The sequence below is a fragment of the Scardinius erythrophthalmus genome (assembly GCF_964197995.2).
Source record: "Scardinius erythrophthalmus genome assembly, chromosome: 1".
NCBI classification, from domain to species: Eukaryota; Metazoa; Chordata; class Actinopteri; order Cypriniformes; family Leuciscidae; genus Scardinius; species Scardinius erythrophthalmus.
In genome coordinates, this window is record NC_138221.1 from 3823911 (window position 1) to 3968089 (window position 144179).

Below are 144179 nucleotides of genomic sequence, written 5' to 3' on the forward strand. Positions count from 1 at the left end.
ATTTTCCATCTAAAGTTAGTTTTGATTGATTTGCTTCTGTCGCAATGATCATTTGTTATTAAATTAGGGGCCGCTAAGATGACACCATTCCCTCTACACAGACTTTAAACGCGAACCTGTGAGAAACACTGATGACGTTCACATGCGCATTTAGAATGGGTTCTATAGTTATGTGCGTTTGAATATACGCAGGTTTGGAATTCCCTACAAGCCAAGCCTAAACAAAGTACTTGTCTTTCCTTATAAATTTTGATAAAGAATTTTATTTTATTTTGTTGCTTTGGGGTAGGAACGCGAAACGAATTTTCCCTACAACGCCTTATCTGTAGAGTGGTAAAGGGATCCTCCATAGGGAGAGACTAGTTGGCACTTCAGCACTGCGTTGTCATCGGTCCAGGTGAAGGTCCTTCGTCAGATCTGGATACAGCCTGGATCCGGCAGGCTGCAGGAAAAACCTTGGGATAAACAGACACTAAAATTAGCGTAGATGCCATTCTTCTCATGATGTAACGAGTACATCAGGATTTATGGGAAGTGTTCCCGGTTCCGGCTGACCTAATCTATGCAGCCTAACATTAAATTATAGAAGTCTATAATGTATTATGTGAATGCTAGGTCAAAGAGATGTGTCTTTAATCTAGCTTTGAACTGACAGAGTGTGTCTGCTTCCCGGACAATGGTAGGAAGACTGTTCCAGAGTTTTGGTGCTAAATAGGAAAAGGATCTACCGCCAGCAGTCGACTTTGATATTCTAGGTATTATTAACTGGCCGGAATTTTGAGATCGCAATAGACGTGACGGACTATAATGCGTTAAGAGCTCGCTCAAGCACTGCGGAGCTAAACCATTTAGTAAGTAATCAGCAATATTTTAAAATTGATGCGATGTTTAATAGGGAGCCAGTGCAGTTTTGACAGAACCGGGCTAATATGGTCATAGTTCCTGGTTCTGGTAAGAACTCGAGCTGCTGCGTTTTGAACCAGCTGTAGTTTGTTTATTAAGCGTGCAGGGCAACCACCCAGTAGAGCATTACAATAATCTAGCCTTGAGGTCATGAACGCATGAACTAATTGTTCCGCATTTGTCATTGAGAGCATATGGCGTAATTTAGATGTATTTTTAAGATGGAAAAATGCAGTTTTACAGATACTAGGCAAGGCAAGGCAAGTTTATTTATATAGCACATTTCATACACAATGGCAATTCAAAGTGCTTTACATAGAAGAAATTAAAATAATAACAAGAAATAAAAATAATTAAAACAGTTAAGAAGAATAAAAAATAAATACAGTACAGTACAAACTGTTCGACGAGCATTGGCACAGTACTCATTCAGTAAATGCATAGCTAAACAGAAGTGTTTTGAGTCTGGATTTGAATGTGACTACAGTAGGAGCACATCTGATCTCCTCTGGAAGCTGGTTCCAGCTGCGGCTGGCATAATAGCTAAAAGCAGACTCGCCATGCTTATAGTGAACCCTTGGTATTTCTAGCTGATATGATCCAAGTGATCTGAGTGATCTGTTGGGTTTATATTCAGTGAGCATATCTGCAATGTATTGAGGTCCTAGGCCATTGAATGATTTATATACCAGTAATAATACTTTAAAATCAATCCTAAATTTAACTGGGAGCCAATGTAAAGACCTGAGGACTGGTGTGATATGTTCATATTTTCTGGTTCTGCTCAGAATCCTAGCGGCAGCGTTCTGTATGAGCTGCAACTGTCTTATGGTCTTTTTGGGAAGGCCAGTGAGGAGTCCATTACAATAATCCACCCTGCTGGTGATGAAAGCATGCATAAGTTTCTCTAAGTCTTGTCTGGAAACAAAGCATCTAATTCTTGCAATATTTTTCAGATGAAAGTATGCTGATTTTGTTATTGCTTTGACATGACTACTGAAACTAAGGTCTGACTCTAGTGATACACCAAGATTCCTGACTTGATGTTTAGTTGTTAGACCCCTAGAGTGAAGGTATGCGTTCACCTTGAGAACTTCATCTTTGTTTCCAAACGCAATGACTTCAGTTTTGTCTTTGTTTAACTGAAGAAAGTTTTGACACATCCAACTGTTGACTTCATCAATGCATTGGCACAGGAAGTCAATGGGGCTGTAATCGTTAGGCGATAGGGCTAAGTAGAGCTGTGTGTCATCTGCATAGCTGTGGTAAGCAATTTGGTTCTTTCTCATTATTTGGCTCATTGGGAGCATATACAGGTTGAACAGGAGTGGCGCAAGAATTGAGCCTTGAGGAACTCCGCATGTCATGGATGTCCACTCAGACTTATGGTCTCCTATACTCACATAATAACCTCTCCCATCTAAGTACGACCTGAACCATTTTAGGACTATCCCAGAAAGCCCCACCCAGTTTTCCAACCTGTCAAGAAGTATGTTATGATCGACAGTGTCAAATGCAGCACTGAGGTCGAGTAGTACCAGCACTGATAATTTGCCTGAATCAGTATTTAAGTGAATATCGTTTATTATCTTAATGAGCGCTGTCTCTGTGCTGTGGTGCGGTCGGAAACCAGATTGAAAATTGTCAAAGTATCCATTCGAGCATAAGAATTTGTTCAGCTGATTGAAGACAACTTTTTCAATGATCTTGTCTATGAAAGGAAGATTTGAGATCGGTCTATAGTTGCTTAATATGGTCTTATCCAGATTGCTCTTTTTCAGGAGGGGCTTGACAACTGCAGTTTTCAGGGAGTTTGGAAAACTCCCAGAGAGAAGTGAGGCATTTACCACTTCTAGAAGATCTGCTTCTAAACTGTTTAACACACTTTTGAAAAATGATGTGGGAAGTGTGTCAAGAGCGCAGGTTGATGTTTTAAGGTGCTGTACGGTTTCTTCCAAAATTTTACCATCAATTTCTTTGAAGTCAGACATAGTAACTACTTTCTCAGGTGGTCTGATCTGTCTGACCCCAGAGTAACTCAAGGATGTGCTGATCACCTTTCTGATATTATTGATTTTCTCAGAGAAGAAAGAGGCAAACTCACTGCACTTGCTGTCTGAGAGCATTTCACTGGGAATCTGGCTTTGTGGGGTTTGTTAGTCTCTATACAGTAGCAAAAAGAGTGCGTGTGTTGTTTAAATTACTGTTTATAATATTTGAGAAGAAAGTCTGTCTAGCTTTACCTAGTTCCATATTGAAAAGCATGAAGGCTGTCTTTGTAGATGTTATAATGGACTACAAGTTTAGTCTTCCGCCACATGCGCTCTGCTTTTCTGCATTGTCTTTTCATCATTTGCACTGTTGTTGAGTTTCTCCAAGGTGCTTTTTGTCTGCCACTCTTCTTCCTGACTTTAACAGGAGCAATACCATCAATCACACTTTTAACTTTTAACTTTTGAGTTAAAAGAATCAAGGAGAAAATCAACAGAGTCAGCAGATATACTTGGTGTTAAGGATATAGCCTTCATAAATAGTACACTAGTGTTCTCATTTAAGCATCTCTTCTTGACAGACACAGATCTAGCTTCAGTGGCAGGAGAGATCAATATATCAAAGAAAATACAGAAATGATCAGACAGTGCTACATCCTTTATAACAATCGATGAAATGTTTAGACCCTTACTGATAAGTAAATCTAGAGTGTGTCCACGATTGTGTGTGGGTCCATGTACATGCTGAGTCAGATCAAAAGTTTTTAAAACAGTTTTGATTTCTTTCGACATATTATTCTCTGCACTATCTATGTGGATGTTACAATCTCCAGCAATGGCAAAACAGTCAAACTCTGAGGTAATTGTTGATAACAGTTCTGTAAAGTCCTCAGCAAAGGCTGAAGAGTATTTTGGAGGCCTGTAAATAATGGTAAGTAAAATGCGTGGAGCACCTTTTAACACAATACCCAGATATTCGAAAGAAGGGTAATTCCCAAATGATATTTGCTTACATTGATAGATATCTTTAAAAAGAGCAGCTAGACCCCCACCTCTCTTAACAGCTCTGCAGACACTCATAAAAGTAAAGTTAGGAGGGGCTGCTTCATTGAGGATTGTTGCACTGCAGCTGTCTTCTAGCCAGGTTTCATTCAGAAGCATAAAATCCAGATTGTTTGTGGTTATTAAGTCGTTGACTAGAAGTGATTTATTTTTAAGTGAGCGGATGTTAAAGAGTGCTAACTTAACAGACTTACTTTTCCCCACAGCAATATTAGTTTGACGTGTAAGAGGCACCAGATTAGTTAGACTTTCTATCTTGTAATAGAACAGCAATAAAGAAAGATACAGGCACACTGGGTTCCCGTTTGTTCTGTAAACATTTGTGAAAGTTACTGTTATCAAAACGGGGACCCGACACACATCACTGAGAGCTGGTATCAGTTGTTTTTGGTTCACCTCGAGCAGATGGAGGAGGGTGTGGGCCCTGGCGTTGTGGCAGAGGCCGAAGAGCTCTCACAGGAGGAGGGGGAGGGCAAGCTGGGCCCGCAGGCTTTGCTGCAGGCTTTGATGCGGGTGGTAATGGTGCCTGTCTTTTTTTGGTAGTGTAGCGTTTACGACTCTGGGTAAATATGAATTAGCTCAAGAATATGGGGAATCTTGGGAATATTAATATTTATGACTCATGGTCATAATTCATAAGTCGCATGTACATTTATTTTATCAATTATTGAGATGACCTTGTTCTATAACTGTCTGACCAACATTTAATTCGTCCAGCGAAATAAATGTAAAATCATTACAGTCAAGAAGAGGTATTCACAAACTTCAAGAGAGTTTCATGTCCTGGCCACGGACATCAAACTTCCTGAGTTTATTAATTACAACTACTCAAGTAGTCTATATTTCGAGCTTTGTAGCTTATAGTTGGATCTTTTAAAGTTTCATTGACTTATAAGGTGGATTTCCAAACACAGAGGCAGTGAAAAGTATTTATGAATTTTAATAAATGCAAAACTAGAGATTATATGAGCTATAAATATAAACGTACGTAAAAATGCAAACAATAAACAAACAACATATAACCAAACAATAACATAAGTGATCAGAATGAAATGAAAGAAAGAAAGAAAGAAAGAAAGAAAGAAAGAAAGAAAGAAAGAAAGAAAGAAAGAAAAGAGAAGAGGAAAAGCTAGTAATTGTTACATACAGAAACCTAAAAGCCGGACCCCAGAAAAGCAGCTTTTATCAGATAAATATACTTGCAAGTCTGTTCTCTGTTTGGTTGATGCTGAAAGCGCGGACAAGGTCATGTTTCGACTGCGTCTTCCGGTGTCGCGGGAAGCTTGAAAAGGCTCACTGAAATGTAACGTTACCGAGAAAGTTCGTCTTCATCTTCCGTGAAGGAAGAGGCAAGATATAACTTAGTTGCAAAGAACGGCAGCTACGACTCGAACATGTGTTCGTCCGAGGAGAAGACTAAGGCCTTCTTCAGATGATCCTTGGAGAAGCACTGCCGGGGAGGAGAGGAGGAGGTCAGAGCGGTCGAAGAGAGAAGAGAGAAAAGAAACTGAAGGTTTGGACTTTTATCAGTGTCCCATGTACCGCCCCCCTTCTCCGTGAAGGACGAATCAGCTGTCGAGATCTTTCTAGCGGGAAGATCCTTTGTTCGTTTGGATCTCCTGGCTCGAGTTACAGGGACGATTGACTTAAACCTTCCAGTTCCAGAAATATGAAATGTGTAAACAATGTATATTACTGCATTCTGCTATTGGAACTTGGCTCTGTTATATTGAGAGAATTCCATGAAGGTTGTAGAAATGCAAAGTTACAGGAGATATGCAGAATTATACACATTTAAAGTTTTGATTACCACATGACAAAATCGTAGACACCCCAATATGACATGGTCATAACAAAAGGCACCTCAGAAATATATCACCATTTTGGTAATGTCCTATGTGGGTAAGTCAATGGGAGATCTGTGTGTGTGTGTGTGGAATGTCACGAGGCTGTAAAGTCACAGGAAGTCCATGCTGAAATGGGGGTTTTAGAGGAGATTGTCCAGAACAGGTTTCCTTTTGTGACTAAAATGTCCCTCTGGGGAGCACCAGATTGCCATTTTGACATGTCCAAGCAGACTTAATGACGCCGTGGACAGACCCGTCATATGATGTATACAGGGATGTCGCCTTGGCTACTGCAGTTCATTGGAACGAAACCGTAGCCAAGCGACATCTAGTGTATATATCTATGCGGGTATAGATGTATACACTAGATGTCGCCTTCGCTACTGCAGTTCATTGGAACGAAACCGTAGCCAAGGCGACATCTAAGTATACATCTATACTCGCCCGCGCCATCAGATCATTTGGACGTGTGCTGTTTTCAAGAGCTAAAAACGATATAAATACTGTTCGTTTACTCACACAAACCGCTCGTTTCGTGTCTTAGGCCATCAATGTGTACTTATGATGGGGAATTGTTTCATTTGGACGATGGGGAATTGTTTTAATTTGGACTCTGTGCTTGGGGTTTGAGACAGTGACCACAGACCTGCATTATATGACTGACAGACAAGAATGGTTTGACCTAAAAATATCAAAATTGAAACTACTGCGGAAACAAAGACACCTACATCTTGGATGCCCTCGAGGTAAGCTAAAACATATCAAAAATTAATTTCAAAGTGAACTATCCCTTTAAGATCGCATTAATTTTGCCTTTTTTCTTGCAATACTTTGCATTATATATATTGCATTGCATATATTTGACAATCGGAATATCAGATATTGCATGCCATAGCTAACAAATGTAAAAAAGGAAAAATGACAAAAGCAGATCATTCATTCAGCGCTGTTGTGGCTGCGGTGTGTCACGTAACAAGCAATGACGCGTCACCATGGAAACCAAACAGACAGCGACTTAAGCGCATAGACTTGTTGCACGTTAATGTTTTTTCCTTTTTTGGAAACTCAATGAGAAAAAAAAATGTTTGGTAACCGCTTGCACACCTTAGTTTTTCCTTTGATTTGTCTGCTATTTAGTTTCTTTGGGACATTCTAAAACGCTTAACGTGAAAAACGCTTAACGTGGCTTACTGTACTAAGACAGTGATATTAAAAGACCAAACTCAGTACACATCATATTTATAAACCATACTATGTGTAAAAAAATCAGATGAGCCCAGTATATGAACGCAACGCGTTTAATTACACGTTAATTACTACGCACTTTCATGAGATCGTGCTTCATAATCTGCTACTGGGCCGGCCCTCTGTCAAATTTTTAAAACCCAGTGTGGCCCTTAAGCCAAAAAGTTTGCCCACCCCTGCTTTAGACGTTGCTCTCTGATGAGGGTGGTTGATTTTTTCCCCGGCCCTTGCAAACAGGATGGGACTTCTCGTTGGCATAGAAGGTCTACTATTAGCCTCCTGTCTACATGACTATGCCACCTCTGCTAGCTTCCTCAACACCAGATCATGTCGCCACCTATAGCGGCCTTGGGACAATGCTGTCTTGCAGCCCGACAGGATGTGCTGGAGGCTTGCATTGCTGGTCTCTGCTCTTTCTTGGAGGCCTTTGACCAGAAGAGGGGGGTCTCGCTCCTCCCAAGGCCTGCTCGACCCTCCTGGACTCTGCCGACTATTTCTCGATGTTTCAGCCTGCTAATTGCCATATCGACGTCTTCCTGGGCTTTCCACTTCCTCCCTGTTAGTATCTCAGGGCCAGCTGTAGTATGTTCCTGCCGAAGAGGCCTACGTCTGATATGCATCTCGGCAGACCCAGCCACTTCCTGATGAATGAATTTGCTAGCCCATCCATCTGGTCTGCCACCAAGGAGGGGACTTTGCTCATCTTCAGAGGCCACATCACCTTTGGGTACAGTATGAACTGGTAGCTCCATACTTTATACTTGCCAGGGAGCTGGCTCAGATTGATCCTGGCGAGGCCATCTGCGAGCTGCTTCCTCACTGTTTCCCCCATCTGCCTATCAGAGAGGTCTGCTGTATAGGTATGACCTAGGCTACGGACGGGTTGATTTGCCAGCAAAGGGATTTCTTCACCGCCTGCGACAAAGATGGTATGGTCGCTTCTAACCCCTTTCCTGATGGACAGGCTGCGTGATTTGGCGGGTTTGATCTTCATCCTCGTCCCACCCCACAAGCTCGTCAATCCTCTTCAGCAGTCTTGTTGTACATGCTGCTGTCTGGAGAATGGTGGTAATGTCGTCCATAAAGCCACTGACTGATGGTAGCCTTTGGCCTGATGGTAGCTTCATACCTCCCATCATCACCCTGGCCCCCCACAGGATAACCTCGAAAGGCTGCTACAAACAGAATGGGAGAGATCGAACATCCCATGGCAATGCCCACTTCCAGCTGTTGCCAGCCTGTTGTGAAGTCCTGATGGGTGCAACACATCTTGATGTCCTCAAAGTAGTTGACCACCAGGGCACACCATGAATGCAGACATGGATGTAGAAAAAGTCCAAGGCATACTCGATGATAGAATAGAATGACTGCTGCATAACGAGTAGAGAGAGCGCCTCGGCCACTCTCACGTCTTCAAACAACACGAGCGCTGTCTTGCTCTCTCTCCCTCGCGCATATAAATCATAGTCAATTTACACAATAGTAAATAAAAGGTCTGAAGACCGCAGTTTCACATGGAGCATTTGGAGATGTTTTCTCTTGAATTACCACGGGGTGTGAATTGTGCTAAAAAAAACGTTGCCTTATCGCCCTCTACTGTACTTCATGAGGGTTTTTATTTCACTTTTGGTGAGAAAGGATCTTTATATTTGCCCAAAAATTTATTTTTTTTGTTATAAAAAAAAAAAAAAGCCCAGCCCCGCCCAGGTGAAAAAGAAAAAGTAAAGCAAAACATTACTTTTCTAAAAAAGTAACTAAGTAATTGTCAGAAGTTAAATTCCAGGTGCCTCATTCCTGTCCCATACACAAAAGAAATATATTTTGAGGATATATTTTGGAATATATGCAGATATTTTAACCCTCTGGGGACCAAAAACGCGCCGGCGCGTTTTGCTCGTTTTTTTTTTTAGCAATGAAAAATAAACACAAAGTGCTCTGTTAATTTTGATCTTTAATTTTCGTGTTATACATCAATCGATCCTGTTCAGTTTCTATTTTTTTTTCAGTATACTCACAATAAAAATAAATTGTTTTGCTTTTTGACAAATAAAGAAACTTTAACATGATGCGATGTCTGCCTTCTCTCTGTATGTAAACTCCCATTTGAAACGCGTTCGAAAATGATCTATAACTCTGCGAAAATTCAGTCAAACAGGCAAACACACCCACGGGCATAAAGCTTGAGATTGCATCTTTTAAATGAAGTAATTTATATAAAAAAAAAAATATTATCAGCTTCTGTAATGTATAAAAAGAGAGCGATTCCAGTCGAGCTCATTACGAGCTCATTGACTTTAATTCGTTCACGCCTACTCACGGAGCGCGCTATTCACAAGATAATGTGCTAAGCCATCTATGCAAAACAGGTAAACACCCCCAAGCAAATGCATTAAACGCTTCAAGTTTCATCATTCAGTCACCTGCGCGTTGGGAAGATGACACGGTACACCGGTGCGGAAGCCCTTCAGTTCGTCCTGGATACTAGCGACAAAGAGTCCAGATTTTCATCAGAAGAGGAGCGCGACTACTCTGATGACCGTTTGTATTTTGAAGAGCGAATTGATGCAGCCGTGGATAGAATTTCAGATGAGTAAGTATTTATTCTTACTTGCATTAGTTGACAAGCTATTCAAAACATGAGCTTACATATTATACTGGGTGGACTTGCCATCCAGAGTATTGACATTTGATATCTACCTATATTCAACACGATCTAATGAAAGTGCATATCTATACCATGAATTTAATATCTCTGTTTTTTTGTGTATGCTACACCCCTTGGTTAGGAAATTTGTATTTGTATGTGTAGCCTAAATGATATGTTTAGATCAGCCTATATGTGCCTGTGTGGCTTTGCAACAAATGTGTTGTTATGCATGCACAATATAACAATTATTGATTGGTAATGTTAATATAAAAGAGTTTATATTGTGTTGCTTCATCAGCATTGCTAAATGTCCATCAGTTATGCATGTGCTGGAATAGTACTCTGTAAAATATATGATAAAAATAGTTTTCAACTTTTTTTAAAAGGAATGTAGCTTGTTCACTCTCGCCTTCCACTGCAACTCGCAGGACACGGAGCAACGGAAATCAAAAAGAGTAAGTACATATTTATCTACTATTTTTTTTATCTACTACTGTGGCTTTGCAAAAAATGTGTTATGCATGCACAATATTACATTTATTGATTGGTAATGTTAATATAAAAGAGTTTATATATTTTTTGTTTTATCAACATGCTGATTGCCCTGCCCTGACATGCTGATCATACTTTGATCAACCTTTATTAACCTTTATTAATATTATTATTTTTATAGGAATGTGGCAAAGAGGGCCAAGACAAACATTGAATCAATGAAGTGGTACAGAAAGATCTTTCTACACTTCTTGGACATTGCTGCCACCAATGCTTTCCTTATCCACAAAGAGCTATCTGGTAACATGACCCATAAACAGTTCATGGAACAGCTTATTGCAGAGCTCTGTGGTGTGTCACAGAAAGTAGCACCAAAACAAACCAGTAGTCTGATTATTTATTTTGGTCACATTTGATTTGCTTAGAGCTCGCATCAACGGGGCATATGCATTTACTGTGAGATACCTGCCTTTACTTTTGTTTTTACAAAATTACAATAAAACAGATTGAAAAACCAAACATTTGAATCTCCTTATTCTTTGTTCAGGCTGCCTGACCTGATGGCCCATTAGCACTTGAGGGAGCGTCTATGTCACACCCCTGGTCTGAATCTCATTAATATTGATGACCCATTACCACTCCCAAGCATAAACCTCTTCTGACAAAAAAAACTGTTTTACAATGTTTAAATCAATGTAGTGTTTCATGTGAACAATTAGGCAGGATGATTTTCACATAATTTTGAAGCTAGAACTCAAAGGGACAACATCAATTAGTCAAAAGTCTTGTGGACACATTTTTAATATGTGTTTTGTGTTCTTAAATCAGCAACTTTCATTTAATTTTTTTCCAATAACCACGCATAAACATTATTCTCTTAAAAATACAAACATCTACATACACGTTGCTCGCATATTATGGTAGCCCTGTTTTTGCTATATAGAGTGAATTTACACCTTTGCCATTAATATGTTTATAAATAACTGAAAAAAGCACAAATATCAAGGCATGTCAGAACATCTCAAGGACCCCAAAAACAGCTTGGTCCCCAGAGGGTTAATGCAAGAACGAAACAACATGTGAGGCACATATAGCGTACAGAAAACAATCACCAACCATGACAAGGACATGAAGGGAACTTAAAGGGAGGGGGGGGGGATGCAGAAATGCTCATTTTCACTCAATCTCCTGTTAATCTTGAGTACCTATAGAGTAGTATTGCATCCTTCATATCTCCAAAAAGTCTTTAGTTTTATTATATTTATAAAAGAAAGATAGGATGTACCGAGTCTTTCCGGAAAAAAAACGAGCGGCTGGAGGCGGGCCGTGTGGGCGGAGCTAAAGCTGTGCTAACGCGCCGAGCTAACAACACACAGAGACATGAAGCAGTTTTACTCACCGCCTGCGACCGCAAACCTTTATCATTGTGACTGCTCGATCCTTAAGCATTAGACGATCTGCAAATCCGTCGATCTGGGCTTTGTTTATAAAACAATCATCGTCGAAATGCAGGGAACAAACAGTCTTACACAGCTACGTTGATGATGCTCTGAAAAAACAAACTCCATCCACGGGTTCCTTAACGCTGGGTTCTTTGGGAATCTGTGCAGGGTTGTCTTGCCCTGGCAACCAAAAACACACTTCTTTGGTGACACTGACTTCCCTAAAGCCGGGCAGGGCGCTTTGATGGCGAACTGCTTTCACTCTCTTGCTCTGGTCTACGAGTGCGCGCGCGCCCGCGATCTTACCGGAGAAGTGCCCTTAGGACCCATATAAGGAAATTCCGCCCCATCTGACGTCACACAGAGCCATACTCGAAAAAAACTTTCCGAAACTTGTGACAAACCGGAAGGAGTATTTTTGGAACAAAAATACTCCATCAAACGTACAACTTAGTTTTTGAAACTTTGTCCATGTTTAGCATGGGAATCCAACTCTTTACCAGTGTAAAAAACTCAGTATGCATGAAATAGCATTTTACCCCCCCTTTAAATACACAGATGATAACGAGAGAACAGCTGAAGATCATGATGATAATGATGACTGGCAGGTGCGGGTAATAGTAGAGGAGGTGCAGGAGTGGGCCAAGGAGGATCATGGGAACTGTAGTGCAGACGATGACAGTGACAGTTGTGTGCAGAAGGCAGATCTGCCGGCGCTCACCGATTCAAGCTGATCTCCCCATTCAATCCTGATCTCCATTCCATCAGCTTTCTAGAATTATACAGGCCATAAAACTGAGTTTAAATGGCACATTTACAGTGTTTATAATGCAGTCTTCTTATGATATATGACTATACTCCAACTCATTGTTGAAATATAAACATTTAAACGGTCATAGTCAAATGTAGTCAAAAATAGTCAAACATTCAGTAAATAATGGAGACATCACCAACAGGTTAGTTAGAAATATATGTAATATTTATTCATCAAAATGCTCCTTTCTAGCATTTATTGTCATCGAATGGCTTTTCTGAGGTAAATGTGGCGTTATAGGTCTATAGTTATAGTTATAGTACACAGATTGATGGATTACATGAGACAAGATGTAGACAAGGCTAGGCAGTGAGTTATGAAAGCCAGATTACCTGGGGCCTGTACCATGAAGGTAGCTGAACAAACTCGGGGTTACAGGATTAGTTTTGAGTTGACAAAACCAAACCGATGCAATCAGGCTTTATTGGTACCATGATGCAGCTCATCAACTTTCTCTGTCAACTCAGGCTTTGATCCTCAAGCTATGATTACTCCACGCGCACACACACACACGCACGCATGTCGACTCGCACACACACAAGCACGGCACACAGGCACACACAGGTAACAGTAGTTTATGTCCACTCCAGCATTAGAATGCAACCATTCTTAATCCTTATTGTTGCACAGCGGCCAAAACTAAAATCACACACTGCTCAATTGAATATGAAGGCAAATGGCTTGCATTAATTCAACCATATTTATCAATTCAATAGCCCAAAATAGTTTTTGACTCACCAATCGGTAGATTATTTGTAGCCTACATAAAATTCATCCGCCGCCCTTTCCTCATGAAGACGTCGATCACAGCTTTGTAAAACTCGTCTTTACGGGCCTTCAGTTTGCAAAGTCTCTGGCTCTCAATTTAAAACATTTAACTCTGCGATGACGGCCTTTTAACTCCGTTATTTGGCGCGGGGATTAGACATGTAAGTTAGCTGTGGTGTAACGTTAATGACGTTAGCTACGCAAATGTCCAGTAATATCTCGATTTTAATTGGTCCATATCTGATATGTTACGGAGATGTTACGGGCATACCATATTTACGTCCAAAGGCACAGCAGAGTTGTGCTTTTTGCCGTACATGTTAAAGAATACAGGATCGAAGTGCGCATGCGCAACATGGGTTTTTCGCTTGCCGTCTGCAATGAATGGACAGTAAAAGCACTGCTTATTCTACGATTTGTTTTTTATTTGATTATGCGTAACTGCTACATTTGTCATCATAACGTCTAAATAATTGGAATAACACACATATTGCATATATAAATTACAAGAATAAACAGTAAAAATACAAATACAAGTTTATTATTTAATAAACAATTTTATTTTTGAATTTTGGCAGGGTAGGCAGTGCCTAGTTTGCCTACCCAGACCGCACGTCACTGGTCTGATGTTCAATCGGTGAATGAGGATCATCAGATCCGACCTCCAGATCCCTGTGTGAAAAAGATTCAGATTCAGTTGAGATTAATCTTCATCAGCTGTACGTTACATCATCATCATCTGTCTCATCTCTGAGATGATCATGTGACGAAGTGAAATAAGTCTTTCTCTCAGTTTGATTCACTCACCTGTTGTCTGGATCATCGTCAGTCTGCCAGATGAACCTCTGAAAACATCTGACAACACACTGACACTTATTATACACACTATTATTATATGAGGTCAAATCATGAGTTATATTTTCACCTCTGGGTTTCTTACACTAAAATCTATAAAAATATATATGAATTCATACTCTAGAAAGCTGTTCTACAGAATCATATATAATCTGATTAAATGAATGTAAATGTGATTGCCGATGACCTGAGCTCTTGTGAACTAGTGTCAGATATAAAGACTGAAGTACGACGTTATAAGATCAGCCTGGACTCACCTGAAGATCCTTTTACGCAGTATAAAACAGATGAAGATGAAGAAGATGAAGAGAGCAAACAGCCACCACAACTGATCTATACAAGTGATCAAATATCAGATCAGCTGATCTATAATGCTAAATCAATATTAGAGTTTATGTTTAAAGCTCTTGATGTTTTACCTGAGATCTGGAGAGACGGAGTCATTTCATTCACATCTTTAAAACACACAACGATCACAAATATCAGACAATATGACAGAAAACATTCACACTGGACTGAGTCTGAATCAGATCTGAATCAGTGTTTTATTAGTGAATTAGACACACGTTTATCAGCTGAAACTCACCTGAGTTTGGAGTCGCTGCAGTTTCATTCCTCACTGAAAAACACATTCACAATCATCATGATTCACTTACAGAACATTCAGTTCAACACAGAGTTTGATTCAGGACACACTGATCTTAGGGATTCACAGATATGAACATTTTGGTCGATACCGATAACCAATAGTTCTTTATATTTGAAAGCTGAATAACTGATATATTGCCCGATAAATCAAAATCGTCATTTTTGAGAGCCTGATTACAAACAAAAGTCTCACCATTAAAAGCCAAGCACACAATTATATATTGGCCGATGCCGATAACATTAAAAAATGAACATATATCGGCTGATAACGATAACATTAAAAATGGACATATATCACCCGATAACATTCAAAAATGAACATATTTCAGCCGATACCGATAACATTAAAAAATGAACATTTATCGAGCGATACCGATAACATTAAAAAATGAACATATATTGGCCGATAACATTAAAAATGAACATATTTCAGCCGATACCGATAACATTAAAAATGGACATATAGCGGCCAATAACATAAAAAAATTAATATATATTGGCCGATAACATAAAAAAATGGACATATAGCGGCCAATAACATTAAAAAATTTACATATATCGGCCGATAACATTAAAAATTAACATATAGCAGCCAATAACATTAAAAAATTAACATATATTGGCTGATAACATTAAAAAAGGACATATATCAGCAAATACCGATAACATTAAAAATGAATGTATACGGACCGATAACATAAAAAAATGGACATATAGTGGCCAATAACATTAAAAATGAACATATAGCGGCCGATAACATTAAAAAATGAACATATATCAGCCGATACCGATAACATTAAAAATGGACATATAGCGGCCAATAACATTAAAAAATGAACATATATTGAACGATAACATTAAAAATGAACATATAGCGGCCAATAACATTAAAAATGGACATATAGTGGCAGATAACATTAAAAAATGGACATATATCGGCCGTTACCGATAAAATTAAAAATGGACAAATAGCGGCCAATAACATTAAAAAATGAACATATATCGGCCGATAACATTAAAAATGGACATATAGCGGCCGATAACATTAAAAAATGAACATATATCGGCCGATAACATTAAAAATGGACATATAGCGGCCGATAACATTAAAAAATGGACATATATCGGCCGATACCGATAACATTAAAAAATGGACATATATCGGCCGATAACATTAAAAATGGACATATAGTGGCTGATAACATTAAAAAATGGACATATAGTGGCCAATAACATTAAAAAATGAACATATATCGGCCGATACCGATAACATTAAAAATGGACATATAGCAGCCAATAACATTAAAAAATGGACATATAGTGGCAGATAACATTAAAAAATGGATATATAGCGGCCAATAACATTAAAAAATGAACATATATCGGCCGATACCGATAACATTAAAAATGGACATATAGCAGCCAATAACATTAAAAATGGACATATAGTGGCAGATAACATTAAAAATGGACATATATCGGCCGTTACCGATAAAATTAAAAATGGACATATAGCGGCCAATAACATTAAAAAATTAACATATATAGGCCGATAACATTAAAAATGGACATATAGAGGCCGATAACATTAAAAAATGGACATATATCGGCCAATACTGATAACATTAAAAAATGGACATATATCGGCCGATACCGATAACATTAAAAATGAACATATATTGGCCAATAACATTAAAAATGGACATATAGTGGCTGATAACATTAAAAATGGACATATAGTGGCTGATAACATTAAAAAATGGACATATAGTGGCCAATAACATTAAAAAATGAACATATATCGGCCGATACCGATAACATTAAAAATGGGCATATAGCGGCCAATAACATTAAAAATGGACATATAGTGGCAGATAACATTAAAAAATGGACATATAGCGGCCAATAACATTAAAAAATGAACATATATCGGCCGATACCGATAACATTAAAAATGGGCATATAGCGGCCAATAACATTAAAAATGGACATATAGTGGCAGATAACATTAAAAAATGGACATATAGCGGCCAATAACATTAAAAAATGAACATATATCGGCCGATACCGATAACATTAAAAATGGACATATAGCAGCCAATAACATTAAAAATGGACATATAGTGGCAGATAACATTAAAAATGGACATATATCGGCCGTTACCGATAAAATTAAAAATGGACATATAGCGGCCAATAACATTAAAAATGAACATATATAGGCCGATAACATTAAAAATGGACATATAGAGGCCGATAACATTAAAAAATGGACATATATCGGCCAATACTGATAACATTAAAAAATGGACATATATCGGCCGATACCGATAACATTAAAAATGAACATATATTGGCCAATAACATTAAAAATGGACATATAGTGGCTGATAACATTAAAAATGGATATAAAGTGGCTGATAACATAAAAAAAATGGACATATAGTGGCCAATAACATAAAAAAATGAACATATATCGGCCGATACCGATAAAATTAAAAATGGACATATAGCGGCCAATAACATTAAAAAATGAACATATATCGGCCGATAACATTAAAAATGGACATATAGCGGCCAATAACATTAAAAATGGACATATAGTGGCAGATAACATTAAAAAATGGACATATAGCAGCAGGGGCGTAGCCAGAATTTTATTTTTGGGGGGGCCCATCTTAAAATGAAGGGGCAACTAATACATATATATATATATATATATATATATATATATATCCTATAGCAGCCTAGGACATAGGTCGGCGATTATTATCTTTTACATGAAGTACGAGGGCGATTATAAAAAGTGTCAATGATGTCATCTTACTCAGCCAATAAGAGATTGGTTCCAAAACGCGATAAACGTTAGATAAATAAAAAATATATATATATATATATATATATATATATATATATATATATATATATATATATATATATATATATATATATATATTAGTTCCCGCAAAAATCTGTATTGTATTCTGGTCGGTGTTGAAAAGTCCATTTTTAATTTTACGTAAAATGCGATATCCACGCAGTCAGCGCACTATTTTACGCTTTGTAAACCGTAACGGCGGCGCTTTGAATAAACCCGGCATAGTTTTCCTTCTACTTTGTGATCCTAAAAAAAAAAAAAAATTGACGGCATTGGTGACCCTGTGGTGGTGCGGTGGGGAAGAAACGTAAGCCATCGAAATCTAATAATCTAGGCTACTTGAGGAGATTAAGAAGATGAGGCACGCGGAAGGAGGAAAAATCTCGACTGTTGCTTGTTCTCACACGACAGCATCAAACTTCTGTCACGCTGGCACTTTGACCCAGGGGATCTTTTAAAAAACTTTCAATTGTTTTACTCAAAGTCAACGAAAACCGAGCAGGACCAAGCCATTTTACAGCTGATCGCCGTAAAAAAAGTTCAGGAGGTAGGCTATTTCTTAGCGATGGTGATTTAATGTCGGCTATTTTTAGTCCAGTGCCTGTAGGGCTATATAAGATTAGTATTGACCGAGTTCAGAGGCTGTCATATGCGGATCAACTTACTTTGTTGTGTAGCCTATTTCAACAGTTAAAATATGAAAAACTTTTATATTGATTCAATGGATTAATTGCATTTTGGAAAAAAAGGTGTCATGAATTTATTGCATTTTGGGGGGAAACATCCTTTTTTATAATAAATAAAAATCAAATTTTGATTGAAAATCAAAATATGGATTTGAAATTATGTTATTAGGCTATAACCTAAAATATGCTACATGAAAGTTTGAAACAAAAAATAGTGGTTTTAATCTTTCCACTCTCTTGGTAAAGAAAACACATTATTACTCAAAATTAATCATAATGAATTTATCGCGTTTTGAAACCAAACTCTTCATATACAACAGGTATAGGCTATACAGGAAATGAAGTCTCGCCACTATTCTGTGATGAAATATGTGCGTTTCTGTCTCCTAGCCGCTTCACTCGCTGTCGTCTTGTAGTAAGCTGAAGCAAACTCAGATGTAGATGGCTTATTTTCTCCTTCTCGCTCATCTTTTCGTGCGTAATATTGTACTTTGCACAACGCTGCCATTCACCGCATGAACTCTCACGCGAAGATGACAGCGTAGGTTACGCACAGCACGTCAAATCAAGTTTGAAAACAGCCGCATTTTACCGCACAGTATTTTGATTGATCAATCTATCAATTAGACTAACACATCAATAATTTCTTATTTTTATTATTTTATTTTAAGCCATCAGAAATCTGAGGGGGCCGGACATATAAATGAGGGGGCCTAGGCCCACCCAGGCCCCCTCGTGGCTACGCCACTGTATAGCGGCCAATAACATTAAAAAATGAACATATATCGGCCGATACCGATAACATTAAAAATGGACATATAGCGGCCAATAACATTAAAAAATGAACATATATCGGCCGATAACATTAAAAATGAACATATAGCGGCCAATAACATTAAAAATGGACATATAGTGGCAGATAACATTAAAAAAATGGACATATATCGGCCGTTACCGATAAAATTAAAAATGGACATATAGCGGCCAATAACATTAAAAAATGAACATATATCGGCCAATAACATTAAAAATGGACATATAGCGGCCGATAACATTAAAAAATGGACATATATCGGCCAATACTGATAACATTAAAAAATGGACATATATCGGCCGATAACATTAAAAATGGACATATAGTGGCTGATAACATTAAAAAATGGACATATAGTGGCCAATAACATTAAAAAATGAACATATATCGGCCGATACCGATAACATTAAAAATGGACATATAGCAGCCAATAACATTAAAAAATGGACATATAGTGGCAGATAACATTAAAAAATGGATATATAGCGGCCAATAACATTAAAAAATGAACATATATCGGCCAATAACATTAAAAAATGAACATATATCGGCCAATAACATTAAAAATGGACATATAGCGGCCGATAACATTAAAAAATGGACATATATCGGCCAATACTGATAACATTAAAAAATGGACATATATCGGCCGATAACATTAAAAATGGACATATAGTGGCTGATAACATTAAAAAATGGACATATAGCGGCCAATAACATTAAAAAATGAACATATATCGGCCGATAACATTAAAAATGAACATATAGCGGCCAATAACATTAAAAATGGACATATAGTGGCAGATAACATTAAAAAAATGGACATATATCGGCCGTTACCGATAAAATTAAAAATGGACATATAGCGGCCAATAACATTAAAAAATGAACATATATCGGCCAATAACATTAAAAATGGACATATAGCGGCCGATAACATTAAAAAATGGACATATATCGGCCGATACCGATAACATTAAAAAATGGACATATATCGGCCGATAACATTAAAAATGGACATATAGTGGCTGATAACATTAAAAAATGGACATATAGTGGCCAATAACATTAAAAAATGAACATATATCGGCCGATACCGATAACATTAAAAATGGACATATAGCAGCCAATAACATTAAAAAATGGACATATAGTGGCAGATAACATTAAAAAATGGATATATAGCGGCCAATAACATTAAAAAATGAACATATATCGGCCGATACCGATAACATTAAAAATGGACATATAGCAGCCAATAACATTAAAAATGGACATATAGTGGCAGATAACATTAAAAATGGACATATATCGGGCGTTACCGATAAAATTAAAAATGGACATATAGCGGCCAATAACATTAAAAAATTAACATATATAGGCCGATAACATTAAAAATGGACATATAGAGGCCGATAACATTAAAAAATGGACATATATCGGCCAATACTGATAACATTAAAAAATGGACATATATCGGCCGATACCGATAACATTAAAAATGAACATATATTGGCCAATAACATTAAAAATGGACATATAGTGGCTGATAACATTAAAAATGGACATATAGTGGCTGATAACATTAAAAAATGGACATATAGTGGCCAATAACATTAAAAAATGAACATATATCGGCCGATACCGATAACATTAAAAATGGGCATATAGCGGCCAATAACATTAAAAATGGACATATAGTGGCAGATAACATTAAAAAATGGACATATAGCGGCCAATAACATTAAAAAATGAACATATATCGGCCGATACCGATAACATTAAAAATGGGCATATAGCGGCCAATAACATTAAAAATGGACATATAGTGGCAGATAACATTAAAAAATGGACATATAGCGGCCAATAACATTAAAAAATGAACATATATCGGCCGATACCGATAACATTAAAAATGGACATATAGCAGCCAATAACATTAAAAATGGACATATAGTGGCAGATAACATTAAAAATGGACATATATCGGCCGTTACCGATAAAATTAAAAATGGACATATAGCGGCCAATAACATTAAAAATGAACATATATAGGCCGATAACATTAAAAATGGACATATAGAGGCCGATAACATTAAAAAATGGACATATATCGGCCAATACTGATAACATTAAAAAATGGACATATATCGGCCGATACCGATAACATTAAAAATGAACATATATTGGCCAATAACATTAAAAATGGACATATAGTGGCTGATAACATTAAAAATGGATATAAAGTGGCTGATAACATAAAAAAATGGACATATAGTGGCCAATAACATAAAAAAATGAACATATATCGGCCGATACCGATAAAATTAAAAATGGACATATAGCGGCCAATAACATTAAAAAATGAACATATATCGGCCGATAACATTAAAAATGGACATATAGCGGCCAATAACATTAAAAATGGACATATAGTGGCAGATAACATTAAAAAATGGACATATAGCAGCAGGGGCGTAGCCAGAATTTTATTTTTGGGGGGGCCCATCTTAAAATGAAGGGGCAACTAATACATATATATATATATATATATATATATATATATATATATATATATATATATATATATATATATATCCTATAGCAGCCTAGGACATAGCTCGGCGATTATTATCTTTTACATGAAGTACGAGGGTGATTATAAAAAGTGTCAATGATGTCATCTTACTCAGCCAATAAGAGATTGGTTCCAAAACGCGATAAACGTTAGATAAATAAAATATATATATATATATATATATATATATATATATATATATATATATATATATATATATATATATATATATATATATATAATATTTAGTTCCTGCAAAAATCTGTATTGTATTCTGGTCGGTGTTGAAAAGTCCATTTTTAATTTTACGTAAAATGCGATATCCACGCAGTCAGCGCACTATTTTACGCTTTGTAAACCGTAACGGCGGCGCTTTGAATAAACCCGGCATAGTTTTCCTTCTACTTTGTGATCCTAAAAAAAAAAAAAAATTGACGGCATTGGTGACCCTGTGGTGGTGCGGTGGGGAAGAAACGTAAGCCATCGAAATCTAATAATCTAGGCTACTTGAGGAGATTAAGAAGATGAGGCACGCGGAAGGAGGAAAAATCTCGACTGTTGCTTGTTCTCACACGACAGCATTAAACTTCTGTCACGCTGGCACTTTGACCCAGGGGATCTTTTAAAAAACTTTCAATTGTTTTACTCAAAGTCAACGAAAACCGAGCAGGACCAAGCCATTTTACAGCTGATCGCCGTAAAAAAAGTTCAGGAGGTAGGCTATTTCTTAGCGATGGTGATTTAATGTCGGCTATTTTTAGTCCAGTGCCTGTAGGGCTATATAAGATTAGTATTGACCGAGTTCAGAGGCTGTCATATGCGGATCAACTTACTTTGTTGTGTAGCCTATTTCAACAGTTAAAATATGAAAAACTTTTATATTGATTCAATGGATTAATTGCATTTTGGAAAAAAAGGTGTCATGAATTTATTGCATTTTGGGGGGAAACATCCTTTTTTATAATAAATAAAAATCAAATTTTGATTGAAAATCAAAATATGGATTTGAAATTATGTTATTAGGCTATAACCTAAAATATGCTACGTGAAAGTTTGAAACAAAAAATAGTGGTTTTAATCTTTCCACTCTCTTGGTAAAGAAAACACATTATTACTCAAAATTAATCATAATGAATTTATCGCGTTTTGAAACCAAACTCTTCATATACAACAGATATAGGCTATACAGGAAATGAAGTCTCGCCACTATTCTGTGATGAAATATGTGCGTTTCTGTCTCCTAGCCGCTTCACTCGCTGTCGTCTTGTAGTAAGCTGAAGCAAACTCAGATGTAGATGGCTTATTTTCTCCTTCTCGCTCATCTTTTCGTGCGTAATATTGTACTTTGCACAACGCTGCCATTCACCGCATGAACTCTCACGCGAAGATGACAGCGTAGGTTACGCACAGCACGTCAAATCAAGTTTGAAAACAGCCGCATTTTACCGCGCAGTATTTTGATTGATCAATCTATCAATTAGACTAACACATCAATAATTTCTTATTTTTATTATTTTATTTTAAGCCATCAGAAATCTGAGGGGGCCGGACATATAAATGAGGGGGCCTAGGCCCACCCAGGCCCCCTCGTGGCTACGCCACTGTATAGCGGCCAATAACATTAAAAAATGAACATATATCAGCCGATACCGATAACATTAAAAATGGACATATAGCGGCCAATAACATTAAAAAATTAACATATATCGGCCGATAACATTAAAAATGGACATATAGTGGCCAATAACATTAAAAATGGACATATAGTGGCAGATAACATTAAAAAAATGGACATATATCGGCCGTTACCGATAAAATTAAAAATGGACATATAGCGGCCAATAACATTAAAAAATGAACATATATCGGCCAATAACATTAAAAATGGACATATAGCGGCCGATAACATTAAAAAATGAACATATATCGGCCGATAACATTAAAAAATGGACATATAGCGGCCGATAACATTAAAAAATGGACATATATCGGCCGATACCGATAACATTAAAAATGGACATATATCGGCCAATAACATTAAAAATGGACATATAGTGGCTGATAACATTAAAAAATGGACATATAGCAGCCAATAACATTAAAAATGGACATATAGCGGCTGATAACATTAAAAAATGGACATATATCGGCCGATACCGATAACATTAAAAATGAACATATATCGGCCAATAACATTAAAAATGGACATATATCGGCCGATAACATTAAAAAATTGACATATATCGGCCGTTACCGATAAAATTAAAAATGGACATATAGCGGCCAATAACATTAAAAAATGAACATATATCGGCCAATAACATTAAAAATGGACATATAGCGGCCGATAACATTAAAAAATGGACATATATCGGCCGATACCGATAACATTAAAAAATGGACATATATCGGCCAATAACATTAAAAAATGAACATATATCGGCCAATAACATTAAAAATGGACATATATCGGCCAATAACATTAAAAATGGACATATAGCGGCCGATAACATTAAAAAATGGACATATATCGGCCGATACCGATAACATTAAAAATGAACATATATCGGCCAATAACATTAAAAATGGACATATAGCGGCCGATAACATTAAAAAATTGACATATATCGGCCGATACCGATAACATTAAAAATGAACATATATTGGCCAATAACATTAAAAATGGACATATAGTGGCTGATAACATTAAAAATGGACATATAGTGGCAGATAACATTAAAAAATGAACATATATCGGCCAATAACATTAAAAATGGACATATATCGGCCAATAACATTAAAAATGGACATATAGCGGCCGATAACATTAAAAAATGGACATATATTGGCCGATACCGATAACATTAAAAATGAACATATATCGGCCAATAACATTAAAAATGGACATATAGCGGCCGATAACATTAAAAAATTGACATATATCGGCCGATACCGATAACATTAAAAATGAACATATATTGGCCAATAACATTAAAAATGGACATATAGTGGCTGATAACATTAAAAATGGACATATAGTGGCTGATAACATTAAAAAATGGACATATATCGGCCGATACGATAACATTAAAAATTAACATATATCGGCCGATAACATAAAAAAATGGACATATATATCAGCTGATACCAATAACATTAAAAATTAACATATATCAGCTGATACCGATAACATTAAAAATTAGTGGTGGGCATAGATTAATTTTTTTAATCTAGATTAATCTCACTGTAATCTTGGAATTAATCTAGATTAAAATGGCTCATTTGAATTCTGCCAAAGGCATTCAGAATATGTGTGCTACCCAAATAATGACTAAAGGGCACGTGTTTCTTAAATACAAAGTGACATTTAAAAGAACTTGTGAAGAAATGCCAGAGATTTTTTTTTTATTTATTAAAATTAACATAATAAAGTATGCTTTTTTTTTTTTTTTTACTTTGAGCAATGATGGAGCTATAATAGACTCTTCTTATGAGCATAAAACAAAACAGCTCCTTGGAAAAAAAGAAATGTAATATTGTAGTATTTATAAACAAAGGTCTATTTTTTAGTTCAGATTAACATTTGAGGGCAGCAATTTTACTCATAACGTCAAAATAAAACCAACGTAATGTTACTTGAAGGCATTATAGCCTACTATTCCTGCCAAACGTCCATGGTTACAGTTAGTGTTACTACGGTAAATCCATGGTGAATGTTGCAGATCTGTGGACACTGGATAGTTCATTCATAGCACAATGTTTCTTCCTGGTTTCCACGTGCTGTTTGATCCGTTAATAACGGAGAAATGTGAATGTTTCTCACTAGATCTCGCAGCGATGTTATTACTTCAGTGGCGAATTCAAATGATTTATTTACTGGATCTCTTAACACTCTGTAGTAACAGTGTCGCATGATCACGATCGGCTCGCGCTGCACTGGTCCAAACTGATAAACAACGGTCCCTTAACCACACAATAACGAGAAGCTCAGTTTCGTTCCGCTTGCATTACGTTTGCTATTTGATGTCGGACAATTGTCTCTTACATTATGAGCGCGCTTGCCCCGCGCGACCCGCCTACATTTGAAATGATAATTTTGGTCGGCAGGAAAAATGGTCCAACAAATTGTTCGGTTTGAAAATGCGTACCGAACACCGAACCGAATCCGCGCTAAAATATCAAGGTGAAAGTCATCATAGCTTGTGTAGTATAGACCCAGATCCCAACCCAACTTTGAGATTAATAGATTAATGGCAATATTTTTTTTATAAGATTAGAGTCTCATGTTAACGCAGCACGTTAACGCCGATAACGGCCCACCACTATTAAAAATGGACATATATCGGCCGATCCCGATAACATTAAATATTAACATATATCGGCAGATCCCGATAACATTAAAAAGGATCATATATCGGCAGATCCCGTATAGATCGCGCATCCCTGATTGCTGTGTTTCACTGAAGTGTCTCTCTCACCTCTGAACATGGTCTGAAGACTGTGATGAGACTGTGATGAAAGAAGCATTAGAGAATCATGTTAGTGAAAGATTAAATATGAAAACAGAGGAATGATGTGTTGAGAGTTGATTTACTCCTGAAGCGTCACAGAGGATCTCATGAAGGACATTCACACAGCGAGACGTGACGAGACGATCAGATGAGACTGAAATAGCAGGATCACTCAGTGTTTCAGGATCTGATGGATCTGCTATCAGACGCCCGTCCTGAACACACCAAACACAAGAAGAACAGATCATGTGTGTGTGTGTGTGTGTGTGTGTGTGTGTGTGTGTGTGTGTGTGTGTGTGTGTGTGTGTGTGTGTGTGTGTGTAATAGTCACCTCTGAGAGTCAGCTTTGCTCACAGTCAGTGTGTGTGTGTGTGTGTGTGTGTGTGTGTGTGTGTGTGTGTGTGTGTGTGTGTGATAGTCACCTCTGAATGCCAGCTCTGCTCACAGACTCCATTGAGTGTGTGATTCAGTAAACCAGAGGGAAGTTTGTACACAACTCTCTCCATCTCTCCACAGGACACACTGATGTTGTTCATGTTGCAGAAGAAGCTGTTATACAAATCACAGAACAAATTATTGCATATTATATTCCATGACAAGTGTTTTTATTACAGCAAACATGTAAAACAAATGTATTGCAATGTACAGTATGTCATGTATTACACCTCTGTAGATGCTATCTTCAGTCTAAAAAATTATTTAATCAAGTAACCAATACTTGGAGCTTGTAGGTTTTTAGAGATTGAATTCAAATATTAACATCACTGCCCTAACTATTTCTGAATAGGATGTGTACTTCATAAATATTTGGAATAGTATGGAAAATAAGGTTCAGATCAACATATATGGGAATCAAAGAGTCATCGGTGGAGTCTGGATGGAGTGGAAAAGTTTGGTACTGCGCACAATAAAATCTTTCCTAAAGCTCATTTATTGACTTAAGTTTTAGGGTTGACAATGGTTTATATATATATATATATATATATATATATATATATATATATATATATATATATATATATATATATATATAACAACAATATGTAATTTATATATTTAAAATGTGCATAAACTTAAACTTTATAACTTTTTAAACTTTACTTTTACAACTTTGTTTTACTTCTTTAATAATCTGAGAAGTGTACCCTTTTACCCTGTTAGTTCGCAGTACATTAAGTAATGTTAACAAATACAACTTTTGATTTTAATAATTAGTGAACGTTGAAATTAACATTGTGCTGCATTTGATACTATTCAGTGTTGTATAAAGTACTAGAAAGCAATACTTGAGTAAAAGTACAAGTAACATACTAGAAAAAGACTTTGACTTAAGTAATATTCTAAAAGGTAACTTTCACTTCTACCAAAGTCTTAAAGTATCTGATATATACTGTACTTAAGTATCAAAAGTAATTTTCTGATATTTAATGTACTTAAGTAATTGAAGTAGAAGTAATTTTTTTTTTTAAAGCAAACGTTAGAACTTTGATTGTGAACTTTATTGTGGGGTGGGTGGCGAAGTTGTTGGGATGTAAAAAAAATAATCTTGCGTCACAATATGCAATATTGACTAATTTGGATAAATATTAGGTACACAAGTTAGGCATTAATTTTTCTCAAGAAAAAGAATCTCACCTAATGCTGTAAACGCACAAAGAGCCCTATCAGATATAAATATAATGCGTTTTTTATCATAATAACAACTTTATTTAATGATATAAGTAAAAATATAATAAATATGTAATATAGTACACATATTTAGCTAAATACTCTCTATATAGCTCTTTTTTTCTAACCAACTAACGTGCTATAGTCTATGTTATGGTCATCAAGGCTTTCCTGAGGTAAATGTTATGTGACATCCCAGCAAACACAGAACGTTTGGGGTGGGTGGGGTATCCACCTCCCTTCAATTTTTTTTTTTTTTTTTTAAGGAAGGAAAGGAAAGGAAGGAAAAGGAAAGGGGAAAGAAAGAAAAGAAAACAATACAGATTCATCACCCAGGTGGATAAAATAGAGTAGGTGGCGGAAATGCTCCTATGGAGTGAACGGCCAGACAACTAAAAGAAGAAGAAGAAGAAGAAGAAGAAGAAGAAGAAGAAGAAGAAGACTTGACTTGACTCGAGTCGCCCCCTGTCGTTTCAGAGAATATTACAACGGCGAGCGCGTCGAGTAAATGCCTCGACCGTTTGGGAAGGTGCGCGCGCACTTAAAGCCAGGCGAACGTATATGGCTTGACACTCACTGGACACTGCACTTGTTCGCAGTCACACAAGTCCATGTGCTTTAAAGCCTTGCCGGTAAAACATTTTATTCGCTTGCTGTTTTTTTCAGTATCTTCTGATCACAGTAATAACCTGTCAAACAGAGCCAGATTACTGGATTTTATCTTCTGCATGATTGTGCTAAGACTGTCAAATACACTGGTGTGCAGCAGCCGCTGAATCTGTGTCTACGAGACATGATAACCCGGAGACAGAAGCAGAGATGTTATTATTGTTGGATGTAAATCATAATTCAGTAATTATTTTACTAAGATAGCTAGATCAAAGCAGGTCATGTAGCAACAAAAATAAGTAACTCTGAAAGTTTTGGAATACAGGAATAGGGCAAGCTACATTTCTCTTTGAAAAACTGTGCGACATACTGTCGACCTCGGCGTTCTCTGTCTTCTCTTTCCTTCGTTTCTTTCCGTTTTTGATGCCCTGACTTCTGATGTGGCATGACTGCGTGTGTCACGGCCTGCGCTGCATCTGCAATAAGCAAGAGATCGACGCTAGCAGGTGGAATGAACCATTGTGAGGGGGAGGGGTGTGACTGAAACAGTAAATTCATTATTTGTTTTGTTAAATATTAAATCTATGGTCAAAACGAACAAAATACACATTTAGTGCACCAGGGGCCCTAGCACATTTAATGTATGTATAAAAAAGAGAAAAGAAAAAGGGGGTCTGCTCTTCTGGGCCCTTAGAATCGACCTTCCACCCCTTTACGGCGCCCTTGTGAATCAAACCGATGATGGATATACGATTAAAACTGTTTAGATATTTAATTTCAGACTCTTTTTTTGACAGCTTTGCGCTGCAAAGTGAAAGGCATCCAAGTATTTTAAAAAACCCGCGGGAAACGAGGAAATGCATTGCTATTTTAATTGAATGCATTCATATAAAAAACAACAGCATTTGAGTTCAAACTCGAGCATCAGAAACAACGATCGCTGATTTACTTCAGAGTCGAGTAAGTTACATGTTCAAAAGAGTCGCACATGTTGTTCATAGTAAACATGTTACACTTCAGCTTCCCTTTTTCTTCTGCAAGAATAGCTACCTAATCTTTTCGGGCAATATGGTTTATGAACCTGCCAAGCTGGAAAAACGGTTCACGGTCAAACTGCATTTACACATGTAATAGTCTATATCTGTGCAACACATTTCTTACCTTTAGCGGATCCGTTTGCAGAATGAATGAACGCTATCATGCGTTTCATCAAGGAAGAGGGAGGAGGAAGAAGCCTTGAGTCTATTACACGTGCTGAAGAAGGTGTGTTTACAGTATGTGTGTTGCTGTACAGCGGGAATATGTAGCAAACCAAACTTTATTAATGAAACACGAGATCAGTGGGAATCATTCCTCTAATTTAAGCTTTATTATTTTATTTTACGTTCATAGTTTTCAGTCACGTAACTGGTGCGGATACCAGCGGTGTTATTTTAGCAGTAAATTTAGTTTTATTCATATTTTGATTTTGTAATCAGTAATCAGATGGTTAAATGACTCATTTACACACACACACACACACACACACACACACACACACACACTGTAAGTCTGCGGAGATACATCTACGGGAAAATCACGGGCCATTTCTTACAATCTTTAATTTCATCATCGCAATCAAAAGTCATTTTAATGACACAATTTAATTACATGCATTTATCACTAAAATAATAGAACATTTAGTAATTCGCACATTTTCTGCAAATATAATAGATTGATCATGATAGTAGTTTCATTAATAAAGCAACTGATTCTGTGAATTCGCATTCAGAAATGAGAAGTCGTGCCATATATGACATATGATGAGCAAAAACACTTATTTAACACACACATTAACACACTTCACACAGGCTCTTGCGGACAAAATCCCAGTGATCTAAACATTTAATAAAATGACATTTACAACAATCTTGTATTATTAAAAAATGAAATGCACATGCCTTGTTTAAAACAACGTGAAAATAACAGTGTCTGGTGTACGGGGATATTTATTGGCACAGGTCAATCTTATTTGAAAAAAAAAATCAAGGTTATATAGACATTAAATTGTTTCTCACATGCTTACTTCATTGTAATAATGTTAAATGTTATGGGGAGGAGGCGGGAACCGGCGAACAGTCAAAGACTTATATATAATAAATGAAGAAAGCACAAAACGCAAACTGCTGTCACACACACATATACCAGAACACACACACACTGTCCTCTCTCGATCTGTCCTGATCCTCCGGGAGAGACACCGCTGATCTCCATCATCAGCAAACACACACTCGAGCCCTAGAAGATAATCATTACAATATATTTAAGGGATATTATGTTTTCATGTTTTATAAAAAACATACATGTTTTCAGGCATTTTGGAAATATTTAGGCCATCATACACAAGAAGCAGAGACATGAAGAATAGGCTCACAAAAGAGTTATTTGGGCTACTTTATGCATTACATTATTTTAAAATTATAACTATATATTGTACATTGAATTCGTGTTTGTACTTCAATTTTACTTTGGCACACCTTTCATTCCGAAGAAAATAAACAATGTAGGCTACGTCTCAAGTTTAATATCTTTATTAGAAAATAATAATTGTCATATGATCATGCACTAAAAAAGTTAACGGGATTTATTGAAGTCTAAAATAGGCTTATTTAATATCACAGAATCAACCTAAATGCATAAAAAGGCTATAACTATCAGTTAGAAATATAAATTGTGTAGCAGTTAAATCGACGTGTTTATCCAGTCTGCTGTTTAATCTACACACTAATTAATATGATTGCAATCTCGTCAGTATTAATGCATAAAATGATCTTCGATATAAACGGCGAACAGCTCGAGCGCGTGATCAGTGTTATTCCGTGTGACAGCGACGCGTTACAGAGCGCGTGCACGCGGGAGAGGACGACGCTCGAGCTGCTTTCGAGGATAAGTTTATGAATCTGCTTGTAGAGTTGACTGACTCATAAGAAAACACTTTCAGAAAAATGAAACTCGATATGAGTGCGTTCACACATGAGCACACTCGATATGAGCCTGTTGACAATTTAACTGCTACTGACATTTCTACCTGACAGTTAGCCTATATTAATGCATTAAATTTGCTATAAAAAAAACATTATCTTAGAGTTCTCCTCAATACAGAGTTCTCCTAAACAACAGTAGAAGCTCTTAACGGATCATGTTGGCCAATCACAGAGCTGGAGTGGCTCAAGAGAATCCGCGTATCATTCGTTCAGCCGTTCTTTTTATTATTTATTTAATATTGAAAGTAGAACAATTTAGAACAGCTTGAATATTAGATTTATAATATTATAATATTAGAATAATAGTCCTCCGCCAAAAAAAAATCGCAATAAAATGTATTTTTTAATTTAGGAATAAATAAAGGAATAACTGAAACCGCACGTACGCAAAAAGCACTTACTTCGTGCGGCCTTATAATCGTGTACAGAAGTTATATTTCATCCTAATAATACGACTATCCACCTTATTCATACGCCCCGCCATGAGGCTTTGCGCGAATTAAGGGTGTAACTTTCGTTAAACTGTAAAACATCAGTGAAAGACTTGCTCGCAATAATAGGCTATATTTTTTTAAACCGTGTTCAATGAGATTACACTATTCTACTCACCTTTCAACCATCGAGCATCAAAGGCATGTAAAAGTGTAAAAGCATCAACAAGGTCTTTCAACAAATAACCCCAAAAGATAATAGATTAATAATAACAATAATAATAATAATAATAATAATATATATATAGGCCTATACTTCAGCTCTGCGTGATACTATTTAATTATGACTTTATCAACAGAATAAGTTGTCTATTTATCTGTGAAAACAAACCTGGAAAGAGACGTGGGGAGTTTCTTCGTGCATTCCAGTGAATTATTAATGGCATATCGTAAATGAAATCGGGAGAACAGACCACAGATGTGCAGTATATTTAAATGTTGTCATACTTTAACAGACTGCAAAAATAAAAAATAAAATAATCATGAGGAAAAGAAAGCAGCGACTGAAAAGAGCTCTTGCCGTATATCTTCTTATAACATATCACGTTAAAATACCATTTGTTACGTTATTCTCATGTTATTCCTAAATAAAACATGACGGATCAGCTTTATTGGAAATGATTCGTTTCAGTCTTTTTGAATGGAAGTTAAACCGGAAGTGCCACCCATAATTCAACACGCAGTAAACTCGCCGGGAATAATGTGGACAGGTGAAAACTTTATAACTGTTTTCTCCAGAGCTGATATATATATATATACAAAAGCTGCTTTGAAACAATCTGTATTGTAAAAAGCAATATAAAAATAAAGGTGACTTGACTAAAATTATAGTGAAGTATGTTGCATTAATTGTAAGCTATTATCCATTATATAATACAATTATTAATTAATACTTATTCCATTAGTTAAAGAGTAAGAAAGGCTGCGTGACGCGGGGTTTCTCTGAATAACGCAGATATCCGTGTGTGTACAGCAGGCATGTACTGGCCATCGGGACTACCGGGAGATTCCCGGTGGGCCGACGTGCTTTTTGGGCCGATGCATCCCATATGTAGGCTATATAAAAAAAATTGTTTGTTTGTTTTGGCTACTTAATGGCCCATAAAACTAGTACATCGGCGGCCCATTCGTTTTGTTTTGTTTCGCTTAATTGGCGGCGCTGGTTGCCGGTGTAATGCATTGGTCAAAAAAAGGCAGCGTTAGTTTTTTTTCGGACACACCGGCCCATGGAACACGTAGGCCCATTGGTTCTTTTCTTGATTGACACTGAGCTGGGCCAATCACATCTTTAAACGCCTCCTTTGGGTCTGTGTCAGTGTGTATCTATCTGTCAAAATATAGTCTGAGAGATGGAGAAAAAACACAAGGAATGTGCAGAGAAATTGCGTAAAAAATAGATACAGAACGCTGTAAAATGTGTCAAAATTAGGGGTGTAACGATACACGTATTCGTATTGAACCGTTCGGTACGAGGCTTTCGGTACGCATTTTCAAACCGAACGAACGTTGGACCATTTTTCCTGCCGACCAAAATTTAGTTATTTCAAATGTAGGCGCGTTGCGCGTGGCAAGCGCGCTCATAATGTAAGGCCGGTGACACACTGGATGCGTGGCGTAAGAGACGCCGGCGCGACCACAACATTGCCCAACATCATGGCAAAAGTAATGCAAGCGGAACGAAACTGCTCGTTATTGTGTGGTTGAAGGACCGTTAATCAGTTTGGACCAGTGCAGCGCGAGCCGATCGTGATCATGCGACACTGTTACTACACAGCGCTAATAAGAGATCCAGTAAAGATAGCATTTGAATTCGCCACAGAAGTAACAACATCGCTGCGAGATCTAGTGAGAAACATTCACATTTCTCCGTTATTAATGGAACAAACAGCGCTGACGTGGAAACCAGGAAGAAACATTGTGCCATGAATGAACTATCCAGTGTTGTCCACAGATCAGCAACATTCACCATGGATTTACCGTAGTAACACTAACTGCAACCATGCATGGAAGTTTGGTTTGAATAGTAGGCTATAATGCCTCAAGTAACATTGCGTCGGTTTTATTTTGACATTATGAATACAATTGCTGCCCTCAAATGTTAATCTGAACTAAAATAAACCTTTATTTATAACTACTACAATATTGCATTTAATTTTTTCCAAGGTGCTGTTTTGTTTTATATGCTCCTAAGAAGAGTCAATTATAGCTCCAGAATTGCTCAAAGTAAAAAAAAAAATATTGTACTTTATGATGTTAGTTTTAATAAAAAAAATAAAAGAATAAAAAAAATTACATCTTTTTGCTGTATCAAAAACGTACCGAACCGAACCGTGACATGTGTATCATATCGAACCGAACCGTGACACAAGTGTATCATATCGAACCGAACCGTGACACAAGTGTATCGTATCGAACCGAACCGTGACACAAGTGTATCGTATCGAACCGAACCGTGACACAAGTGTATCGTATCGAACCGAACCGTGACACAAGTGTATCGTATCGAACCGAACCGTGACAAAAGTGTATCGTATTGTATCGTATCGAACCGTGAATTTTGTGAACCGTTACACCCCTAGTCAAAATATGTTTTCTGCAGCAACAGGAGCTTAATCAGCTCCAGTGGCTGATGATGATAGTGGAGGATCAGGAGAGAGAGAGAAAGTGTAGAGCCTGCGGTAAGCAGAACTACTTTCAAAACACTTGGATATGTCATGAGTGTAGGAACCCATTACCCAGTTACGCATTATTTCCACATCTGCATAGTTAGACGATTACCAATAGGCTACTGCAATTTACTAGAAATTTAATGAGACTCGTTTGTAAATCATGTTTTCCGCCAAAATAACTGTACAATTTCCGTCAAAATAAAACATCATGTAAATTGAAATTAGTGAAACATGAAATTAGTACAAAAACTAATCATGAAAGGTTCCTTTATTTTTCAGTGCATTTGATTTACAATTTATGGCTATTATATCATTGGATTAATATTTAACTTATTATGTAGTAGTGTAATCTAGACAGAAACTGTAACTAAAAGAGGTTTGAATTTTTCTTTGCTTAATTTGCACACTGAATATGGGTTGAAGCTTTTAATTTTGAACTCTCAAAGTGCACCAGATTGATGAATTTAACATTAAAATGCACAAAATTTTCTTATGGGGGGGCATGCCCCCAAACCCCCCTAGAGGCACACTCACCACAGCTTTACCAAAAATCCTGTGAGAAACACTGGTATTGCTATGTCAATGCAGCTTATAGCTTTTTTTTTTTTGATTGATCACTGTGGAGAATAGTTCAATTGTGTTAATAAATTACAATTTTAACTCTCACTCATTCCTACTCACTCATTACATGGCATTAATAGGAGTTGAACAAAAACATATTCAAGGGCGTGCAAAGATGGGTGGTGTCTATGATCATATGTAGTGGGCCAGTCTGGGCCAAAATGCCAGGGCCGAATTTTTGTCCCAGTCCAGCCCTGGTGTACAGTGATGATGAGAGATCTGTAAAGGGTCTGTGTGTGTACGGTGTGAAAGTGTGTGTTTCAGTGTTGAAATGACTGTGATCAGTGGCGCGCACACACCTCCTCCAGGGCGGAAGGGCCAAAAAGGGCACTTTAAAAAAAAACATTACTTTATTATTATTTTAATACATCACCTGTATTTAAAGCAGTACCGTCTGTCTGTTGTGTTTTTATTTGAATGACTTCCTCACAATTATTTGGCATATCTCGCTCGATGATAGAGAGCAGCAGTTTCATTACCAGTGAAAAGACGTTGAATGCATAACACATCAAACAAAAATAGGGAAATTATGATAATATTAGCCTACTAAATACTACTTAGCCTACTTTACCAAACAAAACAGAGAATCAAATAGGTAATTATGTGGAATTCATGTTTAGTTTTGTTCATATATTTTATGTAGGCTATTCATTAAACTAATAATTTATTAAGTAAGGAATTGACTCCAAGTCGCTGAATTATTAGAAAAATAATCCTCACCCGAGGTGGTAATGCGGTCACGACGCGAAGCGGAGTATAGCCTAGCTAGCCTACTTATATTACAGTTACTTACCACACCTCGAAACATCGTTCAGATTATGTTTTTCAAGACGTTTGTCAAGTTTTTGTCATTAAAACGCTCTTGTATGTTGGACTAATTTCTTACGCATCAATTCCCATGCCTTCGTTGCTAATTACAAAACGTAATTTAAGAGTTAATATAGCCTAACGGAGGTTTGAGCCGCTGATAGCAGACTAATGCAGTTATTAGATCAGGATCAGAGAGACAGAGAGAGGTTGCAATAATGAGACAGAAAACAAAGCATGTGCGTCAATATTATTTAATTTATTTATTCATTCATTCGTTTTAATTCATTCGTTAATTTTACTTTTCTATTATTGACAGGCTGTAACGAATACCCGTGCGGCAGGACTATTTCAGTTCAATGTTCTATTGATTATAAATAGTAGGCTAATAGCCTACTGCCTACTTTATTTATTAAAATTAAACTGCACTTTTCCATTGATTGTGAAGTTAGACATCGAAAATGGCAGATCAAGCGCAAGGGGCTGCATGTTAGCAGAGGTAATATAGTAGGCTAGGCTATTATTTTATTATTATTATATAGCGGTTCAGTCCAGCTCGTAGGGCTCGTGGTGTTTTCTTCATGTTTTTCGCCCTCGAGTCTGTCTAGCTGTTCTTCGCTGATTGTTTGATGTCTTTTGTTGTGGCCTGCTGATTTTGTCCTCTTAATTTGTTTTTTTTTTTTCCATCTGGGTTATCCAATACTACCGTCGCCCAGTTGTTAAAATTTTCACGTTCACAATAAATATTAAAATTTACTTCCGGAAAATCAAAATTGTCTGTCATTTTTTTTTCTTGTTATGAATTGTATCCTATTTTCCGTTATTACAGTTGACTACGCGAAGTGATATGGAGCTGTAATGCGGTCGAGACCTGCCTGGAACTACTTTAGCCGCGCGTTTCCCTGAAAATAATGCACACCTTAGAACGTTCGTCATCAACCAATCAGATTCAAGCATTCAACGGCCCTGTAGCCTATAATCTTAGCTAATATTAATTTCAGCATTTACTAAACATTATTAAAATCAAAAGTTGTATTTGTTAACATTAGTTAATGCACTGACTGTGACATAGCCAAACATGAACAAACAATTAAAAGTTGTATTATTATTAGCCTAACTATTAACAAATAGGCTATTGTAGCCTAACAAATGTTTTGCTCATGATTAGTTAATGTTAATATGAATAATAAACAAATGAACCTTGTTGTAAAGTGTAGCCTATGAAATCAAAGATATGAATTCCTTACAATTTAGAGCTGGCATGGACTTTTAATTTCCTTTCACTAGATGTATTTCCCCAAGCTAATTACACTTGCTATGGCCTTGGACAAAAACGAATGACATTGTCAGACTCAGAATGCGGCTGAAATTATTTTACTTCATACTTTAGTTGAAGTAAATCATACTTTTATGATTGTTAAGCATAACTCACATGCTGCCGCAACTTTTACAGTAGCATGGTAGGATAAATCTAAGTAAACTTTTCCATATTAGCTTAATACCTGCTGTCCGCGCAGATGAAGACTCGCGGCGAACTGCTGTAGCGCTGCACAGGAAACTCCGCCCACTACCGCTTCACCTCCGCCAAATGCTCCCGCCAAAAAAAAATATATAGGCTATATTGTTTATTATTGTTATATATTTTTGTATTATTATTGTTAGTGGCAATGGTGTATAAGTGTATGTTATTTATTCGTATATTTATTTTAATAATTATTATTATTTACATTTATCAGAGAGGGGCAATACATTTTGAGACAAAAGGGGCAGGGGCTTGAAATAAATATATCCTTCCCTCACCTCTGTCCCATGACCGTTTCACAGCATCCAGCTGAGCCTCTGTCCAATCCGCCGCTCCGAGGAGTAATCCTTCTCCAACATCATCATCATCATCATCATCATCATCATCATCGAGCCTCCGTCCTCAGATCGGGCACTGAAAGAAACCGCAATCGAAAAACTCACAGTAAGTTATTCTTCAGAGCATCTAGCCTGATATGTTATCGGCTCTGTATTCTAGCCGTTATTTTAGAGCAATTATTCCCTCGGCGGCGCGTCATGCAGTCACACACACACACACACACACACACACACACACACACATGCAGCCTCGCGCTTATTTCGCTTTCCACTTTTATTCAAAATATTCTTGCTAACTATAATGATTTGTATGATATATTTAGATAGTCATATATATGTGGAAGTGAAGGTGTTCTGTCGTTTAAACACATTTAATTATCACTGATATAACCCGCCACGAGTTTGCGCCGTAATTCAGAGGATTTGTCGGATTTACATCGCGTAAATTCATCCATTTTTCCCGAAATCCAAAGTAAGCCCTTAACTGGGAGAAAAATAGAGTAAACTTTATTGTTTCACACACAATGTCCATCTGATATGAATAAAACACTTTTTCTAAAACCTCTAGCTGTAGTTTGCCTTAATATTCAACAATAGTATGGATCTCCTGCATTGACACCATTGTCTGAAAACCGAGCTGGACGATGACAGCACTATTTTCTATAGCTAAATAGATACTAATGATTTTTACAATGAAAATGAATCAGTGCTGAACTTGCATAAGCATTCGTGCTAATAATGACACTATTCTCTTCTAGAGCTGCAGCCGAAACTAACTTTGTTGCATTAATTTGCTGTGTTCTGCTGCTCTGAAACACTCTGTGTTGTAGAAAGCGCTGTAGAAATAAAGGTGACTTGACTTGTCAGATAGATAGCCAAACACCTTCACTAAGTTTGATGTTTTGTTCTTCCGTCATATTTTAAAATATTTAACAAATATAAAAATAATAAAATATCATCTTTATCATCATTTAACAACATAATTTAATTCCAATACATCATATTTTCGTTGCAAAGTGCGTGGCCTCCTCCTCTCTGCGGCCATCTTGTTATGCTATGTGCATTTTTGTGTAGGTTTTGAATGTGTTCTGTTTGTACATATTTGCATAGGTTTTGAATTTATTATGTGTGTAATGTACACTTTTGAATTTATGTACACAATTCACAATAAATGCTAGACTCCCCAATATATAGTTTGTAATTGAAAAATATATTTGTTGAAACATATGTATTGTTTATACAAATAAACAATCTGTATTGTGTATTGTGTATTTTATTTATTAAAATAAGGTCATAAATAAAAATAAATATTTAACTCAACTGTTGGGTTATTTTAACCCAACTGGAGTTTAACCCAATGCATTGGGTTAAAATAACCCACAGTTGGGAATGTGCTATACCAATCCACAGTTGGGTTATTCGTTGGGTTATTTTTAACCTAACATTTTTAAGTGAGTATGTAATCAAACCAGGATTTAAAGAGTTACAATTCTGATAAAGAAATGTATAAAAATGGGGTTAAAATAACTAACCACAAACTGGCAGTTGATGTTGTACGACAGTTTCCCCTGTAAGCACATGCAAGTGGTCACGAACAACATGCTTGTATATCTCTCACTCTCATTTCCTGAAAGTAGATCATCACTTCTCAATACTCACATAATATACTGTTTATTTTTAAACAGGGGTAGATTACATGAGTTCAGTGTTCAAACACATTAGCTTTCTCAAAAAAAGAAAAAAAAAGAAGAAGAAAAAAGAATATATAGCCTAACATGTAAACAATCATGTTTATACCATGGGCTGTTTAAATACTCGATATTACAAATATTCTGATTGGCTGGAAGGTTTAATGAACAGGTAGTTCCAGTTCAAAATGAATCTGCTACTGGGCATTTCTTCAACTATAAGGGGCACTTTGAGGCTTGTGAAGTTGAATAAAAAAAACTTGTTCAAAAGTCACGTAACAGTCTCATAAATTTAAATAATTTGTCTAGTTTTAAGGTCTGTAAGAGGACAAACTTAGATTACAAGAGAAATTGTTAATATTTTACATTTTTTCCGACCTGCAATGAACAAATGTCATTTCCACCACATCTCTATACAGCTGTTATTTAAAAACAGAATAACTTATGCCACTCAAGAATTGTCTAAGATCATTTTTGTAACTAGTTTTATCAGTTTTTCCACAATGTACAATAATTATACATTTGTCAATGAGATAAATTAACTGCCCTAAGGACCAAATGCTGAACTGTACACCTGTCACACTCTGAAATTTAATATTGGCTTGGGCAAAGGCTTATTAGAAAATAAATAACTTGAATTTTTATATTAAGTAGAGCATGATCTCGTAAATTCTGGACACATTTTTAATGTGTGATGAGAACTTTTTAAATGTTTTTTAAAAAATGTGTGTGGTGATGGAAATGACGGTGGTGGTGGAAATGACAATGAATTAACGGGGATGTAGAGAAACAGTAATATTTAGAGAAATATTTATTTGAAAAACTCTTAAACTCATCACACTCAGTAAACTCAATTCACAAAGTCAATCTACTCTTGCAAACTATATCAATTGTACTTTGTAATCATAAATGTCATTTCCAGCACAGAGGGCAGTGTGGTGGAAATGACATTTCTGTAGTTTTTTATGAAAAAATGGAAGATAGCTTCACTGATCAGCTTTGAATTAATACTCAGCATTTCATGCATGCAAAATACTCTTATTTAACTTATTTTTTTTTTTACTTTTTAAAAACACCCTTGAAGGTACAGCATGTTTCCACCACATGCTGTCATTTCCAGCACAGAGGGCAGTGTGGTGGAAATGACTGTGGTGGAAATGACATTTCTGTAGTTTTTTGTGAAAAAATGGAAGATAGCTTCACTGATTAGCTTTGAATTAATACTTAGCATTTCATGTATGTAAAATAGCCTACTCTTATTTAACTTAAAATTTTTAACTTTTTAAAAACACCCTTGATACAGCATGTTTGGAAATGACGTATAAATATATTAACTGATCAAGCAATATTTACCTTGATTTTTCTTATTTTGATCTTGATGAAAATTTAAAATGGCCTTCATGTCCAACATGTGCTCTGATGTCTCTGAACATTTCCATAGAAATCACCTAAACAATCTTTCACACAAACTTTTTAAAGGGACATTACAGTGTTGTGGTGGAAATGACACCAATACTGTGCGACAGCTATATTTTGTATAAAAAGTAATATTGATGGTGGTCTCACATTAAATACTATAATGTATTTTAATTATTTTACTAGTGCTTAATTTATGTATATTAATAGTTACCAGATAAGTCATACTTTTAAACTGTATTTTCATTGTTGAAGTTAAAAAGTCTGGGTGTGCGACAAGGATAAAACGTACTCGGTTACTAACGTAACCTCGGTTCTCTCTAGAAGAGGGAACGAGTATTGCGTAAGTAGCTTACGCATCGGGAAAGTCTTCTTTCTTCGAGATCTGAAGCCAAAAAATTATCCTTAATTTTGTATTCATTGTCAACGCAGTGCAGCAGCCGACAGACCTAGGCAGGCTGTATAAGCGTGCTCATTGGCTGCTCGGCTGCAACTGCTTAAGCCTATCGGTGAGCGCTATGAACGCGGCAACCAATGAGGGCGCTTCGCGCCCTCCGCGCCCTTCTAACCGTCAGAATGGGCGTGGCCAGCGTGTATATATTCAGCGCTCACAGGCTAAAATTCTGATTTTCTTGTCTTCAGCGACGCTCTTCGCATCGCTGGATCTTGAGAGCCGCCGCCGTTGAAACCAGCGACCAGCAAGCTTAGGACAGCGCCTGAGGAAGCCGGCCGTCTTCGCCGCCTTCAGCCATCCGTGCCTGCTACGCTATCCGGCGACATATCCTTTACATTATTACTGTTTCTGTGTGTACTCTAAAAGAGCATGTGCCCTGAAAAAAAAAAAAAAAAAAAATCTGTGAAAAAAAAAATCGAGCATTTCGAGATTAAAGTCGAAACATTTCGAGATTAAAGTCTTCTGTAGAAGTTGTGTGTTTTTTGAAGTTTTTTGTGTTGTTTGACATCGCCGCACAGCATCATGACGGCGCGCGCGTTTCACTTTTGGGCAATTCCACGCAAAACTGTCACATCCTTAACGCCAACACAATGCCATGGTATTTAGTTGGCGTTATGGATGAGACAGTTTTGCGCGGAATTGCCCTTTTAGCTTTCAACAAAAGGAAACTCTACAGGTGCCAATCTACCAACATGGCATCAGCTACCATTATAGGCCGTTATAAAATATACCGCTTTCATACTGTAGGCCTTCACTCAAAGCGCTTCACACTCATATAATCAGGGAATCTCTGGTCTTTATATCTGAGGAAATCACGGGATCCGGCAAATGATTGGATACAGAATGATGCACTTAAAATGTATCCAGAGCCTATATACGGTGAAGAGGGAGACAGTGCGGTTACTGTTAAGTGTTCTTCGACCCAGATGGTGTTTTGCCTAATATAGACGAGCACGAAAACACGTCAGAAACACTGCCACCGGATTGTGAACCTGAGATAGTGTGTGCTCGTCTATAGGCAACGCATGTTGGTAGATTAGCACCTGTGTAGGCTATGTTTCCTTTTGTTGAAAGCCCAGATAAAAGTACAAAGCTATTTTGTGTAGATCCATGTGTGAGGCAGGTCGACTTCACAAGCGCATTACATACACACACACAAGGAAACACGCGCTCTGCGCCAGTGGACGCGCACCGTTATGAATGCACACACACGCAACTTCTACGGAAGACTGTATTCTCGTAATGTTTCGACTTTAATCTCGAAATGCTAGAAAAGCTTTTTTTTTACATAGCCTATTTTTTTTTTTTTTTTACGTTGCGCTTCAGGGCTTCCGTAGTGAAACTGATGATGAGGTAAAATAAAATACTCTGAAAGTAGGGTGACCACCATTAAACAAACGAAATGTGGGACGATTACTAAGTTTGTGTGGGACATGTTACCAACACTAAACCATAACCTGAAACTGTTATATAATGTCAAAAAAACATTTGTATTCTGCCTTTCAGCAGATAAAAATACTTCTTTAGTCCCTTCATTACACCATTACATCACAACAATACATAACATGTCTTTATTTTATATGTAATTTAAACTCAACATCACTGAGCCCAAAGGCAGCGGCATCATGTCGATAACTAGTTTTGAAACAGTTCTGAACAAGTCCAACTAAAATCCAACAAAATAAATAATGAACAAATAGAATTTAAAACAACATAAAAGTAGATCATTGACAGTGAGTCTTATATTAATATATTAAACCAAAAACTTTAATATTTTTAGAAGGGGTGTGATTAAAACAACCACAGCAGGAACAAGTTGATCAACAATGGAACGAATCAGGGCTCCACATTTTGATTGACAGCTGTCACAGCCAATAGTGACCGTTTACTCCTTTCAGTCATTGGACAGGATTTATAAAAACTGCTGTTGTGTTTGTACTTCTGACGAAGCGCTGTTAAATATAGGTGAACAACTACACGGCTACACCGCAAAAATAGCCTAATATTTTAAATAATAAATTTCTTCATGTTCATTTTAGTTAACAACACTTTCCAAGCGGCAAACAACAACAAAACAACTTACAATCATCAAGAGAGTCTCTGCTGACATTCCTTCTCATGATCCACGACACATTCCCACTGTTTCCTCCAGTCTTCTGCACTTCCTGAACACTTCCTGAACACACACACACACACACACACACACACACACACACACACACACACACTGACCTGCTTCTCCTCCATCTGTGTTTCACCCTCTCAAACTCCAGCTTCATGTTCCTCAACTTTACACTTTCCTTCTCCCATTAAAGTGTTTCCAGATGAGCTCTTTCTCTAGAACAGCGCAATAATTCCATGTGAAGTTGAGTGTAGAATTCAAGTTGTCCGTGGAAATCGTAAATCTCGAGTCACTTGTGAACGCGCGCCTGTCATTTCAAACGAGGAAGGAGAAGTCACGTGGTCATATGAGGAAGCAGCACGCGAGAGCGACATCAGCCAATCAGCTGTCGCGGCGCTGCTTCCGGCTGCATTTTTTTAAATGAACGAGTCCAAATGCGGAAGTCCGAGGAAACTAAGTTGCTGATCTTGCAAAACTCACTGTAAGTTGATATTCATGTTGGCCTGTAACACCACTGAGCAAGACAGAGTTTAAAGGGGAATCACAGAACTAATACGGGTAAGAAAAAAAGGGAAGTGTCCAAAAAAAGTGAGCACTATAGGCTATAGGTAATAAAATAATCATTCTCAGAATAGCATATTTAAATAAATGATTATTGATCTAGAATATGGAAATATGGGGAATAGTTGTAATTTAACAGAAACGGTTGGACATGTTATTTTTTTTTCTGTAATTACTCGCAATTAATCGCACACATTTTTATATTGTAATAATTTCACATTTAATATCCAAATCAACGAAACAACAGAGGCAGTAGGCCTATATTTTATATTTTAAAAAGATGACTTTTTATGAATAAAGGCCATTGGCCCCAAGGTAGGGTAAACAATGCTCAGGTAGGCCGTGGCATTTAAACTATGCCCAATTGGCACTAAGGGGCCTAAAGTGTGCCAAGAAAACATCCCCCACACCATTACACCACCACCACCAGCCTGCACAGTGGTGACAAGGCATGATGGATCCATGTTCTCATTCTGTTTATGCCAAATTCTGACTCTACCATCTGAATGTCTCAACAGAAATCGAGACTCATCAGACCAGGCAACATTTTTCCAGTCTTCAACTGTCCAATTTTGGTGAGCTCGTGCAAACTGTAGCCTCTTTTTCCTATTTGTAGTGGAGATGAGTGGTACCCGGTGGGGTCTTCTGCTGTTGTAGCCCATCCGCCTCAAGGTTGTGTGTGTTGTGGCTTCACAAATGCTTTGCTGCATACCTCGGTTGTAACGAGTGGTTATTTCAGTCAAAGTTGCTCTTCTATCAGCTTGAATCAGTCGGCCCATTCTCCTCTGACTTCTAGCATCAACAAGGCATTTTCGCCCACAGGACTGCCGCATACTGGACGTTTTTCCCTTTTCACACCATTCTTTGTAAACCCTAGAAATGGTTGTGCGTGAAAATCCCAGTAACTGAGCAGATTGTGAAATACTCAGACCGGCCCGTCTGGCACCAACAACCATGCCACGCTCAAAATTGCTTAAATCACCTTTCTTTCCCATTCTGACATTCAGTTTGGAGTTCAGGAGATTGTCTTGACCAGGACCACACCCCTAAATGCATTGAAGCAACTGCCATGTGATTGGTTGATTAGATAATTGCATTAATGAGAAATTGAACAGGTGTTTCTAATAATCCTTTAGTTGAGTGTATATGCACCATATTACATATTCATTGTAATTTTTAATGTTCTTCAATATTGAATGCATGTTTAAATACATTTGTAAAGTTTTTTTTTATGACAGCCACCATTTAAATGTTTATATTTCATATAACTTTATTATTATAAAAATAAATAAAAGTGTAATTTAAGTATTTGTATACAAATCAGTTAATTTTTACCTTCAATGTTATAGTAGGCTAATGAAGGAAAGTAGGCTACCACTGACTCCCGTAGTTTACAATAATAGTTTTATATTAGATTATAATAATAGATTTATTTTCCTTGAGAAAATTTGCCATGTACTGTACCTAATATCCAAAATAATCAATACTGAATCGAATCATAATCTGTTGAAAAGGCCAGCTATGCATATATTGAGACATTAGCGCCCCCTTGTGACGCATTACTCTGATGACTCAGTAATTGACCGGACGGAGAGCTCGTATAGAGACTTTGCTAGTGTCCCGCTGTTATTGTTGTTGTTGTTGCAGAGTGCGTTCATATACAAAACCACTCATACTACACACTCCAAACTACTCTGTCATACCCTCTACTACTTGTACTGCAATTGTTCACTCAACTCAATCCTGCGACTGTAAATGTCTCTACAAGCCTCAATCCATTAAAGTGTACTTCGTCTCTGACCGGACGACTTATATCCAGGGGCGTAGAATTTAGTAGGGAGGCTAGGGACGTGTCCCTACCAATATTCAGTGACACTGATATGTCCCTATCAATAATTTCGATCAAAACTTAAAATATATTTATATAATAACCACTGTTGTCCGGTTGTGTCTTGTGGTTTTTATGTATTAGTCTTATTTTATTTAATCAGGAAACATCTTATTTAGATTAAAATCTCCACAAGAGCGTTCTGAGAAAAATGCGCAATTCATGGTACACAAACGGTTAATATATCTGAGTCCCGCCTGCTAACACACATCGCTAAACTGATTGGCTTTGTTTTTTCTATCTAACTTGTGAGAGGCTCTGGTGTGAAGCGGTAAATAATGCTCCTCCGAAGGAAACCTAGATGCGGTAAGATAGGGAGAAATCAACAGTTCTGTGCACAAAAATGCGGGACAAATCAGTTTTGTATTACAATCGCGGGATAAGTGGCGAACAATCGTTAGTTTGACAATCGTTAGAGAGAGAGAGAGAGAGAGATTGTGTATGCTTAAGTGTGTGTGTGTAACACTACATTATAGGGACAAAATGTCACCACAAAGATGGCAATATCCAAAATACTTGTCCTTGTGGGGATTTATTTATTTATTTTTGGAAAACAGCTGAAAATGTAAAAATGCATAAAGTTTTCTGTGATAGGCAGGGTTAGTGTAGGCCAGGGGGATATAATATATACTGTTTGTACAGTATAAAATCATTACGTCTGTAAAAAGTCCCCATAAAACATAAAAACACAACATTGCTTGGTCTTGTTGAAATGAGAGGAATGTTTGATGAAGTTGAAACCCTTGAAACCCTGCTCTTAGGACACTGAAAACATGACTCAGAACAATGGCACAAGTTTTGCTGTGTGTCATGTCCAACAGGACAAACTGGACATTATTGATGTGAAACAAATATGCCAACAGTTAATTTCTGTAAGTTCACCTTTAAATGAAAATTCTGTCATCATTTACTCTCCAAGTTGTTTCAAACCAGTATGCATTTCTTTATTCTGCTGAACACAAAAGAAGATATTTTGAAGAATGTTGGTAACCAGTATTGAGTATTCAGTAGGGGGTGGTGTGGCGCAATGGATAAGACACATGCCTTTGGTGTGAGAGACCCGGGTTCGAATTCACTGGGAAACACCAATGTGTCCCTGAGCAAGACACTTAACCCCTAGTTGCTCCAGAGGCGTGCGACCTCTGACATATATAGCAATTGTAAGTCGCTTTGGATAAAAGCGTCAGCTAAATGAATAAATGTAAATGTAAGCAGTATTGAGTTTTTTTTTTTTTTTTTCTACTATGGAAGTCAATGGGGTCCATCAACTGTCTGGTCACCGACATTCTTCAAAATATCTTATTTTGTGTTCAGAAGAATAAAGAAATTCATACAGGTTTAAAACAACTTGAGGGAGAGTAAATGATGACAGAATGTTCATTTTTGGGTGAAATGTCCCTTTAATGACAGATTCAGGGGACGTCCCTGTCCCCACCAATTTCAAAATGAAACCTACGCCCTTGCTTATATCACTCAATATCCACCAACATCACACTAGTCTACCCAACAATTGAATCGAATTGTGAAATTTGTGTCAATACCCAGCCCTACTGTATACATTAAAGATAAATACTTATTAAAAAATAGAAAAGCTATTCAATCAAGAGCAGCGAGTGATTTCCTTGTCTTTTGTTGTTTTTTATTAACATTAAAAACACACTTGAATACATAATGCACGGATCCTGTACACTTAAGACATAACCTACTATGTTTGCTAGGATGCTCACCTGTTGACTGTCATAATTTTGGTGTTAATTTGTCCGTTCAAGTGCAAGACTTAAAAGATAACTCAATATTCGCAGTTTGAGACGCGCTTCGGATGGGCTAGTGAAGAAACTATTAAAGATTCATATAATACTAATATGTTGCGCAGCAATCGACATATCATATACACAATCATTTTGATCTTCAAAGTACCAATTTTATAGAGACCAAACATGGTATAGGTGAGGTTACGTTGACCGTTGGTTCAATCATAAAATACACAATATCAGAGAAATAATAGTTTCAAAAGGGACTACACAATCATCCTGGGATGCATGTTCATTTGTAGATCAGTGTTCGTCTATAAATGAATGCAGGAGAGTCTGTTTTAAGGTCTGTTTCTGTCTTTCCTATGGCCAAAGTCTTCTTGACCTCATGACCACATTTTCCACATCAATAAAGACATCTTGTTTGACCGTCTCCGGTGTTTTTAATTACTAAGAGTGGGCTTTAAAGCTCAATCAGCACTCATTTGTATTTATGTATACTTGTGGACATATCAGTTTATCATACTTCATGACATTTTCCTTTATTTAAGGAAGAAGGCCTGTTTTTTTGTTAGTTTTATATATATATATATAAAAAAACATTGTTAAATTTGACTTTTTTCTGTAAATATATCTTTATTTTATAACTTTGAGAAGTGTTTTTTATGGACATCTCACATTAACATGATATCTGCACATTCAAATTTTAAGAAAAAAAATACAAAAAAAATTCAGTAGCAAACATAATCAGTAAATAAAAGTACATTTGTTGTGCATTTTTATGGAATTACACACTTCTAAATAAAATTTGAAATTATTGTAAAATGATTCTGCATTTTCTCTGTAAAAGTACATATTTTTTACAGTGATGTATCATCATTAGAGGCAAATGAACACGAGAAGTGCTCATAACAGAGTTTCAGACATCACTTAGAATAGTACAAGCAAGAACAGGGACGGGTTAAAGAAAAGGGAAAGCCTTGTGGAAGAAATCATTTTGTTGTTGTTGTTTTTCAGCAGGATGTACAGTAGTTAACCCAGTCAATAATTTGATCTCACCATTTGGTCACTACGTAATAAATGTGAGTCACAGTGAGCTTAAAGTGTAACTCACAGCACAATCACTGTGTGATCTCCATATGAGCTCATACAATTAATGTTCTTGTTCTATGAATGTTTTGAGAATACCGTGTTATTTTGCAGCTAATTTTTTTTTGCTACCAGAATGTTCTGATAAAAGGTAGGATAACACTCTCTAAAAACATTCTCAACATTTCTAGCCGTGGTGACCTCACATTGTGGCCATAATATGGGCACACTGGAGAGATCAACTGGGATGTGATGACAGAAGAGATGAGTTTTCAACTGGTTCTTGAATATTGTCAGGGATTCAGGATTTATGTTTTTCTCTTCATGATTTCATAGCAAGATGTTCCATATAAATATTAAAGGTAACACCTATATGACTACATGACTGAACATGACACTTCTAAACCCAGAAGAGATAAACTGGTTCTTGGACCAGTTGTGAATCCAGTTCCCAGGACTTTGACCTCCAACCCATTCTCATCAACAGATACACCCGTGTCAACTCCAAGTCCCAGTTTCCAGAGGTGTGGACTCGAGTCATGTGACTTGGACTCGAGTCAGACTCGAGTCATGAATTTGATGACTTCAGACTCGACTCGACAAAATGTACAAAGACTTGCAACTCGACTTGGACTTTAACATCAATGACTCGTGACTTCACTTGGACTTGCGCCTTTTGACTCGAGAAGACTTGCTACTTCCCATGAAAACTGGGGAAAAAACGTTCACACGCCGCTCTGTTTATCTGCATCTGTGAAAAAATGTGCAGTGCACCACCTGTATGCATGCAGAGAGCGCGCGCGCTGCCTGCAAGACATCCAATCACTGTAGTCCCGCGTTGTTTTGATTCGACAGCATCTAAGCAGGCACATTGCAAGACAACCAATGAAGCGCAACAAGCACAACGCATGCTACGAATTTGAACGAATGAAGAGGACACGGAGACCGACAGACTTGACAGAGCAGGTTAGTTATGATATAAAAAATCTCTGCTCTCAGATTCTGTCACTTTTATTATGAAATTCAGACAATAAATACCGTTTTGGCGCTTGTAAATGTGACACGACAGATCCCTAGCGGCACGTGAACCGATCATCTCTAGCTGATAGTAAATAACGTTAAACACGAATGAACACTGTTGAAAGATACAGTACAGCTTACCGAAATGTATTTTCCTCATACATAATATCGAGCCATCAATCAAAGGGGTCAATAAAACAGTTGGAGAACAATTATGTCACATAACATTTACCTCAGGAAAGCATTTAATGACCATAATATAGGCACGTTAGTTGGCTAGAAAAAAGAGCTATAGAGAGTATTTTGCTAAATATGTGTACTATTGCATGTTTATTATATTTTTTACTTATATCATTAAATAAAGTTGTTATTATAATAAAAAAATGCATTATATTTAATTTGTGTTATTTTTAACCTTAAATAATACTGCCAGCTGATAGGGCTCTCTGTATGTTTAGGCTACAGCATTAGGTGAGTTGTTTTTTTCTTGAGAAAAATGAATGCCTATCTTGTGTAGCCTACCTAATATTTATCCAAATGAGTCAATATTAAATCAAATCATAATAAGTGAATTGAACTGAAATAATAAAAAAGCGTAGCTTACCATAAATTGAACCATGTAAACATTGTAACATGTTGTCACTAAACCTAATAAAATTCAGTTTAGTTACTAAAATGTTTTGACAATACACTTATTGTGATGCAAAAATTACAATTATTAATAATTGCATCACAGTTGCACCTAGGAGTGTGAAGGTTAGTATATAACCGTGAGACCGACGGTTATAGTTGAACACCATCATTAGATCTATATAACCGCCAAAACCGTGTTATTAAAATATTTTTTACAAAAAAAATTTTTATCATAGAGAATGTTTAAATACTAATTAAAAACAATTGTTAACAGTCTGTGTTATTAATGGTCTACGTCGTTTCCAACTGTATTTGATTCTTTGCCAAGTACCCCCTGACCGACCCAATTATTTTAGATAGAAATAAAAGCTATGATATAATGATATGCCATCATTATGCGATTTATTAAACAAATGAAAAACATTTGCAATTATAAACATTAGCAATGAACATTTGCAATCGGGAGACATGGTTTTTACCACTTAATGAAGTTTTGTTTTGTAAATCGTCAGACATGATTTTTACCACTTCATTAAGTTTTGCTTTGTAGAAATCCTTTCTTTAAAGCGAAGTTCGTTTTGTACAAATTGTATCTTAATTTTAATAAATGTTTCATCAACCAATAGGCTCTATGTACGATCGCTTCCGCGTTTTGTCTCAGCCCGCCCAGTTACATCCGGTGCTGCGTCAGAAGCCGTTTTTGCATTAGGTGGAGATAATGGCAAATTACACTCGCTGTTTACAAACACTTCCTGCGGTTAACGTGAATGATGTTAACAATATTGTGAGGCAGTTAACTGTCACACATATGAGTAAGATAGAGAAGTTCTTTAAATTATAAATTTCAAGCTACATCAACAACTTTGAGGGTGAGTATTAGGCTTGGGCGGTATTGGAATTTTGATACCGTCAAACCTCCTCCCTATTTTACCGGGGTATACGGTATTACCGTGACTAATTAAAAATTATGACATAATGGGCTCAGATGGCGTCACCAAACTGTTGGCTTGTGCCTACACCGTTCAGAAACTGAATGCCAGATAAAAAAAAAAAGAAAAAATAAAATAAAATCAAGCCGTGCACGTTGTGTCTGAGTCCGGCCGACGGCATTAACTGTTATTATGAGCCGGAGCCCACCATTATTCAACATAATATCTGTGTGCGTGCAACAAGCAAGAAGTGCCTTTGTAATCCGTTGACGCGTGTCCATTGATTTTTATTAATAAATCTTTTCTGCAAAGATGGAAGTTGACGATCGCCATCTCTGTAGTGAACGCGCCTATAGAGAGAAATGCACATCATTGATCAATCAGATTTATTTTCGTTTTGAATTGTTTCGTTTAAAGAAATTGACGATCGCCATCTCCATAGTGAACGATAGAGAGAAATGCACATCATGGATTACAGAGAGTAGGCTAGTCTATTTCTTTTCGTTTTGTATGGTTTCGTTTACTGAAATTGATGATCGCATCTCTGTATGAACGCGCCTAGAGAGAAATGCACATCATGGATTAAATAATCAGAGTGGACTCTTTCTTTTCGTTTTGAATTGTTTCGTTTAAAGAAATTGACGATCGGCATGCACATCATGGATTAATCAGAGAGTAGCCTACCCTATATTTCTTTTCGTTTTGAATTGTTTTGTTTAAAGAAATTGACGATCGCCATCTCTGAGTTTCGGTTAATTTATGAGATTTCAATTTCAAGTGACCGTGGCATGCCAGCGCCCATCATGTCATGATTATATTAAATCCAGGCAATTTGGTTGATGAAAATTTTATTAAAATTAAGATACAATTTATACAAAACGAAATTCGTTTTAAAGAGGCCTTTTACAAAACGAAATTTATTGAAGTGGTCAAATCGTCTGACTCCCGATGCATCCCATCTTATTTGTGCTGTTCACTTTTCATAATCAACAACGATGGAAAAAATAACATTATAATATTTTAACAAATACGAAACTTAATGCGCTTATTTAATGAACTCGAGAACAAAATGCATCCTGGCAGTAGTGAGTGGGTGGTAGTTTCGGAGATGCGACATTAGGTTAGAGGTGTTTACATCTCTCGCGGTCACCTTTTTATGGCACAATTTACAAATTGCCTCGTCAGTATTTACCGCCTCTCCCTTCTCATTTGGCTGGAACCAGAAATATTACCAAACTGCAACCACACAAGCATTTTTAGGCAATAAATAAATTATATATATTATAGGCTATATAAGTGCCGGTAATGACGGTATTGAAACTGATACCGGTGCTATTTTAAGATCCCGCGGTATCCGATATTACCGTAATACCGCCCAACCCTAGTGAGTATTCTCTCATATTGCAAAAAAATCCGACTAGCGAATCAGTTTCTAAAATCGTTGTCTCCGTTTCTGAGAAAATGAATTTTATTAAAGTGAATTGTCCTATAGAACGCGCTATGCGGAAGTAAAGACGCCGGCTGAGATCCTACCGGAAATACGTTAGCAGCGTTCGTGCATAGAGCCTATTGCATGTATTTAATAATTAAAACCTATTGATACTTTGCAGTCACGTGACTACCACGGATACCTGGCGGCCAACAAATGGGTATTTTCAACGTTGAGTCCTGTCTTTCTAGTAGATATCAAGTCTGTTAGCGAGCTAGCTGCATAACTACGGACTAGGATTAACTCCAAGGTAACTAAATTGTGTAAAGCAGACAAGTTTTTTTAAGATAATCGAGCAGTAATAATTCCTCCGTAAATAATCTAGCTCTACTGTTGGGTCATCTCTGGTTCTCATTGAAAATCATAGGTTGTTTTGAGGTTTGCGATATCTATCACACACTTCTGTTATTGTTAGCAAAAGACGACAGCTGTTACTGTGCGTTCACACCGCCACCGGCGAGAGCGTCAAAGTGCCTGGAAATCATTCATTTTCAATTAATTTTGCCGCTCTCGCTGGCGGCGGTGTGAACGTACAGTTAGCCTAGCTTAGACTCATAACACAAACACCTGACTCGCCGAACCAGCTGGTGAATACTGGTGGTGTTGATTGACAAAACTACAGTAACTTAAAGACACGATTAATTACATGATCATACACCCATTGTATTCAATCAAATGTTGAAATTACCTTTGATGGTAATATGCACAGACGTGTGTATACTGTGAAGGTTGCTTATCTCATCTGCGGTTAGTGCATCCAATTGCACAACAACTATCTGGCATGTCGTTTACACCTCAAAACACCAACTTTTGTATAGCAAAACTGGCGACCCTTGATTAGTTTACTGGGTTTCATTGCTGGAGAACGACGTTCTTGCCCGCCAGCCAGTACTTGTGACGTCACGTGCAAAGTATCAATAGGAGACAATAAATAACCGTGACATTGAGGCTCCGATGCGCCGCGTTCACTTGCATTGCATTGTGAAGCTGAACTAGAGCGCATCTCATCGTAAATGAATGAAACTCAGCGGAGGCCTCATACATTAGCATTAAATATATTTGCTGCATCCTTTCTAGAACAGACAAGGGCATTCTTGCGGCTTTGAAATCTGGTCAAAAAAAGTTGGTGCGGATGATGAGTTTTGTGATGCGGTTGCGGATGAAATAATACACCATTCGCGTATCTCTATTGATAACAACATTGAACACTACACAAATATTACTTTTATTCAAAGCCCCCCCCCCCCACTTCCGACAGTTATGTTACGAACGAACCGTCACATTTGACTCACGTCATAACCGTCATCACCAAATCTGAAACCGGCACACCCCTAGTTGCACCCATCTCCCGCCCCCCCTTCCTTCCTGTTCAGCAGAAGAAATAAATTCATGTGAATTTTTTAGTGAAAATTAAATTTTCTGTTTTTTTACTGTATTTGATTAATGTCATTGTATAAAAAGAGGTTTAAATAAATACAAATCTTACAGACATACATGATTTGTATGCATTTTATTTCTGTGGTAAGACGACTTGAAATGACTCGAAACTAAAATGGTAGGACTTTGGACTCGACTTGAGACTTGTTGGCTTTGACTTTTGACTCGACTCGGGACTTGCCTCATCTTTGACTCGACTTGACTTGGGACTCGAGGTCAAAGACTTGAGACTTACTTGTGACTTGCATAACAATGACTTTGTCCCACCTCTGCCAGTTTCACACCAAATGGACCGATTGTAGCTGATGCGCTGGCGACTTCAGCTCGAGCCATTGCTGTGGCTCCCTCCAAACATATTGGCGTCAGCTCTAGCTGAGGCGTTGGGCCCTTTGACTTCTGCGTCAAACACACTGAATGCAGCTCGAGCTCGTCCAACTCCTGCTTCTGCAAAAGCTCCAGCCTTGGGGACTCTCTTTCCAGGTTTGTTCTCAGGACTTGTTGCATATGCTCCAGTTCCAGCATAGTTGCCCTCTGCACTGGCAGCTGCTGGTCTGTCAGCTGTGTTAATCATGTTTATGATGTTGGCTAGACTAACACCAGCTGATGCTTGGACTGCACTGAAACCTGAAAATAAAACGTATTAGCATTAATGCAGTGCATATGGACAGACATTTAAAACTAACAAACAAGGGAATTAACCTCATAGCTGCCTTCTTATTTAGTTTAATGTTAGAACATCATGGAGATGAAAAATATTTTTACTGAACCTTGCAAGATGTTCAAGTACTGTGGTTGGTATGATTTAGTCTAGTATTTGTTTTGTCTAATACACAATCCTCTAAACAGAGTGGCTCTAATTGTTCAAAAGGCCTATAAGAATATAAAAGCAAAAGTGATATTCTGCATCTTCATAGTTTGTTATGCGTCTACTTGGCATTCATTGTTATCGTCCATTTGTGTAGTAGTTTGTAGTTTCTGTTTGATTATTGCGTAATATCATACAGGTATAAATTATATTTTAATTGATCATTAAACTGTTTAATTAGGGTTTATGGGCATACACTGTGTGATTTTCCTCCGATTTTAAGCCGCATTCTGACTCGTGCGACACTTTTTCGGGTCGGGCCGATTTTCAGCTTTGTCGTGCGTCGTTTGTCGTGCAGTGTACAGGGGGAAACGAGAGGCAATCGGATGGTCGGATGAATTTCTGGCATGTAAGAAATTTTGGTCGCTCCTCGTGACTATATCGCACAGTTGAAGCAGAGCTACGAGCCGATTGCCCTAAACTCAGTGTTTTTCCCCTCAGTGCGCCTGCGCGAAAACAGTTTCATCTGCAGCAAAAAAAAAAAGGAGATCTATAAGTTCTGTAGTTCAAAGCTACAAATTACTGTTGCTTACCTCCAGTTCGTGTTGCAAAATGGATTAACCATTACCCACTTCTTCCAAGCCACCTGCGATGTATACACTTTGCCTCTTTTATTGTTAAAAAATGTTTTTGAAATAAAGCCGTTTTTAATCTTCATTGATGAATTATTGCAGTGTTCGGACATATTATAGACTGTTAATAATTCATTATATGTATATACTTCATTGTAATCGAACTAAATGTTTTAGACAATTTTTTATATGGGACGAGTTCAGACACGGCCAAGAACTACAACTGACTTCAACCACAGCCTTAGATTAAATAAACTGATGAAAAAAGAAGACATTACATCTGTGAAGATCTCAGTAGAGGAGGATTAAACAACTCCACAAACAGCAGTACCAGCTTCACTTATTACTGACCAGTGGCTGTATTCACAAAACATTTCATCTTTCCACTAAGAGTTCTCCTAGATAGCAGAAAAAGTTCTTAAGAGTTTTCTCTTAAAACCTGTTCACAAGCTTCTGAGTTAAACCTCAATAAGAACTTTAGTAGATGTATGACAGAAATAAAGTAAAACTGTTAATCATAAGTGCAATAATGTGTAATGGCTGGAAAGTCAGTTGTAGTTCTTGTGTTTCTCTATTTTCTAATGAGAACAAATCTAATACTAACTCTAACTAATGGTCAATAATCTCTTAATTATCTCATTAACTTCAACAGTGTTCATTTTAACACCCTGTATGTACACTAAGGGATGTTGATTTAACACTGGGGATTTTGCTGTGTATTGAAAACATAATAAAGTAAAGATGCCGTTTTTTAACCGTACATTCATATAACAACATTCACCAGTCCCACACAACACACTCTCAAAGAGTGCTTGCAGATTTACACCCTACACACATTTACCAAAGTTAGATACACAAAATACACTATCACTTTTTTTGTGTGTAGTTTATTTAAATGTAAAGTCTACATTTTAGTAGGCCTATTATTTTGTTGACGTTGGTAAAATATTAAACTATAGAGTTACCTGCATGTGCACTGCTGCAGATCCCAGACATTTCTGGTTGTGGCAGGTCTAAAAAGCTCAGCAGGTCTTCGGTGGTGTCGCCGGAGCTGTGCTTCTGTCCTAAAAGTGCAGCTTCTGTCAAAGTACATTTATACCCCACAAACTGACTAAAAACACATCCAAAAGGAATGAGGACTAGCCCAATATCTCCACACCCTCCAATCACAGTTGAGAGCTGTGGGACTCCCCTGAACATTCAATAGGAGTTTGAACACGAGTTTGAATACCGTTTTTTATTAAAAGAATTTCTCACAGATTTACCTAATCATTTCACAGCCTAGTGAGTGTTGTAATACGTAATACGTGTGTACGTAATACGCAGTGTGCGTGGGTCGGAAGAGTTTATTGTATTGAACATGTGAAGCCCTAGTAAAGATGTTCTGAACCACCTCTGATTCTGTCGAGTAATACTTCATGGTGGCAGCGGTAAAACAACTATAGTATCATCCGCGGGAGTGTTCGTGACCAGTGAAGCGAGGAAATTATGCCGCGAGCTCAGTCTGTTTAACATATGGCTGTGTGGAATGCCGCGGGAGACCACTCCGTGACGCGCTCTCTTGTACACGCGACGTGTGGAGTCGTAAAAGAGCATTGTCTGCGTGATAACTGCTTATCAGTCCAGATAATTCAACAAAATACAGAAAAGAACAACCACTTTTAACGTGAGTACAAGATAAATGCGCTAAAATGGCAGCACATCTACCAATGATGAACTGGTCTGATCCCGATCTGAGTGAAGCAATGTCTTTATTTAAACAAAAAATGAATCTGTACCTGGAAGATGAAGAAATAACGGCTGCAGGAAAACAAGCTAGGAAAAAATGTAGAGGAATTGGAGATGAAGGATTAAAACGACTAAATGCAAGTGGGCTTAGTGATGCAAATAAGAGAGAGCCTGACACCTTGTGGAATTTCTTTGAAGGACAACTAAAGCTAAATGTGAACTTCAGAATCCACAGGCTCCATCTCATGCAATATAGACAAAAGCCAAATGAGAGCATCGATGACTTTGTGACTAGAGCCAGAACTTTAGCACTGAAATGCCAATTCACTGACGATGAGCTCAATGAACGCTTAGTCGAACTTATCATTGCCAGTACTCCTTTTGATGCTTTAAGAAACGACCTATACAGCAAACCTAAAGGTCACCCAATTGCCGAAGTACTAGCAGAAGGGCGAAAGTACGAACAACCTTGTGTTAGTGGTCTAAAAAGAAGACTTCAGAAAGACGCAAGCTTTCATGAAGAGTACAACAACTTTCTTGCTGATGTCATTAGCAATGGCTATGCCGAAGAAGTGCCGAAGCATCAGCTGGACACACCAACAGGGAAGGTGTGGTATATCCCGCACCACGGCATGTACCATCCACGGAAAGGAAAGCTACGAGTGGTGTTTGACTGCGGAGCAGAGTACAAAGGGATCTCACTCAACAGTCAGCTCTTGCAAGGACCAAACCTCACCAGCTCGTTGGTTGGAGTTCTTATGAGGTTCAGACAGGAACAGGTGGCCATAATGGCGGACATAAAGGCTATGTTCCACCAGGTTAAGGTGGCAGAGAAACATCGGGACTACTTAAGATTCTTATGGTGGCCTCAAGGTAACCTGGAGCAAGGTCTTGTAGAGCATCGCATGACTGTCCATTTATTTGGAGCGGTTTCATCACCCAGTGTCGCCTGCCTTGCTCTTAGAAAAACCGCTGAAGACAATCAGGCCAACTTTTCAACAGAAGTGATTGAAACGGTCAACCGAAACTTCTATATGGATGACCTACTGAAGAGTCTACCCTCTAAAGAAGATGCAGTCACCATGGTTAATAACCTTATAACCATTTGCGGCAGAAGAGGGTTTACCCTCACTCAATGGATTAGTAATAGTCAAGAAGTGCTGCAAAGCCTCCCAGAGGATCTCAAGTCCAAGAACCTGCATGAGCTTGATCTGGACAGGGATAAGCTGCCGTTGGACAGAGCTTTGGGTTTGCAGTGGTGTATCGAGACGGATACTTTCAAATTCAAACTGAAAGTCAAGGAGAAGCCGGCAACCAAGCGAGGCATGCTATCTATCATCAGTTCCGTCTACGATCCATTGGGGTTCCTGGCAGCTGTAGTACTCCCGGCCAAGCTGCTGTTGCAGGGGTTATGCAGGACGAAATGTGATTGGGACGATCCAATACCTCCAGCTTTCCAGCAGAAGTGGAACAAATGGCTGACAGATCTTGAGAAGGTGGCATATTTCAAGATCCACAGATGTGTGAAGCCTGCAGGATTTGGGAGGACTGTCAGCGCCCAATTGCATCACTTCGCCGACGCGAGCGAGAACGGCTATGGTACGGCTACTTACCTGAGGATGCAGAACGTGGATGAGAGGGTTCATGTTACTTTCTTATTTGGCAAAGCCCGAGTGGCCCCCCTGAAGACTGTTACCATTCCCCGTTTAGAGCTCACCGCTGCCGTTGTTGCAGTACGAGTGGACAAGATGCTTCAATCGGAGCTCCAGTTTCCACTAAAGAAGACTTGCTTCTGGACTGACAGCACATCAGTTCTTAAGTACATAAAAAATGAGGACCGAAGATTTCAAACCTTTGTAACAAACAGGGTAACCACCATCAGGGACAACTCGGAAATTGAGCAGTGGAGATACGTTCCCACATCCCTGAACCCTGCTGACGATGCTTCACGTGGATTGAAGGCAGAAGATCTTATAAAGCAAAGATGGATAGAAGGCCCAGAATTCCTACGGAAACCTGAAGAAACGTGGCCAACATTTCCTGTGGATACAAGTGTCACTGCCGACGACCCAGAAGTAAAGAGAAGTCTGACGGTCAATGCCATACTTGTTGACACCAACGCCACATCGCAACTGATGACCCATTTCTCTGATTGGCAAATAATAATAATAATAATAATAATAATAATAATAATACATTTATTTTATAATGCGCCTTTCTCAAACTCAAAGCGCTACAGGATACAAAGCAAAATAATCAAACAATCAACATTGCATCAGAACAAGTGTAAAAAAAAAATAAAATAAAAAAATAAATAAATAATAATAATTTATAAATTAAAAGCAGTAGTAAAAAGATGAGTCTTAAGAAGTTTCTTAAAACAATCCACCGAAGGAGCATTTCTGATGGGTGCAGGTAAAGTATTCCATAACTTTGGCGCAATACAGGAAAAGGCTCTTCCCCCCATAGTTTTTAATTTAAATCGAGGCTGAAACAGACAGAGAGAGACAGCAGAGCGGAGAGAACGAGCAGGAATGGATGGTGTAACCAAATCACAGATGTAATCCGGAGCCAACCCATGTACAGCTTTATAAGTTAAAGGTGAACTAAGTAACTTTTTTACCTTAACTGAACAGCGGGGAGTCATTGGAATGGTTATAATACTTATTTCGGGTTGAATGGTGGTCATTTCGCACCCCCCTGGTGCCCGTGAGCGGAAAATACGCACTTGCAACTTTGAGCCGGCGGGCCGCCGCGTCAGGAAGTATCGCGTGATATCAGGTCTCGCGATGTAAACAATTGCTTTACGGCCAAAAGAAATCTGCTCAAATACTGTCATTATTGCGCTCCCTCACGCTGTTTGAACCCGAATGAAGAAGACATTTTAAAGAATGTCCCCTCTGCTTTGATGTCATTGATCTACAAGCCTCTGTGTCTGAGAATCACCAAAGAGTTTTTACAACAGTGTTGTCAAATATTTATTCCGAAGCTGTGGGGGGAGCTCTAGAGAGAAACCTGCGAGCGAAAAGCGAGAATACAGCGAAGAAATCCCGAAGCTACTGAGTGCTGCTTTAAAATCAGAATTTTAAAATCAATACGTGACTGAACTGGAAGCCAATGCAATTGCTGGAGCACTGGTGTAATGTGATGGCGTGAGGATGTGTGAGTCAAGACGCGTGCGGCCGAGTTTTGGATATATTGCAACCTCTTAATAGAGTTTGCTGGTAGACCCACAAAAAGAGAATTACAATAATCAGGTCTCGATGTGAGAAAGGCATGGATAAGCCTCTCTGCATCAGGCCTAGAGAGAAACGGTCTGATACGTGCTATGTTCCTCAGGTGAAAAAAAGCCACCTTCGTTATATTTTTAAAATGTGAATTAAAAGTAAGCTGGGCATCAAAGATCACACCCAGATTACGAACCTGGTCAGAAGGGGACAGCTGGGTATTGTCAACTGAGATTCTAAAATCCTTATATTTACCAACATTCACTAAAGTTCCAATTAATAAGACTTCCGTTTTGGAGCAGTTAAGTTTTAAAAAATTGAGTTTCATCCACCCTTTGATTTCCAGCAAACAATCAGACAGTTTCGAAGAGGAAGAATTAAAATCAGGTTGAGAGCTGATATAAATCTGGGTGTCGTCTGCGTAACAATGATAGCTTAGGCCATACTTCTGAATGATCTGCCCGAGAGGCAGCATATAGATACTGAATAAAACAGGACCCAAAACTGACCCCTGAGGGACACCCTGACACAAAGGAATAGTTTCCTGTTAGAACCCAGGTAGACAAATTGGGAGCGATCTGAGAGGTAAGATCTGAACCAGTTCAAAACAGTTCCAGACAGACCAGTCCACTTTTGCAGTCTGTCCAATAATATACCGTGACATATGGTATCAAATGCAGCAGTAAGGTCTAGCATGACCAAAATGCCACAAGCCCCAGAGTCAGCTATAACGAGGAGATCATTCAGAACCCTGACCAGTGCAGTCTCTGTACTGTGTCCAGATCTAAACCCGGATTGAAATCTTTCTAAAAGGCTATTTGTACGGAGATGAATATGAAGTTGGCCAGCAACCACACGCTCAAGCACTTTTGCCAGAAAAGGTAAATTAGAGATCGGTCGATAATTTGACATATTGGTGATGTCACTCCCAGCTTTTTTAAGAACTGGTGTAATCGCAGCCATTTTTAGAGCAGAAGAGACAATCCCTGTATTGAGTGAAGCATTAACAATAACAGTGATGTGTGGTAAAATGATAGGAAGACAATGTTTTAAAACAGTTGTAGGTAGTGGATCAAGTATGCAAGTAGTAGAGTTCATTGACAAGACAAGTTTAGAGATTGAATCAAAGTCAACAGCATTAAAACTTGAAAAAGCTGGACTAGAGAGATTAGGAGGATGCACCTCAGCAAGCTCAGGAGCATCCTCACAGGAAATAACATTATGAATATTCTCAATTTTAGTTGAAAAAAAATTGAGAAATTCATTACACTGCTCAATGGTGGAACAGTTAAAGTCACTGGGTGGTTTAGTTAGATTATTGACTATTCTAAACAGAACACGGGGATTTGAAATGTTGCTACTAATAATAGTAGAATGATATGCCCCTTTTGCAGCTTTGAGAGCATTGTGATACTCAATCTGATGTTGATCAAACATCAATCTATGAACTGTCACACCAGATTTTTTATATTGTACACAAATTATATTTATACACGTACAAATTCATAATTTCAAGTGTAGCTTAATGTTTGTTTGTCTCTATGATCTTCGTTACTTAATTTATATTTGATAAACATTTTTAAATCAACTACAAAATAATTAGAAATTTAAGTGTTTTAAATAAGTACTGAAATTATATATATACATTGATATAATAATTTATATAATCCTTACTTCCTGCTGCCAGCTCCCGATTTTTCGCTGAACCCCTACTGGCATTTTGGCCATATTAGACCTACCCTTTTCCTCTGTGTCTGTATTTCTAATTTCCATGATAAATACAACGCTTCCTATACATTAATTTCCCCCCAAAATGTATATCAGGTAATATTCTTTCTAATAGAGTTTTTTTATTATTGTTAAATATATTTTAACAATTATAATTGTCAAATTTTCCAGATGGCATTCAAAGCTTGAGGGCCGCAAGAGAACTCATTGAGCTTTACTGTTTTTATTTACCTCTGTTTGCAGAGGTGTCGCAGAAGTGATCAAAACAAATATACATTAATATAACAAATATTATATAAAACTAACATTTAACATCTCATTCACCACCACCACATTATTAACTATAATCAACTAAATCAAATGCCTTGACATTAAATTATAAATGTTGAAAGCACACCTTTCAAGCTCAAATAATTGTTCAACACAAATCATGCAAATCTTAGCATCAATTCCATCAAATAAGCTGAAACACAATAATTACATTTTACAACTTCAAAGTTGATATTTTACATCAACATCATTTAAATAGTTAATGTTCACACCAGTTGCGTCTTCAAGCTTGAATTTGATCTGAATGTGTGAAAGTCTTTGTTAGTCAATGAGGAGATCTTCTCCAAACTCTTCTTCTTCTGTTGATATTTGCGGCAGACTAGACACGACAATGGCGTATTGCTGCCCTCCTCAGTTCATTTGAAGCATTACAGTTTTTCTCAATTGTTTACACACAAATACTGGTACTTGAGACACGTTGAACACAACAAGAAATAACATTGTTTTGAATGTAAAGTTTTCTTTTGCAGGAGAATTGAGGGGTTTTGCTCATTGTGTGTGTGTGTGTGTGTGTGTTCTGAAAAGTAGAAAGCTAGCTAGGTAATGCTTGTCAGTACCATATACAGTTCTCGATAGGCACTCAAGATGGCGGCAGTCAACTGGAAAAAGAGCGGATGACGTAAGAGGTCACGTGACTGATATTCATGTAAAGGCAACGTCAGCACATTGAAATTAGCAAGGCTCATTTTTTGAATGTGAAATGTGTCAAGAAGCTCAGGGCAAGTAATGAACTGGTGTTTGAGTTGATAAAGGAGTCTGGATCTGATATATTCTCAGGGCTGGAGAGAGTAAAGCAGAACGCTATAATCCATGTGTAGAAACTCTTCCAGAAGACATTGTCATTGTCATGGATGGTGGAGAACGTTTCAGTAGTAAACCAATTTTATTACTAATAATTTAATGATTTTATTTATAGAATTGAACTGCATGCAGGAAACTCTAAAATGAGGAAGTGAAACTAACAGTAATGCAAAAGTAGAGCCTGTGCATTGAGTTCAGTCTGAAGCGTTGAGCGTAAGTGTGTTTGAGCCAGTGTGTGTCACATTATGTGCTGTTTAGTGTTGTTTTCATGGACTTTCAGGCTCTTGTCATTTGTCACATGTCTTTGTTCAGATTCCCGCCACTCATCTATCTCTGTTTCCAGTTGTGTGTGTTTCTTTTTTTCTGTTTCATTCAACCAATAACTGATTTGATTGGTCACTTCCAGTTTTAAATGATTGCTGTCCAACTATTTTAGCTTTAATAAAACATTTTTTTTTGAACGGGAACTCACGCCTCTTGCCCTCTCTACGTGGAACTTACTCGTGTGTCTTTATTTAGTTAAAGATAGTGTTTCCTCGTTATTTCGAGCTGGTGTAGTCGCTAAGAATCGAGCCACTTGCTACATGAGCAATAATGAAAAATACATTTGCACTGAAATCCACTCAGCAACACTTCTCAGAGTTTCATCTCAGGCTGTCAGATGAGAGGAAGTTAATAACCACAGGAGGAGATGATGATGTTTAAAGGAGGAGCTGTAACTATATATAATGAAGAGGAAGACTGACAGAAACAGAAAATGGCTGATAAGTGTGATCTGTGTCTGCTGGGACTGATCATTCTCTCTTCACTTCTCACAGGTAAAGAAATCTGTATTTTCTCTAAAGACATTTAGTGGAATTAGTCTGGAAAGAGTTCATTTGAACATGCTCAGTTTATTCTTGCACACATTCACGTTGTGATCTCAGAGTTGTGTATTGATACACACAGATCATACTGTATTATTCCTGATACTGGACATAGTGTCACTCAAACATCTGATGATGAAGAATTATCTTCATATTAAGAGTGTGTCAGTGATTTGAACAGCTCTCTGATAAAGACTAATAGTTTATTCTGGAGAGTGTGTGGTTTGCATTAAATGAGAAATAAAAGACTGTATTTGAATCTTCTGTTTTTTAATTGTGTTTCAGGAACCAGTGGAGTGAATGTGTTCATCAGTTCTGGTGAAAATGTCTCTCTGTCCTGTAATAAAGCTCTTTCTGACTGCAACTCAACTACATGGGTCTACTATAAGAGTCATTCAGCAGTTGAACTGATTACTGGAGGGATAAAGAATAAAGACACAGAGAGATATGAGAGACTGTGTCTGGAGTCTGACTGCTCTCTGAACATCAAGAACGTCACAGGAGAAGATTCTGGATTATACACCTGCAGACAATCTGTGAATGCCAGACGACAAGGACCTCAAGGACCTTATGTTTATCTGAATGTTCTTCATGGTAAGTTTATGATCATGTGTGCGATTTAAAAAGGGCAGATTCTCCCTTTAAACTCAGATATGAGCTGTGTCCCAATGTGAAGACTGCATCCTTCGAAGGCTGCGGACTTCAAACGATGCAGCCTATGCGTCCTCCGAACGGCACACCATGTAGCCTTCGTAGGATTTCCTAATTGCGCTGCCAGGTGTTCCCGATTACCGCTCCAGGCGGCAAGCAACGGTGCGAGAGTAGCCTATGCTGCCATCCTGATAATTCATTTGATATAATTAAGTAAACAGCTATGGAGCCAGAATTGGCTATTGTCATTTTTATGTTTTATATTTTACTGGAGGACCAGGTCATGTAGGCCTACTTTCGGCTTAGCCGAAGATTCAAATGTTCATTTATATCTTACCTTGATGCGATTTTGTAGGCTAGTTTATTATTTTTATTATGCACATAAATGGACCATGGTAAATATATTTACACAGGTTTTCAACCCTATTTGAATATAAAACTCAGTTGAATATAAAAAGTCCAGTGCGAATGTTACTCCCGGTCTTCATCGGCAGCTGTCAGTCACTGTTGCTAGGCGACAAGAACAATCCTCCGTAGGCTAGACCGGTCCGAGCGCTTCAGATGCGCCCTTTGAAATGGGACGGAGCTGTAGTTAGCAACAATTTGTTAATATTGTGACAATAGGCCTACATTTTGTTAGTTTAATTTTCAAAATAACCAGTGGTGGTTTGTAAGGAACTACATCGTTAATACTCGTGTAAGTGATTTTCCCCCACAGGACAGCAACACTACAAAATTATGTTATTTTACAATATGATGCATTGTTTTACAATAAACTACACAAAAGTATATAGTTTAAATGTATCAACCTTGAAAAAATATTTTTTCCTCCAGAATTCCTTTACTTTTACTCTTGATGCCTTAAGTACATTAGAGTATGCAAGATAAGTTTGCTTAACTAAGGTTTGAAATATATGACTAGTAGTTTTTCCCCAAAGCGGTATTAGTGGTTATTAAAAGTACTTCAGTGTAATAAAGTATCTCAATATTTATTCCATGAGTCAGCCCTGCAAACCTGTTGGTAGACGTGGATAGTGTAAATATGCAGTCAAACACTCTGGAGAGCATCCCAGATGATGTATCACCAGCTGGTGCTGGTGCTGGTGCTGATGCTGCTGGTGGTGATGCTGCCCCTGGCTCCTCCTCTTCTTGGTCACACACTGCTGAACTCGGCCCTGGTGTGTCCTCAGGGATTGAGGCAATGAGGGTGCAATGCCTCTGTCCCAACATCTCATCCATGAGGACAAACCAGGGCCGAGTTCAGCAGTGGGTTTCCCACTCACACCCTCACCTGTCCCAGGACACATGCAATCCTAAGGCAGAGCAAATTAACCATGGCTTGTTAATAACAACAGCACAATACATTTCAGCAAAGATGTGATCTCAACTTTCTTACTTTGTATTTTTAAAATCATATTCATGAATACTCAAATTTGGTTAAAACCTTTGTAGACATAGCTTGCATGACAGCACTACAAAAACACATAAAATTGAAACCCCATTGCCTTATCTAATGCTTTTCTTATTGTTGTGGGCTTTATAGGGTGAGTGATATTTATTATTTACACAAGTTAGACAGACTAGTGCAAATATTACAATAAAATGTAATTTAATTTATTTAGTTTATTTTTTTTTTAATTGCAGTTTAATAAATTGAGCTGTCTGCTCCTTGCTCCCTGAAACAATTATTAAACTAATATTAGCACAAGTTTTGCCTCAGACCACCTGACAAATGAAGCCATGCAATGATGATGGAGTTAAGATGAAGTTTATAAGAAAGAAAAACTTGTGGCTTTTAACTGTGGTTTCACTAGCTATTTGAGTAAATGAAATCATAATACTTACAATTAAATGTGAATTTGCCGTCCACCAGCGAAATCTCGGCCGTCATTTATTTATTTTTTTATAAAAATGCTGTCGTCACCGCCGCGCGATGACTTATGGGGTAGGATAGTCCGCTAAGTGTCCATTTATGTATCCTTCCTTTCACGGGGAAACGAAGGGTGCATTTGGCGTCGCTTTAGCCTTCGTCGCGCCGCGATGACGCAACCGGCCTTCGAATACGGACTTCGGAGGATGCAGAATTGAATTGGGACAGCCTTCATCGCGCCGCGGTGACGCAATCGGCCTGTAAATGCGACCTCCGAAGTGTGCAGCCTTTGAATTGGGACATCCTTCGTCGCTCCGCTGTGACGTTTCGACGCGCCGCTGTGACGCAATCGGCCTTCAAATACGGCCTTCGGAGGATGCAGACTTAACATTGGGACACAGCTGATGATTGAAGAGTCTGTGATTTGTGTCTTGTGTTCAGTTTCAGTGTCTCCATCATCTTCATCATCATCATCATCTTCGTCATCATCATCTTCACAGACTGAGATCAGTCCAGGCCGCTCTGTGACTCTCTCCTGTCAGTTGTATTCATATACTCTACTCTCCTGTGATAATTTGGTCCGTTATGAGAGAGTTGAGCTGTTGTGGGTGAATCAGACTGGTGTTGATCTGAAGACAGACTCCAGATATCAGATATTATCATCATCATCAGATCAATATCCCTGTATCATCATCACTCTGACTACAACACTCCTGAATGAAGATGACAACAGAGAGTGGAGATGTCAGCTTACTCGCAGAGATCAACTCAAGGCCTCAGTCAGATACACTGTCAAGTATTCAGGTGAGAAAACGAATGAGTCTCATGAATCAGTGTTAAAAGTTTTAACTAGTTAAAATATAATGATGCTTTTGTACAGTATGAATCATCTGAACAAACATTCGTCCTTTACAGCTCCAGATGATTCACCGACAGCAGCGAGTCCTTCCCCACGAGGTACATGATGCTTTTACGCCACTGATGATGTTATTCACAGCTTCGTCTAACATAATTCTATAGAAAATATGAATGTTACCATATAGATATTTTACCTCACTGAAATATTTAAGAGTTGATTGAAATCACATTCCGGTCATCATCTGTGCCGATGGCTTTTGTCTTTGTCTATAATTGTCCCCAATCATCCTTTTCAGCTCAAGCTAATACAACAACACCAGACACAGACTCTTATCATTCAAACACAAAAGGTACATAATCACAGTGTTTTGTCTGTCTATAATTGTCCCAATCTGCCCTGTCCGTCTCTGACTCTGCTCGATCTCTTCTTCAGTCACAGTGATGTCTGGCGCTGCAGTCGCTGTTCTCCTTCTGGCTCTTCTCTGGCTGATCTGCAGAAAAAGAGCCGGTGAGTTATGAGGGAAACGCCTTTTCTCAGAATGTTTGAAGCCAGATAACAGTGCAGCGATCTGAGCGTCTGTTGGTTTGTCAGTGGGAACGGCATGAATCTATGGTGAAGCGGCAGCCAATCGCGGCTCAGAGCCTGCCGAAAGGGGGCGGGGCATCTACCTATAAAAGCAGCTCATATCCGGCATAGGGATCAGTAGGCATGTCGTGATAATTAAATAACCGTCTGATCGCGATTATTTGATCTAACCGCGATTGTTTCAGGCAACCGTGATTATTGCGCTCTTTTATAGGCCTACGGCACAAGGGGGAGTCATGGACCAAAAGAAACAGACAAGCACTAATTAAGTTTTCCTGCAATATATTCAAAGTCATCTGAAGCCATTCCATAGCTTAATGTTTGGGAGAAGTATATTTCCATAATTTAATTAAAGTTCGGAAAAACTCGTCTTCCCTCCCCTGCAGCTGTCAATCATTCTCCATTCAGCATTCAAACAGCGCGCCTCGCCATGTGATTGAATACTGGGATGAATTCAGCAATCGGGATGAATTCAGTTAGACTGTGCATGTAAACAATGAATGGCGACTGTAGAAGTAAAAGCCGAATCCGGAAAAGCCGAAAATTTTGGACAATCTCGACGGCCGGACATGTCTGGGAAAAAGAGGATGTTAACCCCTACTACTCATCTTTCTCCACAGAACAAGAGCCTGCTAGCTTAGCTTCCAAATAAAGATGGCTGACACTGTGTGTACATTCTGTGAGTGAGATCCCTCTATGGGCGGGTTGAACACATGTGGGACAGCTCCTACTACTGGCTGTAGTCTCTCGCCTCTGGCCAAAAATACATAAATCTCTCGTCTCAGAGGGATATGAGGGTGGAAAGCACGGTAATTGGAAAATACTACAGGTTTTCTACTAATACAAAGCTTAATGCTAAATCCTGAAGTATCCCTTTAATTAAATATGATTCATTTGGCGAAATGAGCTGGTTTTATAGGTTGATTACTTACAAATACATACTTACAAAATGTTTCCAACTATTTTTAAATCGTGAGAAAATTGCAATTTTAACCAAGGAACCGGGGTGTTACAGCAGGGGTGAGCTGGGAGTCGTTAGTCAATTGCGTCATATCCGCGTTACCCTCGGTTTCCACTCGTACTGCGTGGAGTCCTGGACAAATGCGGAAGTTGTAGTTGTAGCGTCTATCAAGCTACAAACGTTAGCTTGTTTCTTGCAGTCTTATTGGAACATAATTATTCTTTACCGATCGCAGCTGGTTCTGTCGACAAAGCATGCTTAATTTTATATTTTCCAAATGTAGCATTAGTTATGTTTATGTAAGGGAAAAGGGAAGTATTATTGCTTTAGATTTGTGTTTAGTTTATTGACATTGTTTATCACGTCTGGTGTGTATGGCCATGTAAATAAATATAGCATGTGTTATAGGGACATCCCGCGTGACGTCACGCCATTTGGAGCAGCCATTTTGACGGAATAGAAAATGCTAAACCGCCGGTGATACTCATAGACAGTATAAACAGAGACGGGCTCTGGTATAAACTACATTGATACTGCAGCTCGTCGCGATATTCTATCATGCCCGAGCGATGCTGTGCAGTTGGATGCGATCAGATACGTGATCATACAAAAGGAATAGGCCTATCTTTATACCGTATCCCGAAAGAAACAAAACGGAGAAACAAGTGGTTGGCGGCAATATACAGGCAAAACGCTGATGGTGGTGCTTGGCTTCCAACTGTTTGTGATATAAGGTACAAGAAGAAAAATGTAAACAAATAATAAAAGTGCATGTAAAATATACAATAAAGTTGAGAAGAAATTATACAAGGTTACTTGACTTTTTACATCTATTCAGTTTTTGTAACATGTCCATGACAACCGATAGCCTGCTTTTGTATGCTTTTAATGAAGCTCTGGTGTAGCGTGATGGGAAGTGAATAAGGTAAGTTAACGTCAGCTGTAAATGTCACCGAACTCAATGTCAGGAAGTTTTTCTACACATTAAATGCCTGTAAAAAGAACTTGCGGTGCTTCATATGGATCTATGATTCCTATCTTCCTCTTGTATAATTGATATATATTTTTGTGATGCTAATAAGTGCGATGACATGACGTGAAGAGTTAGCTAAAGCTAATAATAGTGGTGGGGGAAAACTCGATTCTGTTCAGTATCGAGATATTTTGCGCACGCAATTATATCAATACTGTAGCGCAAAGTATTGCAATATTTAGGCTAATTATAAAACAATTATACTAATAATTATATTATTAGTATAATAATGTACTCCCTAATATATTACCCACCCCTAATAATAGATCTATTGCCATTAGACAGTCCATAGACAGTATAGCCAATGTGAGTAGCTGACAGATGTATACCGTCAAAATGGCTGACACACGGCTAGGGGTCACGTGACTGGGAGATCCCTATACATAAAGATTAACCAGTATTTTGGCAAATGATGTGGGTATGTTCGAATGTACTTTTACAACAGTTGTTTAGAACACGTAAAACTGCAGCGTTATCACAACAATGAATTCAACATACAGTAACATCTATGACAACCAATTTAGTATTAAACCTTACTTTTCTTGCAGTTAGTTCATTTTAATGAAATAAAAGTGTGATGAGGTTCAAGAGTCAGGAAGGAAGAAGACGGGGGTCGGCGTGACTGGGACTCGTACTTTATTAAAATAAAGCAAAACAAACAAAAGTCGTGCACAACGCGCATTCACCGTGGCAACCGCGATGGCACCAAACAGTTAAAAAATGAGAGCTCGGATCCACCGGCTTTCTTTCTCTGCGTCCAATTTTCTCTTCAGTCTCTCTCTCGTTCCAGCGCCCGGCTTATAAGCGGTCTCTCCACGCGGATCACAGCAATAAGACACAGGTGTTCGTCATTTGCACTCGACCTACTTGCGTCCCGCTCGTCTCTTCTCTCTCCCATTACAGACCGCGCTGAACCACGCCCCCCTCGCCACAAAAACCATGTCATTATAAAAATAGAACTTAGCCTCATCCATGAACATGATTTCTCGATTCTCTTCAGACTGATTTACATCCATGGTGGAGTTTAAAACGACAGTTCCCATCATTCCACGCTCCTTCACATCGTCATCAAGCTACGCCGCTGTTGTTGTTTGGAATGTAGCGCCCTCTAGCGGACAAAAATTATTGCATATTGTAGCTTTAAAGGCTCCAAAATTCTGATAAAAGGAGATTCCCCCTTAGCATCGAGCAAAGACTGACTAAGTAACTTTTTTACCTTAACTGAACAGCTTCGGAGTCATTGGAATGGTTGCCGCGTCAGGAAGTATCGCGTGATATCAGGTCTCGCGATGTAAACAATTGCTTTACGGCCAAAAAGAAATCTGCTCAAATACTGTCATTATTGCGCTCCCTCACGCTGTTTGAATCCGAATGAAGAAGACATTTTAAAGAATGTCCCCTCTGCTTTGATGTCGTTGATCTACTAGCCTCTGGTGTCTGAGAATCGCCAACGAGTTTTTACAACAGTGTTGTCAAATATCTATTCCGAAGCTGTGGGGGGAGCTCTAGAGAGAAACCTGCGAGCAAAAAGCAAGAATACAGCGAAGAAATCCAGAAGCTACTGAGCCCTGCTTTAATGATTGAACAAAATCTTATTGCTAAGATTCTATGTTTTGCACATGTGTGTTTGCACATAAATACTCATATTTCATGAGGCACTTGTTTTCAGATAATAAAAGAGGGACTGGCGACTCTGCGGTGAGTTCAGTAATGCAGTGATTTAGATTTGATTAATGTCTTTAAAGCTCAATAAAGTGTCACTCATGCAGTTTAACTGTTTGTTCTGAAGGTCAAAGATGAGGATGAACATACAGGGACGTATGAGACGATCAACATGTCCATTCCTCCCGCGGCAAGAGCCAATGTGAGTCCACTAAATCACCAAACATTACGTTCAATAATGTGATTTACTAAAGGCTTTTGTGTTATTCTACATATCATAGTGAGATATGTCTGATGTGTGTGTTAAACTTGACTCTCTGCTTGTTTGCATTGATGTTTAGGAGCAGACAGATGATGTTACTTATTCTGAGGTCACTTCTTTCAATACAACGCCTGTAAAATCACTCAATGTGAGTAGATACCAGCACATGAGTTTGACTCTCAGATAAATGAAGCTCATGCTCTGATATTAATAATAATAATCGCTGGGGTTCAAACATTGATGGACAGAATCTGTGCTTTCAGGATCATGATGATACAGTGACTTATGCTGCCGTCAGAAGAAGAGGAGATCAACCGCAGGAAGAACTTTACGCCTCTGTGAACAAGAACAAGACCTTCACAAATCAACATGAATGATCCAGATCATGAGCTCCTCATATCAGGAGCAGACAGGAAGATTTCATCTCTCTGGTGTTTGGAGGAATTATATGTGTGTGTGTGAACGAGCAGATATTTGTTGAATGTCCTGTGAATATGAAAGAGGTTTATTGTGAATCATCATCTGGTCACAGAGTCTCATCTATATGATCACAGCTACAGTAAAGTTAGAGACTGAAGCCCTGATGTGTTTCATACAGGCCAGACTCAATCTAGCGTCTCACAAGCCTCTTCCATGAGTCGATAGTCTGTTTATCCGCTGGATTTCTGTCTGAAAACCTTAATGCAGAAGCTCATGCTGAAATGATCCCCTTGCTTCAGCTTGTATATCAGCTGTTTCTTCTACAGAGAGACGTCCGTCTGAGAATTACATCAGTGTCTGCTCACATTATATAGTCATAAAATATTAAACAATTTGACTTTGCAGTGTGTATATGTCACAATTAAATGTCATATATGACTTTTTTTTCCACTTGTGAATACTTTTGTGATATTTCATGCCATATCTAACAAATTTGTGAATATTTGGAATAAAAAAGGAAAAATTACATAAAAGCAGATCATCATTCATTCAGCTCTGTTGTTGCTGCGGTGTGTCACGTGACAAGCAATGACGCGGCACCATGGAAACCATAAAGTGGTCCATACTTTTTTTGGACAATGTACATTGTTTCTTTCTGTATCTAAACTGCATTGCATGTTTTATTTTGTGCAAATAAACCTTTAACATTTCTTGGTTCGCTTGATTTTTTTGTGGTGGGGACAAAATCAGCCATTTCAAAAAGTAGTGGGGACATGACACCTATGGGTTTAACTTGATAATATATGACTGTTATACAGTATAATTTAGATATCTCAATTTAATAATAATAATACTAACACTATAATAAATTCTCATATTTATATTTCATATTATATTTTAATATATTTTGCATGAGAAAACATAATAGGCCTGAGAACATGAGAAAAAGGCCAATAAATATTGAGAATCAATGTTCAGAAATGATTAATTATTGTTATATTTTGAATCATGCTGTATAGCTGAGTTTTGTAGTGTGTTTGTTGACAAACTCAAACATTTGTTTATTTTTAATTATTAAAAAATGCCATTATTTTACATAAAAAAAGTTAATATTGTAATATGGACATTATGACAGATTAAAATGTTCTCATCAAAACAATACACAAGACAATCTAAAATACTAATGACCCCACCTATGGGGCATGTTGTCACATTACACTTTCTAGGTTTAAATACACTAAACCTTAAAGGGTAACTAAACCCTAAAACAACTTTTTTTTAGTTAATGATCTGTAAGACTGGGGCTTTATTAATGCTGTTCATTGATTCAAGTAATTTTATTTACATTAGTGTTTTATTCTACAATATATGGTGTAAAACGTCTGAGTGCTGCCCTCTTCAGGCTGAACAGTGGCGACTGCAGTTGAATCTTCCTACTGGAAGTTGTGACGTCAGAGGGAACCAGCTAACCACGCCCTTGCCTACAGAGAGACGCGTCTCAGAAGACTTGTGCTGTGTGATTCAGTTTAATCCAGATGTCTAGGTCGTTTGCCTGAATGATTCAGTTAACAACACTTTCCAACCGGTAACTGCAAACAAACAAACAAAAGAGTTTTACAACAACAAAACAACTTACAATCAACAAGAGAGTCTCATCTGTCATTCCTTCTCATGATCCTCGACACATAACCCCACTCCTGGAGTTCAGGGAAACACACTCTGCATATGAATATTTTATTTAGACTTCGTGATTTCTGAATGCTGAGCCAATTCACCATTCTAGCTTAAATTTGGTTGATAATGCAGCCCTAGATTATCCTTACACACCAACTTTTTGCCACACATGCCAATGGCCGGTGACTTAAAGCTACACTGTGTAACTTTTTAAGTTGATTCTTAGCAAAAAACACTTTGTTCTATCAAAAGTCTATGTGCTCATTCATGTGTAATTACTTCCACCAACTAATAAAGTATTCTCGTAAGCGTAAAATCTGCCATTTATAATACATACGAGCGAGTCGCCCGAATGCCGGCAGCCATGTTGCCCCTCCATCTTGAAAATACATTTGCCATATTTTATATTTGTATATGATTTTAAGTAAGCCGTGGGGTGGGGTGGGGTGAGGTGGGGTGGGGTGGGGTGGTTTGGTTATGTCTTTTTCTTTTCTTGTTTTCTGTTATTTGTTTAAAATCTAAATTGTAAAAGTTGTCAATTCTATGTAACTCGATTCAGTTTTCAATAAAAATATGTTGCAAAAAAAAAAAAAAGAAAATACATTTGCCAAAGAGGGACAGACCTGGAAACTCAAGCTTCGCCTTTCGCGCTTTACACTCAGTGACACCGAGACTGCCAGCAGATTTGAAAGATAGTGTGTGTGTGTGTGTGTGTGTGTGTTCACTCACATTTGAAAGAGAGAATTAAAATGTCAACGCCACAGGCAAATCAGCAAGACCAAAGTCAACATTGGAGTAATTTCCCAGATGGAAAGAGCTCATGAGGAGCAAAGATTTTAAAACGGAAGTTTCCTGCTTTCTTCTTGACAGGTAATTCAGTCTATTTGTGTAAACTCAAAGTTTTATAGTTGTCTAACCATAGCATGGTTGTGCATAACGCCAGAGCGACCTCTAGTATAACTTCATCCTCGCGTCAATGGTGAAAAAGTATTGTTTACCTTGTAACATAAATCTGTGCTGCGACGGATCTCAGGTGATGAAGAGTTTTAAAGGCGCAATTTTTTAAGCTATATAAAAAATGACACTGTAAATTTGAGTTATTTTTAATTGCTTTTACTTTGTACACATTGTAACGTTAGCCTAATCTGATTATGCTGGGACAGCCGATTCCACGGGTGACGTTTGCCTCCGGACATCTGTCCTGTAGTTTTATTCATTTTAGACGTATTATCGTCATGGACGAAGTCGAACTGGAAGCCGCGTTACTGGAATAATACGACCACCGTAGGAGTTAAAACGCCCTCGGAATTGAAAGGAACAGAAACTAATATTCACTGGGTAGTCATATACAATTTCACCGCTAGATGGGGGAAAATATCGCTCAGTGTAGCTTTAAAGCCCATGTTGCAGGTTAACCACCACTGTCGATTAATGGGTACATAAATCACTCAAGATATGTATATCATTTTAAAAATGTCTCAAAAATGGTCTTAAAGACCATTTTTTTACGTTTTTGGTATTAACGGCTTTTTTCTGCAATTCGGTGATGACGTCACGTTGGGGAGAGGTGGAGGAAAGGTAGCCTCAGCCTAGTATTATGGTGCGTTCAAGCCATCTCGTATAGATCGTATTTACGAGCACTTGATCACCACCACAATGTCATAAATACTTAATAATTGAATGCATGGTCCGAGGAGAATGAGTGGAGAGTTGGTGAAGTGTCCTGGTGAGTTCCTATCATTTAGCACCGCAGCAATGAGCACTGGAGCTAACGTTAGTCTACGAGCAGAAGTGCACAATAACACGACACATTTTTTTTTTATTACTGTCTTTGAATACCACCAAGTGAAAAATCAACATTTTCTTTATATCTAAGCAGTGATCATGACGTTAGTTCAGATAAGTACCGGTAACCTTTGTCATAGTGTCGTAGTACTGGTAAACTTTGTCTTTGTCATCTAGAATACTCTCGTCTGCTACTCGTCTCTCTAGTCACTCTCAATGCTCTCAAAGCAGGCTTTGGTAAATTCTCTCCCCAACGTGACGTAATGCAATGCATTGTGGGGGAAAGGAGAGTCGTTGCAAACCGCTCTACTTTTTCGTATTAAATTCCGTTTTGTGATACCCAACAACATAAAATACAGTGGATAACAGTTTAAATGTTTATTACCAACAAGTAAATTGCACAAATTCGTTGAAAAATTAACCCTGCAACACGGCCTTTAAAGAAGACACGTTGTACTCTAAAATCTCCCAGAACTGAGGCAGCTCTCCTTAGATTTCTGTGATAAAAACTGCACAAATCATCAGAAGTTTAATTTTACAGGCTTATTACCCAAACCCAATTAGACGGGAATATGTGCTTAAAGAGTTTGATACGGTTGAACGGTTGATACGGTTTGTGTTTTTTGTGAAACAAATATTGAAAAGTTCGAGCATGTCTTCTTTTATTGTGATATGAATTGGTTAAGGTCTAGGAGGGTTGAAATCCCACCCCTCACGGTGAAGTTAATTAGGTTTGGTGTTTGTCTGGAAAACAAAGATTGTGAGTTTGTTATTAATTTCTTGTTATGTTTTGGAAAGTTTTTCATTCATAAATGCAGATGGTTTAAATCTAAACCCAACTTTAATCAGTGGATGAATGAGGTTAAACTCTTGTGCAATTCTGAAAAAAAAAAGAAAAAACAATTCAGAAAGCCCTTAAATTGATTTCTCTTTTGGATACATACATTTAAATTGATTTAAAAAGCCCCTTTGATTGATGTATTCTTTGTACTAGAAGCGCACAGGAGCGCAGGAGCGGAAGATCACACGTCATCAGTGAGAGTGGAGAGGATGTGGCGCCTCCTGCCGGACACTCAGAGGAACACTCACACAGTCTTCTTCATTTATAAAGGGGTTTAACTATGTAGATTGTTCCAAAGCGGCTTTACAGTGATAATAGGAAATTAATTGTTTGGCTTGGGGTTGTGTTGTCTCTATAACAGCTCTAGAATAAAGTTATTGTCCAGATAAAGTCAGTTCAGGTTCATACAGTGTCAGAAACGGATCAAATGCTGGTGGTTATGCGGGAGCAGGACTTTATTCAGCAAACCATCGTTCCTCAGACAGATGACTTTGGATTAGAGGCAGAAATGTGGATTATATTGTTAATAAAATGCAAACAGCTATGAATGGGTGATATAAATTCTCTGTAGAGAAAACCAAAAATATTTTCTTTACAAATAAAAAGATAAGTAGAGATATAAATCTAAAATTATATAATAAAAAGGAATTAGAACAAGTGATAAGATTTTTTGGAATGTGGTTTGACACGAAAATGACATGGATTTCTCACATTTAAACAGCATGTAAGTGAAATGTAAGAGGATTTTAGGTGTGTTTCAGGTCGAGAATGGTGAGGCTGATAGATTGGCACTGAAAACCATTTATTCAACAATAATATGAGCAAAACTAGACTATGGATTTGTGGTTTATGATCAGATTTTCTTTCAGTTTCGATATCGAGAGGTGACTTGTGCGGACTTGAGACAGCCAGGTATCCCAGAATGCATGTCGCACTAACCAGTCAATAGCATCAGAGAAAATCCGCGTAATATCACAATACTACTGTTATTGTGTCACAAAATGTAATTTTAAGAGTGTTTCAGGCGAGAATGTAGTTGTGTAAAGCTCAAATCTGTGGTTTATTTATAAAGAGAGCGCCTATTTGAAAAATGCATCAGACGTTTTCGGAGTTGTGAGATCCAGACGAACACCGTTCTGTGAACGCGTCTCGTCAGCATCGATCAACACCATGGAGTACTTATAAAGTAAATGGTTGATAAAGCACAATTACCTGTCGAGAAGAAATGTTGCAAGCTCTGACCTCCTAGCTCTTGAGGTTAACCGAGGAATTGGAATCTTTTCCGCCATCACTCTTCGTTACTGCGTGAACTTCAGGCGTGTGCATGTGATTGTAATGTGCGCGAGGGGGGAGCGGGATCTGTGGCGTGTGCACGACCTGTGATTGACAGTCAGATCTCACACCCCCCTGCGCTGATTGGACCCGATGAGCCGGGAGCGGTGGATTTTTGCAAAACAAATAACACGCTCCAGGTGGAGTTAGAAGCTTGGGTTTTTTTCTAAAACCACCTTATTTATGTTGTTCTGTCGGATTATAGTGTCGATTACACTGAATATGTTAAAAAAAAATGTTGCTGACGGCAGCTTTAATCTATAGTATGACAAATCGTTTTGGCAAAATGAAGTTTCACAACTTTATATATTTCGGTTATTTAACTTCAACTTTGTAGCCTATTAGAGAACTGACTTATGTTTGAATTGTTTGCTTTATTTCTCATTGTATAGCTTCTTATACCTTTTAGGCTACTAATGTTTTCATACTGGATATTACTGATCATTAAAACTGACATAACAAAAAGAGACGGGGTTGTGTAATTTTATTTTATATATTTTAAAATATATAGAATTTTTTATTTTTTTATTTTAGTAAATTCTCTTCACTGTATGTACATGTATAATAAAATAAAACGACACAAGTCTTTGTTTGTTAAATGTCAGTTTTAATGATCAATATGTTTCATATTTTTAAAACGAAAAAAAAGCAGGGTTGTTTTATATTTCGTGTTGTTACAAATATGCAGTGAAGATAATCAATGTACGCGCTTGCATGAACCACATTTATGTAGCCATTAATATGTTTAAGATTTTTTTTTTAATGAAAAGACGAGAGTTGTATTTTATACCATATTTCATTTTATTGTTGCCTAAAATATACATAAAGAGATGACGGGAGTATCCAGAGCGAGCTGAGTGACGCAATCAGGAACGCCGCTGTTCCATTTGCAGAATAACCGGACTCGCGTCCTCTCGTCCTCGGGAGTTCGTTCTCCTGAGTCGAACTTGGCAAGTCCGAACTACCGAAGTTTGCCTACTTGGTATTGAGCATAGACAGTATAAGAAGTGGACAGAGCCATCTCATTGGAACTCAATTGAGACAAGTGAAGCCCATTTTTTGCGATTTTTAGGACTTCCGTTCCTGACATGCAGACTCAAACAGAGCTTGACGACGTAGATGTGACGTGAGCAACCCGTCTGTCTTCTAGTGGCTGTGCCAAGAGAAATCTGAATTCATTCCCTTCTGAAACTTGCAGAGACGGAGAGTGTGAGTAGGAGGTGTCCATGAGCTGGAGCAGGAGAAACTTTTGCTAGGTATTCTGATTAATTATATTGTCATTTTGCCTCCACGTCCCCCCCGCCCAGCAAACACATTTACGTTGTGGCAACGTCTCTGGCACGTTGCATTTCTGCTATGGCAACGTCGCTGTCTACGTGCTCGCAACATTGTAACAACGTAGAATTGTAAGACGCGACAGGGCTGTAGCAACGTTGTTGCGCGACATTCAGCAACTGAGAGATGACGTTCTGACAACATTTTTATATGGTGTATTTTGTTAGATAATAATATACTTTTTATCGTTTATTGTTTATATTATTATTTAATGGGGCTCTCAACACCTGCAAGTGTAGCCTACACTTTGAAGAGTAAAAATGACAGAAGGTTTCGTTAATTCAACTTTATTAAAACTGCATATAATCAAATTGCACTTCCAAAAGTCATACATTTGTGAAAAAAAAAATATATATACAACTTTAAAAAATAAAAAATAAAACATAAAAAGCAAAGGCATATCAGAACATTTAATGAACAAAACCGAGTCTGTATGGCGGACAGTAGCCGAAAGCCGGTGTCACCGGGGAAACATCCATAAATCCAGAGGAGTAAAGAAACGAATGAGACTAAATAGCGGAAAAATCAAACGAAAAACTAAACAGTGCGAGCGATGCTACATTAATCACATTAGAAATTAAAGTTGTAGGTTGTGTTTGATAGCTGAGGTAGGCTAAACGCAATACTCACGTCACGATTCCTTGCTCGATGATGAATGAGATGAGAACACAATGAGCCCAACAACAGGTGGTTTGAATTTAAAAGTCTGATTTTCGCACTTCATGGCAGTGACGAGTAGCCTACATATGTAGTCCAGTGGTTGTCAAGTCACCGTTGGCACAACCTTAAGCAATGGCCCTGAACGGTGGTTTAATGCCAACATTGTGACAACGCTGTAACAACCTTTACTACACAACGTAGTTACAGCAACCTTTTGGTCATGTTGTTAAAACGTTGTTAGAAGGTTGGCTACGTTGCGCCAACGTTCTGTGTTTTCTGGGCGATTGCCCACGAGCTTCTCCTCCAGTCCATACGGTAATCTCTCAACTGTGCGACAGAGAGTCGCGTGGTTATGACGCAATCGTTAGCCTACTTTTACAAAAACTGCTTCTACGGGGCCATAACATAAGCTACAAGGTAATGGAGCATTTTATACATTGTCGTGTTTCTTTAGAAATAAATAATGGACAAATGGAGTCTTCAAACGCCTCAGATGTAAAGTTATTCGCTGTCAAAGTGACGCCAATATGAATGGGAGTCAATGGGATGCTAACAGCAGGTGAAGTTCTGCTACAAGATGGTGGCACGCGGCCGGCTTCAACTTCCGGTCGACTTCCTTCCCGCTCATAGACAGTAAAAGAAATGGACACAGCGACCCCATTGGATTCAACGGAGACAAAGTGAAGCCAATTAGAAACTCTTACTTCCTGGGGGTCGAGCGTACTGCGCAGACTCAAACTGAGTTTGATGGCGTAGATGTCACGTGAGGAAACCGTCTGTCTTCTAGTAGCTGTGCCAAGAGAAATCTGAATCATTCCCTTCCGAAACTTGCAGAGACGGAGAGTGTGAGCAGGAGGTGTCCATGAGCTGGAGCAGGAGAAACTTTTGCTAGGTATTCTGATTAATTACTTTGTCATTTTGCCTCGACGTCCTCCCGATTGCCCGCGAGCTTCTCCTCCTGTCCATACGGTAATTTCTGTACTGTGCGACAGAGAGTCGTGTGGTTATGACGCAATCGTTAGCCTATTTTTACAAAAATTGCTTCTACGGGGCAATAACGTAAGCTACAAGGTAATGAAGCCTTTTATACATTTTCGTGTTTCTTTAGAAATAAATAATGGACAAATGGAGTCTTCAAACGCCTCAGATGTAAAGTTAGTCGCTGTCAAAGTGACGCCAAAATGAATGGGAGTCAATGGGATGCTAACAGCAGGTGGGGGTCCGCTAGCCAATGGCGGCGCCCGGGGGTGCTTCAAAATAATAGAAATCCATGCCCCCCTGTTCCCGCTTGGTATTGAGAAACGGCCCTTCTTCTTCTTCTTCATCATCTGCTGATATTTGCAGCGACAATGGCGTATTGCTGCCCTCCTCAGTTCATTTGAAGTATTACAGTTTTTCTCAATTGTTTACACACAAATACTGGTACTTGAGACACAATGACCACAACATGTAACTCGTTCACCAACCCCCTGAACCAATCCTGCTAAACTACAAGCACAATTCCTGCTTTACACTCACATTGCAGCTCTAAAACACACTTTTTCCAAAACTCTACACACAATTCTCTGCTTTTGGCACAATGCAGAAAATCTCTTGTTTTCACAAGGAACACACGGACTCATCACATGGGCAAACACCCGTCACACAGTTTCACAATCAGCAATCAGAGCTTTAGCATAAAAGACCGAAACCGTTTATTTATATATTTTACTGTGACTGTATACAGTCAATTCTTCTGTTGTTTTGACCACTGTATGTGCAGCTTTGTGTTGGTTGGGATGTACACTGTGTACATAGTTTCTGTGGGAAAAATAAAATATATTTGTTACTGTGTATTTGTGTGTTCTTAGTATAAAAACAATATTCTCAAATATTTTACAACACTTATGTATGTACTGTCTGTAGAAAGTGTGACACTGCACAAAAAAAGGCCTAAGTCATTATGATGAATGAAGAAGAAGTGTTTCCCACTCATCAGTGTTTCATATTGAGCACATCAGTGTTCAACTGGTTATTATAAATGTCTATTCATATGATGGTTTGTGTGTGTCATTTGAAAACAAAATACCTTGAGAAGAAATAACATTGTTTTGAATGTAAAGTTTTCTTTTGCAGGAGAATTGAGGGGTTTTGCCCATTTTGTGTGTGTATGTGTGTGTGTGTGTGTTTTGATTTGTGTGTGTGTGTGTGTGTGTGTGTGTGTTTTGATTTGTGTGTAGAGTTCTGAGAGAATGAGGCATGCTTTCAGAAAATGTGTGTAAACAATCGAGAAAAACTGTCAAATAAAATATATGCATTTTCCTTGGACAGGGTTGCTGCATTTTACCAGAGGGCAAATATTTCAACCAGAAATATGCGTTTTGACCCAACCCTACTCTTGATCATTATATAAAATATGTCTGATGTGTTTGATCAACAGGACGAGGATCATAATTCATGATAATCAGTGTTGGGTTCACTCTTGATCATTGTATGAACATCAGAATAAAATCATCTGTTGGTTGTGTCTCATCAGCTCATGTGATTCTGGAGTTTAGCATCGTGCTCATATATGTGTGTTTGACCATAATTTTATATGTGATATATATATTTATCTGCTCATGCTTTCTCAGATCAGCTTGGACTGGATCTTCTAGCTGACACTCATTTTAAGTGCCGTTTAGGGAACTATATACCCTGGTAATCCAGAGTTCTCGCGAGAGCACAAGTTGAATGATACCTCAACCATTTTGAGGAAGATGGTTGCCATCTGATCGCCCACTGTTCCTCCAGCAAACACCGGTGCTGGCGGATATCCCCGATCACCCGCGCCGAATGCCTACAGTCTCTCCTCAGAGGGGCCGCGACCAAAAGTCTCTCTCCAGCGGATCCGAACACCGACTATCGTGCCCACCACCCCTGAGAAAGCGTTCTAGAAGACGTGGGAAAGGAGCCGGTATGATCGCCCGACTTAAATCGCGCCTCGGACTTTCTCCCCCTGCCCGGTTCGTATGCAGCCGATGGATCCGCCCTGTCTTCCCGGAGCCATCGCCGATTCTTGCCCCAGCGAACGGACCCGCTACCCTAACGCAGCTTAAAGCTGGAAACTCACGGAGAAAGTTTACTTACATCCAGCCTCCCGACTCCGGCCCCGTCTCGTCCGTCTGGTCCGCTGCCCTTCCTGTCGCATCGCGGACACGTCATCAGAGCGCTGCCACCGTGGGAAGGAATATCGCCGGGAACAAGTCAAGTCAAGTCAACTTTATTTATATAGCGCTTTTCACAATACAGATTGTATCAAAGCAGCTTCACAGTATTAAATAAAATAGTATATCAGTGTTTGTTTCTGGTGTAAAACATCCACGTTTGGTAATGCTGATCAATAGTATTGTTGAATTGATTAATTAAATGAAATATCCCCAAATATCCCCAACTGAGCAAGCCAAAGGCAACAGTGGCAAGGAACCGAAAAACTCCATCAGGTGACCTAATGGAGAAAAAAAAACCTTGGGAGAACCCAGGCTCAGTCGGGGGCCAGTTCTCCTCTGGCGTTTATGAACTAGAGACCGGATTTAACTGTAAGATTAAAAGTATTATATGAATGCCTGGCTGAAGAGATACGTCTTTAATCTAGTTTTAAACTGGGAGAGCGAGTCTGAGCAACGAACAGTATCAGGAAGGCTATTCCAGAGTTTTGGAGCTAAATGTGAAAATGATCTCCCTCCTTTGGTGGATCTGGATATCCTAGGTATGACCAAAAGCCTCGAATTTAGTGATCTTAAAGAGCGTGATGGATTATAGGGCGATAGAAGATCGGTTAAATAGACTGGAGCTAAGCCGTTTAGGGCTTTATAAGTCAGTAGCAATACCTTATAATTAATACAGGACTTTATAGGTAACCAATGTAGTGATGATAAAATTGGTGTTATATGGTCAAATTTTCTTGATCTAGTTAGAACTCTAGCGGCGGCATTTTGGACTAACTGTAGCTTGTTTATTGAGGATGCAGGACAACCGGCTAATAAAGCATTACAGTAATCTAGTCTCGAGGTCATGAACGCATGAACTAACTTTTCTGCATCAGAAACAGATAGCATATTACGTAGCTTAGCAATGTTTCTTAGGTGGAAAAAGGCTGTTTTTATAACATGAAATATGATTTTCAAAAGACAAGTTACAATCTAATATAACACCCAGGTCTTTTACTGTAGAGGATGAAGTAACAGGATATCCTACTATGTTAAAGTTGTATTGTAAGAGGTTTTGTGGGTGGTTTTTTGAACCGATAAGTATTACCTCTGTCTTGTCTGGATTTAATAAAAGAAAATTGCGCGTCATCCAATCTTTTATATCTTTAACGCACTCTGTCAATTTGGATAATTTAGCGTTTTCATCTGGCCGTGATGAAATATAGATTTGAGTGTCATCAGCATAACAATGGAAACTAATTCCATGTTTCCTTATAATATTTCCAAGTGGCAGCATATATATTGAGAATAACAGAGGGCCTAACACAGATCCCTGCGGCACTCCATAGTTTACTGGAGTTATGATCGATTTTTCTCCATTTAAATAGACAAAATGGTATCGGTCAGATAGGTATGATCTGAACCAGCTTAATGCTTGTCCTTGAACACCAGTATAATTTTGTAGTCGATCTAAGAGTATTGTATGATCTATAGTATCGAACGCAGCGCTAAGATCAAGTAAAACTAGTATTGAGATACAGCCTTGGTCAGAAGCTAAAAGTAAATCATTTGTGATTTTAACGAGCGCAGTTTCAGTGCTATGATGCAGCCTAAATCCAGACTGAAACTTTTCATAGATGTCATTTTCTTGTAAGAAAGAGCCCAGTTGGGCAGACACAACTTTTTCTAATATTTTGGACATAAAAGGAAGATTTGAAATGGGTCTATAATTTGCTAGGTTATTTGGGTCAATTGGAAAATTGTGGTTTCTTAATGAGTGGTTTTATAACTGCCAGTTTAAATGTTCTTGGAACATGACCTAATGATAAAGATGAGTTAATAATATTGAGGAGAGGCTCTTCCACTATAGGTAACACTTCTTTCAATAGTTTAGTTAGTATGGGATCTAATAAACATGTTGTTGTTTTAGAGGAAGTGATAAGTTTATTTAACTCTTTTTGTTCTATAGTTGTAAAGCACTGTAATTGTTCTTGCGGGGTGATAATCGAGGCTGAGTTATAAGGCGCGATTGAGGATTGAACGTTTACAATTGTGGATCTGATGTTTTCTATTTTCTCAGTGAAAAAATTCATGAAATCATTACTACTAAACTGTAATGGAATATTTTGTTCAGGTGACGCTTGTTTATTTGTTAGTCTAGCCACGGTGTTAAATAAAAATCTTGGATTGTTTTGGTTATTTTCTATTAGTTTGCGGAGATGCTCAGCCCTGGCCTCTTTTAGGGCCTTTTTATAACGTGAAGTACTGTCTTTCCAAGCGATTCTAAAAACCTCTAAGTTAGTTTGTTTCCATTTACGCTCTAAATTACGGTTTTCTCTCTTTAGAACACGCGTAGTATTGTTGTACCATGGTGCTTTAATTTTCTCTCTGACCTTTTTTAGTCTCATAGGTGCAACAATATCCAATTTTCCAGAGAGAATGGTGCTCATAGTGATGGTTAGTTCCTCTAGTTCATCTGTTTGTTTAGGTTCAGACAGCAGCTGAGGCAGATCCGATAAGCAATTTGAAAAATTATCTATGGTGGATGGAAGGATTGTTCTGCCTAATCGATAACGCGGCGCAGCATGATATATTACCGGGGTATGTAATATGCAAGTTACCATGTAGTGGTCAGTTACATCATCACTTTGTGGAATGATATCTATATCAGTTGGATCGGTTCCATGTGATATAATTAAATCGAGTGTATGATTAAAACGATGAGTTGGTCCGGTAACGTTTTGCTTAACCCCAAAGGAGTTTAATAAATCTATAAACGCAGCCCCTAACGTATCATTTTGATTATCTACGTGTATGTTAAAATCTCCAACAATTAATACTTTATCGACATTGACCAATAGATCTGAGAGAAAATCTGCAAACTCTTTTAGGAAATCAGCGTAAGGCCCTGGCGGTCTATATACGGTAGCCAAGGCTAGAGATAATAGGGATGTTTTTCTAGCATCTAAGAGCTTAACATTTAGTACAAGTACTTCAAATGAAATAAACTTATAACCCATTTTCTGAGTAACACTAAGAAAATCTCTATAGATAGTTGCAATACCGCCGCCACGACCAATCAGACGGGGCTCGTGCTCATAGGAGTTTCCTGATGGAGTAGACTCATTTAGACCGAAATAATCATTTGGTTTAAGCCAGGTTTCAGTAAGGCAAAGTACATTGATGCTATTATCTGTGACTATTTCATTTACAATAACTGCCTTAGGTGTGAGTGATCTAATGTTAAAAAGACCTAGCTTTAGAAATTGTTTTTGTTTACTAATAGCAACATTTTCTGTTTTAATAACAACTAATTTTTTCCTAGATCCTGCAGTAGATTTATTATTTGATCGAACTAAACGAGGAATAGATACAATTTCTATGCAATGTTCTACACTAGTATTTATATCAGTTAATTTGGTGCAGCAGAGACTATGGTTTGGACTTTTGGTTACTAGTCAAAAGGTATTTAACATTTTGGAGATGTTATCCGACAGAAGATCCGCTCCGAATTTGCTTGGGTGCAAGCCATCAGCACGGTAAAGCCTAGGACGCTCCCAAAACAGATTCCAATTATTTACAAAGAGCAGTTTCTGCTCATTGCACCATGACATTAACCATTCATTTAGTGCGAATAATCTACTAAACTTGTCATGACCTAGTCGGTACGTGGGAAGCGGTCCTGACACAATAATCGTTATATCAGGCGATGTGCTGCGTGCCGTATCGATCAGATTCCTGAAGTCTTTCTTCAGAACTTCCGTCTGGCGCAGCCTGATGTCGTTCACTCCCGCGTGCAGGACCACAGTTCCGACGCGCTCGTTCAGAATCTCGGGAACGCGAGCAGCGATTTCAGAAACACGAGCACCAGGAAAGCAGTGACTGTGCACCTTATTTTTACCTGATGTAGCGTGTACGTGTCGAACAATGGAATCACCGATGATCACAGCATCGCGTTCTGTTTCGCGAAGAGGGGAGAAGCGGTTTTGTGTGGATAACTCGAAAACCGGGAAGGTCGGAGAGGGTCTTGGTCTAGATCTGACTCGCGTCTTCCGCTGCGGAAATATCCAGGCTTCGTGGTGGCGTGTTGGAGCCGGAGTGAACGAGACCATGGCTGATCGCGACCTTGGCGCTCTGGACCGATGCTGAGTGACGCACGGAGTAGACGAGGTCGGAGTCAGCCGGTTAGTAACGTTAATCACTGATTTGTGAGCATCTGCGCGTGATGTTTCAAGAGCTAACCGCCGGTCTATTAGCTCGGCTTGTCTCACTAAAAGGTCGTGGATCTGTGGATCAAATACCACATCTTAACGCCCCTGTCAAATAAACCTAGCCTGATACATGATCATATTCTTGAGAAAGATATTGACCTGATGTGCCTCACTGAGACCTGGCACCAACCTGAGGTTTTTCCATCACTAAATTAAGCTTGTCCCCCTGGATACAGTTACCTGCACAGGGCTCGCTGGTCGAGGTGGTGGCCTGGCGGTAATTCACCGTGACGCTCTCAAGCTTTCTCCTCTGTCTCTTCCTGATGTGTCCTCTTTTGAATATCTGGCTTTTAAATCAAACCTCCCCTCCAAGATAAACACAGTACTGATCTACCGGCCGCCCAAACCTCCCCCATCCGTTATCACAGAGACTCATGACCTCTTCACCTCCCTCTGCTCTCCATCTTCCAGTACTATCATACTTGGCCATATGAACATTCACATTGAAAATCCCTCCTCCCCGTTGGCAGCTGGATTTCTAAATGTACTGTCTCAACCTCACACAGCATGTTGATGCTCCTACTCACACCAGGGGGCGCACTTTAGACCTGGTCATTTCTGACTCTCCTTCCATCAAAAACCTGTTGGTGTATGACCTGGGCGTTTCTGATCACAGCATCATCTCCATGGACGATTCCTGCCCGTCCCCCCTCCCCAAGCCTAAACGTGATATTCATTTCCGCAATATAACAAACATCAACCCTGCCATCTTGTACTCTGATGTCAAACTGCTGGCCTCAGTCAACCATCCATCAGTCAACAAATCGGTCGAACACTACAACTATTCTCTTCACTGTCTTCTGGATACACATGCCCCCCTCAAAACAAGAACTGTGTCTTTGTCATAAGCACATTTAATAACAGATGATTCTATCAGACAATGTCCTTATTCATTATGTGTGTGCGTGGAGAGAGAGAGAAAGAGTGCATTAAATCTTATTGAATTATATAATCTTATATTATATTTTATTGTCAAACTTTAATGGGAAAATTAATTTATTTCATGAACAAACACAAACATGTAAGTCTTTTATTTGTACACATACCACTGAAACTGTGGAGTGTGTTGTGGTTCTTCATCTGCCAGAGCTTCTAACACAGGCTTCTGGCTGCTGTGTGTTAAATAAGCACCAGATGGCGCTGTTCTCCACAGTCAGGGGAACGCCTCATTGATTCACCAGGCTTCATTTCCCCATCCCTAGGTTCATTGTTGTGATTGGTCGTAGTGTTCTCCTATTGCCTGCAGTGAGATGTTCAAACGCACGCTTGGTGCCGCCCCTCGAGCTGGCCGATTTTCATCAGTCGACCCCAGACCATTCATCTTTTAGATTTAGGTCTGGATTTCAAGGCTAGGAACTATAGGCAACGTCAGCACATTGAAATTAGCAAGCCACATTATTTAAATGTGAAATGTGTCAAGAAGCTCAGGGCAAGTAATGAACCGGTGTTTGTGTGTTAATAAAGGAGTCTGGATCGGATATATTTCTCAGGGCTGGAGAGAGTAAAACAGAACACTATAATCCATGTGTAGAAACTCTTCCAGAAGACATTGTCATTGTCATGGATGGTGGAGAACGTTTCAGTAGTAAACCAATTTTATTACTAATAATTTAATGATTTTATTTCTAGAATTGAACTGCATGCAGGAAACTCTAAAATGAGGAAGTGAAACTAACAGTAATGCAAAAGTAGAGCCTGTTCATTGAGTTCAGTCTGAAGCGTTGAGCGTAAGTGTGTTTGAGCCAGTGTGTGTCACATTATGTGCTGTTTAGTGTTGTTTTCATGGACTTTCAGGCTCTTGTCATTTGTCACATGTCTTTGTTCAGATTCCCCCACTCATCTATCTCTGTTTCCAGTTATGTGTGTTTCTTTTTTTCATTCAACCAATACCTGATTTGATTGGTCACTTCCAGTTTTAAATGATTGTTGTCCAACTATTTTAGCTTTACTAAAAAAAAAAAAATCTCTGTTTCCAGTTATGTGTGTTTCATTCAACCAATAACTGATTTGATTGGTCACTTCCAGTTTTAAATGGTTGTAGCTTTAATAAAAAACTTTTTTGAACGGGAACTCACGCCTCTTGCCCTCTCTAAGTGGAACTTACTCGTGTGTCTTTATTTAGTTAAAGATAGTGTTTCCTCGTTATTTCGAGCTGGTGTAGTCGCTAAGAATCGAGCCACTTGCTACATGAGCAATAATGAAAAATACATTTGCACTGAAATCCACTCAGCAACACTTCTCAGAGTTTCATCTCAGGCTGTCAGATGAGAGGAAGTTAATAACCACAGGAGGAGATGATGATGTTTAAAGGAGGAGCTGTAACTATATATAATGAAGAGGAGGACTGACAGAAACAGAAAATGGCTGATAAGTGTGATCTGTGTCTGCTGGGACTGATCATTCTCTCTTCACTTCTCACAGGTAAAGAAATCTGTATTTTCTCTAAAGACATTTAGTGGAATTAGTCTGGAAAGAGTTCATTTGAACATGCTCAGTTTATTCTTGCACACATTCACGTTGTGATCTCAGAGTTGTGTATTGATACACACAGATCATACTGTATTATTCCTGATACTGGACATAGTGTCACTCAAACATCTGATGATGAAGAATTATCTTCATATTAAGAGTGTGTCAGTGATTTGAACAGCTCTCTGATAAAGACTAATAGTTTATTCTGGAGAGTGTGTTGTTTGCATTAAATGAGAAATAAAATACTGTGTTTGAATCTTCTGTTTTTTAATTGTGTTTCAGGAACCAGTGGAGTGGATCATGTGTTCATCAGTTCTGGTGGAAATGTCTATCTGTCCTGTAATAAAGCTCTTTCTGACTGCAAATCAACTACATGGACCTATGATAACAGACATTCAGGGAGAGTTAAACTGATTACTGGAGGGATAAAGAATAAAGACACAGAGAGACATGAGAGACTGAGTCTGGAGTCTGACTGCTCTCTGAACATCAAGAACGTCACAGAAGAAGATTATGGATTATACAGATGCAGACAATATGGACCTGATGCTTATGTTCTTCTGCATGTTCTTCATGGTAAGTTTATGATTATGTGGTCAATTTAAAGGGGGGGGTGAAATGCTCATTTTCACTCAATCTCCTGTTAATCTTGAGTACCTATAGAGTAGTATTGCATCCTTCATATCTCCAAAACGTCTTTAGTTTTATTATATTTATAATAGACAGATAGGCTGTACCGAGTCTTTCCGGAAAAAAACGAGCGGCTGGGGGCGGGCCGTGTGGGCGGTGTGCTAAAGCTGTGCTAACTGATCTAACAACAACACAGAGAGACATTTGAAGTAGTTTACTCACCGTGACTGCTCGATCCTTAAGCATTAGACGATCTGCAAATAAGTCGATCTGGGCTTTGTTTATAAAACAATCATCGTCGAAATGCAGGGAACAAAGAGTCGTGCACAACCTCCGTTGATGCTTCGAAAAAACAAACTCCATCCACTATTCCCTTAACGCTGGGTTCTTTGGGAATCTGTGCAGGGTTGTCTTGCCCTGCCAACCAAAAACCCACTTCTTTGGTGACATTGACTTCCCTAAAAGCCGAGCATAGCGCTTTGAGGTAACGTACTGCTTTCGCTCTCTTCTCTCTCTGGTCTGCGAGTGCGCGCGCGCCCGCGATCTTACCGGAGAAGTGCCCTTAGGACCCATATAAGGAAATTCCGCTCTATCTTACGTAAGACAGAGCCATACTCGAAAAAAACTTTCCGAAACTTGTGACAAACCGGAAGGAGTATTTTTGGAACAAAAATACTCCTTCATACGTACAACTTAACTTTTGAAACTTTGTCCATGTTTAGCATGGGAATCCAACTATTTAACAGTGTAAAAAACTCAGTATGCATGAAACAGCAATTCACCCCCCCTTTAAAAAGGGCAGATTCTCCCTTTAAACTCAGATGATGATTGAAGAGTCTGTGATTTGTGTCTTGTGTTCAGTTTCAGTGTCTCCATCATCATCATCATCCTCATCTTCATCAACATCATCATCATCTTCATCATCATCATCCTCATCATCATCATCATCATCATCATCATCATCTTCATCCTCAACATCATCATCATCATCTTCTTCTCCTTTATCATCGTCATCATCATCATCTTCATCCTCACAGACTGAGATCAGTCCAGGCCGCTCTGTGACTCTCTCCTGTCAGTTGTATTCATATACTCTATACTCCTGTGATGATTGGGTCCGTTATGGGGGAGTTGAGCTGTTGTGGGTGAATCAGGCTGGTGTTGATCTGAAGACAGACTCCAGATATCAGATATTATCATCATCAGATCAAGATCACTGTATCATCACTCTGACTACAACACTCCTGAATGAAGATGACAACAGAGAGTGGAGATGTCAGCTTACTCTCAGAAATCAACTCGAGACCTCAGTCAGATACACTGTCAAGTATTCAGGTGAGAAAACAGATTTGACAGATTTGTGAAAACTTCCACAGATTGGCTCTACTCTTTCTGATGGCTTCATACGTTTTGGAGTTGTAAAATATTAGTGGTCAAAGTCATAAACTGCATAACAATCCTTATAATTCCCAATATTGGCCTCCTACATGGGTCATACATGATATATTGCATAAATCAGACGAGTGTATTAAAGCCTAGTATGACCCATGTAGGAGGTCGGCTTTAGGAATTATAAGGCTTATGTCCTTCATTCAAGCTGAAGGTTTATTTGCAGAAGCTCAACTGTGTTTCACTCTCATATAAACCAGGAATAGATTATACAGTAATATAGTTATACAGTAATACAGTAATACAGTACAGTCTCTTCTCAACTACTGCCACTGTAAACTGTGATGATGAACACAAACTGCAGGTCATGATCGATATGAACATATGATGTTAATGTCCTACAGATGATGCGTCTGAACATTCATCTTCTGCAGATCCAGTCGCTTCACCAACACTGATTCCAGTCAGAAGCTCAAACTCTGAGAAGACATCAAGCCGAACTACAGCAGCAGCTCCTACACAAGGTTCATGATCACATGATCACTGTATAAACAGATTTACTTTTGGTGAATGGCGATAGTCATTCTCCTCCTGACAGCTTGAGAGTGAAGTAAGAAGATAATAGATGACAGACTCGTGCACACATTCATCATTTCTGTGATGTGAAGCTCCAGTATTATGTGATGATGATGTTGTGTATATGTGGCATTATGTGTTGAACTGAACTAACAGACGTGATCCACAGATCCAGCTGATACAGCATCAGAAACTGGAGTCAGTGTGACTGCTGGATCATTATACAGAGGTACGACACGTTCATTTATACTGACAGCTTTATAACATTAAACTATCAGTCAGTCTGTAAATGCTTCATCAATAACTGTTGATAGTTGAATACCCTTGACTTCAGTCATGTACAGTTTCTCTTCTTCCTCTCATGTTTCCTGCAGTGATTGTGATTATTGTTGAGATCGCAGTGTTTGCTGCTCCTACTGTGATTCTTCTTCAGATCATCTGTGCAAGAAGAGCTGGTGAGTTTTGAGCCGCACACAATCTGATGATTCACACTCATCTGATCTGGAACAATCTGCAATCATGATAAAAACACATACGAGAGGTCAGTCAATGCTTTTATTTTGCAGGGAGGAAGGACTCGAAGCACCCAGAGGAAATAGAGATGCCCACAATATTAGAATAAAATACTGATGAGTTTAGAGCCAATCTGCAGCAATATTTACAATAGCAGAAACTTACAGAGGATTGTTCATTGTTTTATTTTCTTCTTCTCAGAAAACAGAGAAAAAAATCTGAGCGCTTATAGTGACAGAATCAAGTTTAGATTAAAATGGTTTGGGTTTTTTTACATATAAAAAGCCAGATTTATTTTCATTTATATGGATTTTATGGATATATTTGCCTACAGTGTTGAAAGTCATTCTCTTGCGCTTCATATGTAAACTGCTTTTAATATAATATTAATACAGTAATGGACAGACTCAGACTGTATAATCTCTCTCTGTTCTGTGTGATGGAGCTGATTTGAGGATTCTTGGATCTTGTCTCTTCATTCCTGTTTTTAGCCTCTTTTTTTCATTTTGAATGATTGCTATAATTTTCTTAATAAACCTCTACAGTTGTGTTTAATAAGTCTCCTTTCCTGAGATGTTTGTTAGGAATATGTTAATTCCCCTTCATGAGCTGGTAATGTATCTGTAAGTCCACTGAAGCGAGTTGTAGTTGAGAAGCCGCTTCAATAACCGAGAGCTAGATATTGGGTCTTAAACACCTCACGACACCCTGAAGGAGCCACTGAGAGGTCAGACTTGAAGCACTGTTCCTGAGATGCTCTTCTTGGTGGTTAACTGTAAGCAGCAGACAGATCCAGCAAGAGGAGAACTGAGGATTCGGAGGCTCCTCTTGCCAGTCTCAGAGCTTCAATAACCGAGAGCAGGGCCGTCTCAGTTTAGTGGCGCTTCTGAAGCCAGACTGGTTGTTGTCCAGGAGGATGTTCTGTGTGAGAAATGGAGATAGTTGGTCGAAAACGACTCGCTCAAGTGTTTTAGCAAAGTGGTCCAGAAGTTCAGGGAGGCGGAAGTTAAATCAGTGGTGCTTGAGAAATACATCCCAGATCTTCCAGAGCATTTGTAGTGTTGATAAAGGAGTCTGGATCTGATATATTTCTCAAGGCTGGAGAGAGTAAAGCAGAACGTTATAATCCATGTGTAGAAACTGTGTTCAGAGCAGATGTGTGTTGAGCCAGTGTGGTTAACAGTATACGCTAGGGCTGCACGATATTGGGAAAAAATGATATTGCGATATTTTATTTTTCTGCGATATGTATTGCGATGTGAAATCTAATCTAATTTTTTCTTACAAACAAAAATGGGGTAAGCACACTTACATTCTCGTTTTAAATGATTTAAACATCAGAGTATTATTTAAATTAGAGTAAATTATTTGTTTGTAACTTTAGGATATGGTTTGAATTGTTAACATTAGTTAATGTATCTAATAACTAACATGAACTTACCATGAGCAATACTTTTGTTACTGTATTTATTAATCTTTGTTTATCATAGTTTATAAAAATACAGCTGTTCATACTGTCCAACTTTTGATTTCAATAATGTAGGCTATAGCTAAATGTTGAAATTAACAATGTTGTAGAAGTGCAGTTTACTAATAGTAAATGTTAACTAATGTAGTTAAATATTATGGGTGTAACGGTTCACAAAATTCACGGTTCGGTTCGATACGATACACTTGTGTCACGGTTCGGTACGTTTTTGATAGGCTACAGCAAAAAGAAATGCCAGAGAAATTTCCTCTATTTATTTATTTATTTTTTATTAAAACTAACATCATAAAGTATGATATTTTTTTTACTTTGAGCAATTCTAGAGCTATAATTGACTCTTCTTAGGAGCATATAAAACAAAACAGCTCCTTGGAGAAAATGAAATGTAATATTGTTGTAGTAGTTATAAACAAAGGTTTATTTTAGTTCAGGTTAATATTTGAGGGCAGCAATTGTATTCATAATGTCAAAATAAAACCGACGTAATGTTACTTGAAGGCATTATAGCCTACTATTCCTGCCACACTTCCATGGTTGCAGTTAGTGTTACTACAGTAAATCCATGGTGAATGTTTGATCCGTTAATAACGGAGAAATGTGAATGTTTCTCACTAGATCTCGCAGCGATGTTATTACTTCTGTGGTGAATTCAAATGCTTTCTTTATCTCTTATTAGCGCTGTGTTGTAACAGCGTCGCATGATCACGATCGGCTCGCGCTGCTTTGGTCCAAACTGATAAACGGTCCTTCAACCACACAATAACGAGCAGATTCGTTCCGCTTGCATTACGTTTGCCATTTGATGTTGGGCAATGTTGTGGTCGCGCCGGCGTCGCAACGCGCCTACAGAAATAACGAAATTTTGGTCGGCAGGAAAAATGGTCCAACGAACCGTTCGGTTTGAAAATGCGTACCGAAAACTGAACCGAAAGCCTCGTACCGAACGGTTCAATATGAATACGCGTGTCGTTACACCCCATTAAATAGTTAAATAAATAGAACATTATTGTAAAGTGTTACAGATTTTTTTATACACCAATTCAGACGTGTCGTGAGTTCAGTGTTGGACAGGTCAGTTGTCAGTTATGAAAAGGTTAATAATAGTATTTAATATTTTCTTGTGTATTGTTTAGATGAGATCAGACAACATTTGAATCTGTCATGGCCATGTTACAATGAACTCCACCTATGGGGCACGTTGTCACATTAGGCCTCCACTCAGGGGTGTTTCTAGGGTTAAAAACATCCGGGGCTTGGGGTGGCTGACAAGATTACGTGAATTCATACAGACTATGATGTAGTTGTAGGCCTATATGTTAACAACATTCAAACAAACAAACAAAAAATAGCTATATTATTCATAATTTAATATATTGCAGTCCTAGTTCATATATAGGCCTAGACTCTCACACACACACAGAAAAAATGTTGAGTTTCGATGTTTTATGGGGACATTCCATAGACATAAATTTTATACTGGACAAACTGTATATTCTAACTATTACACTGCAAAAAAAAAAAAAAAAAAACTTTTTTCAGTCAAAATGTCTAAAATTTCTTAACCCTCCTATTACCTTTGGGGTCAATTTGACCCCATTCGGTGTTTAACGTCTCTAAATACATACTTTAAAACATTTTTTTTGCTTCATATTTAAAGACTTTTCCTAATTTAATGGGGACAACTGGATAAACATAAAATTAACATGATGATAGGTTTTCAATGTTCTGTACGTACTTTTGTAGCATCGGTGTTCTTTGGGGTCAATTTGACCCCAGGCTCATTTTGCTGTATAAAACATATAAGAAATATAATGTTTTTTGTTGTTCACACATTGGTGATTAGGCACAAATCCCACATTTATTTTGGATGATATTGAGGTCATTATAAGTTGAGATTTTATGATCTTCAAAAACCTTCCCTCTGCTTTAGGGCCCTAACCTGACATTACCGTATAGGCCTACTTGAGGTATTGCGAGAACCACTGATTGTTCACATGATATTGTGGAGGGGGGAATAATAATTCTCACAAGAATTAGATATTTCCAGTGCCAATTAGACATTTCCAGGGAAGAGAAAACATAATTCTTGCAAGAACTTTGATATTTTGTGCCGTGGGGGAGGGGAAAACATAATATAGGGGAGGAGCAAATGTATGAAAGCTTCCACAGAAGCCTTATAAACTATTTCTCGTTGTGCTTTGTGAGCTCTCTCTTTATGCTCTTTCTCAATTGAAAATTACCTCTTAGCAAAGTTTTTGTTTTTTTGGGGGGGTTCTATATGGACCTGTTCGCCAGCAAGACACCAGTCGACCTGCCCGAAATGCAGGACAACGCCATACCAGCCATCCCGTCAGTGTTGACCAGTGAGGTCAGGCATGCAATCCAGAACATCCAGAAAGACCGGGTGCCAGGGCTGGACGGAATCGAGGAAGATGGCCAAGACAGTGCTGTTGTACAAGAAGGGTGACCGCGAACAGCTGAGCAATTATTGGCCAATCAATACTTCCCACTTGAATGACAGGGTACAGCTGTGGCCAAATTTCAGTTGTTATGTTGTTGATTCACATTTTTCTAGATTGTTGTGCAGAGTGATCAGAGGCATTTTACATCATTTCAAAAAACTTTATCACAAAACCCCAAATTTCACTGTTTATGTCCTTGGCACCAAATTACCAGCTAACATCATTTTACTAATCATATCAGCACATGACCGCTATAAAAGAAAGGAATAAGTGCTTCCAATCATTATGTTCTTCTGTTAGCAATGGTTTCCTCCAAAGAAAGATGGAGGATCATCTTTGCATCAAAATGGCCTCACATGTAAGGAAATAGCTGCAAAGAATTTTGCACCTGAAAGAACCATTTACCAGATCATCAAGAGCTTCAAGAATAGAGGTTCGGCTGCAGTGAAGAAGGCTTTAGGATGTCCCAGAGTGTCCAGCAAGTACCAGGAACTTCTCCTCCTGAGGAATCAGCTAGGGAATCATGTCACCACCAGTGCAGAACTGCTCAATATTGGCAGCAAGTGGGTGTGAGAGCATCTGCACACACAGCGAGGCCAAGACTTTTGGACAACGACCTGGTGTCAAGAAGGGCAGCAAGGAAGACACTTCTCTCCAATAAAAACATCAAAGATTGGCTGAAATTCTGCAGGAAGTACAAGAATTGGACAGCAGAAGACTGGTGCAAAGTTAATGTATCTGATTAGAATATCTAGAAAATCGATTGTCCAGAGAAGAAAAGGTGAACACATAAAACACATACTACCATGAGTCCTGTGTCGTGCGAACAGCGAGGCATCCTGAGACTATCAATGGGAGTGTCATATTGACCCCAAACCCATCCTTGATTAAATATATTGTATTATATAATAAATAAAAAGCTATTATAACACCAAATATATATATATCATTTTTTAATTTTAGATCAATCAGTGACATTTTATAGTGATTTGCTAATTTGTCCATAGTCGTGCAATAGGTATTCTGGATGTATAAGGGGTAGGGGTGGGGGTGGGGGGTTGGTGGTGTTTTATTTAAAGGGCTATTTAAGTAGTAAACAAAGAAACATAAAGTACCTGACTTAAAACTTTGGGGGAAAAATCAAATTGTGGGGGTTTAAATAGCTGGGGTCAAATTGACCCCAGTGGGTAAAAGATGTTGGTAGATTTGAGGGTAACAGGAGGGTTAAGTTACGTCTCGTCTAGCCACTCCGTCCGCTTTAAATAAAATAGAGACATCGGATTGCTTTTATTTGAATTATCACATTTAAATTCATTATTAAAAGAGAGAGACAGAGAACTGAAAGAGAAGGAACAGAGAGAGAGAGAGAGAGAGAGAGAGAGAGAGAGAGAGAGAGAGAGAGAGAGAGATGCGTGCGCAAGTTACCTGTGTGCGTCTCTTCTTTAAAGTCTAGCAGCTACAGTCCTCTCGTTGCTTAAGCATATAGCTAACTTAATGATTCTTTAATGGATTTATTACAATTATTTATGAATGACAGGCAACACTGACAGTGACAAGGCAATCTTTATTTGAACTAATCATGTCATTTATTTATTGTTAATTCTTTGTGCCGCTTTTGTCATTCAACGTCTTCTCCAAGTCTTCTATTTCGTCTTGTGCCTGGGCCCATTTCTCAAAATTGCCATATTCACCATACAAATTAAACGATATGCAAAAATCATCCATTTAGCCTACCTAAATAAACGTTTTAATGTGTGTCTCTCACTCTGCTTGCAAGTGTAACTGTGTTACTATGGTTACCAATGTAGCGGATTGTTTGGGTGATTCTTAGACTATGGGCACTTTTATGTTGTTTGGTCAGATTTTTAAAAATACATACAATTTTGGACAAAATCCTCTTTCTTTTTCAAACTAACAATAAAACCTCCTTAACCTTTTACTACCTTTCTATTATGATTTTTTTCATACTTTTCAACCTCCTTATAGGTGTCAAAATCACTGTTTTATCCTTGTCGCACACCCAGACTTTTTCACTTCAACAATGAAAATACAGTTTAAAAGTATGACTTATCTGGTAACTATTAATATACCTAAATTAAGCACTAGTAAAATAATTAAAATACATTATATTATTTAATGTGAGACCACCATCAATATTACTTTTCATACAAAATATAGCTGTCGCACAGTATTGGTGTCATTTCCACCACAACACTGTAATGTCCCTTTAAAAAGTTTGTGTGAAAGATTGTTTAGGTGGTTTCTATGGAAATGTTCAGAGACATCAGAGCACATGTTGGACATGGAGGCCATTTTAAATTTTCATCAAGAACAAAATAAGAAAAATCAAGGTAAATATTGCTTGATCAGTGAATATATTTATTCTACGTCATTTCCAAATGCTGTATCAAGGGTGTTTATAAAAAGTAAAAAATTTTAAGTTAAATAAGAGTACAGGGTGGGCCATTTATATGGATACACCGTAATAACATGGGAATGGTTGGTGATATTAAAGTCCTGTTTGTGGCACATTAGTATGTGAGGGGGCAAACTCCTCAAGATGGGTGGTGACCATGACTTAAATCAAGATGCATCTAGCTAAAGTTCAAGGCTGGGTTTCCCGAAACCTCCTTAACGCTACGTCGTTCTTAAGTTCCACCTTAAGCTGCACCTTATCGTTAATACGTGTTTCCCGAAACGTTCGTACGTTAAGTATATCTTCTGTAAGTCACACTTTCGTAAGGTTGGTCTGGACCGCTCTTAGCTTCACCTTATCACTGTTGCAGGTCTATATGAATATAATTCTGAAGCTTTAATACACCCAGACAGTGTTCAGTTAGGCTAATTCAAGTGTTTCATGCAAAGAATAAAATTGTCTTTACACTGATTGTTTTTAGAATTTGAATTATATTATTATTATTATAGGCCTACATAATATTATTAATTTAATAAAAGAGCGCTTTTAAAGGCCAGTGAAAGCATACTACTGCCTATTCGTGCGCTAATATTGTTTCTCATGGGCTCGTCCGGTATTTTAAACATTTACAGGGGTAAGTCGGTGATTTTAGTGCCGTCCGAATCCATAATATTTTATCAATAACATGTTTTTTTTTCTCACCCAACCCACGTAAAAATCCCTGGCCAAATTAGTGCCTACTGTTTTTTGACAAACAGGTCGTGTGGGAATTTAATTGCCGTCTGAATCCACATCTCTGAGTTTACAAGAAGAGATTCAAAATCCACTGTTTAAATCCTTTTTGATCACTACCGAGCACCGTACGTAAGATGAAAGTGGAGTGATACAAGCGGTGAACGGTCCCAGAGCTGAGACTGCTGAAACATTCCAACACACTCGAGGACCATGCAAATATATTTATACTTATAAATTGTGTTGATATATATTTATACTTATAAATTTAGCGTTTATATTTATACTCATCAACCTTGTTCCTGACGATCTGCGTTTTGAATTATGGGTGTCACTGTCACTTCTGGTTTGGGGAATTTGTTCTCCCGATTTAATTTACGATAGTCTATCCCATCAGTTTTGATTCACTGGATTTTTTATCCTCAAATCCTCACGTCTTTTTCCAGGTTTAAAATACAATTGATTATCTGTCAAAATGACGGAAATCACTTTGAAATAGTATCACACAATGGGTATTTATAGGCCATCTGTTTTTCTAACCCAAATGCAGCCTGTTGGGTCATTTTATTGGGTTATTTTTTTAAATATTCTTATTGGGTTTCTGCCTCTTCTAACATCATAAAAACATATTCTAAACAATCAAATGCTTTGTAATAGTCAGAAAAGGTGCTAAAATATATAGGCTATCATTATGTCTGCATCATATAGTACTGATTATTTATATCTGTTATATTATATATATATTATATATTATATATTATATCAGCATCAGCCAATCAACACGTGACCTGGAGCGCCCTCCAGTGGCGACAGACTGAATTAACCCAAAAACATCTCAGTTTCTCCCCTCTTAATCACATTTTCATATCTCCAAACTTATAGAAACACAAGGAGTTCAACTTAAAGCATGGCAATAACGGGATCACTTTCTAATGTAACTGAACACTGTTAGTTGGTGTCACTCCAGATGAATGTAAACTCAGTTATGAGGTATACAACACAAATCATGACATTGGTCATATATTTTCTTTCTTTTTGAACTACCCAAACTTTAAACATTTTATAAGCGTAGCCTGTTATGTGGTCTGTGGAGCCGGACAGGAAAACTCCTAACGCTTTGGGAAGGTGTCGTCCGAGAGCTGTGTTTCACCGTGGTCTGAAGCACACACACTGTTTCACTGACCGGCGAAGACCATCCCTGTCCAGCTTTATCTGGAGTCTGCGATGGAAAGTCCACTGATTGAGGTCATTTCAGGAGGACAGTCCAGCATCTGATCCGTACGTCTTTTCCAGAGTTGCGAATTGCCCAGCTCTGCTCCTGTCTGAGAGGACACAAGTGCTGTGTGGCCTATTACTGTACTGTAGCAAAAAAGCATCTGTTGCAATGACACTGGCTCTTTGGAGGATTTCAGAGAACGTTTAAATGTCGGCACAAAACGCTCCGCCAGGCGGACTGGGGCAGAGCACACAGGCTTCTCTCCATTTGCTTTTAGAAAAGAGCCAACTACTGACGTAAACTGTGGGCCATTGTCGCTTACCAGAGTTTCCGGTATACCATAACGACTGAATGAGCCTCTCAGTACTTGAATGGTCTTAGATGATGTTGTGGAGTCCGTCCCGTGAACTTCTGGCCATTTTGAGTGAGCATTGACAACCACCAGGAACATCCCTCAGCTGGACCGGTGAAGTCGATGTGAATACTCTGCTGAGGAGCTCTGGGCCACGGCCAAGGACGTAAAGGTGAGAGGAAGGGAGATTTTAGATTTTGATGGCATGACAAGCACGTCTTAGATTTCTCTTCAATTTGAGAGTCAATACTGGGCCACCAGATGCAGCTGCGTGCTAGTAGGGGTGGGCGCTATACCGGTATGAACGTGAATACCGGTATTATGTTGTGCCATGATATGGATTTCGCAATATCGTGGATAGCGCCGTTAGAAATTCATAAATTAAAATGTTGCAGTTATATTGTTTTGTTCAATTTGGTACTCTTTACAACTTTTAACACTACTAATGACGATCCAGAATCGAGGCTGGACTAAACATTTAACATTTTTCTCTACTGTGTCCAACTCGCGTGATTCACAGGCATCAATAATCAAACACAGAGAGCACGGTAACAGTCCAAGTTAATAGAGCACAAACCACCTCCTAAACATACAACAGCAATAAAGCGAGCACATGCAACTGCAGTTTGCGAACTCGTGAGATTAATAGGCACTGCAAAAGTGAACAAGATGAGCAAACATGCAGAAAGTCATGTTGAAGAGCACGAGGAAGAATTGGTTAAAAAGAAGGTCGTCTGGAACTGGTTTGGATTCAAAATCTCTGACATAAATATGCAATTACACAAGTCCTGGCAGCAGACACAAAGACACGGCACCTTGTACCTCCGTGGCAAGACATCATGGTCCTTGAGTCAGTCACCGCAGCACTAAAGCCACTCCAGGAATTTACGGATGCCCTGTCAGGAGAAGCATACGTGAGTGTGTCCTATTTGAAGCCTGTCATCCATCTGTTAAATACAGAGGTTTTGTATCCAAAAGAGGGTGATACCGAACTGACTCAGGAGATCAAGACTAAGGTTCTCGATTACTTGAATGACAAGTATACTGACCCAGCAACAGATGAGCTACTCACCATGGCTACCTTTCTTGACCCAAGGTTTAAGACCGTGTACATATCCACTGAGAAGCTTGAGGACATTAAGGTAAGAGCTGCCTCAGAGATAGAAAACCTTCTGGTGGAGAACACTGGCCTGGTAGAATCATCATCTCTTGCAGAGGATCAACCTGAGAGGGAGAGAGAAGCAGCCACGGCTCCAGCAGATCCACTACCATCAGCCAGGAAGCCTAAGAAGAGCCTTTAAGAAGACCAGCAGTGCATCTGCCTATGCCTCATGTTCACAGAAGCAGATCAGCGAGCAAGAGCTAAACAGCTGCATTCTGGCAATGGCATGTGAGACAGATCCTTTGGAGTGGTGGCGATTTCATGGATCTAATTTCCCACGTGTAAGTTGTCTGGCAAAGAAGTACATATGCATCCCTGCCACAAGTTCGCCCTCTGAAAGGGCATTCGGCACTGGGGGCGATGTCGTCACATGGAGCAGGGCGGCACTGAAGCCAGAACTGGTCAACAGGCTGGTGTTCCTGGCACAGAACTTGTGAAGAAGTTGATGCCATGTGTTCAAGTTCAAGTTGATACTTGATGGCTGAGGCTTGAAGTTTGATAATTAAGTTTGTATTGATGACCCTATTTTTCATGTAGTAATTTTCTTTATCTCCTGTATACTTTAAATACAGTATTTTATTTAATTTTACATCATATTTAATTTAAGTGTAGCCAGGCCTAGCTTGTGTTGTAGGTTTGCACAGTTAAAAAAAAAAAGAAGAAAGTCGTTAGTACTAGCTGAGGCTTCAAAAGATTCGTTTGAAACCATTACAGAGTTATAACATATTTGAGTTTGTAATTACTGTATTTTCCATGTAGCAAAATACTTTCATTTTCTTCTCCTGTGTTCATTAGATATTTTATTTCAGGTTATGTAATATTTAATGTAATTCATACCGGCCTATACCTCATGTTGCACGTTTGCACTTTTTGATAGAAACAATGGCACAATAAAAAAAGATTGTTCTGGTCTATGTCCAATGAAATCCCTCACCTTTTTCTAAGTATATAAGGTTAAAATACATATTTTGCCTGTATTTTAAGGTGTACTAAAATGTGATTCCAATTTTTTTTTCCTCATATCGCAATATAATATCGATATCGTCTGAAAAGTGAAAAATATCGTGATATGAATTTTAGCTCATATCGCCCACCCCTACGTGCTAGCGCCCAGAATACCCTAGCAACCGCCTAGCAACACAATAGCAACCACCCAGAACACCCTAGCAACCGCCTAGCAACCACCCAGAACACCTTAGCAACCCACTAGAAATACCTTAGCAACTTTTTAACTTCAAACTTTCTGATCCAAGCTTTCTCAGGCCAACTTAAAGTTTGTCTCGATCTAGTTAAGTTAATTTCCTCGCACTCCAGAGACCAGCTCTGTTTATGTCCGTACGCAACATTGCATTTAATGGGTGAGGAATTGTAGCCAGGTTTGGAACAAATCTTGCATAATAATGAAGGTCGAACTTCTCCAGTCGACTCCAGATTTGTCAGGTGATGACCATTTTCATCACTGATGACACAGAACTTGTTGAGTTTTGCATTTTACTCACTCGTGAAGTCTCATCAAGCACCGCTGTCACTTTGAGCAGTGTCAACTCAGCATCAGCATCTGAGGTCGTGCCATCATCACATTAACATCCACTCGTCTTTCTTCATCTGATCCTTATTATTCATGAATTCACCCTAGACTCAAATGATCTCCAAACTCTCAGTGCTCCGCTAATCTCTTTAACACAGCCACGTATTGGGCGATACTTTCACCCTCAGCTTGATTTCGTCTGTGCGATCGGAGTCTCTGCGATCTCAGTTGGCTTGGGGGGAAATGTGTTTGCAGTGTGCTCACAATTTATATTATGTCTGCATCAATATGCTAATATAGTACTGCTTATAGCCTATATATTTCCTCGTAGGAACAAACACAACACACACAGTGAGTATAGTATAGGGAAAACAACTTGTTCTTCGTTTTATTACTTTGTCAGTAAAACCCAATAAGCCCTCCAGTGGCGACAGACTGAATCAACCCGAAAACATCTCAGCTACAGCTAGATAGATGGTATTTGTGTAGTTAGATGATGGTGGGGAGTGTGTAGGAGTGTTTTAAAGAGCTGTGCCGTGTAATAACGTGAAGAAGAGCTTTTCTCTGAGGATAATCCGACTCGGCTGATTCACACTCTTTCATGTGTGTGTGTGTGTGTGTGTCAGGGTTATTATAGTTTTGCATTTTTCATTAGTTTTTATTTTTATTTCGTTTTGACTTTTTGTTTTCAAATTTAGTTTAGTTTTAATTAGTTTTTAAAGTGGGTTTGCTAGTTTAGTTTAGTTTTTATTTTTTGAAAATGCTTAGTTTTAGTTTAGTTTTTATTAGTTTTAGTGTTAGTTTTAGTCTTTTTTTGTAATTTGGGTTATTTGTCAGGGGCAAGATTCAAAAAGGTCAGAAAAAGTATTGTGTAATACTAACTCAACAAAAATGTCATACAATTTTAGGAAAAAATTCAGTCACACCCCATTGAAATTACTTCACCTCTTACAAAATCCACACGCCGTACCAAAAATCTACACATCTTCTATACAGAAATCACACCCTATACAAATACCACAGCTGTACAATTGTCACACCCTATACTTAATTTATCCTATATAGTCAATAGCCTACTCATCTGGATTGAAGCAGCAAACATTCAGTGTAAAAGTTAAAAAATGACATAACATTATTTAATATTTGAATCACAGCTTATAGCCTATAGTGTTTTGACATCGACAACCACAACCAAAAAGTGCATTTTACCTCAAACTTGCGACTAACTTTCTAAAGAAGGCGCAATCGCTTCCCGGGTCGACATTAACACACTGACAAAATTATATTCAGAATTTAAAATATTTTTATACCACTTTTTAATGTGTGATTGTGTAAAGGTGTTCACGAGATGGAGATACCAACCTTTCGCGTACTTGCAACGTCGAACGAACACTCGTTCTCATGGAGACGGTGTGCACTGTGCACGGAGGGGAGGGGCTGTGTGTGTGTGTGTGTGTGTGTGTGTGTGTGTGTGTGTGTGTGTCATAGACTGTAAAAAAAGATGGACGACGCCCCTTCGCTCTCTTCCATTGATGAGAACTGAAGCCGCCAGAGTCCCGATATGGCGCTGACATATTGGAACTTGAGTCTGCGCAGTAGCGATCTCGGGACCAGACCTGCGCAGTAGCGATCTCGGGACCAGACCTGCGCAGTAGTGAGCAGGAAGTAAAGCCGCGTAATCAACGCTCCGCCCTCACTCTCGCAGAATGCACTCAGGGAGAGTGGATTCTACACACTTTTTAAAAAATTGATTGCAGTATGACAAGAGGCTTGTTAAAATAAAGTAAATACAATCTCCTCAGTCCTCCGAAGATCCCGAAAAAAATGTCCGTTGGTGCTTCAGTGACTACTTCGCTCAGAGAACCTGTCAATCACAGCTGTCAATCATGACGTTACACCACCGCATCACGTAACTAACTAAAAAACAACTTATTTTTGAAACAGACACTTGAACTTACATCAGCGTGATAAAAACGACAGCAAATGAAAGAAAACACCTTTGGAAAAAAGATATTTGAAGTGTAATTTAATTGTTTAGTTGGTCTCACGTCCCGTTGAATAACACGGGGAGGCGGGGCTTATGACCTATACTAGGACCAGTCACCGGGGGGCGATCGAGACGTTTTGGCTTCACTTTTCAGGGCTTGTGCGGCACGCTTGGTGTGTGTGTGTGTGTGTGTGTGTGCTGTGCGCGCGCGCATGTGAGAGACGCATGAGTGACAGAGTGACGGAGGGTGAGCAGGGAATACGCTGCGTGTTTTAAACAGCATTAAAAAATGAAAGACCTTGACAAAGACGAAAACTAAGGACATTTACTCTATAATTTTATTTTATTTTAGTTAGTTTTGCCAAACACACATTACAGTTTTAGTTAGTTATCGTTTTTTTGTAATGCCTCGTTTTTATTTTTATTTCAGTTAACGACAATGTTTTTTCGCACCTAGTTTTCGTTTTTTCGTTCGTTTTCGTTAACGATTATAACCTTGGTGTGTGTGTGTGTGTGTGTGTGTGTGTGTGTGTTGTAGTTCTGTGTATTAACACTCTTTCATGTAGTTCTGAGTTTTAAAGTTTATATGAACATGATTACTCCGTCTACGCTGGACTGGGGAAGAGCTGATTTTTCCACTTTATAAACTGATTTCTATTTGATCACGATTTCTATTGTGGAGATAACCCCTAGAGGGCAGTGCAGTGCCGGAGTTTCACTTGTGTAACACCGTTCGTGCTATTAAGTTGATTAAAAACATTGGAGACATTTTACAGCATTTTGACCACATTACCCTTTTCCCTCTGTGTCTGTATTTCTAATTTCCAGGATAAATACAACGCTTCCTATACATTAATTTCAACCCAAAATGTATATCAGTAAATGTTCTCTCTAATAGAGTTTTTTTTTTTTTTTTTATTGTTAAATATATTTTAACAATTATAATTTTCAAATTTTCCAGATGGCATTCAAAACTTGAGGGCCGCAAGAGGACAACTCATTGAGCTTTACTGTTTTTATTTACCTCTGTTTGCAGAGGTGTCGCAGAAGTGATCAAAACAAATATACATTAATATAAAAAATATTATATAAAACTAACATTTAGCATCTCATTCACCATCACCACATTATTAACTATAATCAACTAAATCAAATGCCTTGACATTCAATTATAAATGTTGAAAGCACACCTTTCAAGCTCAAATAATTGTTCAACACAAATCATGCAAATCTTAGCATCAATTCCATCAAATAAGCTGAAACACAATAATTACATTTTACAACTTCAAAGTTGATATTTTACATCAACATCATTTAAATAGTTAATGTTCACACCAGTTGCGTCTTCAAGCTTGAATTTGATCTGAATGTGTGAAAGTCTTTGTTAGTCAATGATGAGATCTTCTCCAAACTCTTCTTCTTCTGTTGATATTTGCGGCAGACTAGACACGACAATGGCGTATTGCTGCCCTCCTCAGTTCATTTGAAGTATTACAGTTTTTCTCACTTGTTTACACACAAATACTGGTACTTGATACACGTTGAACACAAATACCATTTTGAGAAGAAATAACATTGTTTTGAATGTAAAGTTTCCTTTTGCAGGAGAATTGAGGGGTTTTGCTCATTGTGTGTGTGTGTGTGTGTTTAGAAAAGTAGAAAGCTAGCTAGGTAATGCTTGTCAGTACCATATACAGTACTCGATAGGTCCTCAAGATGGCGGCAGTCAACTGGAAAAAGAGCGGATGACGTAAGAGGTCACGTGACTGATATTCATGTATAGGCAACGTCAGCACACTGAAATTAGCAAGCCTCATTTGTTGAATGTGAAATGTGTCAAGAAGCTCAGGGCCAGTAATGAACTGGTGTTTGAGTTGATAAAGGAGTCTGGATCTGATATATTCTCAGGGCTGGAGAGAGTAAAGCAGAACGCTATAATCCATGTGTAGAAACTCTTCCAGAAGACATTGTCATTGTCATGGATGGTGGAGAACGTTTCAGTAGTAAACCAATTTTATTACTAATAATTTAATGATTTTATTTATAGAATTGAACTGCATGCAGGAAACTCTAAAATGAGGAAGTGAAACTAACAGTAATGCAAAAGTAGAGCCTGTTCATTGAGTTCAGTCTGAAGCGTTGAGCGTAAGTGTGTTTGAGCCAGTGTGTGTCACATTATGTGCTGTTTAGTGTTGTTTTCATGGACTTTCAGGTTCTTGTCATTTGTCACATGTCTTTGTTCAGATTCCCGCCACTCATCTATCTCTGTTTCCAGTTATGTGTGTTTCTTTTTTTCTGTTTCATTCAACCAATACCTGATTTGATTGGTCACTTCCAGTTTTAAATGATTGTTGTCCAACTATTTTAGCTTTAATAAAAAACATTTTTCACGCCTCTTGCCCTCTCTAAGTGGAACTTACTCGTGTGTCTTTATTTAGTTAAAGATAGTGTTTCCTCGTTATTTCGAGCTGGTGTAGTCGCTAAGAATCGAGCCACTTGCTACATGAGCAATAATGAAAAATACATTTGCACTGTTCAAAACCCCCTTATGATGCCAAAAAAAACGAGGACCGTGACGTCGCCCGGTATGGCGCAGCCGGGGCCCCACCCTGGAGCCAGGCCCGGGGTTGGGGCTCGTATGCGAGCGCCTGGTGGTCGGGCCTCCCCCCATGGGGTCCGGCCGGGCTCAGCCCTAAGGAGCGACGTGGGGCCACCCTCCCGTGGACCCACCACCTGCAGGAGGGACCGTAAGGGGCCGGTGCAAAGTGGATCGGGCGGCAGTCGAAGGCGGGGGCCTAGACAACCCGATCCCTGGACGCGGAATCTAGCTCTAGGGACATGGAATGTCACCTCTCTGGCGGGGAAGGAGCCTGAGGTTGTGCGTGAGGTTCAGAGATTCCGACTAGAGATAGTTGGGATCACCTCTACGCACAGCTTGGGCTCTGGAACCACACTCCTCGAGAGAGGATGGACTCTTCACCACTCTGGAGTTGCCCATGGTGAGAGGCGGCGTGCTGGTGTGGGTTTGCTTATAGCCCCCCAGCTCAGCCGCCATGTGTTGGAGTTCACCCCGGTGAACGAGAGGGTCGTTTCCCTGCGCCTTCGGGTCGGGGATAGGTCTCTCACTGTCGTTTGTGCTTACGGGCCGAACGGCAGTGCAGAGTACCCGGCCTTCTTGGAGTCTCTGGGAGGGGTGCTGGAAAGTGCTCCGACTGGGGACTCCATCGTTCTACTGGGGGACTTCAACGCCCACGTGGGCAGCGACAGTGACACCTGGAGGGGCGTGATTGGGAGGAACGGCCCCCCTGATCTGAACCCGAGTGGTGTTCTGTTATTGGACTTCTGTGCTAGTTACAGCTTGTCCATAACAAACACCATGTTCAAGCATAAGGGTGTCCATCAGTGCACATGGCTCCAGGACACCCTAGGCCGGAGGTCGATGATCGACTTTGTAGTGTTTTTTTTTTGTTTTGTTTTTTCTCCATTAGGTCACCTGATGGAGTTTTTCGGTTCCTTGCCACTGTTGCCTTTGGCTTGCTCAGTTGGGGATATTTGGGGATATTTAATTTAATTAATCAATCAACGATACTATTGATCAGCATTACCAAACGTAGACGTTCCACTAGAAACAAACATTGATGTATTGTTCTAATTTATTACTGTGAAGCTGCTTTGATACAACCTGTGTTGTGAAAAGCGCTATATAAATAAACTTGACTTGACTTGACTTGACACTCGGGTGAAGAGAGGGGCGGAGCTGTCAACTGATCACCACCTGGTGGTGAGTTGGATCCGATGGCGGGGGAGGAAGCTGGACAGACTCGGCAGACCCAAACGTACTGTGAGGGTCTGTTGGGAACGCTTGGCCGAATCCCCTGTCAGAGAGATCTTCAACTCCCACCTCCGGCAGAGCTTCGACCAGATCCCGAGGGAGTCTGGAGATATTGAGTCCAAGTGGACCATGTTCTCCACCTCCATTGTCAACGCGGCCACTCGGAGCTGTGGCCATAAGGTCTCCGGTGCCTGTCGAGGCGGCAATCCCCGAACCCGGTGGTGGACACCGGAAGTAAGGGATGCCGTCAAGCTGAAGAAGGAGTCCTACCGGGCCTGGCTGGCTTGTGGGACTCCTGAGGCAGCTGATGGGTACCGACGGGCCAAGCGGACTGCAGCCCGGGTGGTTGTTGAGGCAAAAACTCGGGCCTGGGAGGAGTTCGGTGAGGCCATGGAGAAGGACTATCGGTCGGCCTCGAAGAGATTCTGGCAAACCGTCCGGCGCCTCAGGAGGGGGAAGCAGTGCCCTACCAATGCTGTTTACAGTGGAGGTGGGCGGCTGTTGACCTCGACTGGGGATATCACCGGACGGTGGAAGGAATACTTCGAGGATCTCCTCAATCCCGCCGTCACGTCTTCCATTGAGGAAGCAGAGGCTGAGGGCTCGGAGGCGGACTCGTCCATCACCCAAGCTGAAGTCACCGAGGTAGTCAAGAAACTCCTCGGTGGCAAGGCACCGGGGGTGGATGAGATCCGCCCTGAGTACCTCAAGTCTCTGGATGTTGTGGGGCTGTCTTGGCTGACACGCCTCTGCAACATCGCGTGGCGGTCGGGGACAGTACCTTTGGACTGGCAGACCGGGGTGGTGGTCCCTCTTTTCAAGAAGGGGGATCGGAGGGTGTGCTCCAACTATAGAGGGATCACACTTCTCAGCCTCCCTGGGAAAGTCTATGCCAGGGTACTGGAGAGGAGAATCCGGCCGATAGTAGAACCTCGGATTCAGGAGGAACAATGTGGTTTTCGTCCCGGTCGTGGAACACTGGATCAGCTCTATACCCTCTACAGGGTGCTGGAGGGTTCATGGGAGTTTGCCCAACCAATCCACATGTGCTTTGTGGATTTGGAGAAGGCATTCGACTGTGTCCCTCGTGGCGGCCTGTGGAGGGTGCTCCGGGAGTATGGGGTCCGGGGCCCTTTGCTAAGGGCTATCCTTGGCAAACTCCCATGACTCACTTCCTGCTCAGCTACTGTTCGGACGCTCTTGCTTACTGCTCCGCGCTTTGCTCTATCGCTTTTACATTTTATCTCCTATATTTTTATATTTTATTTCCTTTTATCACCTAATTTTAACTTCAGCAAACAGCACAGTGCTCAGACAACAAAGTTTGGATTACTACAAAAACGCAGAATTCTTTTACCCGACCAGCTTACATTCCGGGAAAGGAAAACAAAACTGCCTACATTCATACGGATAAGAGAGAAAATGCCTCTTCAGGTTCAAGAATCTACTTGCTGCACTAACTGCCACAGACTTTTACAAAGGATTGCAGTTCTCGAAACAAAGTTACTTACGGGACCATCAAACCAGACGGAGCACACAACAGAGCTTCGTCATGAACACCCCCAGCATATAGCCGGTGAGTCCCATGAAACTAGTGCTCCTCGACAGGTAGAGAAACAAGCCAATCGACTTACTAATCGATGGCACAAACAGGGAGCTAGACCCAAAGGCACTCGAGACATCAGATTGTCACAAGCCTCACATATTACCGCAGTAGCATCCTCTACCCCAGATACAGCTCTGACAAGGATTGCAAACACCGGTCTTCTACCACCGCCTATACATCTTGAGAACAGATTTGAAGTGCTAATGAATGTAAATGAGGAATCCCCAAATGTGATGAATGTGATCGAACACAGACTGAATGGGCCAGTAGCTAACACTGATGCTAACTGGCGCTCAAGGTCGAGCAGACAGCGGCACTCAGCTCAGAGCGCAGCCGAGCCCAGGACTCTGATAGTGGGGGACTCCATAATTAGAAACATTAGCGGCAGGGATACAACTACATGCTGCCTTCCACAAGCAACAACTTCTGATATAAACAGGGAACTTCAGAACATTCTGATGAAACATAAGACTGCAAATCGACTCATCATTCATGTGGGGAAGAATGATATTCATAAAGAGCAGTCAGAACTCCTTAAGAAGGATTTCAATGAACTTTTTGAAACACTTAAAAGACTGAAAGTTCAAACATTCATCAGTGGACCACTCCCAGCAAGAGGAACAAACAGGTTTTCACGGCTGCTTGGGCTAAATACATGGCTGCAAAAAACCTGCAATATAAAAGGAGTAAACTTCATTGACAATTTCAATCTTTTCTGGAGTCAGAGACAACTGTTTCATCGGGATGGCCATCACCCAAACAAACTTGGTTCAAGAGTGTTAAAGGACAATTTCTACTTCTCCCTCAATCATCCTTCTGCAGTTTGTGCCAATCCACTCAATCTGAGCGGCACACACACACCTGGACACAGTATGAATGACCACGGGACTTCACCTCAGCAGCAAAATGGACATGCGGTTGACATATCACACAAGGACAATGATAACACCACTCCGCCACAACAACCTCTGCTCACGGACACAATCTCAGCTGAGCCCTGCCCACAGAGAGACATATCAGAACTGCTTGAAGTTTCAGCACCCAAGGACGACTTCCTGGAAAACAGCCAGGGAAGCCAGGACAGCATATCACAGCCTCCTATAACACCAGAGCAACAGCCCCTTTCACCAGACACGCTATCCCTCTCTCCAGCCTCGCCTCTTCTGTGTTTCTCACAGAAAATGGAAGAACTGGTGTATGCTGGAACCAAACTATCCCACTCTTTTGCTGCAAGCCCCCAGATTCCAACCAAAAAACGACAGGCACCATTACCACCCGCACCAAAGCCTGCGGGCCCAGCTCGCCCTCCCCCTCCTGTGAGAGCTCTTCGGCCTCTGCCACAACGCCAGGGCCCACACCCACCTCCATCTGCTCGAGGTGAACCAAAAACAACTGATACCAGCTCTCAGTGATGTGTTTTGGGTCCCCGCTCTGATAACAGTAACTTTCTCAAATGTTTACAGAACAAGCGGGAACCCAGTGTGCCTGTATCTTTCTCTATTGCTGTTTTATTACAAAACACCCACACACAATCGTGGACACACTCTAGATTTACTTATCAGTAAGGGTCTAAACATTTCATCGATTGTTATTAAGGATGTAGCACTGTCTGATCATTTCTGTATTTTCTTTGATATATTGATCTCTCCTGCCACTGAAGCTAGATCTGTGTCTGTCAAGAAGAGATGCTTAAATGAGAACACTAGTGTACTATTTATGAAGGCTATATCCTTAACACCAAGCATATCTGCAGACTCTGTTGATTTTCTCCTTGATTCTTTTAACTAAAAAGTTAAAGGTATAATTGATGATATTGCTCCTGTGAAAGTCAGGAAGAAGAGTGGCAGACAAAAAGCACCTTGGAGAAACTCAACAGCAGTGCAAACTATGAAAAGACAATGCAGAAAAGCAGAGCGCATGTGGCGGAAGACTAAACTTGTAGTCCATTATAACATCTACAAAGACAGCCTTCATGCTTTCAATATGGAACTAGGCAAAGCTAGACAGACTTTCTTCTCAAATATTATAAACAGCAATTTAAACAACACACGCACTCTTTTTGCTACTGTAGAGAGACTGACAAACCCCCCAAGCCAGATTCCCAGTGAAATGCTCTCAGAGAACAAGTGCAGTGAGTTTGCTTCTTTCTTCTCTGAGAAAATCAGTAATATCAGAAAGATGATCAGCACATCCTTGAGTTGCACTGAGGTCAGACAGATCAAACCACCTGAGAAAGTAGTTACTATGTCTGACTTCAAAGAAATTGATGGCAAAATTTTGGAAGAAACTGTACAGCACCTTAAAACATCAACCTGCGCCCTTGACACACTTCCCACATCATTTTTCAAAAGTGTGTTAAACAGTTTAGAAGCAGATCTTCTAGAAGTGGTAAATGTCTCAGTTCTCTCTGGGAGTTTTCCAAACTCCCTGAAAACTGCAGTTGTCAAGCCCCTCCTGAAAAAGAGCAATCTGAATAAGACCATATTAAGCAACTATAGACCGATCTCAAATCTTCCTTTCATAGGAAAGATCATTGAAAAAGTTGTCTTCAATCAGCTGAACAAATTCTTAAGCTCGAATGGATCCTTTGACAATTTTCAATCTGGTTTCCGACCGCACCACAGCACAGAGACAGCGCTCATAAAGATAATAAACGATATTCGCTTAAATACTGATTCAGGCAAATTATCAGTGCTGGTGCTACTCGACCTCAGTGCTGCATTTGACACTGTCGATCATAACATACTTCTTGACAGGCTGGAAAACTGGGTGGGGCTTTCTGGGATAGTCCTAAAATGGTTCAGGTCATACTTAGATGGGAGAGGTTATTATGTGAGTATAGGAGACCATAAGTCTGAGTGGACATCCATGACATGCGGAGTCCCTCAAGGCTCAATTCTTGCGCCACTCCTGTTCAACCTGTATATGCTCCCAATGAGCCAAATAATGAGAAAGAACCAAATTGCTTATCACAGCTATGCAGACGACACACAGCTCTACTTAGCCCTATCGCCTAACGACTACAGCCCCATTGACTCCCTGTGCCAATGCATTGATGAAGTCAAAAGTTGGATGTGTCAAAACTTTCTTCAGTTAAACATAGACAAAACTGAAGTCATTGCATTTGGAAACAAAGATGAAGTTCTCAAGGTGAATGCATACCTTCACTCTAGGGGTCAAACAACTAAAAATCAAGTCAGGAATCTTGGTGTGACACTAGAGTCAGACCTTAGTTTCAGTAGTCATGTCAAAGCAATAACTAAATCAGCATACTATCATCTGAAAAATATTGCAAGAATTAGATGCTTTGTTTCCAGACAAGACTTAGAGAAACTTGTGCATGCTTTCATCACCAGCAGGGTGGATTACTGTAACGGACTCCTCACTGGCCTTCCCAAAAAGACCATAAGACAGTTGCAGCTCATACAGAACGCTGCCGCCAGGATTCTGAGCAGAACTAGAAAATATGAACATATCACACCAGTCCTCAGGTCTTTACACTGGCTCCCAGTTAAATTTAGGATTGATTTTAAAGTATTATTACTGGTATATAAATCATTCAATGGCCTAGGACCTCAATACATTGCAGATATGCTCACTGAATGTAAACCCAACAGATCACTCAGATCATTAGGATCATATCAGGTAGAAATACCAAGGGTTCACTCAAAGCATGGTGAATCTGCTTTTAGCTATTATGCCAGCCACAGCTGGAACCAGCTTCCAGAGGAGATCAGATGTGCTCCTACTGTAGTCACATTCAAATCTAGACTCAAAACACATCTGTTTAGCTATGCATTTACTGAATGAGCACTGTGCCAATGTTCGTCCGACTGTTTGTACTGTACTGTATTTTATTTTTTTATTTTTCTTAACTGTTTTAATTATTCTTATTTCTTTTTATTATTTTAATTTCTTTTATGTAAAGCACTTTGAATTGCCATTGTGTATGAAATGTGCTATATAAATAAACTTGCCTTGCCTTGCCTTGCCTATCCGGTCCCTGTACGACCGGAGCAGGAGCTTGGTTCGGATTGCCAGCAGTAAGTCAGACTTGTTCCCGGTGCGTGTTGGACTCCGGCAGGGCTACCCTTTGTCACCGGTTCTGTTCATAATTTTTATGGACAGAATTTCTAGGCGCAGCCAGGGGCCGGAGGGGGTCAGGTTTGGGGACCACACGATTTCATCTCTGCTCTTTGCGGATGATGTGGTCGTGTTGGCCTCATCAAACCAGGACCTCCAGCATGCACTGGGACGGTTTGCAGCCGAGTGTGAAGCGGCCGGGATGAGAATCAGCACCTCCAAATCCGAGGCCATGGTCCTCAGTCGGAAAAGGGTGGCTTGCCCGCTTCAGGTTGGTGGAGAGTTCCTGCCTCAAGTGGAGGAGTTCAAGTATCTCGGGGTCTTGTTCACGAGTGAGGGAAGGATGGAACGGGAGATTGACAGACGGATCGGTGCAGCTTCTGCAGTAATGCGGTCGCTGTACCGGTCCGTCGTGGTGAAGAAGGAGATGAGCCGCAAGGCAAAGCTCTCGATTTACCGGTCAATCTACGTTCCTACTCTCACCTATGGTCATGAGCTTTGGGTCATGACCGAAAGGACAAGATCCCGGATACAAGCGGCCGAAATGAACTTTCTCCGCAGGGTGGCTGGGCGCTCCCTTAGAGATAGGGTGAGAAGCTCGGTCACTCGGGAGGAGCTCAGAGTAGAGCCGCTGCTCCTCCACATCGAGAGGGGTCAGCTGAGGTGGCTCGGGCATCTTTTCCGGATGCCTCCTGGACGCCTTCCTGGGAAGGCGTTCCGGGCATGTCCCACCGGGAGGAGACCCCGGGGAAGACCTAGGACACGCTGGAGAGACTATGTCTCCCGGCTGGCCTGGGAACGCCTCGGTGTCCCCCCGGAAGAGCTGGAGGAAGTGTCGAGGGAGAGGGAAGTCTGGGCATCCCTGCTTAGACTGCTGCCCCCGCGACCCGGCCCCGGATAAGCGGTAGAAGATGGATGGATGGATGGACATTTGCACTGAAATCCACTCAGCAACACTTCTCAGAGTTTCATCTCAGGCTGTCAGATGAGAGGAAGTTAATAACCAGTGGTGTAGTGGTAAAAAAAGAGGTGGGTAAACTATACATTCTGGTGGACCACGAAGCGGTCACCCGGTAAGGTGGGCCACTGCCTACCGGTGTATGTGTATCCTGATGACATCCCTATAGGCTATCATTTGATGATACTACCAAGGGTATCACTAGTTGTTCCCTCATCATAGGTCACACAATCACTATTCAATTCATACATTAATATAAGTTCTTGGTAAAGAGACTCAAAAATGAATAATATGGTTGAAATCTATAAAGTTTAGTGGAGACCGGGGACAGTTGCAACACTTTTTGTCAGTTACTATTTGGACTAGACCGACCAAATTTGTATATATTAAACTTGCATCTGTCTGCTAATTTCCCATACCATTTAAAGATGATTATATAAGACATATTGTTCACAGTATTTATTTGAATGGAAGAAGCCAGGTGTTGCAACTGACCCCGACCCAGGGACGGTTGCAACATGTTAAAAATACCTTTAATTTCATTAATTTACTTTAAGCTTTTTGTCTCAATGAGCTAACTGTGCATGTTCAGTATGAGTGTCATCACTTTGTTTCTGATTGTAGAAAAATGACATGTTGCAACTGTCCCCGGTCTCCCCTACTAAATGACAAAACGGAGAGAACAAAAATATGTAAGAAAGATCGAGAGTGAGGCCTATATCCAGGGCTTCCAATGCAATGCACTTGTGCATAATGATTAGGGATTTGGGATTATTTTCATAGTCGATTAACCTGTTGAATATTTCCTCGTTTAATTGATTAGTTGTTTGGTCTATCAGAAAAATGTGGATCAGTGTTTCCCTGTAGAGGGAAAAGTCTTTAACCTGGTGCAGGCTTGATTCCCTCTGAATCTCTTGTACAGTTGGGTTTTGACATGCTCCCTACATTAAACCAGATGCTTGTAATGAATAAAAAAAAATCACTTTTTTGCATCGTTTTAATGATTTCCTGTTGCGGCTGCGATCAAGTTTCATTCTCGCGGAGCTTGTTTAGTAACTTCAGGAGCGTGTGTTTTCTTCTACGTGTGTGCACCGTTCTCTTTGTTCCGTGTGTGTGTGTGTGTGTGTGTGTGTGTGTCCAGTCCACGCGCTGCGCTCTCTTCTCCGTGTTTGCGCGCTGCGCGTTCTGCTCTGTAGTTAACGGCCCAAATGCTCGAATCATTTGCCGATCGGCGATCACGCACTGGAAAAGCAAAGTCCGCTCAAATAACGTGACATTTAGAGGTGGATAAACGCAATGTAGAGGTGGATAAACGCACTTTGGAGGTGGGCAAACGCTATTTCCAAATTTTGGGAGGTGCGTAAACGGCGTTTACGTGCGTTTAGCCTCCACTACATCCCTGTTAATAACCACAGGAGGAGCTGATGATGTTTAAAGGAGGAGCTGTAACTATATATAATGAAGAGGAAGACTGACAGAAACAGAAAATGGCTGATAAGTGTGATCTGTGTCTGCTGGGACTGATCATTCTCTCTTCACTTCTCACAGGTAAAGAAATCTGTATCAGTTCGTATCACCCTTGTCTTATGCAGCACACACACCAAAAGTTTTATATGGAAAGTTCCCCTGTTCCCTTTGACCCTCTTTGGCTTTACACCTTTTCTATCTGTGAAGCAAGAGATGCTCCAAGTTCTCTTCAAAAACTGTGGTTTTAACACCCTTAGCTACACACATACACGCTCTTCCTATGACACTTAAGTTTGTAGGCCAAGCTCAAACTAGGCTTTAGGTTGAGCTCGCCCTGCAAATTCAACACATCTTCATTTGAACATTTTATTTCATTTTCAACCAGCTACTTTTCACACATTCTCTTTTATTTTGAGAATAACTATTGCAACTATTGTAGCATCTATACATCTGTAGAGGAAAGTTGAGTGTCACTCAGAGTCAAGACCATTCAAGACCACAGAGCAAAATCCTCAGTGTTAAAGTACACAGTTCAGAGTCTATATGAGCCCAATCTACAGAGAGGACAAAGTTACATTGGTATAGTGTCACTATATAGCAACGGATGTAAACACTCGGTTGGTCAGATGAGAGGAAGTTAATAACCACAGGAGGAGGTGATGATGTTTAAAGGAGGAGCTGTAACTATATATAATGAAGAGGAAGAGCTAACTATATATAATGAAGAGGAAGACTGACAGAAACAGAAAATGGCTGATAAGTGTGATCTGTGTCTGCTGGGACTGATCATTCTCTCTTCACTTCTCACAGGTAAAGAAATCTGTATTTTCTCTAAAGACATTTAGTGGAATTAGTCTGGAAAGAGTTCATTTGAACATGCTCAGTTTATTCTTGCACACATTCACGTTGTGATCTCAGAGTTGTGTATTGATACACACAGATCATACTGTATTATTCCTGATACTGGACATAGTGTCACTCAAACATCTGATGATGAAGAATTATCTTCATATTAAGAGTGTGTCAGTGATTTGAACAGCTCTCTGATAAAGACTAATAGTTTATTCTGGAGAGTGTGTGGTTTGCATTAAATGAGAAATAAAAGACTGTATTTGAATCTTCTGTTTTTTAATTGTGTTTCAGGAACCAGTGGAGTGGATCATGTGTTCATCAGTTCGGGTGAAAATGTCTCTCTGTCCTGTAATAAAACTCTTTCTGACTGCAAATCAACTACATGGATCTACAAGAAACATTACAGTGATTCAGCAGTTTTGATTACTGGAGGAATAAAGAATAAAGACTCAGAGAGACATGAGAGACTGAGTCTGGAGTCTGACTGCTCTCTGAACATCAAGAACGTCACAGGAGAAGATTCTGGATCATACATCTGCAGACAATCTGTGAATGGAGAACAACAAGGACCTGATACTTATGTTTATCTGCGTGTTCTTCATGGTAAGTTTATGATTATCTGGTCAATTTAAAAACTCATATGATGATTGAAGAGCAGGGCCGGAGTGGGGCCACTTTTCAGCCCGGGAGTTTCAGGCACAAGACTTCTTCCATGGTGGAATTCCAAATTAGCACTTTTTTCAGCTAATTACTAATTAGAACAGTTCAGCTCGTAGGCCTACTATTGTGTTGTTAGTATTAATACCATGGGTTAACAAATAATGTAAAGGTTAAATAATAATTCACTTAGACTTTATAAGAAGCATAAGAAGCAATTGCAACTTTTTCACACAATTCTGACGTTATATTTCGCAATTCTGACTTTATATTTCGCAATTCTGACGTTATATTTCGCAATTCTGACTTTATATTTCGCAATTCTGACTTTATATTTCGCAATTCTGACTTTATAACACGCAATTGCTACTTTATATCACACAATTCTGACTTTATATCTTGCAGTTCTGACTTTATAAGCAATTGCGACTTTATTTCACACAATTCTGACTTTATAATTTGCAATTCTGACTTTATATTTCGCAATTCTGACTTTATAACACGCAATTGCTACTTTATATCACACAATTCTGACTTTATATCTTGCAGTTCTGACTTTATAAGCAATTGCGACTTTATTTCACACAATTCTGACTTTATAATTTGCAATTCTGACTTTATAACACGTTTTATGATTTTATATCACACAATTTTGACTATATCTGGCAGTTCTGACTTTATAAGCAATTGCGACTTTATATCACACAATTCTGACTTTATATTTCGCAATTGAGACTTTATAACACGTTTTATGACTTTATATCACACAATTCTGACTCTATATCTTGCAGTTCTGACTTTATAAGCAATTGCGACTTTATTTCAGGCAGTTCTGATTTTATATCTTGCGATTCTGACTTTATAAGAAGCAATTGCGACTTTATATCACGCAATTCTGACTCTATATCTCACAATTCTTTATAACACGCAATTGCAACTTTATTTCAGGCAATTCTGACTTTATATCTCACAATTCTGACTTTTTAACACGCAATTGCGACTTTATTTCAGGCAATTCTGACTTTATATCTCGCAATTCAAAAAAGTCAGAATTGCGAGATGTAAACTCGAGATAAAAAGTCGCAATTATCTTTTAAAAAGTTTTATTCTGTGGCGGAAACAAAGCTTCCATAGCCTACCTCCTGGCCTCTTCCTCCCATCCATCCTCCCTGACGCGTACCGTTACGGCCGGCCCAGCTATCAGTAGGCGCCGGCGGAGCCGCGGTAGCCTCCCTGAGAAAACGTTTTGAAAAGACGGGCTATGGACCCAACCATTTCTATAGGAGGGGAGGGGAGAACTCCCTCACATGGTACAACCCATGCTGAGTTGCGCGCTGTGGTGGCAGAATGCGGAACGTGTGTATCCTAATGTAACTAATGTGACATTGAAATGTAAAAAAAAAAAAAAAAAAAAAAAATTCCTCGACCGGCCCAAAAGTGAAGCGGCCCACCGGGAATACTCCCGATTCTCCCGATTACCCACTCCGGGCCTGTTGAAGAGTCTGTGATTTGTGTCTTGTGTTCAGTTTCAGTGTCTCCATCATCATCATCATCATCATCTTCATCATCTTCATCATCGCCATCATCATCATCATCACCATCATCATCATCATCATCATCACCATCATCATCTTCATCCTCACAGACTGAGATCAGTCCAGGCCGCTCTGTGACTCTCTCCTGTCAGTTGTATTCAGTCTCCTGTGATTATTGGGTCAGTTATGAGGGAGTTGAGCTGTTGTGGGTGAATCAGGCTGGTGTTGATCTGAAGACAGACTCCAGATATCAGATATTATCATCATCAGATCAATATCACTGTATCATCATCACTCTGACTACAACACTCCTGAATGAAGATGACAACAGAGAGTGGAGATGTCAGCTTACTCGCGGAGATCAACTCGAGACCTCAGTCAGATACACTGTCAAGTATTCAGGTGAGAAAACGAATGAGTCTCATGAATCATGTTCATGTTAAAAGTCTCATGTTAAAAGTTTTAACTAGTTAAAATATAATGATGCTTTTGTACAGTATGAAATCATCTGAACAAACATTCGTCCTTTACAGCTCCAGCTGATTCAACGACAGCAGTGAGTCCTTCTCCAAGAGGTACATGATGATGCTGATGCTTTTACGCCACTGATGATGTTATTCACAGCTTCGTCTAACATAATTCTATAGAAAATATGAATGTTACCATATAGATATTTTACCTCACTGAAATATGTAAGAGTTGATTGAAATCACATTCCGGTCGTCATCTGTGCCGATGGCTTTTGTCTTTGTCTATAATTGTCCCCAATCATCCTTTTCAGCTCAAGCTAATACAACAACACCAGACAAAGACTCTTATCATTCAATTACAATCACAAAAGGTACATAATCACAGTGTTTTGTCTGTCTATAATTGTCCCGATCTGCCCTGTCCGTCTCTGACTCTGCTCGATCTCTTCTTCAGTCACAGTGATGTCTGGCGCTGCAGTCGCTGTTCTCCTTCTTGCTCTTCTCTGGCTGATCTGCAGAAAAAGAGCCGGTGAGTTACGAGGGAAACGCCTTTTCTCAGAATTTTGAAGCCTTTAACTCAAAACCGTAGTGCCACTGCACACCGATAACAGTGCAGCGATCTGAGGTTTGTCAGTGGGAACTGCATGAATCTATGGCGAAGAGGCGTGTCTGCGGCAGCCAATCGCGGCTCAGAGCCTGCAGAAGGGGGCGGGGCATCTGCCTATTAAAGCAGCTCATATCCGGCATAGGGATCAGTAGGCATGTCGGACAACATGGCGGTAGTGTCCTAAATAAATCACCAAAGTGAACTCAGGTCGTGGCCTCAGTACAGACTAGCCCGGCACCTTCTCCAACCTGCGCTCTCTGAGAGACTGAACCAGGGAGAAGACATGCTGTCCCTGGACAACGTGTTCCCAGGGGAATGGTCCCTCCATCCCCATAGCATTAATCTGGAGTATCTTTGGCAGGGCAGAGGTCGAACTCTTCGCCTCTGAAGGCAACTCTCACTGCCCAATATTCTTAACAAAGGACACGGATGCGCAGGTCCACGAATGGCCCAGCGTAACTTTCATAACTTGCCCTTCCCTAGCCCTACCGCCCGGGGACCCTTACCCAAGCATCCCAGGCTAGGGCCACAGAACATGTCGTTCTGCTCATATAGCACGGTGTGACTGAATTGGTTCCCCATAGAGTCTAGCAAAGACGCAATACGAGTAAACATTCTGAAAGGGAACGACTCGGTTACTTACGTAACCTCAGTTCCCTGAGATAACGGGAACGAGTATTGCCTAGACAGCCGTGCTATGTCACTACTCGACTGGCATTTGTCTAATTAAATATGATTCCTTTGCCCCGCCCCTGCCCTGCCCCGATTGGCTCGCACAGACACGCTGCTTCGCCATAGGTTCATGCAGTTCCCACTGGCCAGCCAATAGATGCGCTCAGATCGCTACACTGAGAAAAGGAGATTCCCCCTTAGCATCTAGCAGAGATGCAATACTCGTTCCCGTTATCTCAGGGAGCTGAGGTTACATAACCGAGACGTTTTTATCTCTCACTTTAATGATTGAACAAAATCTTATTGCTAAGATTCTGTGTTTTGCACATGTGTGTTTGATCATAAATACTCATATTTCATGAGGCACTTGTTTTCAGATAATAAAAGAGGGACTGGCGACTCTGCGGTGAGTTCAGTAATGCAGTGATTTAGATTTGATTAATGTCTTTAAAGCTCAATAAAGTGTCACTCATGCAGTTTAACTGTTTGTTCTGAAGGTCAAAGATGAGGATGAACATACAGGGACGTATGAGACGATCAACATGTCCATTCCTCCCGCGGCAAGAGCCAATGTGAGTCCACTAAATCACCAAACATTACGTTCAATAATTTGATTTACTAAAGGCTTTTGTGTTATTCTACATATCATAGTGAGAGATATGTCTGATGTGTGTGTTAAACTTGACTCTCTGCTCGTTTGCATTGATGTTTAGGAGCAGACAGATGATGTGACTTATTCTGAGGTCACTTCTTTCAATACAAAGCCTGTAAAATCACTCAATGTGAGTAGATACCAGCACATGAGTTTGACTCTCAGATAAATGAAGCTCATGCTCTGAAATTAATAATAATAATCGCTGGGGTTCAAACATTGATGGACAGAATCTGTTCTTTCAGGATCATGATGATACAGTGACTTATGCTGCCGTCAGAAGAAGAGGAGATCAACCGCAGGAAGAACTTTACGCCTCTGTGAACAAGAACAAGACCTTCACAAATCAACATGAATGATCCAGATCATGAGCTCATCATATCAGGAGCAGACGGGAAGATTTCATCTCTCTGGGGTTTGGAGGAATTATATGTGTGTGTGTGTGAACGAGCAGATATTTGTTGAATGTCCTGTGAATATGAATGAGATTTATTGTGAATCATCATCTGGTCAGAGCACAGAATCTCATCTATATGATCACAGCTACAGTAAAGTTAGAGACTGAAGCCCTGATGTGTTTTCACACAGGCCAGACTCAATCTAGCGTCTCACAAGCCTCTTCCATGAGTCGATAGTCTGTTTATCCGCTGGATTTCTGTCTGAAAACCTTCATCTTCATGCAGAAGCTCATGCTGAAATGATCCTCTTGCTTCAGCTTGTATATCAGCTGTTTCTTCTACAGAGAGACGTCCGTCTGAGAATTACATCAGTGTCTGCTCGCATTATATTGCTATAAAATATTCTAAAATTTGACATTGCAGTGTGTATATGTCACAATTAAATGTCAGATATGTCTTTTTTTCCACTTGTCTTTTTTTAACACACACACAGACACTCACACACACATACACACACACACACACACACACACACACACACACACACCATTATATCATTAACACACGGAAACTCAAAAGGTCTTCAACACAACCAGTCAAAAAAAAAAATAGAGTTCGGTTTAACTTGATAATATGTGACTGTTATACAGTATAATTTAGATACTGTATATATAATAAAATATCATATTTATATTTCATATTATATTTTCATATATTTTGCATGAGAAAACATAATAGGCCTGAGCACATGAGAAAAAGGTCAATAAAGATTGAGAATCAATGTTCAGAAATGATTAATTATTGTTATATTTTGAACTACGCTGTATAGCTGTGTTTTGTAGTGTGTTTGTTGACAAACTCAAATTTGTTTATTTTTAATTATAAAAAAATGCCATCATTTTATATGAAAAGTTAATAATAGTATTTTAGTTTGTCTTGTGTATTGTTTTGATTTAATCTGTCATATGTCCATATTGCAATGAACCCCCACCAATGGGGCATGTTGTCACATTACACTTCCATTCAGGGGTGTTTCTAGGTTTAAATACACTGAACCTTAAAGGGGTGATGAACTGAGAAATCAAATTTTCCTTGAGCTTTTGACATATAAGAGATCATCATACTATAATAATATCCTGTAAGTTTCAGAACTGAAAACTACCTTGTTAGTCCAATAAAAGCTTTTATAGACATCAGGCTCAGCAAACGACTCGTTTTTCAAAGTGGGGAACTATGACGTCAAAGAGGATAAAACACCGCCTCCACAAAAGAAGATCAACGCCTACTTCAACACGGCCTGTTTAGCCCCGCCCGCCGATTCGCCCAAACATGCTAAATAACATAGGACGACATGATGCTAAACCGGATCGAGCTATTACCAAGCAATAAACATGCTGTTTACTAAATATTGTGCGTGCCTGTTTGTGGAAGAAGACAGTCTGCATAAGCTTCCTTCGGATTCCAGCATGGTTAAACTTTATTAAATCAGTCAATCACAATTTCCCGACGGATCTGCCAGCAACATGTAAGTAACCATGTGTATTCTAATGCCTGATCTGCGATCAGTGATTTCTGATGTGTAATTATTCAAGTTCAGATATCTTTCTCTTAAAATCGTTCAATACTGTTTATGCATCAGTGACTAAACGATCAACTTCACATAATTTCTCGTAGTATTATGAAAATAATCTTTTTAAAACTGTTATTAAATTATATACAGAAAGCGATCAAAGAACGATCCCTTTCCATTCGCCCAAGCTGTCAATCAAACTGCACAGCGCGAGCCGCGAGAGCTTATCTGGACACTTACCAAACTCGTGATGAAATAATGACACTGTTACACTACACAACGAAGCTCTTACTGTGTATTCACATCGTGTTTGCATTGTGATTTGGTGTAAGCATTTGTGAGAGTGCAAAAATTGCGTTGCAATGATAAGATCTTTATTCACGCGATCAACAGACTGTCTGTCATCTGCTCAGTCAGTGCTCATCATGCTGTAACCTTTCATGCGATGTAATAGATTTAAATATAATGCTTTAAACGATACTTTTCACGATTTGTTAATCTTGATAGCTGTAATAGTAAAAACGTAGTAAAAGTTTTCGAGAGAGTTCATGTAATACTAGCTATTTCATATGCAAGCATGTCAGCCAATCACAGCAGTGGGCGTTTACACTGCAGTCTCACAGCAGACACGCCCCTTAAAACGGAGCGTTCAAATCTGAGGCAGAAATCAGGCTTGGAAAAATGGCTTTTATTTATAAATTATGACAATTTTTGATGTAAAAATCATACTAACATTATAAGGGCACCCCAGGCAACATTATAAAATAATAAAACAATCCAGTTCATGACCCCTTTAAGTAAGGTTAGGTTTATACAAACTGAGAAAGTCAAAAGTGTGCGTTTGCGCCCCCTACTGTTCATTAAGGACAAGAAAACTGACCATATGTCAAATTTGAACGACCGTTTAGAGATTTTTGCTGTGTGATTCAGTTTAATTCAGATTTCTAGGTCGTTTGCCTGAATGATTCAGTTAACAACACTTTCCAATCGGTAACTGCAAACAAACAAACAAACAAACAAGTTTTACAACAACAAAACAACTTACAATCAACAAGAGAGTCTCTGCTGTCATTCCTTCTCATGATCCACGATACATTTCCGCTGTTTCCTTCAATCTTCTGCAGTTCTTGAACATTTCCTGAAACAATCCATCACACGCACGCACGCACACACACACACACACACACACACACTTCTCCCCATCTGTGTTTCACCCTCACAAACTCCAGCTTCATGTTCCTTAACTTTACACTTTCCTTCTTGTTATATGCTTGGTTCACTCTGTCATTCACTCTATTTTCTACAAATAAAGAATCTCACAACCACATGCCAACACAGTTCAACCATACATGGTCTGTCACATCCTTCTGACAATATATAATATATTGTAACATCCTTCCTTTTTTTTTTTAATGGCACTGTGGTCACTGTATGCAATAAACTTGTGACCAAGAACAACAATATAACACTATATATTCAAAGTAACTTTTCTGTGTCACAATAACAATTAAACAGATTTAAACAAAATCTTTGGTGTGTTGGTCTCTTGACTATTCTACCACATCTGGTTTTCCCAACACGGTTGCTGTTATCTGAATGTTGTGTGCGTGTGTGTGTCTCTGGTACTGTCTGTGAATGTCCCTCATCCCGATGGATCTTCTGATTAGACTCTCATGTTTTGTGTGTCTGCTCTCTGTGGTTCTCCAGGCACAGTCCTGAGATGTTTCCAGACTTACCTTCGGGCGGCCAGGGCGGAGACCTCCCCTCGGGCGGCCACGGTGGAGCAAGTCGTGCAAGCGGCCAGGGCTGAGACGACTCCTTGGGCGGGCACGGCGGAGACAACCCCTCGGGCAGCCACGGCAGAACAGGAACAGACACCGGCTCAGGAACAGGAACAGACACCGGCTCAGGAACAGGAACAGACACCGGCTCAGGAACAGGAACAGACACCAGCTCAGGAACAGGAACAGAAACAGACACCGGCTCAGGAACACACACCGGTTCAGGAACAGGAACCGGCTCAGGAACAGGAACAGAAACCGGCTCAGGAAAAGGAACAGACACCGGCTCAGGAAAAGGAACAGACACCGGCTCAGGAACAGGAACAGGAACCGGCTCAGGAACAGGAGCAGAAACCGGCTAAGGAACAGGAACAGAAACCGGCTCAGGAAAAGGAACAGACACCGGCTCAGGAACAGACACCGGCTCAGGAACAGACACTGGCTCAGAAACAGACACTGGCTCAGGAACAGACACCGGCGAACCGGCTTAGGAACAGGAACCGGCTCAGGAACAAACACAGACACCGGCTCAGGAATAGACACCGGCTCAGGAACAGACAACGGCTCAGGAACAGACACCGGCTCGGGGGCGGCCATCTTGTCCGGAGACACTGGTTTGGCGGCGGCCATCTTGTCCGGAGACACTGGCTCGGCGATGGCCATCTTGTCCGGAGACACAGGCTCGGCGGCGGCCATCTTGTCCGGAGACACAGGCTCGGCGGCTGCCATCTTGTCCGGAAATCCTGGATTGGCAGACGTGACGTGAACAAGCTCGGTATCGGCAGACGTGACGTAAACAGTCTCTGGATTGGCAGACATGACATGAACAGTCTCTGGATCGGCAGACGTGACGTGAACAGTCTCTGGATCGGCAGACATGACGTGAACACTCTCTGGATCGGCAGACGTGACTTGAACAGTTTTTTGATCGGCAGACGTGACATGAACAGTCTTCCTCCTCCTCCGCCGCTTTTGATGGTGAAGTGCAGGCTCCGGGCTGGACAGGACCAGAGGCGAAGGGAGCTCTGGTCTGGGCATCACTGGCCCAGGGTCGAAGAGAGACCGAAGTGGAGAGTGGTGCCGGGGTTCACATCTTGCACCTTCTCCTCTGCGGCCTCCACGAGTCCCAGAAAACCTGGCCAGACGGGTTCCCTCAAATGATTGTCCGTGCCTGATGGAAGGGGGCTCAGAGGAAATGACCATCATGGTCTCCTCAGTATGACGGGCCCACAACGCCAAGCACTGAAAAATGTTCATACGAGGCGGAACCTCTCCAGCTTGCGAATTCCCCCTCTGCTGCTTCCTCTCCCTCTCGGTGGTTGGGGAAGAGCCACAAAAACGCATACCGCTGGATCTATGCATGACGGAGTCCTTCTGTCACGAAACCACACACAGGAAAGGTAAGATCCAATCGCAGTATTTATTAGGGAAATCCGTACTCACAATCCAGTCCAGGCAAGGGTCAAAATCCAATAAGGCAATCCAAAACAAGAAACAAACAAGAACAGGCAAAAACAGACTATCAGAAGTGGTGTGACAATAACAAGGACTCCGTGACAAACACTGAAACAACCAGGGTATATATACACACAAATACTAACAAGGTGACGGGAAAACAGCTGTGTGCAATGATACAATGAGTGACAGAACAGGAGGATGGGAAATGTAGTAAGAGTGAATGACATCGTGGGGATAGAGGACCTCTAGTGGTTACCCAGGGGAACAAAAACCAGACACTGTGACACTTACAACAGTTCCATTTTTCCAGCTTGACTGTGTATGATCTGTTATTGGCAATTCTTAACACTTTTGCTGGTGTCCAGTCCAATCTGTGCTTTGTGTCCAGCTGAACTCTTACGTGTTCTCCTTGCTGGAGAGGTCTAAGATCTTTTGCTCCTCTGTTGTACGTTGGTTGTCTTTTACTGCATGTTCTGTGTTTACAACACCTGGCTGCAGGAAGCTGTCATGTGTCAGCAGTAATGGTTTAGTTCCTCTGCTCATGAGTCTTTGTGCAGGACTGGCATGGAACCCCTGAGATGGCGTGTTCCTGTGTTCTAGAATAGCTAGATATGGATCAGTCTTTGCACTCTTTGCTTTTTCCATCAGCCGTTTGGCCGTCTTTACCGCAGACTCAGCTTTGCCGTTGCTTTGCGGATATGCTGGAGATGACGTTACATGCTTAAATTCCCAAGCCGTGCTGAACTGTTTAAATTCTTGCGAGCTGTACTGTGGTCCGTTATCAGAGATCACAGTGTCCGGGATTCCGTGTCGTGCAAAATGGGCCTGTAACTTGTGTATCACTGTACTTGACCTAATGTCTGTGAGACAGTCTACTTCCCAGAAGTTGGAAAAGTAATCCACTGTGGTGAGATATGCTCTGTTGTTAAAGGAAAACAAATCTGTTCCCACTTTCGACCATGGTCTGATGGGAATGTCATGTGGGCACATTGTCTCTTTCTGCTGCTGTGCATCCACTGCTCTGCAGACTGCACAGTTTCCTATGTATGTTCTTATGGCGGCACTCATCCCAGGCCTATATACACAGTCTCTTGCTCAGCGTAAGCAGCTTTCTATACTAAGTGTGATGCATGAATTCTCTCCATGATTTCTGTTCTTAGCTTTGCTAGTATTACAGCTCTCTCTCCTCAGAAAATCACACCATGTTGCACACTAAGCTCTTCTCTTACTGAAAAAAATTGTCTCACCTCTTCTTTCAGCTGAGTTTTCTCTTCTGGCCATCCTTGGACTATCACTTGCTGTAATATCTGAAATGTCACATCCCTAGCAGTTTCTGTCTGTATCTTTTGTAGACTTCCTTCTGATATGGGCAGGTACTGCAGCATGTCAATCGTCTCAATTTCTGTCTCTACGGATCCTTCTGAAGCACACCTCTGAAGCTGAGGGTGTCTGCTAGGTACATTAGTCGACCTGGAACATAGACAACATTAAGGTTCCTAAGAGCACAGTGGCCTCCATAATCCTTAAATGTAAGACATCTGGGACAACCAGAACCCTTCCTAGAACTGGCCGTCCGGCCAAACTGAGCTATCGGGGGAGAAGAGCCTTGGTGAGAGAGGTAAAGAAGAACCCAAAGATCTCTGAGGCACATGAAAGCCCGCATTGAAGGACTCCAAGATGGTGATAAATAAGATTCTCTGGTCTGATGAGACCAAGATAGAACTTTTTGGCCTTAATTTTAAGCGGTATGTGTGGAGAAAACCAGGCACTGCTCATCACCTGTCCAATACAGTCTCAACAGTGAAGCATGGTGGTGGCAGCATCATGCTGTGGGGGTGTTTTTCAGCTGCGGGGACCGGACGACTGGTTGAAATCGAAGGAAAGATGAATGCGGCCAAGTACAGGGATATCCTGGACGAAAACCTTCTCCAGAGTGCTCTGGACCTCAGACAGGGCCGAAGGTTCACCTTCCAACAAGACAATGACCCTAAGCACACAGCTAAAATAACGGAGGAGTGGCTTCACAACAACTCCGTGACTGTTCTTGAATGGCCCAGCCAGAGCCCTGACTTAAACCCAATTGAGCATCTCTGGAGAGACCTGAAAATGGCTGTCCACCATCGTTTACCATCCAAACTGACAGAACTGGAGAGGATCTGCAAGGAGGAATGGCAGAGGATACCCATTTAAGTGTGAATTTGCCGTCCACCACTGAACTCTCGGCCTCCTTGTTTTGTTTTTTTTTCTATAACAATGCTGTCGTCTCTGGCGCACAATGACTTATGGGGTAGGATAGGCCGCTGTGGATGCATTTCTGTATCCTTTCTTTCACAGGGAAAATAAGGGTGCATTTGGCATTGCTTTTGAATCAGGGTAGCCTTTGCATTCGACCAATCGGCCTTTAAATGCGACCTTTTTACCATTTACTGATGCATTGAACGACTTTGAGAGAAAGATTATCTGTCTGAACTTGAACAATTACACATCAGAAATTCACATAACCCACTGGTTCTCCAGAGGATGAAGGAGCTAAAAATATATTTTTGTGTTCATTTGTAGGCCTACATCCAAACACTGAGCAACTGCCATGTTTCGTTCGCTCGTTTGCAAGCCACGATGTCTCTCGAGGAAAAAAACAATATCGCGCTGGATCTAGATTACACAGTGTAAATTAACGTTAATAAAATCACTACTTACCGCTTGCGGGAATATAACGTTAGTTGAAATTGCCCCCTTCGTCTGTTTGAGACGCCGAGAGATGCCTGGCTGCTTGATATTGTTCCAGGTTAGAAAAACAGTCCGTGGTGAAATGGGCAGAGCAACTAACACCTTCGAATTAAACTGTAGCGGTATCAGATTATAGATAGATAGATTATAGATAGATCTGCCATTTTCCCTATGATCCTCGCTTGTTTCTTCACCTGCAGAACTTCTGATGAATCGGCTGTGCAGTTCCGCCTGGCATTGAACATGGGCTGGCATATGCAAATTTTTGGAGGCGTACATATTAATGATCCCGACTGTTGCGTCACAGTCGGTGTTATGTGGAGATTCGCCTGTTTTTCAGGGGTGTTTTTCAAAAATGAGGTTTAAATAAGAAAGAGAAAACTATGGTGTTTGAGACTCACTGTATGTCATGTCCATGTACTGAACTCTTGTTATTTAACTATGCCAAGATAAATTCAATTTCACATTCTAGGGCACCTTTAACAATTATAATTGTCAAATTTTCCAGATGGCATTCAAAACTTGAGGGACGCAAGAGGTAGTGATGTATGTCTCGAGACCGGTCTTGTCACGGCCTTGACGGTCCTTGGTCTTGGTCTTGTCTTGGTCTCGGACCTCTCGGTCTTGTCTAGGTCTCGCTGTCTCAGACCGACATCGGACATAGTGGTCGGGGGATTTAGCAATACAATACTACAATATCCACGACGACACAACGTTCGATAATGCAACATTATTATCCGCAACGGAACAGATTGAAGCGCGCGTCCGAGTCAAGATGGTGCGGTGTGTGCGCGAGCCACACGAGAAAACACTGTATCCGCGCCACTGATCGCAGCGACAACGAGCACTTTGATCACTTGATTTAAAAAACACATATCAGTGACATGATGGGTTTTAACTTCATTCAGGAGATTTTGGGTAACTGCACAACTGACAGATGACTTTGAGCGCACCGCCAACGGTGTGTGTGTGTGTGTGTGTTGTGTGTGTAACCATAGCGACAAAACGACCAACTTTTGGATCCTGCACTTAAGCCTATAATTTCGTTTTTAAACATTTTATTATGTATTTAAAAGTTGCAGAATGGATTCATTTGGAGACTCCGAAATCGGCAGAGATAGGCAGGCATTTGCTTAGATGAATTTGTGTCTTTGATATCTCTCTGTGTGTGTGTGTTGTTTGATTACAGTATTGGATTTAGGATGGTGGTGTTAGACTAAATAAATGGTCTTTTAAATATCATCTGCATATCTCCGTTGTGTTGACTAAACATTAGGCCTAATCCAAGTTTATAATTGTGTATCTTTAATTTGATGTTATACGATTTAATCTACACATTAAGTATAATTTCAATTGGTTACATATTTCTCATTCTTTAGACAGTTGTTGGAGGAGCAAGATGGTGTTGGAGGTGTTTGATGTTTTGTCAGATGAACCAGTCAGTACCAGTCATGTCAGTCCTCAACAGTACACAAAAGTTAAAGGAGTCTCAATCCTCTAATAGTGCAGTAACAGCCGTCATGCAATTGCTACACAGTTGATCTCACCCAGTCTGCAAAAACATTTACAGTGAGCTCACAGTCACACACATGACATGGTTTGTCTCTGTATAGTTCTGCCTGTGTAGTTGAAGTAATACCGTCTAATATGTAGGCTATTGAATGTAAACTGCGGCTGAACCCTAGTATGCTGCTGTTCTTGAATTCATAGTTATTGCTTAGCTTCAACACTAGTCTTTTTTTTTTTTCTTCGGTCTCGACTTGGTCTCGGTCTTGGTCTTGACTTGGTCTGTCTTGGTCTTGGTCTGTCTTGGTCTTGGTCTGTCTTGGTCTTGATACCCTCTGGTCTTGGTAGTGTCTTGGTCTCGGTTTAGGCGGTCTTGACTACAAGTCTAGTCTTATTCACCATAACCATATTATTAACTATAATCAACTAAATCAAATGCCTTGACATTCAATTATAAATGTTAAAAGCACACCTTTCAAGCTCAAATAATTGTTCAACACAAATCATGCAAATCTTAGCATCAATTCCATCAGATAAGCTGAAACACAATAATTACATTTTACAACTTCAAAGTTGATATTTTACATCAACATCATTTAAATAGTTAATGTTCACACCAGTTGCGTCTTCAAGCTTGAATTTGATCTGAATGTGTGAAAGTCTTTGTTAGTCAATGAGGAGATCTTCTCCAAACTCTTCTTCTTCTGTTGATATTTGCGGCAGACTAGACACGACAATGGCGTATTGCTGCCCTCCTCAGTTCATTTGAAGTATTACAGTTTTTCTCACTTGTTTACACACAAATACTGGTACTTGAGACACGATGAACACAACATGTAGCTCATGCCCCCCCCCCCCCCCACACACACACACACTTTTTCCAAAACTCTACACACAGTTCTCTGCACTTTTTCATGCAGAAAATCTCTTGTTTCACAAGGAACACACACTGCCTCATCACATGGGCAAACACCCGTCACACAGTTTTACAATCAACAATCAGAGCTTTAGCATAAAAGAGAGTTTTTTTTTTTTCAGTGTTCAACTGGTTCTTATAATTGTCTATTCATATGATGGTTTGTGTGTGCCATTTGAAAACAAAATACCATTTTGAGAAGAAATAACATTGTTTTGAATGTAGTTTTCTTTTGCAGGAGAATTGAGGGGTTTTGCTCATTGTGTGTGTGTGTGTGTGTGTGTGTGTGTGTGTGTGTGTGTGTGTGTGTGTGTGTGTGTGTGTGTGTGTGTGTGTGTGTGTGTTTTGAAAAGTAGAAAGCTAGCTAGGTAATGCTTGTCAGTACCATATACAGTACTCGATAGGTCCTCAAGATGGCGGCAGTCAACTGGAAAAAGAGCGGATGATGTAAGAGGTCACGTGACTGATATTCATGTATAGGCAACGTCAGCACATTGAAATTAGCAAGCCTCATTTGTTGAATGTGAAATGTGTCAAGAAGCTCAGGGCAAGTAATGAACTGGTGTTTGAGTTGATAAAGGAGTCTGGATCTGATATATTCTCAGGGCTGGAGAGAGTAAAGCAGAACGCTATAATCCATGTGTAGAAACTCTTCCAGAAGACATTGTCATTGTCATGGATGGTGGAGAACGTTTCAGTAGTAAACCAATTTTATTACTAATAATTTAATGATTTTATTTCTAGAATTGAACTGCATGCAGGAAACTCTAAAATGAGGAAGTGAAACTAACAGTAATGCAAAAGTAGAGCCTGTTCATTGAGTTCAGTCTGAAGCGTTGAGCGTAAGTGTGTTTGAGCCAGTGTGTGTCACATTATGTGCTGTTTAGTGTTGTTTTCATGGACTTTCAGGTTCTTGTCATTTGTCACATGTCTTTGTTCAGATTCCCGCCACTCATCTATCTCTGTTTCCAGTTATGTGTGTTTCTTTTTTTCTGTTTCATTCAACCAATAACTGATTTGATTGGTCACTTCCAGTTTTAAATGATTGTTGTCCAACTATTTTAGCTTTAATAAAAAACATTGTTTTGAACGGGAACTCACGCCTCTTGCCCTCTCTAAGTGGAACTTACTCGTGTGTCTTTATTTAGTTAAAGATAGTGTTTCCTCGTTATTTCGAGCTGGTGTAGTCGCTAAGAATCGAGCCACTTGCTACATGAGCAATAATGAAAAATACATTTGCACTGAAATCCACTCAGCAACACTTCTCAGAGTTTCATCTCAGGCTGTCAGATGAGAGGAAGTTAATAACCACAGGAGGAGATGATGATGTTTAAAGGAGGAGCTGTAACTATATATAATGAAGAGGAAGACTGACAGAAACAGAAAATGGCTGATAAGTGTGATCTGTGTCTGCTGGGACTGATCATTCTCTCTTCACTTCTCACAGGTAAAGAAATCTGTATTTTCTCTAAAGACATTTAGTGGAATTAGTCTGGAAAGAGTTCATTTGAACATGCTCAGTTTATTCTTGCACACATTCACGTTGTGATCTCAGAGTTGTGTATTGATACACACAGATCATACTGTATTATTCCTGATACTGGACATAGTGTCACTCAAACATCTGATGATGAAGAATTATCTTCATATTAAGAGTGTGTCAGTGATTTGAACAGCTCTCTGATAAAGACTAATAGTTTATTCTGGAGAGTGTGTTGTTTGAGAAAAAAAGACTATGTTTTCATTTATTATATCATAATGATCACTGAGATATACTGTGTTTCAGGAACCAGTGGAGTGGAAGATGATCATGTGTTCATCAGTTCTGGTGAAAATGTCTCTCTGTCCTGTAATAAAGCTCTTTCTGACTGCAAATCAACTACATGGACCTACTATAACAGATTCAGACATTCAGCAGAAGTTGAACTGATTACTGGAGGAATAAAGAATAAAGACTCAGAGAGACATGAGAGACTGAGTCTGGAGTCTGACTGCTCTCTGAACATCAAGAACGTCACAGGAGAAGATTATGGATTATACAGATGCAGACAATATGTGAATGGAGAACAACAAGGACCTGATGCTGATGTTTATCTGCGTGTTCTTCATGGTAAGTTTATGATTATGTGCTATTTAAAAAGGGCAGATTCTCCCTTTAAACTCAGATGATGATTGAAGAGTCTGTGATTTGTGTCTTGTGTTCAGTTTCAGTGTCTTCATCATCATCATCATCATCATCATCATCATCATCTTCTTCTTCTTCTTCTTCTTCTTTTTCTTCTTCATCATCATCATCATCATCATCATCATCATCATCATCTTCATCATCACAGACTGAGATCAGTCCAGGCCGCTCTGTGACTCTCTCCTGTCAGTTGTATTCATATGCTAGACGCTCCTGTGATTATTGGGCCCGTTATGAGGGAGTTGAGCTGTTGTGGGTGAATCAGGCTGGTGTTGATCTGAAGACAGACTCCAGATATCAGATATTATCATCATCAGATCGATATCACTGTATCATCCTCACTCTGACTACAACACTCCTGAATGAAGATGACAACAGAGAGTGGAGATGTCAGCTTACTCTCAGAAATCAACTCTTGACCTCAGTCAGATACACTGTCAAGTATTCAGGTGAGAAAACACTCTTTTCTGACAGATTTGTGAAAACTTCCACAGATTGGCTCTACTCTTTCTGATGGCTTCATACGTTTTGGAGTTGTAAAATATTAGTGGTCAAAGTCATAAACTGCATAACAATCCTTATAATCCCCAATATTGGCCTCCTACATGGGTCATACATGATATATTGCATAAATAAGACGAGTGTATTAAAGCCTAGTATGATCCATGTAGGAGGTCGGCTTTAGGAATTATAAGGCTTATGTCCTTCATTCAAGCTGAAGGTTTATTTGCAGAAGCTCAACTGTGTTTCACTCTCATATAAACCAGGAATAAATTATACAGTAACACAGTAATACAGTTATACAGTAATACAGTACAGTCTCTTCTCAACTACTGCCACTGTAAATTGTGATGATGAACACAAACTGCAGGTCATGATCGATATGAACATATGATGTTAATGTCCTACAGATGATGCGTCTGAACATTCATCTTCTGCAGATCCAGTCGCTTCACCAACACTGATTCCAGTCAGAAGCTCAAACTCTGAGAAGACATCAAGCCGAACTACAGCAGCAGCTCCTACACAAGGTTCATGATCACATGATCACTGTATAAATAGATTTATTTTCATTGTATTTGTAAATATTTGTATTTGATTTTCATCCAAACATTCATCCTTTACAGCTCCAGCTGATTCAACGACAGCAGCGAGTCCTTCTACACAAGATACATGATGATGATGATGATGAAGATGATGATGATGATGATGATGATGATGATGATGATGCTTTAAGCCGTTGATGATTTTATTCACAGAACAGTCTAACATAATTCTATAAAAAATATTAATGTTACCATATAGATATTTTACCTCACTGAAATATGTAAGAGTTGATTGACATCACATTCCAATCGTCATCTGTGCCGATGGCTTTTGTCTTTGTCTATAATTGCCCCAATCTGCCCTGTCCGTCTCTGACTCTGCTCGATCTCTTCTTCAGTCACAGTGATTTCTGGCGCTGCAGTCGCTGTTCTCCTTCTGGCTCTTCTCTGGCTGATCTGCAGAAAAAGAGCCGGTGAGTTATGAGGGAAACGCCTTTCTCAGAATTTTGAAGCCTTTAACTCAAAACCGTAGTGCCACTGCACACCGATAACAGTGCAGCGATCTGAGGTTTGTCAGTGGGAACTGCATGAATCTATGGCGAAGCGGCGTGTCTGCGGCAGCCAATCACGGCTCAGAGCCTGCAGAAGGGGGCGGGGCATCTGCCTATTAAAGCAGTTCATATCCGGCATAGGGATCAGTAGGCATGTCGCGATAATAAAATAACCGTCTGATCGCGATTATTTGATCTAACCGCGATTGTTTCAGGCAACCGTGATTATTGCGCGCTTTTATAGGCCTACGGCACAAGGGGGAGTCATGGACCGAAAGAAACAGACAAGCACTAATTAAGTTTTCCTGCAATATATTCAAAGTCATCTGAAGCCAGTCCATAGCTTAATGTTTGGGAGAAGTATATTTCCATAATTTAATTAAAGTTCGGAAAAACTCGTCTTCCCTCCCCTGCAGCTGTCAATCATTCTCCATTCAGCATTCAAACAGCGCGCCTCGCCATGTGATTGAATACTGGGATGAATTCAGCAATCGGGATGAATTCAGTTAGACTGTGCATGTAAACAATGAATGGCGACTGTAGAAGTAAAAGCCGAATCCAGAAAAGCCGAAAATTTTGGACAATCTCGACGGCCGGACATGTCTGGGAAAAAGAGGATGTTAACCCCTACTACTCATCTTTCTCCACAGAACAAGAGCCTGCTAGCTTAGCTTCCAAATAAAGATGGCTGACACTGTGTGTACATTCTGTGAGTGAGATCCCTCTATGGGTGGGTTGAAGACATGTGGGACAGCCCCTCCTACTGGCTGTAGTCTCTCGCCTCTGGCCAAAATTACATAAATCTCTCGTCTCAGGGGGATATGAGGGTGGAAAGCATGGTAATTCGAAAATACTACAGGTTTTTTACTAATACAAAGCTTAATGCTAAATCCTGAAGTATCCCTTTAATTAAATATGATTTCGCGAAATGAGCTGGTTTTATATACAGATGCCCCTCCCCCCCCCACGCCCCGCCCCGCCCCGCCCCGCCCCGCCCCGATTGGCTCACACAGACACGCTGCTTCGCCATAGGTTCATGCAGTTCCCACTGACGCGCTCAGATCGCTGCGCTGTTATTGCTCTGTAGTGGCGCTGCGGTTTTTAATTAAAGGTACAATATGCAAGAATTTTGCATTAAAATATCCCATAATCTCAAGGCCAGTGTTATATATTTTGTTAAGTTGATTACTTACAATATCCCAAATGTTTTCGACTCTTTTTAAATCGTGAGAAAATTGCAATTTTAACCGTCTGGGGTGTTTTTGGGGCCCTAGAGATGTTTTGACATGACCTGACATTTGTGCTTATTTCAGCTACTTACAACATACTATTGGCCAACATGTAATTTTGTTGTATTCAGCACAAACTCTGCTACAATAATATGTAAGCAAAATGGATGTACATGTTTGCATTTTATAGAAAAAAAATATTATGCGTGGTTTGTATGTTTTGGGAAAAACATTGTCACTGCAATAAGGCCATTTAACACATACTGAATAGTTGTCCACAAGACTTTGGAATTACTATTCTTGTAGGCTAGAATTTTTTCTACAAAATGATGTGAAAATCATTCTGACCACTCTTTCACAAACAACATAACGTTTTTAATTTTGCATGTCAGTTTTTGTGTCAGCACTGCTGTATGCGTCGGGCCATGAATATTAATGTGATTCACACCAGGGGTGTGACTAAAGACACTCCCCCCATGGCTAATGGGCCATCAAGGTGCTGTGAGGCAGCCTGAACAAAGAATGATGACCTAAGAATGATTCACTGATGAATAAAAAGTTAAAAAGAACAGCATTTATTCAAAATAGAAATCTTTTCTTACAATGGAAAGACTTAAAGTTATTACTAGCACTTAATACATCTTTTCCAAAAAATAAAGAAAAAAAGACCAAACTTTTGTTTTTTTTTTTGTTTGTTTTTTTTTGTTTGTAGGCTACTTTTATATTATGACGATGTAAACATAATTGTCACCGCGAGTAGTGAGTATAGTGACACGCAATGAACGGATCGTTCGCGAACGACACACGTCACTACTTTTCAAACATTTACACCTGTATTCACAAACATCTGTGCATAAGGCAGTATTGAAGCGTGTCATAGGCTAACCAAAACCAAACATTTATATAAAAATATAATGTAGACAGTATCACATATTTTACCGGAGGCTGAAATATATTTGCACTAAATCACATTATACCTAAGCAGATATTCACAAACAAGCTACATTACGCATAAGGAAATATTTTAGCATTATAATCAGTGTCATAAGCTAATCAAAACTGAGTGAAATATATATGAAGTATATACATTTAGCACTGAAAGGTTGCCTACCAGTCTAGTTCACATTTCAACATGTTTCTGTCTATTTATATATACATGTACGATATTAGGCTTAGTTCATGTTTTAACTCCAAACTCATTTCATTACATGCATTTTAATCTGGCATGACCAGTTTAACATGTCTTACCTTAAAAATCTTCTCATCTTCAAATCGCGTTCTTCTGAGGTAAATCCAAGGTAAACAGCACAGCACAAACACAGTCATCCAAACTCGATGAAAGCAGAGAGGAGTAAGTTACCGAAGTCTCTAATTCTTTGTTTTGAGGTGATGAGGGCGTTTACAGGTCTGCGTTTCTCCGCGTGGATCATTTGCATGTCAATCGCTCGTGCGCACGTGGGTGTGGTCACATTATAGTTAATTAGGATGCGTTTGAGAAACTGTACATGCCGCTGCTTTCTTATGGATTACTTAAACAAAGAATATTTGTTTTTTATATAATTTACATATTTTAAAAATAGAGACTCCAAGCGTTGTATAGACATGTGTTTTAAGTCTGTGTGACAAACATTCGCTGAGTTACAGGTCATTTTCTGTCGCGTTTCAGAATGAGTTTCACATTGAGAGAGACGGCAGAACGCGCATCATGTTTATTTTTCTTTATTTGGCGAAAAGCACAACACTTTGTTTTTATTATGAGTATGCACAAAAAAAATACACACTTAACAGGATCGATTGATGTATAACACAAGCATATAAGATAAAAATTAATATTAGTTTTTTTTTTGCACTGATAAGAAAAAAAACGATAGCCGACCTCAGGGGGTTAACCAAGGAAACGGGGCGTTAGAGCAGGGGGGAGCTGGGAGTCGCCGGTCAATTGCGTCATATCCGCGTTACCCTCGGTTTCCGCTCGAGCCTCGTACTGCGTGGAGTCTTGGACAAATGCGGAAGTTGTAGTTGTAGCGTCTATCAAGCAACAAACTAGCTTGTTTCGTGCAGTCGTTATGGAACACAATTATTCTTTACTGATTGCAGCTGGTTCTGTCGACAAAACATGCTTAATTTAATATTTTCCAAATGTAGCATTAGTTATGTTTATGTAAGGGGAAAGGGAAAGGGAAGTATTATTGCTTTAGGTTTGTGTTTAGTTTATTGACATTGTTTATCACGTCTGGTGTTTATGGCCATGTAAATAAACATAGCATGTGTTATACATAAAGATTAATCAGTATTTTGGCAAATGATGTGGGTATGTTCGAATGTACTTTTACAACAATTGTTTAGAACATGTAAAACTGCAGCGTTATCACAACAATGAATTCGACATACAGTAACATCTATGATAACCAATATAGTATTAAACCTTACTTTTCTTGCGGTTAATTCATTTTAATGAAATAAAAGTGTGATGAGGTTCAAGAGTCAGGAAGGAAGAAGACAGGGGTCGGCGTGACTGGGACTCGTACTTTATTAAAATAAAGCATAACAAACAAAAGTCGTGCACAACGCGCATTCACCGTGGCAACCGCGACGGCACAAAACAGTTAAAAAATGAGAGCTCGGATCCACCGGCTTTCTTTCTCTGCGTCCAATTTTCTCTTCAGTCTCTCTCGTTCCAGCGCGGCTTATAAGCGGTCTCTCCACGCGGATCACAGCAATAAGACACAGGTGTTCATCATTTGCACTTGACCTACTTGCGTCCCGCTCGTCTCTTCTCTCTCCCATTACAGACCGCGCTGAACCACGCCCCCATCAGAATGTCCCATCTGCTTTGATGTCGTTGATCTACTAGCCTCTGGTGTCTGAGAATCACCAACGAGTTTTTACAACAGTGTTGTCAAATATCTATTCCGAAGCTGTGGGGGGAGCTCTAGAGAGAAACCTGCGAGCAAAAAGCGAGAATACAGCGAAGAAATCCCGAAGCTACTGAGTGCTGCTTTAATGATTGAACAAAATCTTATTGCTAAGATTCTGTGTTTTGCACATGTGTGTTTGCTCATAAATACTCATATTTCATGAGGCACTTGTTTTCAGATAATAAAAGAGGGACTGGCGACTCTGCGGTGAGTTCAGTAATGCAGTGATTTAGATTTGATTAATGTCTTTAAAGCTCAATAAAGTGTCACTCATGCAGTTTAACTGTTTGTTCTGAAGGTCAAAGATGAGAATGATCATACAGGGACGTATGAGACGATCAACATGTCCATTCCTCCCGCTGCAAGAGCCAGTGTGAGTCCACTAAATCACCAAACATTACGTTCAATAATATGATTTACTAAAGGCTTTTGTGTTATTCTACATATCATAGTGAGAGATATGTCTGATGTGTGTGTTAAACTTGACTCTCTGCACTCGTTTGCATTGATGTTTAGGAGCAGACAGATGAAGTGACTTATTCTGAGGTCACTTCTTTCAATACAAAGCCTGTAAAATCACTCAGTGTGAGTAGATACCAGCACATGAGTTTGACTCTCAGATAAATGAAGCTCATGCTCTGATATTAATAATAATAATAATCGCTGGGGTTCAAACATTGATGGACAGAATCTGTGCTTTCAGGATCATGATGATACAGTGACTTATGCTGCCGTCAGAGGAAGAGGAGATCAACCGCAGGAAGAACTTTACGCCTCTGTGAACAAGAACAAGACCTTCACAAATCAACATGAATGATCCAGATCATGAGCTCCTCATATCAGGAGCAGATGGGAAGATTTCATCGCTCTGGGGTTTGGAGGAATTATATATGTGTGTGTGAACGAGCAGATATTTGTTGAATGTCCTGTGAATATGAATGAGGTTTATTGTGAATCATCATCTGGTCAGAGCACAGAATCTCATCTATATGATCACAGCTACAGTAAAGTTAGAGACTGAAGCCCTGATGTGTGTTCACACAGACCAGACTCAATCTAGCGTCTCACAAGCCTCTTCCATGAGTCGATAGTCGGTTTATCCGCTGGATTTCTGTCTGAAAACCTTCATCTTCATGCAGAAGCTCATGCTTAAATGATCCTCTTGCTTCAGCTTGTATATCAGCTGTTTCTTCTACAGAGAGACGTCCGTCTGAGAATTACATCAGTGTCTGCTTGCATTATATTGCTATAAAATATTCTAAAATTTGACATTGCAGTGTGTATATGTCATTGCAGTGTGTATATGTCACAATTAAATGTCAGATATGTCTCCTTCAGATATGTCTTTTTTTCCACTTGTCTTTTTTGAACACACACACATACACACACACACACACACACACACACACACACACACACACACACACACACACACACACCATTATATCATTAACACACGGAAACTCAAAAGGTCTTCAACACAACCAGTCAAAAAAATTTGAGTTCGGTTTAACTTGATAATATGTGACTGTTACAGTATAATTTAGATACTGTATATATAATAAAATATCATATTTATATTTCATATTATATTTTCATATATTTTGCATGAGAAAACATAATAGGCCTGAGCACATGAGAGAAAGGCCAATAAAGATTGAGAATCAATGTTCAGAAATGATTAATTA

General features: G+C 39.4%; 4 protein-coding genes and 1 long non-coding RNA gene across 11 annotated transcripts; 3 read left to right on the forward strand and 2 right to left on the reverse strand.

Annotated features, from left to right (window-relative positions):
* Nucleotides 1–29797: 29797 nt before the first annotated feature.
* Nucleotides 29798–44001, reverse strand: LOC308704739. Its single transcript, XR_014031829.1, has 3 exons — nucleotides 43720–44001; nucleotides 37870–38005; nucleotides 29798–30735 (listed from the first exon to the last, which is right to left on the reverse strand). It is a non-coding gene; the product is annotated as an uncharacterized lncRNA (long non-coding RNA).
* Nucleotides 44002–49275: 5274 nt separating this feature from the next.
* Nucleotides 49276–54977, reverse strand: LOC308694848 (uncharacterized protein; the record flags this gene model as incomplete). Its single annotated transcript, XM_081372612.1, has 2 exons — nucleotides 49276–49429; nucleotides 54760–54977. 2 exons carry the CDS (start codon nucleotides 54975–54977, stop codon nucleotides 49276–49278), a joined length of 372 nt encoding a protein of 123 aa, XP_081228738.1.
* A 9433-nt stretch (nucleotides 54978–64410) lies between these two features.
* Nucleotides 64411–73536, forward strand: LOC308701918 (uncharacterized protein). The gene is made up of 10 exons (XM_081384396.1): nucleotides 64411–64475; nucleotides 64809–65117; nucleotides 67486–67848; nucleotides 67960–68001; nucleotides 68199–68252; nucleotides 68336–68410; nucleotides 72152–72180; nucleotides 72272–72346; nucleotides 72486–72554; nucleotides 72670–73536. Exons 1-10 carry the CDS (start codon nucleotides 64415–64417, stop codon nucleotides 72781–72783), a joined length of 1191 nt encoding a protein of 396 aa, XP_081240522.1. The 5' UTR covers nucleotides 64411–64414; the 3' UTR covers nucleotides 72784–73536.
* A 16711-nt stretch (nucleotides 73537–90247) lies between these two features.
* On the forward strand, nucleotides 90248–94024 carry LOC308690095 (uncharacterized protein). 2 transcript variants are annotated; one of them, XM_081364369.1, is made up of 7 exons: nucleotides 90248–90312; nucleotides 90646–90939; nucleotides 91855–92328; nucleotides 92787–92906; nucleotides 93128–93187; nucleotides 93333–93413; nucleotides 93525–94024. In XM_081364369.1, the coding sequence occupies exons 1-7, from the start codon at nucleotides 90252–90254 to the stop codon at nucleotides 93578–93580; spliced, it is 1146 nt and encodes a 381-aa protein (XP_081220495.1). In that variant the 5' UTR covers nucleotides 90248–90251; the 3' UTR covers nucleotides 93581–94024. The 2 variants fall into 2 exon arrangements, with proteins under 2 accessions (XP_081220495.1, XP_081220496.1); XM_081364370.1 differs by having other exon boundaries at nucleotides 92817–92906.
* Nucleotides 94025–135130: 41106 nt separating this feature from the next.
* Nucleotides 135131–143831, forward strand: LOC308698637 (uncharacterized protein). 6 transcript variants are annotated; one of them, XR_014031084.1, is made up of 9 exons: nucleotides 135131–136009; nucleotides 136349–136672; nucleotides 136768–137196; nucleotides 137659–137778; nucleotides 137875–138266; nucleotides 142670–142698; nucleotides 142790–142864; nucleotides 143008–143076; nucleotides 143195–143827. XR_014031084.1 is itself a non-coding variant. In XM_081378854.1 (7 exons), the coding sequence occupies exons 1-7, from the start codon at nucleotides 135949–135951 to the stop codon at nucleotides 143306–143308; spliced, it is 747 nt and encodes a 248-aa protein (XP_081234980.1). In that variant the 5' UTR covers nucleotides 135945–135948; the 3' UTR covers nucleotides 143309–143831. The 6 variants fall into 6 exon arrangements, 1 of the variants encoding a protein (XP_081234980.1); XR_014031085.1 differs by having other exon boundaries at nucleotides 135382–136009; nucleotides 137689–137778; XR_014031086.1 differs by having other exon boundaries at nucleotides 135780–136009; nucleotides 143014–143076.
* The last annotated feature ends 348 nt before the right edge of the window (nucleotides 143832–144179 follow it).

Coding starts and splice junctions, on each gene's coding strand:
- LOC308701918 (XM_081384396.1), top strand. CDS start 64,415: ATGGCTGATAAGTGTGATCTGTGTCTGCTGGGACTGATCATTCTCTCT. Junction 65,118..67,485: donor TTATCTGAATGTTCTTCATG/GTAAGTTTATGA, acceptor TCTTGTGTTCAG/TTTCAGTGTCTCCATCATCT. Junction 72,347..72,485: donor CTCCCGCGGCAAGAGCCAAT/GTGAGTCCACTA, acceptor ATTGATGTTTAG/GAGCAGACAGATGATGTTAC.
- LOC308690095 (XM_081364369.1), top strand. CDS start 90,252: ATGGCTGATAAGTGTGATCTGTGTCTGCTGGGACTGATCATTCTCTCT. Junction 92,329..92,786: donor ATACACTGTCAAGTATTCAG/GTGAGAAAACAG, acceptor AATGTCCTACAG/ATGATGCGTCTGAACATTCA. Junction 93,414..93,524: donor CATCTGTGCAAGAAGAGCTG/GTGAGTTTTGAG, acceptor TTTATTTTGCAG/GGAGGAAGGACTCGAAGCAC.
- LOC308698637 (XM_081378854.1), top strand. CDS start 135,949: ATGGCTGATAAGTGTGATCTGTGTCTGCTGGGACTGATCATTCTCTCT. Junction 138,267..142,669: donor GATCTGCAGAAAAAGAGCCG/GTGAGTTATGAG, acceptor ACTTGTTTTCAG/ATAATAAAAGAGGGACTGGC. Junction 142,699..142,789: donor GAGGGACTGGCGACTCTGCG/GTGAGTTCAGTA, acceptor TTTGTTCTGAAG/GTCAAAGATGAGAATGATCA.